Source organism: Syngnathus scovelli, chromosome 5, assembly GCF_024217435.2.
Source record: "Syngnathus scovelli strain Florida chromosome 5, RoL_Ssco_1.2, whole genome shotgun sequence".
NCBI classification, from domain to species: Eukaryota; Metazoa; Chordata; class Actinopteri; order Syngnathiformes; family Syngnathidae; genus Syngnathus; species Syngnathus scovelli.
Genome location: NC_090851.1, coordinates 10,160,669 through 10,261,878, shown reverse-complemented (window position 1 = coordinate 10,261,878; position 101,210 = coordinate 10,160,669). Strand labels below are relative to the sequence as shown.

Genomic DNA, 101,210 nt, shown 5'->3' with positions numbered 1-101,210 from the left:
GTCGACCACATCTTTAACATTCTGTCACATTTAAAAAGGTGATTAATTCATCAACTTGTCTATAATATGGTATGAAAACATTCTCTCAGAATGATGCACTGTGATTACGCAACAAGCCAAACTATAAAACTGAAATATAAATTTGAAAGAAATGCATCCCTTACATGTTCATTACTGATGTAAAGCCAGAATATTTTATACACCTTTTTATTATTGAATGGGCAGGCGTAGATATTGTTTTTCAATTGCCCTCAATTTGTTGTCGTGCATATTTTCACATTAAAGTCAAAAGCAAAGAAGACCACCCCCATTGCTTTGCAAAGTGCATTATGCAGTCAGAACAGAGAAATAAAGAGGACCTGCCTCCAAAGGCTATCCTATTGACAAATGTCCACACTGTATGGACTTCAAACACCCACTGGACAGCTGAGACGTGGGGGGTTGCAGATGGGGGAGGTGTTAGCCAGGCACCCCCCCCTTTCATCATTCCTTCTTTTATGGGGAAAGCGGACGCACACACCTGAAAAAAATAAAGATGCAATCTTTGCACCGACATTTCTGATCTGATTGATCTCATGCAATGAGTGAATAACAACCAAACACATTTAGAGAAGATGCATTGTGTGTATTTAGGCATTCTACTGTGGCGTCTTCCAATGACTGTGACATGGCAATTTATTTTAAATCAATTTGATTATTTTGCTGGGGATACATAACAATCACAGCCAGTCAAGATTACCCATCCCATTTGTTGTCCCATTGTTTTCTCCATAGTGGTCTGAATGGTTGAATCCTGACTCTGATTAGCTCTTGGAGAGGTTGTTAGCCTAGGGCAGGGGTCCTGAATGCTGGTCCTTGGGGGCCGATCTTCTGGACATTTATAAATATCTCCCTGCTGCAGTACACCTGATGAGACAATCAGCAAAGTCTGCTGGAACTAGATAACGATCCTGACCATTTGCTGGTTGCTGGTCCACGAAATATCAGTCGGAGCATGCTATAATTAGAATTGATCATCTCGCTTTAATAAATTCATGTAAAACGACGTTTGCCAAATAAAACACTGAGATTTGTATGGAATAATGAGCAGCTGTTTGCGGTGCCAACTCCAATGCCTCATGTTAGAATTTTGTTCAATGTAATATTTGGTCTCTATCAGAAAATCCCCTGGAGATATTTGTAATCCCTTTCTATCCCAAACACAGATTAGTAACAGTTTGGACAGACCAAGCTGGTGGAGAAATTGACGTTGGTATCAATGTTGGTGTTTGACAACAACTGTGATGTTTTGTTAATCGAAAAATGTGCATTGTCAGAATAGGACTAACTTGCACCATGGCTAATAATAGAATAAAATAATTCAGTGTAAACAAATTCAAACAGATACTGTGCATATTCTTTTGTTTCATCTGTCGGTCTGCTGCTTAATGTGTACTAGTAATGTGCAAGTCAGCAGTGTGACACACACGTTGGTGCTGGACAAACTGAAAGTTCTATTTTTCTTATGTAGCATATAAAACACCAGTATCTATCTGTTTTTGTTTTTCATCTCCTTGTTATTTTTTCTTCCTTTTATGTGTGTGATCTGATCAATACATTTGCTCCATACAGTCTTATTTTTATGAGCTATTGACTTATTTTCAACACGCATGCTAGATAGGTCTGGGGAGGGGGTTTGACTCTCTGATGCCCCACGAGTCATTGCAATGACTTTTTAGGGTAGTGTCATTGATATAAACCAGAATCAGCCGTCTGTCAGAAGTGGGGCCCATTCCCCAGCAGGAGGACAAGTCAGGGATTAGAGGAGGAAGGCAAGAGAAGGGAGCGTCTGGCGGGAGCTTGTCGCAAATTAATAAATGTAGGGAAACACTGAGGGTGCAACATACTGCGAGATTTTTTATTTTATTTTTTTCCGTCTTTGCCCATACTGGCCAGTCTGAGCCTGATGCTGGGGCACGTGACCCATTAAAACAGATCTGGTGACTCCCCTGCACTTGAATGTATGGATTGTAAATGTGCATCTTTTATCAGGTATTTGTGCCCAACAAAGAAAGATTCAATTGATAGTTTTGAGAACAACATGCTGCAGCATCACGGGAAAGCTTTGTGAATAGTTGTTTAGAGGATTCAGCAAATACAGATGTATTACGCTTGCAGGAATTGAAGTTAATCCAACAAATCGCTATCATGACCTTGTTTTATATTAATCTGCATGCCGGCCAAAGGCAAAAAAAAAAAAAAACTGTGATGAAAAAACATGTGGGTCTGCTGCCCCCTATTCTGTATTTCTAAATTCTATGTGCGCCCTGTGATTGGCTGACGATCAGTTCAGGGTGTACCCCCCAGAAAGACTGCTGGGATAGGCACCATAACACTCGCGATCCTCTTGAGGATACAGCGGTTCAGAAAATATATGGATGGATGTTTTTTTAGTGTGTAGGTATTGATCATTTGGGGATTAAGTATCGAATTAAGATACATTTAAATTGATAGATGATTGATTGATTTGACTTTACCTGCATTCATATTCCTTTAACCAAATTGTCTACATTTTTTTTCCCATTAGCAATTCTTTGGCCTTAATGCATAGGCAGTGATAATGTGGTCTTTCTTGAGCTGTCACAGAGTGTTGCTTGTCATCACTTCACTCTCTGAGGTGATAGTATCTATTTTTGCCTTAGAGCTTGAAGCAATGATTAGCGATGGATTGCTGCTGATTTGCTTCTCCGGAAGTGAGTCGCTTTGTCGAACCTGCTTGTCATGGGGTCGTGCAGGGTGATTACAAGACATTAGTCAGGAATTTTCTAGAAATGTGAGATTAAAACAACTACATTGGCTTGAAGGAAACCTGGATTAACTACTGTTTTCTGAATCAATATAAAGACAATCATGCATATTTTATGTCTTCATTAATCATCTGCCATTGATAGAAGGCGTTGCAGTAGTGTGGTTAACTGAGTGTAAAAAAAACCTTCAGTTAAAGGATGGAGATAATTGCCAGATGTGCCTCTGACCTTGTGACAAAGACCAAGGATATTCCTTATTGCAGTATTTTTTTTTTGTACGTATGGGTGCATGTTACGGAACGAACCTCATGAGAAATTAACTTGTGAATCACACACAAATGTTCCGCTATGTGAACGGACAAAATTAACACGTATTTACAATAGTCCCATAGCGTCTCATCTCCAGGACTACAGCATGGGTGTGTTTTCCTCTCTCTCTTTCCCTGCTCTTCCATCTCCTGAGCACTGACTGCAGAGGTGCTTACACCTTCTGGCAGTGTGCCCAAAGGCTGATATACTGTACTGTGTCACTCCACACACATAAACAGCTATTGAGCGACTACAAAACGCTAAGCTTTCCATTACCTTGACAAGGCCATAATTAAAGCGCTTTTTTTTTTGCTCTTGGGGTTAAAAGCCAAGTCTGGCAAGTCATCTGCTAAAATATTTACTTACCACCATTATGGGGCTGAACAGAAATGTGCAAATGCTTATGTCTTGTTGTGGATGTAAGCTGACACCACATAGTGAGATCAATACACCCAGATCAGCTATTAATTAAAAAGCAGTTGAAACGCTTGTATGGCCTGCCTAGTTGATGGGGAGAGGCTTTTTATGGCTCATCTGGGTACATGAACCAGCCACAACATTTTGACAACTTGTTCAGTCTAAAAAGGTCCAAAGTATGAGTTTAGTAAGATGTCTTAGTAAATACAGTAACTTTTATTGATATTATAACTGTCAAGATTAATTTAGTGCATTGCAGTCATTTAGTTGCACACGAATCTGGAATTTTAGACCGTCTTAGTATCTTACGCCGTTTTGTAACGCTACACTCACAATTTTAAACATTATAAACTTTGACGAGGTAGAGTTTTAGATACCGCTCTTGTGTTGGATCTCATTAGATGTTCATGTTGTCATGTTGTTGGGGTCAGTGCAGTTGTATGCACACATGTAACGGAGTTCCCAAAGTTTGGAGCGAGGCTCAGAATATAGTTTTTATAAAGTCGACACTTTGGTAATGCTGTTAGCTTCTTTTCTAATTTGAATATTAAATTGATGTCTGTAGTGTTCTTTATGATTATTTTACATGTGTGTATACATAACTTTCATGGCTATATCATTCTGTTTTTGTCAGAGTAGTCTTGGGCAGAAACAACATTTGTGGGAAATTTGGTCCATGGATTTCTGGTTCACTGGCTGCAATAGACAGCAAATCGTTTGGAAATAATATATTCAGATAAATTGAGTTTTTTGTCAGTGAGGAGCTTATGCAAAGACGAATGGAAGTAGACAACTTGTCAAGGAGGCACGGGGAAGGACAGGTAATTACAGGACTGATTGGAAATGGAAACAAGACTTTAGACGGGGAAAGAGCGCGAGTTCAAGTCGTTGTCTTGGTCAACTGATTGCTCCATACATGATCTGAGAACAATGAGCATAAAGTTAGAAGATGAGCATGTGAGGCTGCAGCTTGTGACCGCAGTTTATTTAACCTTATAAAGAGACTGACAGGCTTTCTAGCTTTTGCTTCAATTACATATTAGAGGGGTGGGGCGAGCTGGGAGAATGAGATGTCACTGTTGGTTATTGGATCTAAAATGGCAGAAAATGCTAATACACAGCAATTGGCTTTTTCTCCACTATAATTACATGCTCTCAGAGGTTGATGACAACCCATTATTTGTCAGGCACATGGCTGATTACTCTGATTTGTTAATTGTACAAACCAATGACTGAAAGATATAAAAGCAATATGGAAACATAGTTCTGATTTGAAACCATCGTACATGTCTAAACTCAATTCAGACACAAAACCGACACTAATGTAGATCAGTTGTTGCCATTTGAGATATTTTGTTATTATAGCTGAAGCTCGATGCGGTACACAGGCAGGTCTAGAAACACTTACGATCTAGTATGGCTGTGCTTCAATGTGTGAAATGTCCTCCTTTTCATCTTACCAGGCTGTGCATATGCGACCACACGTCTGTCTGCCAGAGGAGTCACTCCCTGAGGACATTCCCATCAGCCCGTCCACCTGCCCCTCCCTCTGGTGACAAGGACTGGCTGTAACAAAGGAAAACATCCTCTTCTTGTTTTTGTCATTAAAATACGATGAACTCGAGCATTTAGATGATTTTTGTAAATCTATTTCATTTAGCTCTGGTCCTTCAATTCCAAAACAAGGGGCAATGTAATGAGTAAATCTTCCGTAATCCATCCTATTACCTTCCAACCCAAACGGACCGATAACCTTCAACGTAGAGGTGCTCTAAGATTAAACATCCAAGCAGCTCAAGACTAGGTTTGGGTTTTACAAATCAAGTATGTGTGCCGACCTTTATCAGCCACTTAATTATCCTAAATGTCCTTCAAGAGGTGTCCTCCAGTTTTTTCACTTAATACAGCTTCCACCCTTAAAAAAGAAAACCAATAATTTATTATCAATTATTATCTGGATTTTTCATAAATGTATTCACACATTTAGAGCTCAGTGGCCACTGCAACTTTTGTGCACTATTAGAAGAATTATGTTTGTTTATGGAAAAATAAATAAATAGTGTGTGTGCGTGCGTGCGTGTGTGTGCATGTGCGTGCGTGTGTGTGTGTATGTGTGAAATAAAAAAGGTGAGAGATTGTCTGTTATCAAGTCAATGTTTCTTTAAAATGTACTAATAAAACAAAAAGGTGCATATTGCATTAATCCATCTGGACCCCCACCCAAATAAACCTCCATATCATTTAATTTTTGGAAGAAAAAAAATTTGAAAAATTAAAAAATTAAAGAATCATCATGAACCAATCATGCAACTGTGCATATACTGCATATATAAATACTAACAGAGCTATGCATAAATGGTTGGTAATTCTTTCACTCGTATGATTGGGCACTGCGAATTAATAATGGAATTATATAGATTGTGTGACATCACCGGAACTGAGGTTTTGTTAATATAGTTACTGTTAGCGTGAGTCTACTTTAAAACCACTGTCTATTGTAAGAACAATATTGGGAGTAGAATAACTCATATACTGTACATCCTTTCAACTGCTGGGTTAAAAATTTAATCGACCAATTGGGTCAAATTGACCCAACTTCCTGGGTTGCTTTGCAAAAAAAGAAAAATCATTGCATTGTTTTGTTTTGGGCAAAACAACCCAGGAATTTGGTCCAATTTCTAACCCAAATTGGGTTGCTTTTAACCCAGCATTTTAAGGGTGTACATGTTTGGTCATTTTTTTTTTTTTTTTTTTAAATAATGACTATTTATTTAAGTGTTTGAAGTGCTCATTGTTTGGAAGAAAATGCCACTAAGATGGCAGCCACTTGTCATGTTGCTACATGTACCCTTACTGCTACATGTGCCCTTCCTCTTCTTCCCAGCTATTGTAAGGGCACGCTCTTGCTAGCCTGCCTTTAAGGCCGACAGTCGACAACCTTCGTGCAGGATCCCCTTCTCCACTTGGGTCAGTAATGAATAATGCAGACCCTTACATTTCATCACCCAAATAGAAGCTCCTGTGCCAGTGCTCTGCCGTCACACCCATTATTCAGCCTGGGTGCGCAATAGGCTCTAATTTTTCTTCATGCACATACAGAGACAAATAAGACCACCACTGCATTTCCTTGTACTGCATGTCAGAGAAAGAAACTGACAAAAAAGGCTCCAATGATAAAGGAACCTTTCTTTAAAAAGAAAAAAAAATCATCACACTGGAAACTCGTGGACAGTTTGTTCTTATTTGCTGCTTCATTTCAGCATTTCGTCTTCTCACGATTTCTGAGGGTACCCCACCTTCAACACGGCATTGCCTCCCTCCAGATGCCCCGCCCTTCCTATCCCCTGACCCCCACCCACTATGCAGCCTCTCCCCACCACTTCTTTCGCTCCTCTCTTCTACTTGAGCAATTTCTCCCCCTTCTGAGAGTCACGTCTTATGAATTATTCACACCTGCATCACCACAGGGGGTTTCAGTTGCGCTGCCTGACCGTTTACAGTTCAAAGACCTGCAGCCAGAGTATATTCCAAAAGGCGCAAACTAATGCACCACCTAAATTTACTTGTAAGCATGACAGTTGAGTTTCTCTGACCAGTCTGCCAAGCTCTGCTGCTATGAAAACATCACGCAACAATACTTGGTGAGTTGCAGGGAAGCCGAGTTTGATTGTCATCATATTGGTTATCTGGAAGACATCCAAACAAAGAGAACGGTGGGAAATCCTCCAGATAATATAATGGTGATGTCGACAAATTCTAAATCACGCACAAATGACAGATGCATGGAAGTATGAATTGATAGCGTGTAAACGATGAATTGGTCTTAAGTGACCATTCTGCGGCACATGCATGCAGCACCTCTTCTTATCACTGCAAGATGGAACAGAAATAAAAGCTCCGTAGACCTGCCACGCCCTACCCTGTGCCCCCACAAGATCTGCATCCTCACACATTGTTCTGCGCAGCTTGGATTATAAATATTTCACAGCCTATGGGCATGAGATATACTAGATTGTATATTTTTGTTCTTGACCCTCAACTATCTCATAGAGGACATTCTTAATTTGAACAAGATTTCATAGTGCACCAAGGGGGTACCCACTTATGCTTGATGCGAATTTACATGATTGAATTCTATCTGAAAATATTATGTTTACATAAATTGAGATGAGTTTTAAGAAGTGGCTGTAATTTCTGTTTTGTGTACAAAGCTGGCTGTGCTGGATGACGCCACACCCTGCTGCCTCCAGATAAAGACAGAAAGACGAGGCAACATGCAGTGAAGTCACCAGTGAGGTGTGAAGGGAGGGAACGAATGAACACGTGCCTCTCACCTCCTCCCTCAGCCATTTCTTGGTTTTCATGAAGACCATGTGAGCAGTTGTACATAAAATGGAATGACTGCTCAATCAATTTTCCATGTTCACATACTGTATTGACAATTCAGAACGCAGAGTTCTAGCCCTAATTCACTTTTACCCCTCAAAAGAAAATTGAGAACATGTTGTTTTACATTTATTTCGTGTATAAACAGACAATATACCTCCTTTTCATTTCTGCAGGATATGTGCTTTCAGATGCGGTGCTGTGGATCGCAGTGATTTCATTTGTGTATAAATCTTTGATTCTATTAATTGAAAAAAAATCTCACGTCAGCCTGTCCTTGATTTCGTTGGACAATTTTTAGATTTAAATGGAAAACTGCAATCCGAAAAATGATATTACCATAGCTAATCTGTTTTTTTAATGGACGACCTAAAGAGAGGGTATGGTCTGACCACGCCCTGAATTGCTGATGTTTGCGTGTCTCCCACAACCCCCATCTCTCCAGCACACTGAGAACCCCCCTGCAATGTTATACAACACCCTACCGCTTGGGCTGAAAACCCTCTTTTGTCCCATAGTGTGTAGTTTGAACATGTTCTTAAGAGGCAGTAAATGCACACATATAATAACCTTGGATATGCGTGCATGTATAAAGAATCTATATGAAGTGCTTGTGAAAACACCGTTGCGTGTGTCATCGAAAATATTTGCATGATACTGAAAAATCAAGAGTGCTGAGTTACTGCATACATTAAGTTGAAAACAAAGTGAAATAATGTACAATAAAACTGAATTTTCCAATTTTAAGAAGTAAAATGCACAAGAAAAAGCGCACATGATATGTTGACCGGAAAGGGTGACAAAAGAATGGTGTGTTGGAATAAATGTGATGACTTGGCTGAATTTCACCTGGTAAAATATTGATCTGTTTAGAAATGGATGACAGCATTTGCTTTTTTCCCTCTTTGACACCTTTGTAAAGAAGGTCATCGTGTTGGGGCTGGGTGGGAATGGGTGATGTGTGACTAAACTGCCCCCACCTGGTATGAAATGGAACGTGCCATAAAATATGTAAACATAAATTACACGCTGAGACAGTGAGCTAAAACTTCATTTAAGCTCAGGTTAAGTATGTACCTCCATTATTACTTATAAGAAATGAAGGAATCTCTATAGTACACTTGATACACAAAGTAATTTAGGTGAACACATTACAAGATAAAAATAAATATTAAGAGGAAAGACAATTATACATATCATAGTTCCAAAAAGGTTTACATGCTCAAAGGAGAGGGAAGAAGTACAAAAAAAAAAATTCTCTTATATTTTAGTAACACTACATATTGAGCCTCCAACACGGGATACACACCTTTTCGATTCATTTTCCAACTTCAGAGCTTTACATTTCTGCAACATCTTCAAGAGACGATAATAAACCATGTTTAAACTTTTTTATATATCATATTTGTGTAAATTAATGTTTTAAACCTTTGTCCTAATACCTCAGACATGAAAAAAACAAACTATGCATTACTCGGTCTTTGCACATTGTTCAAAAACAAATCGCGTAACTCACTTTGCAGGATGGGAGAGTGATTTTTTAAGGGCATTGTGGCATGTGACCATAGCGGTGTCTCGTATTGACATACCGCATAGATAGCCAATGAAATGGTAATATGTTGCATCACGAGGGCTTTACCTTTTGGTACTATTGCGCATGCGCAGTTCATTTCGAAAATGGCGGCCGTACAAGGCGGTATGGCCGACGCTGTTGAAATAAAGGACATTAAAACGGAACCACCCGTTGATGCCGTCGTAAACAACAACGCAAATGATGGAAGGGTACTTTCTGCGTCCCCAGGGTCCGGTGCTTCGGTTGGAAGTAACAAAGCCGCAACAGGAACCCTGGAAGAGAAGCAGACGCTGCTGGCAATTCTGCAATTCCTTAAAAAGAACCAACTGTCCGAGTCTGTCGACATTTTGCGTCGAGAAGCTGGATTACCGCAGGATTTTTTCGATTCCAAGGCTGGTGATACGTCCTCGGTTTCTGGGGGTGCATCAGGAACGGTGGAAGAAGGAGCTCTGGATGCCAACTCTCTACTGAGCCGAGTGACATCCTCTTCCGAAACTCAAGCGCCAGTCAAAGGTGCGTGATACAACTTTGCACACGAAGATTTTGTTTTGTTTTGTGATTTCCATTTTACGAAACACTAACGTGTGTGATTTTACACGTACTATTTTTGTAATTATAATTAGTACCCCTCATACCCATTTTGATTTCTGTGCATTCATTTAGTTCGACACAGAGGATATTATGTCCCATTCATTTGAGGTGTACTATAGCCAATAATACCTAACATTTTTTCCCTTCGTACAGCCCATTAGATGTGTGCGAATGGACAAAAACTCGGGGTAGACGATTTCGAAAAATAATCTAATTTAGCACCAACCCCATTTTGGGATTTAATATGCGATTATTTTTTTCAAGGGTGCTTTTCCCATATGTTTTTCAACAAACACAACCAACAAATTCATCTGTTTTACAATAAATACTATGCTTGAATGTGTTGGACTTTGAAATTAGACTCATGGACGAACGAAGGCAAATGAACTATAAATTTGAATGAAAGAAAGTTAATTTCTACTTCGATTAGAGTTGCTCACTTCCTAAATATTTCGATTTGTAGTCCAGTTGATTTGCCAGTGACTGCAGGCGTTTTTATTATACTATATATTATATGCTAATATTGAATACTAACTTGTGTTTCAGCTCCACCTGCAGAGGACCAACCAGATGTGAGTGTAGTTTTATCTGCTTACAGCCAACAGGGAGACCCAACTCTCTATGAGGTTTATTACAGCGGCTTAAAAAAGTTTATAGAGACAGTTTTGGACTGTCATCGAGCAGAACTATCCCAGGTTTTCTACCCACTCTTTGTGCACATGTACCTGGAACTGGTATACAACAACCATGAGAATGAAGCCAAGGCGTTTTTTGAAAAGTGAGTTTCCTTGTCATTATTTGTTTGATTTTCCTATTGCGCTTGCCATTTTAATAACCTGCTGCCTATCCATCTCAGGTTTAGCGGGGATCAAGAATGTTATTACAGAGATGACCTTCAAGTCTTGTCAGGTTTGACAAAAAGGGAGCACATGAGAGGCAACGAGACTTTGCTCGACTTTCGCACCAGCAAGTTTGTCCTGCGCATCTCTCGGGACTCCTACCAATTGCTCAAGAGGCACCTGCAAGAGCGCCAGAACAACCAGATCTGGAATATCATCCAAGAGCACCTCTACATTGACATCTTTGATGGCATGCCACGAAGCAAGAGCCAGATCGATGCCATGTCTGGTAGTTTGGCTGGAGAGGGCAAGAGAGAGGCCAATAAGGCAAAGGTTGGCATGTTGTTCATAAAGCCTAAAAGATAAGAATTAAAATTGTTTTCTCTAAGTCAGTAGTCTGTCTATAAGCGAGTAACACACATACTGAATACAATTCAATTTGTCTGAAAAGTACTAATTAATTAGTAGACCTGTTGTAACAGGCTGCCAACTGATTTTTTTTATTCACCTCCTTCCAGGTTTTTTATGGCTTGCTTAAGGAACCGGAAATCGAACTGCCGCTCGATGATGAGGATGAGGAAGCAGAGAACGAGGAGGGCAAACCCAAGAAGAAGAAACCTAAAAAGGACAGCATGGGCTCCAAGAGCAAGAAGCAGGATCCCAATGCACCATCACAAACAAGGTATAGTAGATTCCTTTGTCATTGTTTTAGAAAAGATTCACTTTATTGAAACTATTTTGAGCGTCAATGCAAGCCTCCTGAATTTCGCTGGAAAGTGCACTGTGTTTCTCAGGATACCTCTTCCGGAACTAAAAGACTCGGACAAATTGGACAAAATCATGTACATGAAGGAGGCCACCAAGAGGATCCGACTGGGACCAGATAACCTCCCTTCTGTTTGCTTCTACTCTTTTCTCAATGCATACCAGGTCTGAATTTCTTCTACTCACTTTTCAGTCGGTGTTGAAGTCCGATAAATATAAACTCAATTGTTGTATCCTGATTTATTCCTCAATGATTCCTGCAGGGTTTAACTGCTGTAGACTTCACGGATGACTCCAGTTTAATTGCAGGAGGCTTCGCTGACTCCTCAGTCAGAGTGTGGAGTGTCACTCCGAAAAAACTACGCAAAGTCAAGTCTGCCGCAGGTACAGTGAGTAAACAATAGCAGTTGGCAAAAAAACGGTTGGAAACTACGTAAGATTGGCCCAGGGCCAATAGTTTGCCTAACAGTTGTATTGCGGGCCAAAGTTTCATCATGAGGCAAAGTATTTTGTGCAATGGAGCTAATTTGGCATTGTTTCTCTTGCCAAAGACTTAAACCTGATTGATAAAGAGTCAGATGATGTACTAGAGAGGATCATGGATGAAAAGACAGCGAGCGAGTCCAAGCTCCTGTACGGGCACAGTGGTCCTGTTTATGGTATCAGCTTCAGCCCAGACAGGTAAAAAGCACAGATCCCATGCCCTCCTGAATGATCTGCTTTGGCACAAAAGACACGAGCACTATATGATCCGTGTAATGACGACTGAGGTGCGCGTTTAGGAACTACCTGCTGTCGAGTTCTGAAGATGGCACAGTGAGGCTGTGGAGTCTCCAAACCTTCACCTGCCTGGTGGGCTACAAAGGCCACAACTACCCTGTGTGGGACACCCAGTTTTCTCCTCATGGCTACTATTTTGTCTCCGGGGGACATGACAGAGTTGCCCGGTAAGAATTGTGGACACTTGTTTGCCTCACCAATTTTGAAGATCAATCATGTTTGTGTGACACCTTGAAGGAGATCCACTCTCAGACTGGGTAATTAATGAAATTTATTGATAATTTGAGTTTATCGGATTTTGTTTTTATTATTTTAAGTATTTTTGTAATTTAAAGGAGCGCTTTCATTCACAACAGAGTGGAACAATTTTGCCAAATTTTCTTCTTACACCCCTGGCAAATATTCAAAAGTTTGACCAGCGAGTTTAATTCGCATTAAGAAACAACAGTGTAATCGGTTTGTTATTGTTTTCCATATGAGAAAGGGTCTCTCGATTTCACTTTTCCAAAACATTGCCAAAGAAATCATCTATCACATCTAATATGTCCCTCTTCAGTCTGTGGGTTACAGATCATTATCAACCTCTGCGGATGTTTGCTGGTCACCTGGCGGACATCACTTGCACCCGCTTCCATCCCAACTCCAATTATGTGGCCACGGGTTCTTCTGATCGTACGATCCGCCTGTGGGATGTCCTGAATGGAAACTGTGTTCGCATCTTCACTGGTCACAAGGTAGTTTTTTTTTTTTTTTAAACTCTTACTTTTCTGAACGTGTGTTTGATGTATTGTGTCTTTTAAATCTGTGTTGCCGAAGACAAGTCTAACGTCGTACCGCATTTTGTAGGGTCCAATCCATGCTCTGACATTCTCTCCCAACGGGAAGTTTTTGGCTTCGGGGGCTACTGACGGCAGAGTTCTTCTTTGGGACATTGGTCACGGACTCATGATTGGAGAGCTCAAAGGCCATACAGATACCATCTACTCTCTCAAATTCAGCAGGGATGGTGAAATTCTTGCCTCTGGTGCGTAGTCAATAAATATGTCGATTATGTTGGCAATGAATGGATGAATCAGATTAAAAGACAGGGCATTCTTTGAAATTGATAATGCAGAAAACATACAAATTATTTGATTACTGTTTGGTCCATAACATGTCAGAAAACAGGCCAAAATGTTGATTGCTGTTTTCCAAAGTAAAAACAAAACAACAAATAGAGGTCAAGAGGTGCAACACTGTCTTTGCACTGATTTCACGCTGACATCGCTTTTTGCATGCGTGACAGAAATATACAGAGCAGTGCATGCTTAATTTTCAATCAAGAGATGTGTATAATAAATTTAAGAAAATGCATAAATGTGATAATTTTGCGTTCAACTCCCTTTTCAGGGATGGATAATTTCTACACTGTATATTTATAATGTATACATGAATCTTGTGTCTCCCAGGCTCTATGGATAACACAGTTCGCCTGTGGAATGCCACGAAAGCATTCGATGATTTGGAGACGGACGACTTCACCGCAACGACTGGACACGTTCATTTACAGGATAACTCACAGGAGCTTCTGCTTGGCTGCTACACAACTAAATCCTCACCGGTCCTTCACCTTCACTTCACTCGCAGAAATCTGCTCTTGGCAGCAGGCGGCTATAATCCATAAGACTTTCAACTGAATTTAGCTTGAAATAATTTTGATATTTTTGGACAGTGTGACAAGCTCCGATGATAAATGTTTGATATTCGTCAATTCTTAAATTTGACCGTGATGTCGGACCTAAATACATTGTCCTAATACGGTGCCATTGTAACGGATGACTAAGTTAGAAATAATTAGGCGCACAGCTCAACATGTGGATGCCACTTTTGTATTATAGTGTTTTTATAGATAAACATGTAAATAAAAATTGTTTTTATGTTTTCGGCATCAATGGTCTTTATTGATAACATAAGGAAACCAAGCAGACATTATATTCCAAGCACATCCAGCTGCCTACTCCACTCCCAGCAGACATAAATCAATTGTACATCTGTAAAGGACACAAGCATAATACAGTTGACTAATGCAAAAGTGTGTTTTAGTACAATTAGTCAAGAGGTACTTACTTATTTATACCCATTTTACTTCCCAGTGACTGCGGCTTGTTTCTTGGGCTTCAATTTAAAGAAGAGGCCGATTGCTGCTAGGGTGGCATATGTGGCCAAAACGCACTATGAAAGTAATTCATAAAGCAAATGTATACAGTATATTAAAATGTGAATGCATAACAGGCAATGGATTTGGTTACTTACATTTCTCCTGCCGACCATGGTGTATGCATTGAAGTACTTAGCAAACCCAGTGAACTGGTGCGCCGTTCCTGCGTCATGACCTCCCATGATGGTTTGTGAACCTATATCACAAAGATCGGATTGGAAGTTCTATTATTCATTCTAGCACCTATATGCAACTATAGCATTATTAGCATGTCAGCTCAATTATACTGGTGTCAAAACCAGGAATTGTTGCACTTCTCTGAGTTTTTTCTTGTGAGCGAAGGATTGCAACCACAGTTCATTCAGCCTGACATTGACGGGATGTTCACTCTCACGCTTATGAGCATACCAAGCTAACCGTGAGCCGTCTACACAACATTATCGTTAGCGAGCGAATGTATTACGGCACCCAAAACGTGATCTTTTAAATTACGCGAGTAGAATGTGATGACATTCATGCAGTTAAAATGACAAGCAACCATAAAATCAAAATGTAAACTTACTTTGAGCAGAAGACCCTTGATAAGATTGCGAGAAGACTGTGTCCTTCAACGGAGGCCTCGATGCTAGAATTGAAAGGAAGTCCCGCCTACTTAGAGTTGTTGTGTTCTTTGTCACTATTGGTCTAAAATGACGACGGTCACCAATTACGATCACTGAATGGCCAAATGAAATGTCAACAACTTGTACGCGTTTGTGATTCGCCACGCTATGATCCGCCCAATTAAAATCTTCTTCCGGGTCGTGGTAATGGCGTGCCGAACAGCATGTGAGTTTTTAAATCTTTCAAAGGCTCTTTACTTTAAGCAATCTTCTCGTGACCACATTCAGGAAGACAGTTAAATTCTCGGGTAAAGATGTTAGCTACTCTGTTCACTTCAAATGTTCAATCTAGTACTCGTTTATATTTTCCACGTGTAGACCATTCGTCAGACCTTTCAGCTTCGTAGTGTGATCAAACCCGTAGAAGTGTTTACAAGTACCTCATTCATTGTAATAAACCTGTTATTATCGTAATGGCCATTGTTTACATCCCGTGTTATTTCAATTGTTCACATTTGTATCTCGCACATGCAATTGCATTCTCATTTTAAACGGAAAAAAGAGACACCAATCAACCAGGTTTTGAGTTGCAAATTTCATTATGCTGTACTCAATTTGTTTTGTAGAAACCTGTAAAAATAAGACATGGCATCAGCGGAGGATGACTTCCCTCGAGGTGGGACACCTGGGAAGGCTAGTGAAAGTAAAACAGCCTTGCCGGTTGAGGTGGATAACCTTTTCAAGGTATGGCTGATCTCCTTTCTTCTATCCAAATTGGGCATGCTGTGCAAAATACTCAAAAACCTCTGTACTCTCACATTTCAAGCTGATTCTTTACTGTTTTTCTATTCTCAAAGTAGTTTGTTTCTTTACTGCAGTCCAACGAAAAAGCAGAGCCTAAGAAAAGGAAGGTGGCGTCCAAAGATGCCAACAAGAAAGTCAAGAAGCAAAAGACTGTTGGGACGAATGAAGATGACCTGAAGCTCAATGCAGCTGCAAAGTGTGTGGAAATACTACATTCCAAGGTAAAAACACAATTAAGGAAAGCCACTCTCATTACAATAAGGAAATATGCATTGAAAAATTATAAGGAATTTTAGAGCATTTGCTAATATAGCTCACAGCTGTCCAACTGAATGCCTGCGGCCCAATTAGAACCTTTAAGTCATTTATGTGGCCTTTGAAATCTTGCCACTGTTTCTGAAGAGTAGCCATAAAAAAATGCATGGGTGATTTAATATGATGGTGCGAATATTAAAGTTTCTCACACAGAACATATTATCTTGGGGCCACGAAATGTAACTGCCTCGTGTTCTTGCAGCACACCTTCTCTGTAAACATATACAGTTCAGCTCACCCCAATTTCCAATGACATTTAAAAAGCAATTTCTAACTCCTCATTTGGAGTAAAAGTAATGCTGGTGTTGTTTTCATTTCATTATATTAAGGCTGGTCATCTTTGCACATTTGTATCTTCAATTTCCTTGAAAGAAGAAAATCTGTTGTATTTATCTTTGAGGAAGAAAAAAATGTACGCTGTTCATTTTTCATTTTGGTCTTTCACTGTATTGCCCCAAAGAACAACTCAAAACCAGGGTACATAGTTATTTTGGGCATACCGTTTCATCCCTAGTGATGATTATATGGTTTCACCATAATGAAAATATATTTAAAAGTGTGTTATTTCTTCACAGCATCTAAAGGAAGGCACGTTAATGCTGGGCTGCGTGAAAGATGTTTCAGACTTTGAGGTGACCGTCGGTCTACCTTGTGGTCTGCAAGGCTTTCTCAGCATCAAGAACATCTCTGACTCGTACACCAAGCTGCTCACTGAGCAACTGAATTCAATCGACGTTGAGGTGGGTGTTCAGTTTTCTTGTGACCGGTTTAGCTTTTCCAACAACGTAAAATACTGTGCAGAAAATGCACAGTTGGAATCTGCTCTATGGTTTAAGTGACATAGTCTGACGTGCTGTTGTGTTTTTTATTTTTGACAGGATATTTGTGCTTTGCCACACCTCTTCCATCCGGGCATGGTGGTGAGATGTGTGGTTGCTAAATTGGAGACCACCAAAGGAGGTGCGGCAAGCATCCAGCTCTCCATCAATCCAAAGCTCGTCAACAAGGCGCTCACGTCAAATTCTATGAAAGTTGGCATGGTAAGTCAGAAGTCAGCACCTTTTAACCATAAAATTCTTTCCTCACCTCTCAACAATTGTCGCTCTTTGTTGTCTCAGGTGTTGAGTGGATGTGTTGAGAGTCTTGAAGATCACGGCTGCATAATTGATGTTGGTATCAAGGGAACCAAAGCCTTCCTTCCCAAGAAAGCTGACACAGATAAACAGAACAGTAACAACGGTATCGCAAATCTGAATTTATTCTCTCTCTTTCTCTTGCAAGCCTTTTTATAAAATCACCAGAATGACTATATTTTTTTCCCTTGCCTTTTCAGAGCTCAAAGTGGGCCAGTATATAACTTGTCAAATAAAAGAAGTGAAGAACGATGGACGTTTGCTGCAACTCGCCGCCAACCCCTTGGCTGTTCGCCAAGCTCTTGCTGAATCCAAACAAGGATGGACCTTGACTAATCTTCTTCCGGGACTTCTTGTTAAAGCAACAGTCAAAGAGGTAGGGGTAGTTCTCATGCCTTCTTACGCTATGCTGTCAAAATTCTGTTCAAATTATACTCCAATGTATACACAATTTCACGACAACTTATGATGCCACATTAACTCTTGACAATGCTAAAATCAAGCCTGTGTTGCAGGTGACCAAACACGGACTTCTCTTGGGGTTCCTGTCCTCCTTCAGTGGTCAGGTAGACATCCTTCACATGGAGCAAGAGATGGTTGACAGTTACAGTGAGGGAAGCAAGGTGATGGTTTTATTTGTGATCAAATCTAATACACAAATACTAATATACAAATACTTTTTGCAACCAAGCAATTTTTATTTCTCGGCGAAATTCCCACTGTTATCTCACCTAGTGGCATCCTCTTAGTGTTGTTGTCAAATTAGGTTAAATTAAAGTGTCTTTATTTGTTGTTGTGTATTTTTGCATCATTCGTTTAGGTTCTGGCCCGTGTGCTGTACATGGACCCATCCACCCGTTTGGTAGGATTAAGCTTGCGTGGCTACCTAGTTCAGCCTGAATCCCGAATCAATACCATCCCTGCTTGTGGCGATCGCATCGGAGAGGTGGTGCAGGACTGCAAAATAATCTCAATGCACCACATGTCCGGAGCTTTTTTGGAACTCCCTGACAAAACTGTCGCATTTGTACATGTGAGTAGCATGAATGATTCAAATGCATATTTGGCCTGGAAAAAACTCATCTGAGGTTGCCTCATGCAATTTGTTGTTTGTCTTGATAGAGGAACAATCTGAAGGAGTACAAGGACCCATCACATGTGAACAAAATACTGGCCAAACCTAAACATACTTGCAGGATAGTTGACTTCAGCCCCATGGAGCAAATTCACTATGCTACTCTACGCAGGTATGTGAAAGTTTTTGTCTTCTGCATCTTGCCTTCTTTTCAGTCAGTGTCCAACTGATTTCAACTGATTTTCAGGACTGTGATAGAAAAACCCTTCTTTCGATACCATGATCTAAAGCCTGGTCAGATTGTACAGGTAGGTGCTTAGACTCCAGAAATTTACTCTGTTATGGAAGTTATCTACAAAATGTAGGAATCCTAAAAAGTATGCACGGGTTGATTTTTGTTTTGTTTTGTCTAAACCAAGTCTTCCATGTCTCTCTCCCTTAAAGGGCAAAGTCTCTGTTATGCTGAATCACGGCATGGTGGTGCACGTGTCGAACCGTATTCGTGGACTGGTGCCTCATAACCACCTATCAGACATCGTCTTAAAGAACCCCGAGAAGATGTACGCAGAGGGCATGAAAATCAAATGTCGGGTCAGTCCATCTTTCAAATCAAAATCAAGAACACCTCCTGTTAATCGGATCATCTTTCAAGCCCTCTTTGTTTTGTTTCTGCTCTTTCTGTCCTCAGGTGCTGTCAGTGGACGTAAACAGCCAAAAGCTGTTTTTGACCCGAAAGAAGACCCTCATAACCAGCTCCCTGCCCTTATTCCTTAGCTACAGTGACGCTCGTCCTGGACGAGTGTCTCACGGTTACATTGTCAGTGTCAAAAACTTTGGCTGCATCGTTCGGTTCTACAACAATGTAAAGGGCCTGGTCCCAGCCAAAGAACTCAGCTCTGAAGTAATCCTCAACCCTGAGGAAGTCTTCTATGTTGGTCAGGTAAGATCTTAAGCTCTGACTCTATACATGAGCTGATATCCTGCTACATTTCAGCAAGCAAATACATGATCTTTTTTCTTTTGAATATAAGGAGACATATGAAAATCTGACGGTGCAGATATTTCAATAGATATCCAAATAACTTATTTTTCCGGGAAAATTGCTGTGTCCGTCCGTCCGTACAATAGAATGCATTCGTTAGTTCTAAACCATGGCCACTCGCTTGTTTTTCACATTCTGAGCTCTGCTTCCACTAGTTAAAAGAAAGCCACCTGCTGCAAACAGTGCCTGCCGAGTAAAGTGAAAGAGGAACCGGCAGCTTACTAGTTGTCAATCAAATGAAAGCCTCTCTCAGCCCAGCAGGATGAGCGTTGTTGACTGTTTTTTATTCATGAAAAAAATGCTTATGTCTCCTTTTTGAAAGGTGTTGAAGACTAGGGTACTACAGTGTGATCCAGCGAAAGAAAAGTTAATTCTCTCCCTTAAGCGTGCGATGGAGCGGGAGACAGAAGAAACAGGAAACGCCCAATTTCACCGTGAAGTGGGGAAGGTATGTTCAAGACAAAATAGCTACTCGAGATGTAGCAATTTATCAGTCTAACTCTGAATTACTTCAAATAAAACTGAATAGGTTTTTACTACATTTGCATATATACTGCAGTTCTACACTATTGCAATGTGGCTGTTGGTTGTCGGATTTAGATGCTATTTGTGCCGTTAAGGCGGAATGTGGTTAATCGGTCAAATAAATATGGTAAAATTAGAAATCAAATCAGTTACCGAAGTAATGGATAGTAACAGTGCTACTTCCTGCTCAATAGTTTTTGCCCAATGTCTCTGTTGCAGAGGCTGGAGGCCAAAGTGCTTAAGAAGTCAATCAGTAGTCTGGAAGTGTCCATTCTTCCCGATGATGTCCGTGCCCTCCTACCCACCTTGCACCTCTCGGATCACGTGTCTAACTGCTCTTTGCTGCGGGAGACCCTGCAAGAGGGAGACACCGTTTCAGACCTCGTCTGCTTTCAGCAGAACACGAAACAAATTGTATCCTAGTTATTATTGGAATTAAGAATATACTCTCATCTTGACTTTGATTTATATTTTTTGTAGATTGTGCTGATTTCTTTTCCTGGCCTTTTTTAGTGTGCCAGAAATGGTCTTTGTTTTCCTTAAGTTTCTCTCTTAGATTGTCACCAAGAAGCCAATGGTGATCTGGTCACTGGAGGAAGGAGAGGCTCCTAAGGATTTCTCAGAGATCACAGTTGGAATGCAGATGATTGGCTGGGTCAAGAACATCATTGCCTATGGTGTCTTTGTTGAGTTCCCCTACGGTCTTGTTGGCCTAGCACCAAAGTCTGTGAGTGATGCTTTGTCATCAGCAGTAAATGTTTGGCGTTTTCTTTTTCTCTCTTCAACGACCATCTCTTTTGTGCCAACTGATTCATTTTCCTGTCTGCTCACTTCTAGGCCATTTCTGATAAGTTCATTGATAATATAGCGACCACCTTCCAAGTGGGCCAGACAGTAATTGCTAAGGTGACTAATTTGTATGAGGAGAAGAAGCGATTCCTGGTCACACTGCAAATTTCTGAGGTCACTATGCCGGAGGGATCTGCCCTAACCAGACTGATTCACGCTGTGCAAGAGAGACGAGCTGTGACCGAAATGATTGCAACAAAAGGTGGGACGTTTTGTCTCGATAAACTTGACAAAGCCATGTAAGACAAATCAAGGGCTGACCTTTCATTTGAAAGCAAATAAACCTTTATTAACTTCTGTTCCGTTGTTTTGATCTGCTACTTAATTTCAAGTCTGTTTTAAATATCAAAACATTCTTTCCTCAGAAGCCAAGGAGCCTTATCAGCAGCTAGCTGCTCTGTCTGTTGGCCAGAGGCTGAAGTTGGTTTTTGACACAGAGAAGGATGACAAAGGCGCCAATTTCAAGTCAGATGAGTTGGTCGGTGCCACCATACAGGCCAACAAGCACCATGTGATGGGTATGTTTTCATGATCTAAGTCAAGTCAAGAGTCGGTATCCTGTGCTAAATCCTTCTTGCCAAGCTTCAGACAAAATACTGTATAGTATATAGATTAGGGGATGGATGGAATGGATTGGGTGGATGGATGGATAGGTGGTTGGATGGATGGGTGGATGGATGGGAGTGCAAAGTGCATTTCTGAGCACATTAATAAACCAAGAAAAAAAAAGTAAAATTATATTGATAATTGAATATGAGGAAGACCATTCATAGCATGCCATGCAAACAAGTGACACGGCTGCTTCACATAATAAGTCAATCACACATCATTTAATGAAATCAAAACATCAGCACAGTGGCGAGGTGAAGATGCTTCATGTTTTCAATTCTTGTATTTCAAAATAAAATGATTTAAAATATTGAATACTGCAAAGAAACGGTAAGATCATGTACACTTTTATGTTGCTTTCTTACAGGCATACAGTTGACCCCAGGACAGAAGGTTACTGCAGTTGTCCTTTATGTTGACATCCGGGCCACTACTGTCCATGTCTCCCTCCTTTCCAAGTTGGTTACCAAAAAGAAAATGGTAAATTACTTTGTCTTACATTAATTTACCTATTATACTGTACTGAAAAACAAAGTCTGGGTGTATTTTCAGTTTTCTGTATTCCAGAAGACTGTACTGCCTTGCATACTGGAGTGTTTTGATTTGGACCTGTCATAATCACTGTTTGTGTGTACCCACCCTTGTATTTACAGCTGACAGAAGGGAGCAAGCATTCTGCAATTTTGCAGCACATTGACAAAGACCTAGCCATCATCTCAGTGGACGACACTGCTCAGCTGACTTTTATTCAAACACAGAGCCACTTCAATGAGGTCAACCTAACAGCGTCGGAGAAGCTGTTAGAAGGAATGATTTTAGACGTTGAGGTTGTCCAACCCAGCTGCGAGCAACTGCAAGGGCTCCCTCTATTGTCATGGAAGCGATCCCGAAACAAAGGACTGGGCAAACCAGTTTCAAACCAGATGAACGCTGACACTGGTTACAAATTTGGAGAAATTTTGCAGGGCAAAATACGGACAATAAAGCCTACCAGCGTTCAGGTTGCACTCAAGGATGGAAGCACGGGCTATGTGCATGTGTCTCAGGTGATGGAGGCTGCAGAAGTGTCGCCAGGATCCTTCCCCACGTCTTCGGTCAAAGTGGGCAGTGAGGTCACCGGCAGGGTCATTGGAGGACGAGAAGTCAACAGTACCGGGTGACTGCTGCTTATGTTGTCTTCCTCATTATTTAAGTTTTCTTTCTTCGAAGTCTCTTTTTGGAACTTTAAATAATCTGTTGTTTGTTTTCTTTAGATTATTGCCCATTTCCCATCCAAGATTAAAATACACCTGCCCTGAGCTCACACTAATACCCAGGTAAGTAACTGATTCATTACTCATTGGAAAGCAGCATAATTGGTCGAACGCACATTTTATTTTGTATTTGCCTTTCCTGTCTTTCACATGTTGCCACAACACAAATAGCAAACTGGATGGTAAATTGGAGGTCGAGTCGTATACAGCTGAAGAGAACTTGCGTAGTCTCAAGGTTGGACAGGAAATTACCTGTTTTGTTTCAAAGGTGGGCTAGGTTACAGTTTTGCATCAAACACATACTCTTACTGCAAAGCTGAGATGAGATATGTGAATGGGTTTGCGATTGTCTGCAGTTTCATCAAGAGAGCAAGAGTTTGGAGGTCACCTCTGGTCCTTTTGTTTCGGGGTCAGTGGAACTGCTGGCTATGATTACTGATCTGAAAGTAAGTTATTCTATCACTATTGTGCAATGGAACGTGCATTTACATCCTGTCAAGTGCATGCCTCAGCAACAGGTGGTGCTGAAAGCCTTAAACATATTCTTCCAGTTTTGAAAGTTCCACTTGATAGATAATACGTCCAGTCAATGAAAGGAAAATCATCTAATGAAACCAAGTGTTCTATTATGAAGAGATAATTTGTGATGTTATACAAAGGAAATGTGACAAAAACTACGCATGAGTACTCTGCCCTAATATTGCTTCATTTGTCATATTTGAGGATTCCAGTCGCCTTGAAAAAATGTACAAGCTTGGCCAGGCTGTTCAGGCTAAAGTGGTCAAAGTGAGTCTCAAGCCTCAACGACTGTCACTGTCACTCACAGGTAGGATGCACCCGATTAATCAATCCGACATGCTGTATGATGAATAAAGGCTGAAGAACTGCTGTTTGTTTTGTAGGCATTTATGAACTAGAGCCAGGCGGTATCACTTGGGGAATGGTGACAAGTATGCCTCCACACCTCGGCCTTGTGGTCAAACTCCCATTTGGTTGCACGGGAACTGTGGCCATCACTGACCTCGCTGATGCATATAAGCCCAACCCGTTGGCTGCATTTAGCAAGGATCAGCTGCTGAGGTCAGTGAATGCAACAACCGACTACAATACGAAACAAAGTTGTTTCCCCACTCTCTGTGTTTTGCTGCAAGATACACAAGTTTAGTGATTTCATTATTCAGTCAGGACTATCCTTTTATCTCAGGTGTTACCTTCTGGGCAGTGAAAATGGCAAGTGGCAGCTATCGCTTCGACCATCAAGGTATGATATCTGACAGATACACTCGAAAATGCTGGTCTGGAACTTGTAACTTTAGTGCTGCTGTTGATGTTCCTCTTCTCCAGGTTGAACCCACAAACGGCCAAGCCAGCAAAAGACTCAGAGATTTTATCCTTAGACAATCTACAAGAAGGCCAGTTAATTAGAGGCTATGTCAAGTCTATCAGCGAGCAAGGGGTCTTTCTAAGGTAATCAACCGTGTTTGTGAATATATTTGCATCGACAACTCCAGGACTAGCATGAGAAACGTCGTGTCATGGCTCACTGAAAACCCGAAGTGAATGATGTCTTTTTACTTCTTCCAAGGTTGTCAAACAATATTATTGGGAGAGCTGAGCTTCAGCGGTCCTCCAAGTACTTTGTTAACAACCATAAGATCCTCTGTAATCATCTGCCACCCAGCACCCTGCTCACCACAAAAATTGTCAGGTAAACCGCAACATAAACACTGCGACAGTTCGTTTGCCAATAAAACCTCTGACACTTAATCCAAATGGAACATTTGCATTTATAAATGTCATGTAGTTATCATATTTTTCCGACTATAATTGTTAAGAGTAAAAAAATCACGAAGACAAAGCACGTCGCTCTGTAGTATAAACCTCATTTTTGGGAAAAATGTATTTTACAAAAACAGCAACCAAGAACCGTAGAGCTCAGACTGGCACCTAAAATCTCTGTTACCTGATTGTCTTGATGCCAGTGGAGGATTAGAAACTTTCGCCTCGACCGACTGAAAAGTTTTTCTTTTTAATTTAAAATGGTTTATCGTATTGTGACCAAAAGTAGAATACTTGTCAGTTATTGCTCCAGTTGTTTTGTTTGGTGTTTGTATTTTGTCCCCGTTCTTATGTGGACTCCAAAAACATGCACGTTGGGTTCCCCGTTTTTATGTGGACTCCAAAAACATGCACGTTGGGTTTATTGAAGGAAGATTCTAGATTACATTTAGGTGTGAATGTGATGATGAATACTCAAATATGTGTGCTATGACTGGCTGGCGACCAGTCCAAGGTGCACCACACCTATTACCCAGTCAGTCATCTTTTATCGCCTCTCGCTCATGATCGTATTGAGAATAAGCGGTATAAAAACAAAATGGCTACATTTATCACATGCATTTGCAGTGAGTGTTTCTTGTAGCAGATAGTGAAATGACAATAAATTGGGTTTGATGGGACTGTGAGAATTGCTGCAGCAAACATATTGCCTTAGTTTGGCTCTTTGTGCACACTGGCTTGTGCAAGATGTAACACTGCAGCCCTCTCTGTTCTTGTACTTCAGCATTGACAGAAAGGAAAAGTTAGTTGACCTGTCCCTGCTCACTATGGACACTGGGAAGCCAGACATCCTTCCGGAATCCCTCCATCTGCCGCTACGTCTCCAGGGAGAGGATAAGAACAAGTACAACCTTGAAAGGAAAAAGAAACGCCCACTGTCAGAAAGTGAAGAGGTAACAAAGTAGTTGGAAAAGAGTTCAGTATAGAGTCTGGGCATTTATCTTTTGTGTTTTCTGTTAACAAAAACTGTGATGCATACTCGGCTACCTTAACCTTTTTTACATTACCAGACCAAAAATGAGTCGGAAGCCCCGAAGAAGAAGAAGAAGAAGAAGAAGAAGAAGAAGAAGACGGAGAAGATGGAGAAGACTGAGAAGACGGAGAAGACGAAGAAGACGGAGAAGACGGAGAAGACGGAGAAAACAACAAACCTTATAGACAACGACAGTGGGGTTGAGGTGTACTTTCGAGAGGAAGAGGATCAGGAAGACAAAGACACCCGATCTGCTGCTGTGAATGTAAGGGAAAGCATCCACATTGTTTTTATTTCAGTCCCATTTAATCATGCATGCATGCACTCATAACTAAATGTCTCGTCAGGTCTCAAGTTCCTCAGGTCCTATCAGACTGCAGGTTGCAGCAGAGTTCTCCTGGGATCTTGGCTTGAGCTCATTGAAGCCTGCCACAGCAAACAAGCATGTAGACTCAAGTGATGAAGAAGACCAAGATGAAAGCAGCAAGGTACACCAACTGTTTGCGTTGTTTGCTGTTGCGACTCCCACCGTTTGTCTCACGACTTCTTTCCCCGTCAGTCTCAGAAGAAAACTCGACGTGAGCTGGCGCTGGAGAAAAAGTTGGCGGAGAAAGCCTTGACGCAACGGGAGATTGAGTTGATGGACCCTCAGCTCAGGCCCCAGGATGCGGGAGCGTTTGAGCGTCTACTCTTGGCCTCTCCCAACAGTTCCATTCTCTGGCTTCAGTACATGGCTCACCACCTGCAGGCCACCCAGATCGAGCAGGCGCGAGCTGTGGCAGAGAGGGCGCTTAAAACCATTTCTTTCAGGTAAGATTAAATCTTGCCGATAAAGACCTTTTTTTCCCCCCTTTGGCAATGGAAAGAAAATACATTTCATTGCTTGCATTTATATGGGACGCTCTCGTATGTAATTCTGTATTTCAGCTTGTATTCATATTCACCACTTTACATAACCTCCTTTTGTTGCCTCTTTAACTCTACTTGACTCAGTCTAAGTTTACAACTTCACTATGCTTGTCGTTGCCTTTGTTGTTAGTGTCTTTGTCAGAAATTAACATTTTTTGGCTTTTAATTAAAACAAAAACTAGCTATGTCTTGATTCAGGTGTGAAGATGTACAGTTCAAGTCAATTTTCAGTGGTTGTTTTTAAATTTTAAAAGTACTATTTTTATCTCCAGAGAGGAGCAAGAGAAGCTGAACGTATGGGTGGCCTTGCTCAACTTGGAAAATTTATATGGCACCCAGGATAGCCTCAAGAAAGTTTTTGAGCGAGCCCTCCAGTTCTGTGAGCCCATGCCCGTCTATCAGCAGCTGGCAGACATCTACACCAAATCTGACAAGATCAAGGTATTAACTACCTGCTAATAATTTGGACAACAAATATGTCGGAACTAACAGCAATTCAATAAAACAAGACAAGTAAGTTAAAAGATTTTTGTTGCATGAGCTAAACATTGTCTGTGTCTCTCGCCATATTTTGGTCAGGAGGCAGAGAACTTGTATAAGTCAATGGTGAAGCGTTTTCGTCAAGACAAAGCGGTGTGGCTCAGCTATGGTGCCTTTCTGCTTCAACAAGGCCAGAGTGATGCTGCCGGTGCACTCCTGCAAAGGGCGCTTAAAAGTCTACCATCCAAAGAAAGTGAGTATATCACAATGCTCTGTGGTCTTTTCATGTGTTTGGTACCTAAGGCAGAAAAACGTGCAGTGTGTTACTACACTAATGCAAACTACAGCCACAATAATACAATCTTGTTTAATTAGTACTTTTCTCAGTCTTCATATTTATACAGCTTATTGTGTCGTTTTTATTAGCTTGCGTAGGTATGCCTATTTTGAGTGTTTTTCCCCCCTCCAGCTATCGAGACCAATTTATAAACATTGTGATTTGTGCCCAGGTGTGGATGTCATCGCCAAGTTTGCTCAACTAGAGTTTCGTTACGGAAACACGGAAAAGGGTTTTGCAATGTTTGACAAAGTCCTGACAAGCTACCCGAAACGCACAGATCTCTGGTCTGTTTTCATCGACCTCATGGTCAAACACGGATCACAGAAGGAAGTCCGGTAAGGCCAAGTTTTGTTTTACTTGTTTATGAGCTAGCTAAACATTTCAATCAGTTCTTTTCTTGATTTCTGAACAAGTTAAGAAAGCTTATTGCATGTTTATAATCATATTTTTCTAATTTATCACACAGGGCCCTCTTTGATCGTGTGATCCATCTAAGTGTGTCTGTGAAGAAAATCAAGTTCTTCTTCAAACGCTACATGGAGTACGAGAAGAAGCACGGCACACCACAAAGCATCCAGGCTGTCAAAGAAAAGGCTGTGGAGTTTGTGGAAGGCAAAGGCAGTGTAGCTGCCAGCTCGTGAATCTTGCAGATTGTATATTTGCATGTGGACTCCGTGCTTGCAGGTACAAAATGCAAACAGATTCTTAATTAAGAGTTGACTTTTTTACTGTCGAAATGGTTTCTTGAAACTTGAAGACAACTTTTATACAGTGTATGTATTCCTCTATAAATCTAATTGGATCAACCAGAATTAGGAATTTAACTGACTTATTTGATTCCATTCCCTGGATGAGTTTTTATTTTGATGCGTAATAAATCATGTAGAGCATTGCCATGACTCAATAAATATACTATCAATACAATACATTACATGACATTTTATTTAAAAGCAACAAATACAAAATAACAATATATATTGGGACACATTTACATACAATACATACACGCTAGTTGTCTACCGTCTTTTAAAAGGAAAGTTCCTGGTACACAATCAGAAAAAAAAAACTGCCTACTTAAATCCTTTATGCTGGTCGTGATGTCATCCAGAAGTTGTGATGTCATCCTGTGGGCGTGGCTACCGCTTGACTGCTTGATTATTTCTCCTACCGTACACAGTGGCAGTATTGATTGTAAGATGCATGTGGGTTACTATGTGACTGACGTGGTTTGTGCTGGCTGGATTGGTTACACCCCTGAGATGGTAGAGGTATCAGTACTGCTCCTGCTCAGTACTGCTTCTGTAGCTATGTTGCGTCCAGCCCAGCAGTGCTGCAGTTCTGGTGCCTCCTCTCCAGTCGGGCTGTTGCTGAGCAGTGCAATATGGAAGCTAAGCGAGGACCAATGTAATGAAAATGTCTTTTTTATACATCCTCTCCCTATCTCCTGACCCTACCAAATCAAGTTTGCTTCCGTCAACATCCAATTCCCACCTAAGAATATTGCTCAAAGGTCAGCGGCAACACAGCCACTTGGGATCATAAACGTCATTGCCTGCGAGATGATCATCTCTCGTCGTATTTTAAATGGATGTTTTGGGGTTTTCTTTTCTAAGAGAAGTTTGGTTTCATCTGTTCCAAGCTCACACCTCCTCTGGCTCCATAGGTCCTTCAGCACCCTGTGGGGCATCTGTGTGGAGCCGCAAGATGGGTTTGTTGCACATTGGGCACACGCTGCGGATCTCCAGCCACTTGAGCAGGCACCTGAAAGCATGGAAACTGTTTTTAGAATAGGGCTGAGGAAAAACTATATTCATTTTGAACAGTGCACACAAAATGATACATTTAAATGTAGGCCTTCATGGAGCTTGTAGGTGGCTATTGGTGCCTTGTCTGCCCCCATGAATAAAGAAGAAATTTTAAAAAAGCAATTATAATATTATCTGGGCCCAGATCTTTCTTTAAAATAATACACAGCCACGGGAAACATTGAGACCACCGTGATTTCTTGAACTTCTTCAATGTCTATGATGACTGGTGCCACTGAAAGTGTGTCAGGTGAGTAATCGACACAAAAGAAAACATGGAATGCTGAAAATGTCTGTTTTGCCTATATGAGAACTTATGATCTAATTTCAGTCATTATCAAGCAAAACGTTTTGGGAAATGTCTCGATCAGCTCTTGAATTCATATTTTAGGTGCTGTTTTTATTTGATTGAAGTCCAAACAAATGCACCTTTAGTTGTACTCAGCATTCATAATGAACTGAAAGTTGATTAAACAAGTGTGCGCTCTTATTTTTTTCCCACGGCTGTATTTGCAATTTAAATGCAAATGCATCTTCATTATGGGCAAAATGATCCACGTTCATTAAAGCACTGGACTAAAAGAGTGCTGGTAGGTGCCATAGAACTCCAGGGCTGAGAATACTTCCCACTTTGTACCTGGCTCTTGTTATTGTAGAATGTGAGTTCTTTCGTACATAGAAAAAAAAAACTGGCAAAGTAGCTAGAGCCAAAGGTTAACTGGCTAATAGCATTTATCTTATTTTGTGGTACTTCATTTCCTAACAAACATTTTTCCCCCCATTCTGTATTTCTGCATTATGAGAATACACTTTTTACGTTTTTAGGTACACTATAAAATCTAAAAGATCTGCTATTTCTAAGGATGATTATAGTTTTTCCTTGCAATTTCTACTGGATTTATATTAACACAATCAACTTTAACACAGTTTTAAATTCCACAAGTATTAGATAGTGTTGTTTGTTTCCAGACACTCACTTCTTGTGAAATGCATGTGAGCACGGGCACACTCCCAGTTCATCTCTGGTCCTGAATTCTTCCAGACACACGGCACAGGTTTGCTGCCAAAACCAGAATCACAATGAGATGAGGCCATAGGTCATCGTGTTTGTGTAATTCATGACAGGCCTAGATTTTGTCAATCACCCAAACAATAAAAAGAAAAGACTTGTAAATTGCCAGATGTTCAATGTACCCATGTTTCAGCGCATAAAACCAGGTGTTGTTTATTAATTGTTCTTAAATAAAATTAATAAATAAACCAATAAAATAAAAATCTTGAATCTTAACATAGCTGTGTCTATTTTGGATTCTCAAAAACTGAACTTCCCCTTCCATCTACCTTTGATAATTTTACAAGAAGTCATTTATAAGACAGCAGACAGAGAAATGTAGCTCCTACTGTATGACACGTCTATAATAAGCACAGTTATTCTTAGCAATACTAAATTCGGCCACTGGAAGATCGGGAAGCACTTATCATAGACGAAAGAGATTTCGAGGACATGGCCAATAAATGTGTGTTGCATCTTAATGACGTGAGGATTGAACTCCTTCAGTATGTTAGACTATAAATAGCTCAACCTGGCTTATTAAATCAGGCAGAAACATGGGCTGCATTTTATGCAGTCCTTGCCAACCTTTGAGCCACGGGTGTCAAACTCTTTTTTTTTTTGCGAGCCGCGTTGTAGTCATAGCTTCTTTCAAAGGGGCATTATGACTGTCTACCCACATAAATGTATGAGCACCTCATATTACTGTATATACAGTAAAAGCTACAAAACAAACTGACAACTCGTTTTCAAATCAGACGAGTAAAAACTGGTCAAATATTTAAAATAACAAAGATATCATTAAAAGTGAAGACAATTTGCAATTCTAATTTGATGCATAATTTGTCATCGCGGGCCACATAAAATTATGTATCTGGCCCCCGGGCCTTGAGTTTGACACCAGTGCCTTGAGCCAAGGCACAAATTCCATATTTAAAATATCTCACAGCAAGCCACCAGACAAAAATATCAGAAAAGGTGGATTTCAAAGCGTAACTATTTTCCACCATTTCCTGGAAAACAAACATTTATATTTCTCTCACTCTGGTGGTGGTTGAACTATTTACTATCCACATTATTTCTACACCCCCATGATCCTTTGCATGAAAAGTGGTAGGAATTTCCGGTATAGCGTTTTACTTTTGTTGGAACTGTTGGTGCAACTTAACTTTCCATTACAGTTACAGACTTTAACAATGTGCGAATGCCAGTTGTTGCAGCTTATAAAAGAAAACTTTTAAATCTCGCTTCCTGCTAGTCTAGCGAGGTTGGAGGACGACAAAAGCATCCTGCAACAAGTTACAGTTACATGTCTAACTACATAACGAACTCTATCGCTTCAAACTGAGACTAAAAAGCTCTGAGGCGTATCAATACCCGCACAGTAACAAAGTTGGTTGTGTTTCGTTAAACGAGGTTGGGCACAATCTTATTTAGCGTCAAACGCATCTGCTAATGTGCTAACCCCATGACCGAGACAAGCTTTACGTTGCTCGATGTCATGAAACTGCCGTTCTTCATGTGAAGGTCACTACATACGTCTAGGTCAAACGCCCGGTGCAAATATTTGAACGATCGACTGTTTGTACAACCGCTCGTAGCGACTGATATTTTAGAGTATTCAAATGTGTTTAAAAAGGTCAGAGGTTAGAAATATGTCCTAATGCAGAAGATGTAAATCACATGTACAGTAATCCCTCGTTTATCGCGGATAATTGGTGACAAAAACCACCCGCGATAAGTGAAATCCGCGAAGTACGGTCACCAACAAGAAATACTGGGCAGGCTAACGAGTTAGCGGAAAGATGCTAATTCGCGATCGTGCTAACACGCGAAAAAGGACTTCTAAAGCAGTGGTGCTTAACCTGGGTTCGATCGAACCCTAGGGATTCGGTGAGTCGGCTTCAGGGGTTCGGCAGAGGTGGTATGTCATTGCCCCGCCCCCTGTCCGCACTTTCCTCAATTTAGAAGTTTTATTTTGACTTTTAAATTGTTTTTTAATTTGGGGGGGAAAAATCCACGATGTAGTGAAGCCGCGATAAACGAAACGCGAAGTAGCGAGGGATCACTGTACATAAAAGCTGCACAAAACAAAATGACTTACTCCAAGCAGGCTGAGTTTCTTGCTTGCTCCCTTCAACACCACCTACAGCGAAAAATGAGAATGGAAGAATGAACATACAGTGTACGTACTCGGATGTCAGCACTATCATATATATAGATATAACTTCTTCAGATGAGGCATTTATCCTGAACTGAATGACCTCATATTACTCCTCAGTTTGACGCATAGAAAAGCTAGTCTAAAATTAGCTTCAGAATTGTCGCATTGAGTGGACCCTGATGGACTCTTCTGGAAGGTGGTGGTGTTATGTTTCTCGGCTTTATGAAAAAAGAGGCTGACATGCTGTGGTAGGACTTAGAGGCTGCCTCAGAGTGTGCTGTTACACGTGCAGTGAGTGGCATACCTCGTTGTAGCTGAACTGATCCCTCGTCCCTTGTTGTTTCAACCTGCGACAGAAACAAGACAAAATGTACACTTAAATGCCACACAGAAAAGTACTGGGGTAAGAATTTCCATAGGTCAAGATTTTCAGCATAAAAGCGGCCTTGAGAAATTTCTATTGGCGCCGGGGCAAATGTGTCAGATGAATATGCTTTCTGAGTTGAGTCAGGTTAGGTCTATTTAGGGGAAATGTCACTTGTTATGAAGATAAAGCTGCCAAGATATAGAAATTTGTTTTCAGAACAGTTCATCTGAATTTCCATCATTTCAAAATGATCATACTATATCCATTACGCACATTTTTTCCTAAATAAAGGCAGACGCCCATTTTTAGTGCCACGGGCCATTTCAATGTGAAGATATAAAGAATGATCAAATTTGGGGACCTCCTGCAGCCACACAATCCTTTGGGATGTTATCTTTAAGCTTGTAGTTATACCTTGCTTCAGTCCATGTTTTTTTTTAACGAGTAATTGTAGCTTGATTACATTATTAAGAGCACAGCGTGCTGTTTTTTTTCAGCTGACGATTCAAAATAAAGACTGCATGAAAACACTCATCCTTCCCTCCCTCCCTAATTGCTTTATAAGTGGCATGGTATGGACACATGCGTCGTCGATGTGCTGAAAACGTGACACGGCACATACGTGACATCACTCTCTCACACGGGACTGAAATTGAAGACTCCTCGAACGTTCAAGGAGTATACACCAGAGTTTTCTTTTCTTATGTGTTCCATTAAGTTTACTTAGTACATTTAGTGTGTGAGAACTGTATTGTGGCATTAGGAATCAAGTGTCTTCCTGTATTTTATCATTCATTAACTATTATTTATATTGCATGTACAATGTATGCACAAGATGATTAATAATTTAACACCAGAGACCAAAACCAACACACCACATATATTTCCTATTTTAGCGATTGGACAGTAAGGGTGTTAAAATATTTTTGTTGTTGTTCCAGAGGTTCAAATTCTGTCACATTTGATGTTAGGGATGGTTTTGTGATATTTTTGAATGAAAAAATACTCAAATTAAAGGATAAAGTATAGTAAAAAATGTTCATAATAGGACTACATACTATAAATATGTGGCTATGTGGCGAGACTGCACTGCTGTCTCAAGTCCTCGCTTAGATATTCCCTTCTCCGATTCCTTTCCCGGTATACAGAACAGGCTCGGCCCAACTCTGCCCTCATCCCTCGTACCTACCGGAAAAGGTAGCAGCAGAAGATAAGACTGAGCATGAAGACGAAGAGGCCGATGCCCAGCACAATGACGTACACATTGAGTGGCAGGTGATACATGTCAGATGTCATGCTGCAGTCGTGTTCAGAGCTAAGAGAATTCAAACCGCACAGGCATCCTGCAAAAAAATAAAAAATAAAAAAAGAGATCATCACGCTTGTGACATGTACATTTATTGAAATCAAATCAAATTCAGGCCATTGCAGGGATATCTGGAGCTGAAAACTCAGAGAGACTTTGGAATATTAAATTAGTTTACTGTAAAGCCTCTCTGAGTGTCTGCCATCTCATAAGTGGAGTTCTTTTCCTGTTTGGTCAGAAAAACTTGGTGATGCAAATGTGTCCATGGAGATGTGGCTGAGGCACAGTGGTGGCAACCCTAACCCTCGTTGGGCTACCCGTTAATTGGCTGTGAAGTAGACAAACACAGCCAACGGAGACCGACACACCACCATCTGTTCCCCAGACTCAATAGAGTAGTCGAGAAAAGTGTGTGCATGTGGGACACCACTTGGGGGTTGAGGAGTTGTGTAGTGCAGTGTATGGCTGTGTTTGTTTGAAAAGAAACGTGTGTGTTGCATGGGAAGTATGAGTAGGGGAGTATATTTATAACGAGAATGAAGTCGTGACCAAAGGGCCATTTGACAAAACAAAAGCAGCGGAAGACTCACTTCCACTAGCCACATGTGACCCTATTAATTTGCAGCAAGCAGGCTCTTTGCCAGCCTCTAAATGTCCATGTGTCTCTCTTCAGAGTCAATGAATGGGTACAGCTTGCACTGTGTGGGAGGTATGATAATTTGACAGAGCTGGAGGTTGGGGGATTTGAAAGAAGGGGGTGGGGCAGGGAAACTTAATGAGAGATAGACTGCTTGGGCAAAATGGATACCAGGCCATACAGGAACTAAAAATGGAATGAAATAAGGGGTTGTCCCCACTTTGCATCTTAAACAACTTCCGCACTTCTTAGGAAGACTATTTTTTTTAAAATGTGTTTTACGATCATTGACCTAGAACATCGTGTGAGGGTTAGTAATGCTGGATTTGAAAAAAAAAAAAAGTACCATCCCGGTCCAAACCAAAGTTATTTGATTATTTCCAAACTCCTCCATTATTATTTTCCTTGTGTGTCATGTGAGGACACAACATTGTCTTAACCAAACTCTACCCACAAATTTGGTGCCATAGAACTGACAAAAATATCTTGATGAAGGAGATGAAGGATCAAGACTTAAAGTGGGTGCCAATTTTGTATTAGGATGGATGGATGGATGGATGGATGGATGGATGGATGGATGGATGGATGGATGGATGGATGGATGGATGGATGGATGGATGGATGGATGGATGGATGGATGGATGGATGGATGGATATAGCATTTGATAGGTGTCCCACAAACCATTGTGTACATCCTAAACCAGGCACAAAACATTCACATAGATTGAGGTAGTATAATAATAAAAAAATAATAATGATGATGATAATAAATAAATAAAGCTGCCATAGCTGTATGACTGAAGTGAACATGAACTTGAATGCACCTTATTTTGAGTGCTCTTTGTCACACACAAGACTAAAGCCTTTGAGGTTTGTTGAATCCATCACACAGAGCCAGTAAACTATGAAGCTAGTTCCCGTATTTGCCACCATGTATTTTGGTGTATTTTGGTGTAAGTACACCAAAATACATGGTGGGCCTAGGCTTTAGTATTAAACAGATGGCAGAGAAATGCACTCACTTACCGTTACACCATTGGAATGGTTGCATGAAATTTGATTCCTGGGCCAGCAGCAATAAATTCAGACCCTTTAAGAAGAAGAAGGCTGAGCTTGAATGGAGGCCAAACTCTTGGACTCGTGGTTGGAGCCTGGGATCAGTCACTGTGTGCCGAGCTCCTCCAAATACAAGCCTTAAGTTTTTCAGATTTGCTCAGATTTCCATAAATCCTTGAGAGGTGTGGTTTTGTTGGCTCAGCAGTCTGTGCATTCCCAAATCTGGATTAAGCACTTGGTGTTAAGATTGGAATATTTGGGACAAGAGTTTGGACCGCGTCTAAAATCCTCATGTGCTCCTGGATGCCAGTATGAATGATGTCATCAGAGAAAACAAAGAAATCTTGTTGTGTCGTTTGGACTGTCACTTGCCACATACCGTGGGCTATTCGCAAGTTGCCGTCAAAATGTGAATCATGCGCAGTCATAACATCATCAACAGCGCAGTCATTGTTTACACTCAAAGCAGACAAAGACCCTCTCTGACTTGTGTTTTTCTTGGCTGCAGGATCGTCTCCAATGTCATCCGCCGATCACAATGACAGTCGTCGATCAATGAAGGTAATAATCTGGCTTTAGTCTGCTTTGTCTTGCCCCTCCAAAGCTGCTTTTTTAACAGAGGATTTTGGCGGCTTTCATTCTCCCCCCTCTCATGTCCTCTGCCGTCTCCTCCTCCACTCCACTGATGTTGCGGAGGGTATTCCACAAGATGTGCACCCCTCAAAGGCCAAACAAAGTGAGGAGAGCTCCACAGCAGAGTAGTCCTGAAGCTGGCATTGCCCTTATTGCTGCTGAGTGTTTTTTTTTTCCTCACTCAGTGCATGTGTGGTTTTGTGTGTTTGTATGGAGATGGGGATCCTCTTCCTCCAACCATCTGCTCCTTCAGAAGAAGACAAAAATGGACAAAGGCGGTGTGTGTCAGCGAAGAGCGTATCTGTCTCAGTCAGTCTCTCGCACCTCCATCTGGCTTTGTCATGACACGCTTCTCCTCTTCCTCTTTCAGTCCATAACGCTTTTAAGAGTAAGCCTGCAGTCTGCCTTCCAACGTCTCCTGCTCCGCTCTGCTCTGCTCTGCCTTGGGTTTGTAAACAGATCTGTGCTCATGTGACCATCCGTTTTGCCTCGCAACTCTGCTCGGCCTCAGCCCTCCCTCTGCATTTCTCCTCCAATCTGCAGGCAGAAGGAAGGCAGAATGAGCCAGACGCTGACAAATGGGACGCCTGCAAGCATGCTGATGTGTCCAGTCTGTACACCTCTCCCATGTATGTGAAAGGGAGAGCAAAGAGGTTCTTGCAGCAAAGTCAAGCAAGGGAGGCCTCGGTCAGCTGCAAGCATGCATGTCTGATGTCCTGACAAACAAAACAATGTCATTTCTGCCAAGTGGGCGTCAACCAGATCGCATACAGAACCCTTTCTATTGTGTTATGATTGTTTTTTTAGTGGTGAGTTTCTCTCAGGCTGGCTTTATTTGATCTAAATTCACTTCTGTGCCATTATCAGATACAATCCAGTGAGAACAACCGTAGCGTCAGAGAAAATGATAAACACAATCAATGCTTGGTGAGGTATTGATTCAAGTGACGTGTCTATTTTGAGGTGATGCATTGTGCTTTCTACAATCTATATTTATGCCTCCTGCATTGTCTTCTAGCATTACCATCATCTTCAACTCACGCATTATTTTAGCTGAGAGAGCCAAAACATTCAAATCCAGCATCCATGTTAAATACATTGTTTATTTCATGGGTGCAATACAGCATGTTTATTATTGTCTCTTTTAGTGTGCTCTACATCATGCCGAGAGCTCTTTCAAAATAGTTTGCTACTCTCGAATAAGACTAATGCACAGGCTCTCCTTAACGTTGTGGCTGGTGAGCATACAAGCAATCATTGTCGCAGAGGACAAACAAAGTCAGCAATGCATGAAGGTGTCAACGTGAGAGAGAATAACCTCTGATAGCGAAATCGCAAGCTGGACAAAGACACGCTTAGTAGCAACCCCCCACACCGGCAGCCACCCTTGGTGCCAGTCCTCTGAGGGGGAGAACAGCTGCTGGGATAGTGGGCGAGCTGTCAGACGGTCAAGGGGAGTGTTGCTCCACTAATCCCCAAGAGGGAGGGAGGGAGGGACAACAATGGGATCCAACCAAGCCATTTTCATTCAGCTCCCTCCTCCCTGTCCTTCTCTGTTGGTAATGTCATTGCAGAGGAACAGCTGGATGGTCGGTCCACCCAGCGCATACTACACGCTAAAAGCATTGTTGTTCATGCTGACGTCTTAGGGCGCCTACAAACTGCTGTGCATTGCTGATCAGTTCATAACACATGATGAATTCCTTTAGAGCTCAAGCAGTTGCCTGACTAAATAAGAACATAAGGGCGATAGACAGATGCAAATGCTGACCTTATGTTCAAGCAGCAGGTGAATGGCAAGAAGCATTTCGTTTGCATAAATCACATATTTGCCTGGCTGCAAATGTGGTGCCATTGGAGCATTAGCTGCCCTCAGATTTTTGTTTACATGCCCCCATTTCAACATGCACAGCTCAGTCCTGTTCTCACAGGACTTTTTACGGTGGGCCCTCTCCTTCGAGCAAATACTTTTAAGTGTTATTATTGATTAATTGATAAACTATTAATTAATTCAGAAGCTTTTTTTGACAGGCATAATGTTTTGTTCCCCTAGAACTGTAGTTGTTGTTTGTAAGACCTGATAGTTTTGCTAATACTTAAAGCATAATTTACTTAGTAGGACTATACTTTTAAACATTTTATGAGTATAGTAATTGTAATATCTCTGTATGTAATGCATCACATGTATGCCAAATTTATAAACTCTACCTACCCACACTGACAAGATTACGTACATTTGCTCAACGTACAAAATGTGCTATACCACAAAAACACACACCAGATAATCAGTTATGATTGATGCTGACAGTTATTTATTTAACAATATGTTCGTCATTTTTAATGTGCTATGCTCTACATGCATGTCATTGTACACAATAAGTAAGTTTAATTTTTACACACGCACACACACGCACGCACACACACACACACGCACACACACACACACTGTGTACATTGCTTTTCCATTGGCTTGCATTAAGTATGAACAAAATATTACACGAGGCTGTTAAGATACTGCAAATTAAGTCACTACATATGAACTTAATTCTGATACTCTCTGGAAACCAAAGGCATTTCAAGCATGTAGTCCTTTGTCCCTTTGAGGTCAGACTTTACTGTAATACACCGCCCATTCCTTTTTTTCCACATTATGGGTGTGTCCATTTGCGAAGCCATTTGCTGCTCCACTGCCTTCTTGATGCAGTATGTCATTGTTTTGGCCATTTACTTGCTCTTTTCTCAGTGCAAGAGCTGGTTTGCAAGTGTGCCAGTTGTACAAAGCTTTATTCATGTCATCCTGGACCCTTATACCCAAGAGCTTGTCTTCCTCGTTCCTTCTCTTATCATCATCTTCATCGTCGCTGTCATTCTTGCTGGAGTGATGATGCAAGTTGCGCATCTCTCCACTAATATTTTCAAAGTACTGATAGATGCAAACCTTGGCAAAGCTCTTGGCATGCTCTTTACAGGTCTCATCAAACATCTTACGCTCAATGTCGATATAATGAGACCAGTATTTGGTTTTGAGGAAAGCAGCCTGAGTAAAGCAAGGTCGAATAGCACGAATGAGGAATGCCGTGAAGGTCATCGTGAGTAAAAACATCCAGCCGCAAGCCTGTGGGAAACACACTTGCATTAGTCAAATGTTGAGTCTTCACGTTATCCAAAGTATGTAAAGAGCTGTCATCCAGTTGGCATCTTAATGCTTCTGATAATGAGAATGATTCATAACTGCTCATGATAGAATCATCATCTTATGCAGACCCATTAAAATGTGTTTCTATCTTTCTTTTAAAACCATAACATTCCCTTCAGGGCATCAAAGCACAAAAAAAAGAAAAACAGAGTGGGTGTTTTGGATAGATGGAAAGAGGCCGCCTCAGTTACATGAATAATAAAATGGAGGCTTGTCTTGAAAGAACTAAACTTCGGTTTTTATAACAAATTATCTGAAACAAGATTTTTTTTTTTAGTTATCATATAAACTTAATGAAAATGTTTCCAACTTTGGGCCAACAACCTTGAAACATTATCTTGGATGGCCAATATCAGCTCATGATGTTAAAAAATAAAATGTATAAATATATAAAGTAAATGAATAATAAAAGGAAATAAAATTTAAAAAAGTAAATAAATAAAATAAAAGGATAATATGCGGAAAAATAATATTTAAGGCAGTAATAGTTTGTCTTACGAGAGACCCCTAAGATAAAGAAAAAAATGAGCCTTCATGTTAACAGCATTCATAAAATTATGAAGAAAAGAAAAAAAAAGATCTGCACACCTGTGATATGCACTTGATGTATCGGGATGCCGCTACTCTCACTTCCTGATACTCAAACAAGTCTTTACATGGAATCTTTGCCAGCAGTTTTATCCTCTCTGCCTCGGACATCCCCTTGATGAAACTAAAATTCCCAAACTTGTCAATATCCAAATTAATGCTGAAAGCACAGAGGAAGCTCTTGCCATCCATGAGAGTCACTGACACCCAAACGACGGGCGCTATCAGAGATCTCTGTGCGATTGAACAGAACATATAGCGAAGGATTGACGGGTCTTTCGTTCTCTCTCCTGTAGGTCGTCTCCATTCTTCTGCTAGCACAGACACATTATTGTTCAATACAAATCCTAATAAGAAAAACCAAAGAGGTGGGATGATCAGAAGCCCGATCCCATAGCTGTAGTTGTATTCCGGAATACACGGGCAGCTGAACTCGAAGGCAGAGTACATTTGTGCACTGGCTAGGGCCATGATACCACAGATACCATTCATAAAGGATTCCTGGTTGGATTGAAGGAACTGGAACATCATACGCAATTTATCCATCTTTGCGTGTATATTGAGGCCTCAGCTCCAAATTGATACAATCTGTGAAATGAGGATGTAAACAGTTCTCTTAAAAATGGGTGATACAAAAAAAAAAAGGACATTACTCATTAGTCATAAGAGCTGTCTTATGAACTCCTTAATAGGTTATAAACACAAGTTCTATGGCGATCGTGATGGCTTTGCTGCAAGTTTATTGTAATTCTAAATGTTAGTGATCCATTCTTTTTTGGTGATAATTGTCTAAAATCTGTTACAGTTGAGTTGAAATTGAACAGTAAAAATTGAGCAGACACAGCCTACAGTTATATTCAGCCTTAAGCGCTATTAAGCAATGATAAAATCATCAACACTTGATGGGGTTTGGCCTGGAAAGCCTCGCCCTATGTTTTTCAGGCTCAATGTGAGACAGACTACGGAAAATAGGCTTTAAGTGGATCCATTTTGAGCACAAAATGAACGCAAATAGCAGCACTTACTTGCTTTAAAGTTGGAAGAGATGGAAATCGCACACATTTAATTGCCCATTTGAAGTCATTTGCAATCCTTTTGGTCTGTTTACACGTTGTGTCTCAGACTGATGGAACAGTGCTTCTCAAACCTTCTGTGGGATTGTTCAGTCCACCACATTGTTGGTCGTTCGGTCCCGCCCCTCGCAAGCACCTGGGCTGATGGTGACGTCACAAAAGATTCTCCTTCACCACATATTGTATGACTTGAAAAAAAGACAATATTTCTCATCACACACTTACACAGCAACTTGAGAGTTTAATTATTTCTTCTTATGTTGTTAATGGTAGTCTATTGTGTATGTGTCAAGGATTCAGAGCAACTGAGACATGCAAAAATGTTCACAAAGCATTCAAATGTCTGTGGCTTTGTTTGAAAAAATGTGGTCGATGGCCAAGAGAGAACGATTATTTACACAGAATAGACAAGGCTTAGCTTCCTGCAAATACAAATAAGCATTGTTTGAAATTGTCCAAAAACACATTGCACAAAAGCAGTCTTAGGATTTCAAATCAACAGTCAAATAGAAGGCAAAGGGGGGATTTTTACATACCCACATCCTTTTTGGATCGTGTCTTGCCCTGTGGCCTTGCGTGTAATCTTTCAGATCAGTTATTTACACTTTGAGATCGGCTCATTGATATGTCGGCCCACTGTATATGCGGTAGATCACTTTACACTAAGATGTTGCTGTGTTTTTTTTTTGTACATCTTAAACAGGAAAGAGTCACAGGAAATAAGTCATTATCAAAGTTTAAGTTCAATCTAAAATAGCACCCAAGTTCCGAGGCTGCTTAAGTTAAGTCTTGTTACCTACATCAAAACTATTTCGACAGTATTACTAGAAAGGTGTGAGATGAGGAAATGCGTCTTGGAGGTGCACATACTTTAAGATTTACATCAGATTTAGTAAGTCAGATTTTTCCTCTCTTTCTTTGAGTCACTGCCTTGCTGTGGAAATAGTATGACACCCTCTCATCACCATTCACCTAATTTGGCAGTTTTATATATTAGCCCTGTGTTTGACCTTTTGCCCAAAGTCAGAATAAGCTGTACAGAAAATAGATTGACTTAAGTAAATGGTGCACTTTGTGAAGAATAAGTAAAAACTGTGTCACGTGTGATTTGCAAGCAGGGCCGGACATGCAAAGAAAGGGACTTCTGTTTGTGGTCACATTTGGCCTACTCGAGTGTCCAAGAGACAACTCCAAGGAGCAAGACAATTTCATCTGCCAATTTATGACAAGATGACAAGCAAAAGAGAACTGTGGATATTCAGATTGTAGATGACAATGAGGTCTTTGTCTTGTTGACCCTGCTTCATTTGTGCATGTCTGAGTGTGCACTTTTGAACAAGCAGGTTGCTGACCTGCTTCCAGAGCAGGATGTCTGGGGTCAAATTAAACCGAGTGGAGAATAAAATTCAAAATAAGTGCCACTGGGTGTCTCCTGATGCAGATGATGACATGCTTGGAGCCTATTTGAAAAGTCAACTCTGCTAACTTTTCATAGATGCGATTGTCAACAGGTGGTCTGCTGCCTTTTAGTGGTCTGTAGTGGTACAGCAGGTGGTCCGCGAAATTGGAAATGGAAAATAATGGTAACATTTGTAAAAGTGAATTTGATTTATTATTTAGATTTTATTCATTTTCCAGCTAGTTTTGTTAATCATTTAGCCATCCAAATTATGTCAAATGTAGCCGAGGCAAATAAACAGCCTGTATAAGTCTATCCTTCTTTGGCACAAAATAAAATATTCCGCCAAAGCAGTGGTCTAAGCGTTGCTTCTTAGTTATAATGTGGGTCCCTTAGCCAAAACCAGTTGAAAACCCCTGATCTATACAATGCTCTGCCATGTGGACCGTCCCTGCCGCATCGGGTCTTTTCAAAACTGTGAATCTCTTTCACCCTCTTGTGGTGAATTGGTGCACCTACAAAAACATGCATACATTTAAGTATACGATGCTAAGAAATACAGATACTACTGTACTTGATTCATGCACTAAACTGTATCGATAATAATAATCGTTTCACATAGGTAGATATTGAATGCAGCACAACACAGATGAGGTGAGGTGGTTTTATTTACAAGACATTTAATAATTACTCCCAATAGCTAAGGAAGTCACTGTGTTCAGTCATGTCCTCAAAGCTGGAGGCTCCCCAGAATGCAGATTTCGGCTGTAGTTCAAAGTCCGGCTTTCCATCCTTATCTTTGAAGCTGACCTTCCAAGACGGACTTGAGACCATGTTGACAGACGCTGTTGCAAAGATAATACAGTCAGATGGTTGCATTAAATCTTCTGTTCCATATATTTTTCACGACATTTGCTTATGCTTCATGACAGAAAAAAAAAAATGGTTTAAGTAAACTGCACCTTTCGATAGTGGCAAGCAGGTGGATTCACAGCAGGTACACACGCTGTCATTGCCATGCAACTCTTTCCATCTAAACAACAGAGATTATTTCACTAACCAAGAGCGCTTTTATAACTGATATAATCTAGTTTGTGACAGTTGACTCACTTTTTGGTTGCTCGATGATAATTGCAAGCCTTTAAACTTGACGTTGGTGTTGGATCACTCATGGAGAATTCACAATGCAGATAGAGTTGCTGAAAATACATTTTTTAAAGCGTTTAGTGCAACAGATATATCCCACGTTATCTAGTTTGTAGTGCATTGCACTGAGCATACCGATGATGAAGAAACAGCCGTGTCTTTGAAAATGAAGGCACTCACTGAGAATTTTTGAATGTTTAAGGGGCCCTTGAGAAATGCAGACTGTTTTGTCACCATACTATCAATCATACAACTGAAAAAATGGAAAAAATTAGTGATGAACTGTGACATATTGCTTTTGACCGAGTTAAATTTTACCCTTGGTTGTCAATAACTGTATATTTTGGTTCAGAGTAAGGATCTTGGAGAGGAGTCATAAAACACTTGCTGATGTAGAGCCTCTGGTCGGAAGAAGCGTCGTCTGCTCGCTTCACCACAAAGTACATTGGTTGCCCCAGGATAAACGTTTTATCACCAACAACTTCATTTCCTGAAGCTGATAATTCAAGAAGGGTGAATTGGTAAAGAATCGTGTAAATTACAAATTTACCACTTATTTATCTTGTATTATGAATGCAGTTTTTAAGTTAAGTCAATTTATCAATGCAAAGTGACAAAACTAGTGGTTGCACAATCATTTGAAAAGGAATAACTAATTTCTAGCAATATGTAAAAAATGCCTTGAAGCAATGTAAACATTTGTCATACCAGATAATCTTGGCAACATGGAATACTTTTTGAAAAATCATACCATCTTGTGGAGTGATGACGTAAGCATGTTTTGACCGGAGTGGTTTGTAAACCGTGCCCCTTCTCAATTTGATAAAGATACCAGGATTGAATGAGTGAAAATGCCTGCAACAGGAAAAAAATATTCCACTTTAATGGAATGTTTTAAATAGTAGATTAGCGTGTTGTAATGACGCTAGGAGTGTCAGACTCATTTTTTTCGTGAGCCACTTTCTAGTTACTACTTCCCTCAGAGGGTCGTTATGACGGTGAAACCAAATCATTTCATCACATTATTACATAATACACAAGAAATTGAAAGATTATTAGTTTTGAAATTAGAAGTCAAGGATTGATTCTTCAATTATTTTTCAAAGGGTGACGAAAGCTCAATGATAATCAACATTGGAGTTTGCCAAGTAATTTTTTTTAAAAGCATAGTTTCATTAATTTCACTGACCCTTTTTGAATACCGCAGTATTTTCAAAGGCCAAATTGCCAGATCCAAATATTTGTTTGGTGATATTCATAGCTCTAGCTCTCAGTTTTAAGATTGCTGAAAAACAATGCAATAATCCCAATTAGCATTATGAATGGAAAAATATAAAGAGTTTTTACCTTGGGTATTTGCACTGCAAGAGGACATCAAATGGCATCTCTCGAACAACTGGAGTAGTTGGCTTGTAGTGGAGTACAATACTAATGAACAAATGGTCATCAGTACTCTAGGACACAGACATTTTTACAAGATGTGGCAAATGGCAAAACAATGCAATAAAATAAAATAAACTTGACATAATCCAACCTCTCTCTTGAATCCACAGTCAGCATTCAGAAGGTACAGAAGGAAATAATGCTCCGAAGTGCCTTCATTTACAGGACACTTGCCAAGTTTCAAGTCTTTGAATGCATCTCTTGTTGAGAAAAGCTCCTTGCTTACTTTCACGTACATGCGGTCAATGTGGCACAAGACCTCAACAAGCTTAGATTTGGCTGCTCCACCAATTGAGGCAACAGTGGGAGGTGGTGCAAGCAGCATTTCCTTGACCGAGTCCGGGAGAGGTCTAACACCTTTTTCTGGAATAAATAGCTCTTTTGGATCCTTTGAGAAAGAGACAATTCTATACCATGAAGACATGACAGGTGGTGAGGATTTAGTCTTGGGCAATCTGTCAGGAAACATGGATGATCTGGGTACAAGGCCTGGAGGAACTTTATCCATCTCGCTCTCCAGCTCTGGATACAAACTCTCCCATTCTAATTCTGCATCTTCATATTCTGGCACACTTTCCAGTGGATTACAGTTGGCAAAGTAAATGAGAAGTAAGAAAATCCACATCGGTATCAACCCCATTTTCTGAGCACCTTAATTCTTCTGCTGCGCTTACCTCTACTGATCAGTTTGTCACCTGGAGTGAATTAGCTAAGAGCGCAATCAATGAGAGGTATTTATGTTTTTCAAAGCCATGTGGGTTGAACAAATTTAAAAATGATTATGATGAACCATCCTGAATTCTTTTAGACAATTTAAGATGTTTGTTTTGTAAAGAGGATTTTACATTTCTATTTTATAATGAGGACGTTGCGTTTCGATGACGTCATACCCGGAAAAATCCAACAGGGTCCTTACGGAAGCCGTGCGCGCTTAAGTGCTTCATTCTCTAACTTGCCATCTGTCAAGTTAATATAATGTTCCACAGGCTTAAGCATATTGCTTTGTATTTGGAGACAACTTTAGACTTTCTGTGATCTAAATCTGGTAAAGGTTGGAGCAGGCGTTTTTGCTAAAAAGGCAGCTACTGTGGCTAAGCTAATGTTTTGGTAAACCTTGACGCCTCGACGTCGGTGTGTGTGGTAGTGCGTATTACTAATTTTGTATAATTTCCCGAGTTCGATCAAATGGTAATATATTTGCGCGTGCAATTATCACAGTGTATCTTGCAAGCGCTAAGAAACGGGTAGTTCTGGTTACTTGTTGGGGCCGCCTGATTGTCCCTTGCCATAACTAGCAAAAGCGTGGCGGAGCTTCACCAGCTCGCCGGGAGCCCCGGCCTCAATGCGTGGGATGATGGGCAGCCAGAGTAGTCCTGTCAAGAGTTACGACTATCTCCTTAAATTTCTCTTGGTGGGAGACAGTGACGTCGGGAAGGGAGAAATTTTGGACAGTTTACAGGACGGCTCGGTCGAGTCTCCCTTTGCCTACAGCAGTGGTGAGTTGCTCTTGTGCGTTTATATTTTAAAATGCGTCAAACTGGTTAACATCAAGTGATTTGAATTATGTGACATTTTAGGAATAGATTACAAGACAACTACAATACTGCTGGATGGAAGAAGAGTGAAATTAGAGTTATGGTAAATGCAAGTTGGAGTGATGGCTACCAAATATCTAGAGGTTGGAAAAACAATAGCTTACTTTATGTGGTTCTCTTTCAGGGATACATCTGGTCAGGGCAGATTTTGCACCATCTTCAGATCTTATTCAAGAGGAGCACAGGTGAGCACTACTGATTATTTGTTGTGTTGCCAATAACTATTAAACACTTGGACACAATTATAACCCAATTAAAAACCCACAATGATTACTAAAATAACTTGAAACAGTCAAAAATAATTTAAAAATGTAATGATAATTGGGCCATCAAAAACATGCTTATTTAGTTTTTGTGGTCCATTGTTTTTGTTCATGTCTTTTTTTTTTTTTAATATTGTAAATGTTTGACCACAGAAACAAAACAATACATCATTTTCACTAGGTGCATTTTGGAGAACTTATTATTTTTATTAACAGTTTTAACTTTTTTTAGCAATCAGTGTTTGTCTTTCATCACCAGAGGAGTACCAACAATTTTGTCCGCATGTGTACCTGTACTCATAAAGATTTTTATCCTACAGGGCATCCTCCTTGTTTATGACATCACTAATAGCTGGTCATTCGATGGCATTGACCGCTGGATTCGAGAAATTGATGAGGTCAGCATTTTAGTCGAAGAAATTGTCAACTCGAAACTTAACTCCCAAAAAGTTAGAGAGAAAAGATAATGTGCATGTCCAACTTTTCAGTGATTAAGTACTTTTTGCTAAAATTGCTGTTTTGCAACTAGGAGCTCTACAGCTGCAGCTGTAGTAAAATGTGCTATAGAAATAAAATTGTATTGTATTGCATGTCACAATTTTTACACAGTATAGGAAAATAAATAAATAACCACTTTTTTTTTACATCTTTCAGCATGCCCCAGGTGTGCCCAGGATTTTGGTTGGCAACCGACTTCACTTGGCTTTCAAGCGGCAGGTTCCAACAGAGCAAGCAAGGGCTTATGCCGAGAAAAACAGCATGACTTTCTTTGAGGTCAGCCCTCTGTGCAACTTCAATGTCATCGAGTCTTTCACCGAACTCTCACGCATCGTGCTGATGAGGCACGGGATGGAGAAGTTCTGGAGGCCCAACAGAGGTGAACTCATTGCTTTTGAAAACATATTGCGCAATTAGTTTAAGCATTTAATTGCACACATAACCAGAGAATAAAATTCATACTCACAATTTTACTGCAGTTTTTAGCCTCCAAGATCTGTGCTGCCGTTCCATCGTCTCCTGCACGCCCGTGCACCTTATCGACAAGTTGCCTCTTCCCGTGGCCATTAAATCCCACCTCAAGTCATTCTCCATGGCTAACGGCATGAATGCGGTCATGATGCACGGGCGCTCCTACTCGGTCGCCAACAGTGCCGCCGCGGGCGTCACGAGTGCTGGAAGCAAGGCCAACAGTATCAAGCGCTCCAAGTCCTTCAGGCCCGCACAGAGTTCGCCGAAAACCTCTCCGTCCTCATCATCCAAGGGCAACTGTAAGATATCGTAGTGAAAGCGTGTACTGAAGCCTGTGTATTTGGGTGTCGCTGCTCCAAGAGGCCACAGCAATTGGAAATAAGCTACCTAGACAAAAATGTTATGCTACCTTGAACTGACTTTGGCCTGTTCCGGTGAGTTTCTATTGTTTTTTTTAATGCACTTGCTGGTGCCATTTTTGGAGGTTGTTTTGTCCCCACTTTTATTAAAGAAGATCGAGTTGAACAAAACATTGAACCGATAGTTAAGTTGTGGATTGTGACTCACCGTCCGACACTACAAAAGGAAGGGGTCTTCAGTTTAGTTTATTTGAATTTTTTTATTTGTTTAGCCTTATATTTAAAATTAAATTTGTATTAATTAATGTGTCAGCCATAAGTACTTGTTGGGACCTTAGGGAGACTCGTCTAATTTATTTTATTTTTTTCAAATCTGTGGTTAACGCTTCGTTGCATTTGAAATGTGACTCCTTTCGTTTTTATATCAGGGGAAGGTGCGGTCAATAAACTGTTTGCACAGAGTTGAGCAAAGTTGCCCTCTAAAACCAGCATTGCTCTGTTTCGGTTTTGTAATGTCGTTTTCTCTGTCCTGATCTGCTGCTTCTGTTTCATCCTTTATTGGATGTTTTGTTTTGGCCTTTTAGCCCATTAAGTGAAATTATATTTTACATTAAAAATTTTAGAAATTATGTGGTGCTGATGAGGAAAAGTACAAGCTAAATGTACAGGTTTTTTACTGTGATAGTTTTACTATCTTTGTTCTTATCGTAAAATTGTAATTTTTTTTTTTTTTTGCATTTAGATTTTTAGTAAACATGCTGTGTATTTATGAATGTAAAGATTTCAGTAACCTGCTACCTTTTTGTGGCCATGGAGGACCAGTGGAATGTTTTATCGCTGCCTCAAGTATTTGCTTATTTGACCTTCTTTCAGCCTCTTTGAAAGTAGGCACATGACAAGCAGTGCACGGTTACCGGTGACATTTAGCACCCTTCACTTTGTAACCAGTCAAAGAATTGACAAAAGGTGTAAGATGTCAAGTTTACAGCCAAAGCTCAGTAAGAGCACAAAATGCTTCATCACAACTTTTCTACAAGCGACTTTGTAATCTGCATAAATGTCGATATATCATTTGAATTCAGTCATGATGTTACCTTCCCAATAATACTTTAATGTGTGGTGATATGATAGGAATTAAAATTGTGCACATTTTCCACTGCGGCCTCTTTTTTAAATGTATCTCTGCGCTGTACTGACACCAGTGCATTGGACTTAATTGACCAACTAAACTAAAGCACAATCTGTTGATGTTGTTAACGTAGCTGTGTTGTAAAGACTTGGATGAGAACTAATGATTCCCCTTCTCATCCGGCTGCGTTGAAAACTTAGACTCCCTTGACAAATAAAAGGTTAAAAGCTGTCTTTGTTTCCCTGTGTATCATTTGCCATGTTTTTTGCACCATCTTTATTCAAACATTTATCAAGGTCATTGTGGGAATATGTTTGCTTTCCTTTGTGTGTTGAGGGGCCAGCGGTGCTGAGGAACCTTCAAACCCAGAGGGGGTGTTGAATTGATTAGCTTTGTCTTGGCCACTTTTGGATAACCGGGAAATGAATGCAGCGGTCAAAAGTCAACCGAAGGTTACGGGGTCACTGCTAATGAAAAGATTTGGGGGGCAGCTTCTCAGCGTCTCGCAGCGGAATCAGGACAATGCAAAGGATGTCCCTGAAGTCTGGACGCATAGGAAGGCACGTATTTTTTAACAAATGGCATTTTTAATAACGTTGTATTTAACTGGAATTCCTAACATGCAAAGGTTGATGCACATCTTGCAAGATTCATTCCACATTGCCATCAATTGTCAATGTTTCCAAACTTTATTGCACAATAGTTGTATTAACCGCACAACGTGCCATATAAGCTGAAAGTTCCACTTGAGTGATCAAAAAGTTGATTGGCTGTTTGCAGACGCCGCCGCAATAAATTGTGTCTGGACACTTTTAACGTTAGACTTCTCACGGGGATGTTTATGTCCGTACGCACGGTTGTTGGCACAGCTTGTTTTCTTTGATGTTTTTACAATGTTTGTGCAGTTGCTGAGCGCATGGCAGTGCTTCATAAAAGTTTGAGAAACCGGACGGCCTGGGGGCGGCCTGAGGGGACTGCCCTTTCCCCCCCTCTCTTTTCACTCTCTGAAAGGCTGATGTTGCGTCTTTCTTTCTCATTGTGCGCTTTTCAATCGCTTAATTCTCGGCTGTGTGAAATCGAAACTTTGTCTACTGACACGCATTTTTTTTTTTCTATAAGGAAACAAATCAAGACTTGGAATCGAAATACATTTACGCAAGGTATTGCTGGAGTAGCTTTAGAAGTTTCGTGGCGCGCGTAGCTTGGTTGGATAGTCTTTACGCACAGCAAAACGACTGACTTGCACATTGTTGACGCATAAACCAGACCTCTCCTGAAAGGCTCCAAGAACCTACTTCCTTATCCTGACCTAAATGAGGTATGGAATTAATCATCAAAGGACGAAGACCAAAAAGGAGCAACAATGTATAAAACCCACCGACCGCTTTTGGATTGTAGATGCGCCAAGAAAAATAGAATTTGGCGTCATACACGCAACTCCAGGAGACAAGAACTGGGATGGATTGATGTGTTTTTGCGAACACTTCTGCTTTGCCAATTATTCAGACTTCCTCTGGGTGCGACTGTGTCAGCACCCATAGTGGAACATGAAGGACTTTGTCCCAATAAAATCAACACAAATCTCTGGGTTGATGCACAAAGCACCTGCGAGAGAGAATGCAACATTGATGAGGTGAGGTAATTTATACTTTATAGCCTAACCAATGTTATTTGTTTAAAAAAAAAAAAAATATATATATATAGCCGAGAGGCTGTATATGAAAATACACGTGTACAAGTATTCTCACTGCATACTGTACTTCAGGTACATATCTATACATTTTGTGAATTATTTTTCTGGTTACTTTTATGAACAATATTTTAAAAGGTATATATAAACAATTTTTTGAAAATTGGATCAAAAACCTTTAGAGATGACTATACAAATCACACAAACAGATTGATGGTTGATTGATTTACTGGGATCTTGTTGACTCATAAGACACAGCATGGACCAGGATACAACGAAATTTCAACAAATTCGGAGACACAAGATACTTGCCATCCACAGCCTAATTTTAGGAAAATTGTTTGACATTGTTGGGTTTTGCCTAAAAGCTTGTGGCATTCGCAAATTATGTTTTGTCATATTTATTTTTTTGTTTAATTGCATGTCCCAGTTTGCCAAAGCTGATAATAAGCCTTTTTGTTTACTTTTGTGAACACACATTTCAGTACTTGTTTTCCTCTTTACATAATTTTTTTTCTCTTAGTGTCAGTATTTTTTCCACCTCGGTCAATTAGTATTCTGTGCTTTGTATTGTATGAGCAGGACTGTGCTGACTTTGAGAAGTGCTGCACCAACGTGTGTGGCCTCAACAGTTGTGTAGCCGCACGGTTCTCCGATGGCACCACTGTCCAACCCGATGGTCTTGGAGGAGGGAAAGGGGACGCCGCCCTGGGCTCCACGGCAACCTGCGATGGATTTATCTGCAGCCAGCAGGGAGCCACCTGTGACATCTGGGACGGCCAGCCCATCTGCAAGTGTCAGGACCGATGCGAGAAAGAGCCCAACTTTACATGCGCGTCAGATGGCCTCACGTATTTCAACCGCTGCTACATGGATGCGGAGGCCTGCATCCGCGGGGTGACACTTACTGTGGTTACCTGCCGATTCTACCTGGCAGGACCCCACACGAGTCCGCTGCCTCAGGACACGACTGCTTATCCCACCCCAACGTCTTCTCAGGAGGACCCGATGCCACCCACGCTGTACTCCAACCCTCACCACCAGTCCATCTATGTTGGAGGCACGGTCAGCTTCCACTGTGATGTCATTGGCATCCCCAGACCCGACGTCACCTGGGAGAAACAAAGCGAGCGGCGCGAAAGGCTCGTCATGAGGCCGGATCAAATGTACGGCAACGTGGTGATCACCAACATCGGACAGCTCGTCATCTACAACGCTCAGGTGTGGGACACGGGCATCTACACTTGCGTTGCACGCAATTCCGCTGGGGTTCTCCGTGCAGACTACCCTCTCTCAGTCATACGTCGGTCTGATGACGACTTCTCCGAGGATCCAGAGATGCCCATGGGGAGACCCTTCTCACCGGCAGACTGCCTGGCTGAAGTGGACTTGAGAGTATGCAGCGGTGAGCGCCATGTGGATTGGTACTATGACAACAAGCTGGGCTCCTGCGTGGCCTTCAGCAACGGCGGCTGCGAGGATAGCCGCAACCGATTTGAGACCTATGAGGAATGCAAAGCCTCCTGTCAGAGAGAGGGGATGGGGATATGCTCCCTACCTTCAGTCCAGGGCCCTTGCAAAACTTGGGAAGTGCGTTGGGCTTGGAATTCTGTCATGAAACACTGCCAAGCGTTCGCCTACGGTGGCTGCCATGGGAATGCTAACAGCTTTGGCACCAAAAAGGAGTGTGAGGCAAACTGCCCAACGCCCAAAAGAAAACCTTGCAAGACGTGTCGGGTTAAGGGAAAATTGGTGCCCAGTTTATGTCGCAGTGACTTTGCCATTGTGGGCCGGCTGACCGAGCTCGTTGAGGATCTGGATTCGGGATTGGCCCGCTTTAGCCTGGAAGAGGTTCTCAGAGATGAAAAGATGGGCTTGACTTTCTTCAACACCAAGCACCTTGAGGTGACCATTGACAAGATAGACTGGACTTGTCCTTGCCCAAACATCACCGTGGAGGACAACCCTCTGCTGGTAATGGGGGTGGTGGAGGACGGCATGGCCATCATCCAGTCAGACAGTTACGTCAGAGCGATAACCGATCGCAGACTTAAAAAGCTCCGCGAGGTCGTGGTTAAAAAGACCTGCCGGACATCGTAAAACTGCAGAGACTTGCTATTGCACAGATGGCTGGAGGAACAAATGGCACTGTGAAACATTTATCACCCAAGTGGATGTCAGCCCAACAAAAATTATACAGGAGCACTCATGGCGTCTAGCGCTACTTAAACTATATTTGAAGTGTGTTGTGAGGTCTTATTTTGTGTTTTATTATTTCAGTAGTCAAAGTCGATTAGTCCTTGTTACCTTCACATGCAGTTTGTATGATAGCATTCATGATTATTTCTTTTAGAGCTGTCAGAAAAATATCTTTATATTGTCTAACTTGTACTGTTTTGCATAACGTCACTTAAATTGTCTTTATATATAGATATATTATATATATAGATATATTCTCTTCTCAAGGTTTCTCATTTCCCCTAGCTGGAGTTTTGAGTTTTTCCTTGCCCTCTTGGGAGTTTAAGATCAGGGGGTGTTTGAGAATATCTTTCGTTCTTCACATGTCCTGAGTGTTGTTGTTAGTCACCAAATGTTGAACAGAGGCTGTGATTTACCGAAGTCAAATTCCTTGTTTGGCACGCTCAAACATGGCGAATAAAAAACTCTTGAATCTTGAATATAGATATTTTGAGTGATCTTTTACTAATGTATGTATGTCTAATGTGCACAATATCACCTATAAACCTCTCAACAAGTGATTCGAACCTTTGTTTTTGCTAAATGACCAATGCTTATACAATGAGAAAAGCAAAAATGAGCTAAATCAGGATAAGAAGTAAGTCACTTTTATTGTTGCATGCAATCAGGAATATAGTTGTACTCGATATATGATACAATCATTCTGTCTATTTAACGTAATGTCCAATTGTAGGAATTTGGCAACACGTCTGAGCGTTTTGTTAATTTAAGGCGCTTTTCTCCATCCTGGTGTGATCCGTTCAGCAAGAGAAGGACGTCACACCAAACTCTCTTTCCTAAATAGGAGACATTTGTTGTTGGCTGGCATATCCACCTAACACAGAAAACATCACCATTAATAATACACAGGAAAAAAAAAAATCAATTTGAAAAAGATGCTACCTTACAATTTTCTCCAGGAATAAACCATGTATTTCTGCAAGTGACTTGAGGAGGGAAATATCCCTGAGGCCCCACTCTGGATTCCTGAAAATGAAAATGTTTTGTTCTTGAACTTACTTTGCACAAGTGCATTTAACATGATTAATAAATAATCCTCTCCGACATAATCCCACAAAACAGTGTACACGAAGACGAAAGGTCACCTAATTTACCTTTGTCGTAGGCTCAAGTCAAAATCAACATTGCTTTGTGGCGTGATGGTGCCATTCATGGCATAGGGCTGGAGATGGCAGAAGATATTGCATCACATAATGATGTTTTTTGCTGCCATAATTTCATGAAATACAGATTTATGATTAGATAAAATCAATTTAAACTCACCCCATATGTCAAGAGTAGACCTTGTGGCTTCAACACCCCCCCAGCCCCTTTGAATAAACCCTAGAAGGGAAGTAAACATGTCTTATATCATTGGAAGGCGAAGAGCAGAGGAATCAGTTTATTTTAAATTTAAATTACACTATGCAAAACCAGTTCAGTTCTTGATGTTATTTCATTTTGGTCTTATATGCATTTTTTTTTTCTAATCCGCTGTTCTACTTTATGGAAAAACATAAACAAAAAATGCAACGTTATTTTTAGTAACCTTAAAAATATTTCAATTTCAATTGCCAAAACTGGCTGCACATATAGTACAAGTAAATATAGTTTGGTGACAGAACAAGTTAAGCTTATAAGTCAAGGAAAGGTACCACTTTTTTTTTTTCATTTTTAGAATAGATAGGTGGTCAGCCACTCCAGACATCTCTTTTTAACAATATGTTTATTAATGATGCACTTAGTACTTGGATTTGCTAATACTTTGTCATGCATGTTTTTACGATTTGATTTATGTTTTTATTAAACTGTCTTTCAGTGAAAGCACCAGAGTGACCTAAACTACTGGGGACAAATTCCTTGTACGTTTTAACAAATTTGTTGAAAAGAGAGGATAGTCTCCTTACTGTTGTCGAAGCAAAATTTTGTGAAAAGCTCTTACGAGATCGTGCAGGTGCAAAGTGGCTGGTGGGCGTATGCACGGGTACAGTCATTGCAAGAAAAGTCCATGAACTAAAATTAGACCCATCACCGAGATACCTGCCTCTGTACAAGCCATGGGAGAGATGTGGATCATGTTGATGTTGAGGACCAGATCGAGGCTCTCCGCTTGGATCCCTCCCCAATGATCATGATTCTGAGAAGCATCCAGGTGGATGGCAGGCTTCACATTGTTCAATTGATAGTGAGCTCTGTAGGCTTCTATACTGAAAAGAGAGAATCACGGTGGGTGTATTGTTAGTCCAACAACTCACACACATGCCTACATCATTAGTGCCGCTCATGATTGGTGTAAAGTCCATTGGACTACTAAATAATACCTGGCTAGAGACCGCTGATCGTACTCTGATGGTTGCCAAGTAATGTTCTTTAGAGCCCCAGCAAAATGCATGACATGTTGTCCTGTACCGGAGGAGATCTCGAGCGCTTGCAGCCGTCTGTCGGTGTTCACGCATCCCCGCAGCACCGTAAGGATGGGCTCCTTGTTTCTTTCCGCAGCAGCGGCATTCAGCATCCTGCTAAAATCTGGGTACAGCTGTCGGGTAACGGACCAGAATTTACGAAGCCACCCCAGGACCACCGGTTGTTGATTTGTTTGTCCTAATAGAAGAACTGGAGCGTAACCTCGAATGTTTTGTTTTTCACTAGAAAATACTCAACTTCCGCTTGTCACTAGTCACGTGGTCAGCACAGTATCCAATGAGAGCGGCAGAAGAAGTAGTCAACTTCAAAATAAGACGCAAATGTATTTTCCTTATATATTATCTTTATTAAAAAGGGAAAAAACACATTCGCTCTCGGTATAGTTGATATAATGTACACCTGATATCAATTTTTTTTCAGGTGCACATTTAAATAGAATAGCGACAGAACTCTGGGCACAACAAGTCAAAAGCACCAGGGCACAACTACAGGATAAGAAATATTTTGGCAATTAAAAAAAAAAACATTCAAAACAAAGGATTGACTGAAAAATGAAGTAAAGCTAAATAGCTGCATCACAGAGCTTCACAGAGGTGACATACCATTTCAGCAGGTCAATGTTTGTGGGGTAGGCAAAAAGATAACATAGCCACTCAAAAATTGCTTTACCACCTACCCGTTTGCAAACAAACAAACAAACAAACAAACAAACAAACAAACAAACAAACAAACAAACAAACAAACATACTGTTCTGTATTTGCCCACAGTGGGAGGACAACGCATGTTGACCCTTTGAACTTTCTTAAATTTCTGTACATACTGACCATGAAATTTTTTGTTGAATTTTTGTGCTGATATTTGCGCTGTGAAATCAGAATGAACAAAAACAAAAACATCCGATTCGAACTAGAGTGATACCACACAAACAACCCTATTTCTCACCTCACGTTTTTTGTTTTGAATTTAAAATAACAAGTAAATATTTACCGGACATAGAGGAAAGAAGTAAATGAATCTAGGCTGTGTATTCCTGATCTGTGTCTGAGCTCATCTGCAGCTAAAAAAAGTGTTTGGTTGACTTTATTGCTGCTAAATGAGGCTCAACCAGTTATTATATCCAAGGGTTCACTCAATTGTCCCTCCCATTTCCTGTAAAAGTATACATAAAATATGAAAACATATAACTGATATTAATTTAAGCAGATTCCTTGTAATAAAGAAATAAACATACATCACTAAAACATCTGTTACATACTGTACAAATGGGTAATGTTATTAATGCAGTGACAAAAGATGTTTAACTACAGATATACTTCTTTCTATGCTCCTCATCTCAGGTCAGTACCATGATCAAGATTGTGATTCTTCACTTTTTCCATTTTGAGTGTTTGCAATCTGTGTTGAGAAGACTTGTGGCTCACTGGAGTGCAGTTCTGCTTTGCAGGTGGACTTGTCGAGGGAAATATCCATCTGGTTGTTCCTCGTAACAGCATCAATATGACTCCCTTCTGAATCTCTGAAGATTGTGTTTGAGAAGACAGAGTAAAGACTAAATGGGGGGTTTAAATCTGATTCCTGCACAGGGGGGTTTGAGTGGTCTTTAGCAACAAGGACTGTTGGGTCTCTTGGAGGTTTGACTGGAGGACTGAGCTCAGGCGCTCCGCTTTCACTGACTTGCTGATTGGATGCTGCTGCTGTTTCTTGATTCTGGTTATTGTGCTTTTCTGAAATGGGACCAGGAAGTGTCTCAGTCTTCATTACCACCCTGCAGTCATTGGTGATGCTGGGATATCTAGATGACCCATCAGCTGTGGAAATGACACTGCTGGCACGAGGAAGACTTTTCGACAAGCCTTTGAGTCGGCCTTCTTTTCCCAGCGGATTGGAGAAGCAATTGAGGCACCCAGACATAGAGGATGACTTACCCTGAACATAAAACACTGTAACTGGTGAACAAGCTAAAGTCTGGGTACAATCGGTATTCGATCTTAAATTTGTGCTTAACGTGGCCACTGAATCTGATGAGCGACGTTTTCCTTTAGAGCCCCTTCTGAGGCTTTTTGCTCCCCGTGCGAGCCAGAAATCGTGGCTTGGTGTAGGCTCTTTCTGTTGATGTATTAGTTTGAGCTCTGTTTCCTGGCTGTTTGCCGTAGGGATGGTCAAGGCTTTCTGTTTTTGCGCTGTGGAGGAGGTTTGCTGTGTGTGTTGGGGTGTCGAAGTGTCCCTTGGCAGATGGTACGAGGCAGAGGTGTGGTGAGACAGTGGCTGCTGGACAGGGCTGCTACCATTTGACCAAGGCTCATTATCCAGGCTGATGCTGAACTCACCGCTGCTCTCACTTTGGGCTCGACTCTGGGTGACATTAAGCCCTGGGATGAAAATGAATGTAGATTTTTAAACAGAAATATTCACTTATATATTCATCATCTGCACAATGTCATGAGATTATTGTGCAAGAATACAATTTTGGCACTTGTATTCTTGCACTCTTGTACGCTGCTGTGACAAGTAAATTTCCCCTCTGTGGGATGAATAAACTTCTATCATCATCATCATCATCATCATCATCATCATCATCATCATCATCATCATCATCATCATCATCATCATCATCATCATCATCATCATCAGATAATACTGTTCTAGTTTTACTGCCACTTAAGTATTATTTTAACAATGTATTCAATATTGTGGTTGTAGTCAGTCTACTCTTACGGAGGTCTTGATTGATTGATTGATATCTTAAACTTAATGGGTGGAGGAAACCGAGGCAGTACATTTACTCAAGTACAGATGGATCAATACTTTATTTTTTTACACAAATGTCTTCTACTTAATTGTCGTCTGTCACGATCCGTCTCCGTTCGTTTCCTTGTTTTAATGTTGCCATGGTTTCTGTTCTCGTCACCCCTCCTGTGTCTGCTCACAATCTATGTAATCGCCGTCAGTGCCTCCCCAGTCATGAACCTCACCGCACGTCACTTGTATTCTTATATTGTGAATGTGCAATTATTACAATAATATTCCAAATAAGGGATGATCGATTTGAATTTAATTTTGGTTAACCCTAATCCTAATTTAAAAAAAAAAAAAACTGAATTACCCCCCCCCCCCCAAAAAAAAAAAAACTACCTAAAAAAATCTAAATAAACCTACCAACCTAAATTCAATCGGACGCAATGCTAGGGATACCCACCACGGGGTGCCCGAGGGTGACCGGACGGCGTGGCGGCGATTTTGGAAAAATCATGGTACCGTGAGTGTAAGGGACACCCAAAATAAGGACGTTCAGGCAAGAGCGGGTATCTACCAAAGTTACTGTGAAGCTTACAGTGGTCCCAAAAGATCACAGCAAATAGGAAACCTTATCAAAGGGATCCCCAGATTTCGAAACCAAAGTAAATAATGAAATGATAGTCAGATGCTTGAATGAAAATAGTGGTACAATACCAATAAACAGCAATTGACCAAATAAAATTGACAGCTGAAGACTAAAATCAATAAGATAAAAAGTGTAGGGGATAAAAATAAAAGTACAATAGTAAGATAGTGAATGGTATAAAATGGATAAGAAACTTTTGTACTCAACAGGGACAAAGGACGCAGCCATATTTGAAGACACTCTACTCAGGGTTGAGAATATTAAAATAGGTTTTGACTAATAATCAGAAATCCAATAAAGCCACGCTCAGGGCCGCTCGAAAGTATATCCAAATTACCTGGAGTAACTGCTGGAGAATGAGAGGTAGTACACAAGGGATCCACAAGAGGGAGCCACCAGGAACCTGAATAAATGGGAACCGTGAGTGTAGAAACTTTCTGAAATACTGACCCTCTGGCAACAACACCAACAATAGGTTGGCCATCCCTGGGGCCTTGCGGTGTATGAAGCACAGGGAAGTGAAAGGAATTAAATCCAGCATCTCCTTATGTCATGAGTTGTAATGGGACAAAAGAGATGGCTCAAGAATATAGGAGCATACTTTTGTAGGCTGGTTCTCACTCTGATCAGGGTGGATTCATCCTGAGCTCTTCTGACATGAGTGGCTTGACCTGGATACCTAGCGGTGTTAACGAAGGGTCAAGGTGACTCATGGTGTAAGAGTGCTCAGGGGGCTCCAGTGCTCTTGGACCCTGATCGGAGGAGAAAGGCAGCGGTTCGACGCGGCTGGTTCTCACTCTGATCGGGGTGGATTGATCCCCAGCTCTTCTGCCCTGAGTGGCTTGACCTGGATACCTAGCGGTGTTAACGAAGGGTCAATGCGACTCAGGGGGTACGTATGCGGCCCCCCTGGGTTCCGACTCTAGGGACAAAGCACGCAGGGTGTGGTGGTCCGGAGCGGAAGGACCTTAATCGAGGCTCAGTCTTCTACGAGGTGTAGCCTCGCTCATGCAACAGCACATTGCACCACACACGTTAATGTTGGACCCTAAATGGCCAATTGGCACAGGTTCTAAATTCTTACCCCTACTACTCACATCCCCTAGTCCAGCTTAGGTGACTAGGCCGAGGATGCACCGGGACCTAGGCGATGTAGAGTAGGGTTTCTTTTTCAGCCATTCCCTCCACAGATATTGCAATACAGGTGAGTTCCCTTTAGGTACTCTGCTTGACTTCCCTGCAGCCTTGCGATGTAGGAAGTACAGGAAAGTTGGAGGAATGGATCGATCCAGCGTCTCCTCAGGTCGTGCGTTGACATGGGACGAAGAAGATTGCTCAAGAAGAAAGAAGCTTTTTTTTGTAGGTACAACCGGGAGGAGAGGACTGGGGAGGCACTGCTTGGTCAGGGCTGGCTCCAGTGCTCTTGAACCCCGATCAGAGGAGAAAGGCAGCGGTTCACCGTGGCTGGTTCTCACTCTGATCGGGGAGGATTGATCCCCAGCTCTTCTGCCCTGAGTGGCTTGACCTGGATACCTAGCGGTGTTAACGAAGGGTCAATGCAACTCAGGTGGTACGTATGCGGCCCCCCGGGGTTCCGACTCTAGGGACAAAGCACGCAGGGTGTGGTGGTCGGGACCGGAAGGACCTTAATCGAGGCTCAGTCTTCTACGAGGTGTAGCCTCGCTCATGCAACAGCACATTGCACCACACACGTTAATGTTGGACCCTAAATGGCTAATTGGCACAGGTTCCAAATTCTTATCCCTAATACTCACATCCCTTAGTCCAGCTTAGGTGACTAGGCCGAGGATGCACCGGGACCTAGGCGATGTAGAGTAAGGGTTTCTTTTTCAGCCACTCCCTCCACAGGTATTGCAATACAGGTGAGTTCCCTCTAGGTACTGTGCTTGACTTCCCTGGAGCCTCGCGATGTAGGAAGCACAGCAAAGTTGGAGGAATGGATCGATCCAGCGTCTCCTCAGGTCGTGCGTTGACATGGGACAAAGAAGATTGCTCAAGAAGAAAGCTTTTTTTCTTTTTTTGTAGGTTCAACCGGGAGGAGAGCACTGGGGAGGCACTGCTTAGTCAGGGCTGGCTCCAGTGCTCTTGAACCCCGATCAGAGGAGAAAGGCAGCGGTTCACCGCGGCTGGTTCTCACTCTGATCGGGGAGGATTGATCCCCAGCTCTTCTGCCCTGAGTGGCTTGACCTGGATACCTAGCGGTGTTAACGAAGGGTCAATGCAACTCAGGTGGTACGTGTGCGGCCCCTCTGGGTTCCGACTCTAGGGACAAAGCACGCAGGGTGTGGTGGTCAGGACCGGAAGGATCTTAATCGAGGCTCAGTCTTCTACGAGGTGTAGCCTCACTTATGCAACAGCACATTGCACCACACACGTTAATGTTGGACCCTAAATGGCCAATTGGCACAGGTTCCAAATTCTTACCCCTAATACTCACATCCCCTAGTCCAGTTTAGGTGACTAGGCCGAGGATGCACCGGGACCTAGGCGATGTAGAGTAGGGTTTACTTTTCAGCCATTCCCTCCACAGGTATTGCAATACAGGTGAGTTCCCTCTAGGGACTGTGCTTGACTTCCCTGGAGCCTCGCGATATAGGAAGCACAGCAAAGTTGGAGAAATGGATCGATCCAGCGTCTCCTCAGGTCGTGCGTTGACATGGGACAAAGAAGATTGCTCAAGAAGAAAGAAGCTTTTTTTTGTAGGTACAACCGGGAGGAGAGCACCGGGGAGGCACTGCTTAGTCAGTGCTGGCTCCAGTGCTCTTGAACCCTGATCAGAGGAGAAAGGCAGCGGTTCACCGCGGCTGGTTCTCTCACTCTGATGGGGGAGGATTGAGTCAGCATGCAGATTAATATGAAACAAGGTCATGATAGCGATTTGATGGATTTACTCTAATTCCTGCAAGGGTAATACATCTGTATTTGCTGAATCCTCTAAACGGCTATTCACAAAGCTTTACCCTGATGCTGCAGCTCGTCGTCTTCCAAACCAGATGGTGCGGCACTATCACTTGAATCCTTGTCTGTGGAGCACAAATATTTGATAAAAAGACGTACATTTAGATTCCATGGATTCAAGAGCCTAATCTACACTTAACTCATTCACTGCCACGGACAGCCATAGACGTCAAAGATCAGTTTTAATTGGGCTGGCAGTGAATGAGTTAAATGATTTCAAATGAAGACATGGTGAAATGAAATGAAATGAATGGCTTGCTACCTAGCTGTAGCTGTGACACATCTGGGACATCAGTGCCACTGGCTGTGGCGTGGACTTGCATGGATGGTTCAGTGGTGGGATGCAAGTGTCGTGTGGATAGGATGGATGTGCTTAGGAATGAGGTCGATATTGTTTTCCTGTCCTGCACATCAGCTTCAGAGCCTTCCAACTCCTCTGAGCTGGATGTGAACTGCTTCTGCTCCAACGGGGCAGAGGTGTACAGCAAGCTGCTCAGGGCTGCAATGTTGTACAAGAGAACAGGACAGTGGGGAGATGGAGAGGGGTGAGGATGTAGAGGAGCCGATGTGATGCAGTCTGAATCTTATGCATGCTCATTAAATTAGAATTACTTTTAATTGGTACAGCATGTTCTGATTTATTGGAGTAGCATAAATGAAGTGGTGGTAGATTTTCCATTTTTGAATGAGTAGTTGGATTAAGGCTATTATAAAGAACAGATCAAACTCTCAAACACAGTTTGTCTTACACAAGGAACGTTGGATGAGAGACTTCAGCTTATCTTTGTTCTTCGGCTTGCTTCTCATATGGGGAAACACTTTCAGTGTGGCTTTTGAACAGACAGCATCCATGTGATGGATTGAATTGTGAGATGGCAAACGTGAGAGAAAAGGGAGTGAAGAGAAACAAGACCAAATGAGAGACATTTTGATGCATGCAGAGGAAAATGAAGAATGAGGTATTGGACACACAAATCCAAAGTTCAAGTCAGGAAGCCCATACTCACTGCTTGGCTGTGATGGTATGATGTCACCTAATGATGTGGAGGTGGAGCCTGCAGACCCATCTGAACTAATGAAGGAGCTGCTATCGTGACATGAGAGCTGAGCCTCCGAGTGTGTCGGTGTGAGTGAATGTTCTAGTCCCTGTTCACGGCTATTCGATTTGATCAACTTCTTCAGCTTGAGAGCGATCCAGTTTCCTCGCCTGTTAAAAAACAACATTTATAAAGGGATTGATTAAAAGAAATTATTTTTTTAATATAATGTACCTGTGAAGCAACTTACCTGCGAGGAGGTGAGGGCTCATAAAACTTATACTGGTCCATTATCTTCTCCTCGAGCTTCTCCTTCTGTCTCCTCAAATCATTAAGTTTGTCACTAAACAAACAATGAGAGAGTTGGCAAAAGTTGTTAGTTTTTAAATTATTCTCTTAAGCAAACAAGAACTTGCATTCCAACAAATCCATCTGTTCAATTTGTGTTTCTCTCTTAACCAATGTGTCTTCTTCCGGTTAATTATGTAGTTTGAATGTAGTTTGGAAGTGGTTCCCATTGCTTACATATATTGTCGTTCCTCTATGTGAAACAGATCTTTGCTCTCCATTGTCTGTTCCAACAGAGTCCGGTTCTGCAGCATCAGTGTGTCTATTTGACTCAGAAGATGATGATTCTCCTCCTCCAGGTTCCCCTTCAACTGGCTCAGCAGCTAATAATACATTTGTCGCAAACCAATCCAATAAATCAGATAAGTTTTTTTGCAACCATCAGAAGGTGTGTGTGTTTTAAGAGAGTGGCCAGCCACCTCGCACTGGTTGGTGAGTTTTGTGGAGGTGATATCAAGTTGTTGGTACTCCTTTTTGAGCTTGGAATAGTCGGCCTCCAGCCAGGTGTGAGCCAGCTTGCTCTCATTTAGTTGGCTCTTCAGCTGCTTGTGATCTGCTTTCAGCAGCTCATTGTCGTTTAGAATTTGATGATAAGTTTGGTTCAGCCTGTGAAAAAAAATGGTGGTATGCAGTAAATAATAGAATAATAATAATAATCACAAATTCCTGTGGGCATATACAGTACATGTGTTTTTGCTTGTGATGACATTTGCCCTTTGCCTAATTGTTTATGTGCCTTTGTTCTTTTGCGTCCCTCACCAGTCTTTCTCATCCCGAAGCCTGCAACATTCAGCGGCAGCGGTCCTATGATGTTCCTTCTCCAGACTCATTCTCATCTGCTCTTCCTTCAGGGCCTTTTCCAGATCTTCTAATTTGGTCCGTTGCTGCAACAGGTTGTTGTACCTACAGTAAATATGCCAAATCAAACATGAAAGAAATTATTATTAATAATAATAATAATAATAATAATGGATTCCTGGGAGCAACATTTTTGCTAATGCTTGTTCACATTTGCTTTTCTTACCTGTCTTGCAGTGTGCGGTGTTCGAGCTCCAGCGTCCGATGGGCATTTTTCAGACAGCCGTGTTTCCCCATGAGGACTTCATACTCTGCGGCTTGCCGCTCGTGGAGAGCCGCCAGGCGCTCATGATCCCGTAATAGCTGCTCATGGGCACCTCGCAGCTCTTCACGTTCACGTATGGCACTGTCCCTCTCGCTTTCTATTCCCACCTGCTGCTGCTGCAACTGAGCATTCTGAGCCATCAGGGAAGCACTCTGGGAGTTCAATGTAGATTTTTCCACCTGGTAAAGCAAGACGGTTAGTTAATTAAAAAAAAAAAGTAAATACAGTTGTTATGCACGCGAATGCACACCCAGCTTAATTTTCTCATCCATCCCTTTACCTGCAAGTCCGCATTGAGTGCCTGCAAAGTGGTGGTGTTCTCCTGCAGGGAGGCAGCTTGCCTCTGCAGGGCGAGGATCTGAGCCTGTTGACTGTCAGACTGACTCTCCAGCTGCTTCAGATGGGCCTGCGTAGCCTGGCGCTCTGTCTCCAGTGTTGCGTTCTAGAAAGGGGAGAAGAGTTGAAAGAGCTGACGAGGTCCATAATTTGCTTCAATTCAAATGTCATTATTTGCTTTGACAACGTTTTCAGCAATAAAATGCTACCTACGTTCCTCTCTACTTCAATCAGTCGGTCTTTAATATTCAGGAGCTCTTTGGTGGCTTCGTGGCTTTCACGCAGCCATTCACTCATTTCTTTTCCATTCTCTCTCAGAGGGGTGGCGCATGATTCAGTCACCTCCTCTTCGTGCTTTTGCTGCAAAGCCTCATAGCTCACTTTCACCTGTGTGGAGGAAAAGAGTTCAAACACCTGCAACTGGACAAAACTACAAAACGAGATTTGTAATTCACAGTTCTGAGCTCGTGGCGAAGATGCTCGTTAAGGTTCGAGGATTCTTGTAGACGGGACTCCAGCACAGCCATCTTGTCGTCTTTAATTTGAAGACACTTCTTCATGGACGACTCTAACTCTGACTCCAGCATATTGAACCTTCTGCATGGACAAATATATGTCAATATTTCATTCTTATTTTTAGATGCTAAACAATACAATGCAGACCTGCGTTCGGCTGTGTCGAGTTCCACAGATTGTTTATTCTCTCTGTTGAGAATTCTTATCTCCTGCTCATGGGACAGACGCTCTATTTCATCCTCTTTCTGCCGGGTCTTCAGTTTCTCACTGACAAGTTCCTAAAAAGAGTCAACAAGTCAGGATTAGTTGACAAAAAAAAAATGCGTATACTGCAAATCAATAATGAGCGTTAAAACTTTGAAACAAATATATTTATTTATTTTAAATAAATTATCTACCAAAAAAAAAAAAAAAACGGTGTCCATGGATTCTGTAGTAGGCCACTTTAATTGCGTATATTGCAGTAAGATATGCATTGTGAATTATTTTTAATTAAATGTAAGATGTGATTTAAGCTTCTGCAAGGTTTTGATATAATTTTTTTATAATAAAGATTGTATATGTACAACAGCGCTGTTAAGTGAAAAAAAAAATATTGTGAGACAAGGTCAGAGCAAATAGATTCTTTAGTCTCCTTATGACCTTTCTAAGGGTGTCCAAGGTCCTTTGGTCAATCGCAGCTTGCTTGGCCAGTTCTCTGTTGTCTCTCTCCAGCCCTTTGAACCTTTCAGCTGTCTCCCTCAACTCCTCCACCTCCTTCACCAGACAGCGCATCTCCCTTTCCAGGCTCGCCATGCAGACATTACTGCTATCTAAGTTGGCTTCTTGAATTTCAGCCTGACATGGAAAACGTAACAACTGTTACTTTTGGTTTCAGCCATGATGGAAACAGTACTCAAAATCTGGCAACCTTGCACTTACCTGCTGGCGCAATCGTCGAGTCTCCTTTTCTAGTTGTCTCTTAACCTTTTCCAATGCTGCTGTTTCTTGTTCCAAACTCTGCTTCTCTGTTTCCACTTGGTCCAGACGGCGTGCAGTAATCCGGAGTTCCTCTAATGTGGCCTGGAGGCTTTGGTTGTCTGCCTCCAGTTCTTGAACCTCAGTCTCCAATCGGTGGACTTTTCGCTCTAAAAAGGAAGATTTTTTTAGAAGTGTCTCCTAACAAAATGTGACCTTCCCCACTTACAAAACATACCTGTGTTACCAAGAGAAGTTTGCAGTTGTTGATTCATGGAGTCCAATGCCTTGCATTTGGCCTCCAGATGCTGCGTGTGCTTGTTGGTGTTAGTGAAGCGTGTTGGCTGGCCAATGAAAATACCGTCATGGCTGGAACTGCTGCTTCTTGACCCATTATGTGATCCAACAGCATAATGGGCACTATTTGAAATATTTTCTTCCAAATCAGCTGCTTTAAAATGCCCTCCGCTGTTGCTATCCTCTAACTTTCCTTTCTCCTGAATATGACTGACTGTATTAGCTGACTGGCAAAGGCCCACATGGTCTTGCTCTGGTGTTTGATCTTCAGCATCTGTATCAAAAATGTCTTTTATTGTACCAAGGTTGGATGCATTTCTGCAGTTTTGCTCACGTGAGCAGGAAGTCAATGATTTGTTTTCATCTGAGGTCCACTTGTCGGCGCAACAGACCACCTGCCGGACACGATCCTTCTCGCTGTGGTGGCTGCGTTTGTCGGAATGCGTGTTGTGGTGAAGACAGGCATGTCTGAGCTCCTCAATAGTCTTCAGGAGACTTTGGTTCTCCTTCTCCAACTTCAACAGCCGACTTCGGATTCTCTCATTCACCTCCTCACTTAAAGTCTGCTGTCCTTTAGACGAACACAGAGAGGTGCTGAATGTCAACAGCAAGACCGTGACATTGTAGGAATGAACATTTATTTGATAGGAAATATGGATTATGGTTCATTTATTGATTTCAAACATGTCTTATATTGTGAGTGTCACCGCATCACAGTGAAAAGCGATTCTCATGTTAATTGGCCAGCTCTTACCCTGGGAGCTGTCGGTGCTTTTGGAAAGTTGTTCTAACTCCCATCCCAAGTGCTGGGACTCCTCCATGCTTCTCCTCTGTGCTAAACACAGAGTCAAATTTTCATCCTGCAGCTCCTCAATGCATTTACGATCTGCATCTCTTCCCTAAAGTGAGCATGCGCGATTGGTAAGTTGAAGATACTAAAATCAATATCTCCGCCACAGTTTTTTTATGACATTTAAAATGTCAATTACTTGTTCCATGTCATGTATGCGGGCCTTCAGTAGCAGGCTGTGTTTCTCCAGTTGGTGGATTTGATCTGAGCGTGCCCTCCAGCCTGCCAACTGATCTTCTAGTACCTCTTTGGTTTCCTGCAGCACTCTGATATCCTCCTTGAGCTCCTGAAGTAAAGGAGGAAAAACATTTGCGTAATGCTGATGACATCAACCATAATAAAATACATTCCCATTTCCAAGTAATTGTATATTACAGATGAGCATACGCAAAAAACTTCTGACAATTATAGAGCTGTCGAATCAATTGACAGCTAATCAATTATCTGATTAATCGACAACTATTTTAATAATCAAGTAATCATTAGAGCAGTGTGTGTTTGTATGTATGTGTGTGTGTGTATGTGAAAAAAGATATTCATAGTTGCTTTAACCTCCACTTTGGCCTTGTAAAATTCCATCTTGTGCATTTGCTCCCTGTAGCGTCCGACCTCACACTCCAGCTTATCAGCTTTGAGCGCACGCTCTCTCAGAGCATCCAGCTCATCGCGGTAGGCACGGGCTGCTCGGGCATCGACAAGAAGCTTCAAGTTCTGATAAAAAATTCACACAGAATCAGCAACTGAATGTAAAAAATAGAGAATGCTTTTGTGTTACTGTCAATTTATCGTCTTTTCAAACCTCCTGCTGGATCCTCTTGAGCTCTGCCTCCATGTTCTCCAGGTCGTGTCTGTTGTCCAGCAATTGTTCACTCTTCTCTTCTCTGAAGGAAGGGACACAGTGCAGAGACACACAGACGCAATTTGCAAAACATCTTTTTTGCCATAATGATAACATTTTATGGGTTATAAAGGCATTGTTGACACAAAACATTTTGTTCTGCATCAGCTGAAAATGGCAAACTGAAATTCAAAAGCGTACCAGCTTAGTTGAAATAACTGGTTCAAGGGCCATTGAAAAAAAGAGAAATAAGTAAACACATTAATGGTGAAATGTGTTTCTTTAAGGGACTGTCCAACTGACCCTGCAAGCAAGGATAATACGCGAGAGGGCGATTATCAGCAACATTGCTATTAGAGGGTCTTCAGATCGGGGTTAGTATGCATGTGCGTACATGAGTGGCACGAGCACAAAGTCAATGTGGGTCAGGGGTATAGTGCAACCACTGAAATTGCCAGGCAGGCATTAATGTGGGCCAAACTCCCCGGGGCATCTCTGATCCTGTAGTAACATCATTCAGACACTACTGGAGGGAATCCAGAGGACAGCTTACAATTAAGTACCTCACAGAAACTAATGTTCCATGCAAAAGACACATTATTTCATTTTATTTTTACAAATTCTGTATTTCTACTTTTGTATACAGTAGGTCTTGTTTTTTTAATGGTATACAAAAGTAAAATTTTTATGAAGCTATAAACTTGATATGATTCAAATGGATGCTCAAAATTGAAATTGACCCCAAAAGGAAGAAATCATACAACTTTAAAAAAGTCATAAAAGAAAAAAAAAATGTATTTGCTGGTGTTGGGCCAAAATCTTACAAGTCACATTTTGGTCAATTTTGGATTTTTTCAAAAATCTGGTTAGTGAAGATATGTTCGTGTTACTTTTACTTTACGTATTATTGACCAATTCAAAGTGTTGAAAGTGGCTTGCTCTTTTTTACGATTCAATGCTAATGGTTGAACAAACTTGCCATTTTGGGGGACTTCTGAAAAGGGATGATTTTGTAGCTTTCAGGATTCCACCCGACACCGCTAATCTATTTTACCTTGGTTTTTACATTCTATCAGAATTTCTAGTTCGAATCAAAAGAAATTATGTAAGTATGAAAATATCTAGTGTAGTTTGTCTGCACATTGTCGTCGGTCGTACTCACAGCTCGTGTCTGAGTCGTCTAATCTTGGCTTTTGAGTCTGCAAGTTCCACCACCAAGTGTTGCTGAGTTCCCGCCTGCTGTTGTTGCATGATGGCAGGATAGACGGCCGACTGCGGGCCGGATGAGCTACAAAGCACACGAACCACACCTTCCCTTTCTTGTGTTAGCTCTGCTATCGTCTTAAGAAACAAAAACATGTCATATGTTATTTGATTGACTGATTGTTCAAAATGGGTCCTAACACTTTCATCCATTTACAATTCACAGTCCAAGTACATTTATATATTTGGTATTCTCAGCTATTTTACAACATTTCCAAATCGTATCATGCCTTACCTCCAGATGGGAGTCTCTCTGGTCCAGCAAGTGCTGAAGATTGGTAGCTATGGTCTTTGCTACAACCTCCAGCTCATCGGCGGGCATGTTACTGCACTCCAACCAATGTAGGTCGAGCAGGTTGTCTTGACTGTGGGTCAGCTGGAGAATATGTTGGTTGGATAATTTAGACATTATCAATTATCTATGTATTTCTTGTTAGGTTCCTTTTGCAAAAGTGCTCTTGAACTCAATACAAAACTATTATTTACAAAATCATATAGATACCTCTTGAATGTGCACAGCTATTGCTGCTTTTGTGTCAAAGTCAAGCGCCTGGATTATTTCAATGTACTTCTCTTTCTTCTCACACTGAAAATGAAACATAAAATAGTTCTTGCTTTCCACGTCAGGTAATGTGATAAGGGATTATTTTGCCAACTATATTGTCATAAAACATATGGCGGTATGGTACATATTAGATGCCAGTTGAATGTTTACCTGAATTGCACATCCCAGGAGTAACAACAATAGTTTCTTCATTTCCACCAGACTTTGCTCTGTTCCAAGAACAGATAAAATAGGTAATAATGAAATAAAGAAAAGATCCAGGACTGGTGTCACAAAAGACATTCAGTATTTGCAAATAGGTTTTGTGCCAAATTTGATTTGAGATGTTTCATTTTTTTCTTCTTTGCACAAAGTTAACTGGGATTGCCTCCAGCTCACCTTCGAGTCTGTGAAAATAAAAACACTGTAGAAATGATGGATGGCATACCAGTGTGAGGAGTCCTCGAAAGCTGCAGCACATTTGGAAGAGGAATCAGAATCAACTGTCTCAGGTTTTCCTGTAAAATAAAATGCAAACCAAATAGATGAAAGGAAGGATAAAGATAGAATATTTACATATGACTAAACATACTGTAGATGTGAATGCTCATAGAGTATGTCAGTCTGTATTAATGTTTTTAAAAAAATTATTGAATACAATGTTCTTTCCATTTTTCCATAATGGACTAATGTTTCTGTTAATCCAAATCGAGTAAAGCATCTTTATTAACATTATAGGATAAGAATAGCTAAACCCAGCCTGAACAGAACCGCTTAAAAATGAAGTAAAAAACTGTCCTACATAATTTTCTTTACCCTACAACCGTAAGCACTGAAATATAGATGTAATATTCATATATGTTAGCAGTACAAATGTATCAGGAATGAGTATCTGTATCAGTTGAGCAGAAATAAATCTGTAATTAGACAAGTTGTTGAAAGTGCTGCAGCAGAAAAGAACTCAATTAAAAAAATTGAAATGCTCCAACCTGCTTGAAAATGACATTCTTGTAATCTCGACAGATTTGAATGGAAGACATTTCAAACTGCGGTTAATTAATTTGACAGAGGAGGAAAGTCCAAGCCTCATTTGCAGTGGTGTGTGCCACAGCATCTCGTGCTTGAAATGTGCGACTCTAAAACTCTGTCGGGGCTCAGACTGCAGCTTTGGCGCTTGCGTTCCAACTGATCTTGTGCTGATTGCACAGATGTCGAGAAGGGCGATATTAAGGGCATGCATCTTAAAACAGAGCTCGATCAATGAGGAAATGAGTCAGATCAAGGAGTCAAGTTTGCACATGTTACATATTCGGTGCGTGTGTGCAGACATGAGGTGCAATTGAAAAATCCAAAGCAAATGTTCCCATTTCATAATCCGATGTTGTGAAAGGGTTTAGCAGCATGTAGCTTGGATGGATGCAGGGAAAATTCACTCACCAGATAATATGCTTTGATTTGCTGAACAAGAAAGGTCAAGTTCTGGACTCGCTGACTTGGATCCTTTCTCATTTTGGTTGTAGTTTGGGGTACGGCTGGAGGATGTCTGATGTGGAAAATGACAGAAGAAATCTTCAATCTGTCTGTCAATTTATGCTCCATCCATCCATCCATCCATCCATCCATCCATCCATCCATCCATCCATCCATCCATCCATCCATCCATCCATCCATCCATCCATCCATCCATCCATCCATCCATCCATCCATCCATCCATCCATCCATCCATCCATCCATCCATCCATCCATCCATCCATCCATCCATCCATCCATCCATCCATCCATCCATCCATCCATCCATCCATCCATCCATCCATCCATCCATCCATCCATCCATCCATCCATCCATCCATCCATCCATCCATCCATCCATCCATCCATCCATCCATCCATCCATCCATCCATCCATCCATCCATCCATCCATCCATCCATCCATCCATCCATCCATCCATCCATCCATCCATCCATCCATCCATCCGCTGTCTTCAGTCAAACTCTTTATTTTCTCGTTATACATTTCTGTTAGAATATTAACTTGTTAAGAAATTGTGTGAAAACTGAGACCCCAGCCAGATTGAGGACAAAAAAAAATTGTCAACACATCACAATGACATATATATATATCCAAATAATTTAAAAAGTAAAAAAAATATAGCGAATATAGCATCATGGCAAATCATGTTCAACAATAGTTTCCAAATGTTTGCTTGCAATTCCTCCAAAATAAACAATAATGCTGATGCAAATATGACACTCAACACACACAATACAAAAAATGCTGTGAGCTGCTCCGTCATCACGCTGTTCAGTCATCCTGTCCCCGCCCTTTTTTTATTGCCCCATTTCTGTGTGACCCCCTCGCTCCTCCCTCCCATCTGTGTCCAAATGCCACTAAACACCAGCAACACAGTTTTAATCCCGGAGGCTCTCCCAATCCAAGAGATTATCCCGCCTCTGCCCCCTCCCCTCCTACCACTCAAGCGCTGGTACTCATAAAGAACTGGTTATTATGACACTGGTTGATAAAATGAATAAATGAACAATTGTATCTTAATGGTAGACAATAGAAGCTTTCCATAGCTCTCCTGGGTTGTCTATTTGACCCTTCATGAATCAAGCATCCAGTATGTCACTTGCTATAACTAAACAACAGTTTTTTGAGGGTGGTGATAATTCCCTTTGAACATACGGTGCTCAAATCATAATCCTTTAACTAGCATCCCAACAAAATTTATGATGTCTCATCTGTTTTGGCAGGATTTTATCTGAACTTGATGAATAACAGCAATAGAAGCAAATCAATGCACTGGTCGAAAGACTAAGGTGCACAAATTGAACAAGTTAGTTTGTACTGATAAAGTTTTTTTCCCACTACTGCACACTTGCAGGTCAACTTTGGCACATTAGTAGTAAGACAACCACATGTTACTAAGTGAAGCAAAATTGTGCAATATTGTGGACATTAATGTGCTACTAGTACACATTACTTTTGATTAAAACAATTAGTAAGAACTGTTGATCCTGGTAATCATTCTGCTTTTATGACGGATTACAGAAATCAGAGAATATTTACTTAAGTGTGTCTGAAGTCGGAGGATTTGGAGAGGATGGCTCTAAATGAGGGGGGACAAATTCATTTCTTTTCTGAGCCAGTTACGGTTTCCTATAGTCTTGTTTATTCCACTTGGCAATTTAAAATTTTGGTACAGACATTAGCAAGGATCATGCAAGTTGAAAAACATTATTTACTTTCATCGGCCACATGAGATGATGCGGCGAGACTGAATTGTGATAAGAAGTTTGAGTTTGACAGTTGTGCTCTAAGTGATGAATCGATGATCAAAATAATTATTGATTATTTGATGATTGATTAATTGACAATTAACTGAGTATTCTTAACATCCCAAGGCAGTCGTAGTAGCATGCAGTTGTCAACTAGTGCATAGATTTACCTCACTAGTATCATGTAGTTGTCTTACTAGTTTGTCAAAAGTGTTCTATTGGTATGCAGAAATGTCAACTAACACCACACCCCAAAGTTCAAACATTGTTTTATAGTACCATTCATTCATTTATAAAGTGAACACAAGACATTACTTACATTTGGCTCATAACTTCATTCAAAAAGACTCCATCCAACAATTCATTGAAATCCGCATTCCGGCCTTCGTCATGAGATGCAAAAGTCCTCACCTGCAGAGAAGCGGCTATATCATCAGTCAAGTCAATAAAAATCCATCATCAGTCACTTATTTGAAATTACATACCCAGGTGACAAGTGGGCTCATCATGAACTGATCCAGGATGGGCTGGAAAAAAACGCTTTCCATCTTCACCCAAAGGTTTGTCAGAAGTACATCCACTGTAAAATCCCAACTTGTCTAACTTCCTTGAGGCATAAGGCAGTCGGTCTTACAAGTGAACTATCCCAATTTTTTTTTTTTAAGATTGTAGACAATGCTTTCCTGTTCACCTGATTCTTTCTCTCCCCAACATCTTCAGCGATGACATCGGCCGTTGTCTTCAGCAAACAGTTCAGATACAATACCGAGCATCCTCCACTGATCCAAATGTTGCAAAGGCTTGTGTAGCTCCCTCCCCTCCTGCTCTCCCTCAGACTGGTGATTGTGTAGCTCCCTCCCCTCCTGCTCACCCTCTGACTGGTGATAATTCCTGAAGGTCTGCTCAGTTAGCGCCAGCAGCAGCAGCATCAACATCAACAGCAGCAAAAATTTTAATCTGGGATATCATTTCCCACAATCTACCGCAGACTCAACAAACATTCCTCCATATTCAGATATTGCGCTCAATACAGCACTGCACTACAGATTAGCGAATTTATCTTAATAGTCAGGTTCGTGCTATTTTGACATCTATTTTGGTTGTTTTAATTTTTTATACCCACTTGTATTGTTTCACAGATCACATTTGATGCATTTCACTCATTCTTTGAATTTGTTATTTATTTATTTATTTTTCCTAAAAACGTAAACAGCGTCCCATAAGTGAATATTGACCTATATATTGGCACTGGACCGGGACACCTCTAGTGGCCCAAGTCTGCCACCACGTGTTGAGGACCGGGAACTCCACGTCAAGTGGCACAAATCACAGCCACTTCTCGATGCTCATTCTCAAGGATGCTAGTCAAATTATGCTGAAGGTTAACAGAAAAACAACAAAACTAAATGTGTTATTGGTGACAAAGCTAAAAAAAAAAAAGGTAATATTACTGCAAATTTCTAAATAAAAAAAAGGATGACATAAAAATTGTAACTCATTAACAATTTATCTTCCTCAAGGGGAAATTGAATGACCACACTGCTGCATATACTGTAACAACAAGAAACGTTTTCAAACAAGAATCTTGTGACATTCATATGTTTGTGTTTAATTAAGAGCATGTGACATTTTTTGCTTACACTTTAAAAAAAAAAAAAATTCTGTTCAGTAGAATTTGTCATTTTAAAAAGTGATATCTTTTAATCTCATATCATGGGCCCCAAAAGAACACATACCACTTCCGAAGAATGGTCATATTTAAAAAAAAATAGCACTTTCAATTTGCACCATATATTGAGATGGAATTTGGCACTGGGAAGCGCAGTGTGCTAGTGGCTAGCCCATCTGCCTCACATTTCTGGATATGAGTCCCACCCTCAGTCTTTCTTTGTGTTTTTTGCACGCTGATATACATGCATATACATATTGCTACTTTTTAGTAGGCTATAGTTTGAATACGGCTGTCTTTTTGGTTTGAATATAGGCTCGGACAATATATCGAATAATATACTTCATGCAGCATTGTACATTTCTGTCATTATCAACTCACATAATAATTTTAAGATGCAGTCAGCTACTATTCTTACATCAAGATGTAGATAAATTCATTTGGATACTGGGAAATTTAAGTACTGTGTAAGCCGTTCATAGCAATGCATAGTGTAGCAATTCCACATTAAATATATAAGTTGCATAAAGGTCGTTTGTATTTACAAAGACAAAGGGTCATTCCAATTGTCCTCCTCTTTCGTCTCCACTTGGTGCTGATGTCTATATTTGTTGTATCGATCTTTGTTTCCAAGCAGGCTTTTAGAATAAATCCAGTCTCTTTCAAAAACAGCTTTCATTTGTTCCATGATCTTCCCTCCATCGTTTTTCATCAGGGCCACCAACCCAACTCCACCATTTTTGGAAAAATCATTCCCCACCCAGTTGTGGTTTCCTAAAAAGGTAAAGCAGAAAATGTGATCATGACAATTTGTGTACATATCTTCACAAAGCGCATTTGGGGATAAACTCAAAGGGTTGTAGCGGCATTTATACTATCTATAAATCATCATTGTCCAAAGCAGTCATTCTAAATTGAGCATACAAAAGGATCTATGAAAATTACTATTGTTATAAAATACACTATAAATGTAAAAATGCAAAATGCATTGCCTACCAATGTAAAAAGCATTATCAGTCAGCATGTACTTGTTGTGATTGAGTCCATGTTGAATGTCATCCTTTTTCTCCTTGTGACTAAAAAACCTCTGAAAGATAATTGAATGAATGAAAATCACGTTAAATAATATGACATAATAAATATTAATCAGCACAATGTCCAGACAGTGAGAGAGGAGCTGTTCCACTTACCACCTCCAGAGAGCAGTTGTTCAGCTGAACACACAGCGACTTGAGAGAGGTTACAAAGTTAAAGGTGAGAGGGTGTGTGTTCTTCCAGAAGCTGATGAGCAGGCGAACTTTGATCCCTCTCAGAATCACAGCCTCTCGTATCATCTCATCCAGCGGTGACCAGTACCTAATGATGAAGCCATGTTAACTTAATTAGATGATTTCCTCCCTGCTTGGATGAAGGAAGTCCATCTTCATTGTCAAAGTACATTCACAGCATCACAAACAGGCATGAAATAGAAGAGAGTCACATGAAGCATCTGTTTTGATTTCAGTACCTTGTGACCGAGGTTCCTCTGAGGCGTCTGCTAACCAGAGGGAGGTAGTCCATCACAGAAATGAAGATAAATGTCTTTGCGCTCTGCATGACTTGATCGATGGCGTCTACATCGCTGGTGCGCTCTTTAGCGCAGAAAAGATCAGGGGAGGTCTGCAGAGAAGATGCACCACTAAAGTGACAGACTGTTGACATACCCAGTTTACAAGTCAAGCAAACTCAAATGGTTAATTTTGGTTGTGACAGAAATTACAAGGCAAAACAATGTATGCTATTTTAGTTTTTTTGCAAACATTACAGAGAGGTCTCAAGAGCAGGTTGCACCCTACAAGGGCAAATAACATGAATAATCACCCCACATTGTAACATGCTAACCTGACCGGTGGTTCTATTTTTAGTGCCCCTGTGATCTTTTTTTACAGCTATCAGCGCAAAGGATTTTTGCTAAAAAAAAAAAAAAAAGACTTCAACAGTGATGTGCAATCAGTGAGTTTTTTTTTTTTTTTGATGATTGTGCATCACCATCAGTTATTTGCTATACGACTAACCATCTCATCCAAGATAACTTTAAAGTAAGATGTGGGGGTCACATTGACAATTAAGGACAAGTTAGGGTCTTTAGTTAATCTAAGAATAACGAAAGAAATAATAAAGAAATATGAAAGTAGAAAGGCTGCAACACCTGGAGAAAAGCCACAAAAGCACAGGGAAAGCATGAAAACTCGGCACAGGAGTGGGGGGGGGGTATTCACATCAAAAGCGAGGTGGGCAGATGCGCTAACCACCCACTATTTGATCGTGCATGACCTTTTCTTCAGATTCTGACAAAAACATCCATGGCATTAGTGCAGATATATGTAGTACTAATATAAAAGCAACAAGGCCACGCTCCTCCCGACTAGGCTAATAAAAAAAAATAAATAAAAAAACCCGATTTCTTTAGACTTTCACATCAGGCACCAAGACTAATACATTTTTATACATACAGGTATTTGTCACTTAAATAATGGTACACATTTGAAAACTAAGTTGCTATTCAAAGCAATTTTCCATTTGTAATGCTTTGCATTGTGATTAAAAAACAAAACAAAACAATCAATACTAAAGAGCCTTACAGACACATATGCAACTGCAGGCGTATTGTTGAGCTCCAGCTCCAGGGCCTGATCTCTCCCATAGAGTGCTGTAACTCTCTTGGACCAGATTGAGGGGATGTAGTCCCTCTCATGGAGCTGCCAGTAAAAAGAAAATACTCTGTGGAGGTCCAGAGCCAGACAGCTGCAGTTATACACCATCAGGCCCAGCTCTTTTCTCTGTGGGATGTCAGAAAGAAACAAAGTGCCACCAGTGATACAGCAAGAAAGTTGAGCTTGTGAAAACACAACATTGAGCCCAAATAAGAGTATCTCATGCTTCTTTTGTCCTTGTTCAGTCTTTAGGTCTAATTATTTTTTTGCAGCAAAATGTTAATGTTACCTTGGAGAATGACCTCCAGTCCATGTCAGCGCTGCCAACGTAGATGTGTGTTCGATCCACAATCCAGAATGAAGAATGGAGTCCTCCTCTGGTAAAAGCTGTCATGTTAACCAAATGCACTTCTGCATCTGGACAGTAAAAGACAGACATGATTTAAAAGTCAAACTAAATGCCAGTTTGCCAATTACTTACTGTGCGTTGCCAAAATCTTCTGTTCTGCAGAGTTTGTCAGACTGCTAGCAATCTTTAGTTTGACCCCACGGGATTTCAAGTTGAGCAATCTCTGGAATAAAAGATGACCCTGCGGAAGTGGTAATAAGTGTTTAGGCATTGTTTCAGCTCCAGCTCAGCAGGTCAAAACTCATTAAAAGGGGAGGTAATCTTCAAAATAATTAAAGTTTTTTTTCATTCGGAGCACTTGGGAAATACAAATGGTACATTGATGACTTTGTACCTGTCGTCCTGTGTTTGGCATAGTTTCTTTTTCCGAGGGCATCAAGTTCCAAACAGGTGACACTACCTGGACTGAGTGCTTCGCTATGTCCAGCAATGTGTGAAAGCCAACAAAGAGTGGCAAATTACGTTTACCATTCAAGTGATCTTTTAGATCCTCGGGGATTGTCTCCATAAGGACAATGCTGCAATATAGGAGCATCAACAAATCAACATTCTTCGTATGTCCTTTTATTATACTTTCAATTTCTTGGTTATCTCACCGACAGTCAGTGCGACAGTTCTCCTCTGTGATTCCATCCTCATCGTCTCCCCATATATCCACGGAAGAGAAGATAAGCACCAATAGCACAGCAAAGCAGCACAGCAATGCAAAGATGGCAATGCACTTCTGCTGAGTCTGACACACAAACAACAACTTTTAATCAACAAACTGCAAAGGTATAAACAGGATGAAAAGACAACAACATGGCAATTCATCATAAGGCCTTGGGAAAGGAAAGTAATGACCCCATAAATGTTAATTTCCTCAATCAATAATGGGAGAAGGTAGGTTTTGTGATCAATAAACAACGCTGCGTGTTTATATCGGATAAGCAATACTGCTGCTTTGAAAAAAATGGCAATAGGGCACCAGAAAATCACGTTTGCCCACAACACTGAAGGTAGGCAGAATGCATTGCTCAGAATATTTGACTTTTCTGTATACTGCCAGCTTTGTTGTTCAAGCATGTCCCCCTTGAAAGGGATTTTATGACTTCTGTCTCAAGCTCCAGGCCAATGCCTTGGAAAAATAAAGATATTATTTGTGTACTTGAGTGTATATTGTGGCTATATTAAAGGTGTGGGAGAGTCAGACATCCCTATTGTCCTGACACTGTCTTAAAAGCCTTGATTTTGCGCTTTTAAAGTGCAGTGATGCGCTTTAATTTTGCTTAGCGCTGCACCCTTTCAGCATTCCTTTTTTGTCTTTGACAGTTTTATGAGTTCCCGAAATGCTAGCGCTTATAGTCACAAATCACAACATTGGGTTGTTGTGTATGATTTAATGAGACCCACTTGCATTAATTGTAATTAACTGTTTAATTTTCAACTGCTACTTTTTTAACATGACAATAAAGATTGTTATGCATCAAAACTGAGCATTTTAGCGATATAAATAGTCTGAATAATAATAACATGGCTCTTAGTATAACGTCAATAAAATTTAATATCAAATCTTTTCCCTAATGTGGCGGATGAGAGTATATTCCTTTTTTGGCTGTGTTTGAAGATGTTTATTCATTTCTATTCCTTACAATACTGTAAGGATACTGTTTGATTGTCTACTCTTTCTTCATGTCTCAGTTAATTAGGCCGCTATAGCACATCCTGTGTACCGTACGCTCCTTTTTAAATCCACGGAGACCCGGGGATTTTCATTAGTCTGACCAGACCGTGCTTGACATGCAGATATTGCCATTGAAGAAAAGTTCCACTGAGCCCTGGGAAGTTATAAAGGTTTTTTTGCTGAATCATCTAAAATTCACCGAAAAGAAATCAATTATGGAAATAAATGTGAGTTGCTGAATGTATTAAACAAAGTTACATTATATTCATAACACAGCCCAGACATTCTCAGTGACATTTACAAAAAAATGGACTCGAGATTTTACATATCCATGCATATTTGAAGTCGGGGAATTGGAACGTCACCTTTACTGGTTGCTTTGTGGTCGGTCCTGCCATGATAGCTGCACTTCAAACTTCTTTGACATCAGTAAATTTGCTTCATCAGTCCGTTTGGGTCGCTCAGTTGGCTCTGCTCCATACGCATACTTTCACACTTCATATGTTTCACTGACACCCTGAGGCTCTGTCTCTGTATGTGTTTGCATCTCATGTCCTGATCTTATTTGCAGCTTGAAGAGTGTGTGTGTGCGCATGTGCGCGTGTCTGTGTGTGTGATAAAGAATGAGCAAGTATGCAGCTCCATGCTGACTCAACTGAGGCTGTTGGAGAGATGGAGACAGACCAAACCCTCTTGTTCAAGCCACCAATGCAAAGCTGCTGTTTTGAATCCCAAAAGCCCCAGTCGCTCCTTCCCTGACTCCCTCCCCCATGCATTCCTTTTTAATCTTGTACTATAGCTACACCATGATCCAAGTTAAATTGCCATACACCTGCAAGGAAGGCTCTAGAAACCAGGGCCGGCTTTACGCGGGTGCAAGAGGGGACCTTGCCCCCTCAAATCAAATTAGCACAAGCTTCGTCAACTATCTTTCTCCTTTGATACGTGCTGTGTGCTGACTGACAAACTGTCTGCAGTGATACATTCCCACCAACAAACACCCAATCAACGAGGGAACGTTTGAGAAAATCCTTGGTGATATATATTATTTGTAGATTTTTTTAGATAAATTATCATTTGGATCAAATGTATGCATTGCATGGATGCTTACTCAGTCAAATAAGATAATTGCTATTATTGGTAGAAATGGAATAAAACAAATATTTCACAATAATAATAATAATAATAATTTCTGTTCACTCACCCTTGAGGGATTACCAATTTATTGTGTTCAGAGGATTACAAAACATGATGACCCTCTATTGCTTCCTGTTCCTTTATGAATGCAAGACAAAAATCGACCCTGTTCAAAACATGCCATTTGCAAGGCACAAAAAAACATAAAATCATAAAATATAAGTGAACTAAACTAGCATATCTACTGTATGTAATCCTTTCATCACTTGAATAATTGTGGCTTTTGTGGGAAATTTTCAAAACGACTACCGTACTTTTATGTTTATGCACATTATCCGAAAACCTCATTAAGCAAACTCAGCGGAACGACATAAAAAGTGCAAACACTTTCTTTGATGCTTTTATTTAACACAACCCATCTCACAAATGAATAGTTACCTAATAGCAGAAAACAGCATGCAACAATATATTGCCGACAGCAAGCAAGCGGCTTGCTGTTTTTAGGAGTCCTATGAGCACCATCAAGACGGAGAGGCGTGGGGGGACTTCAATTTTATGTCCTTTTAACTTTAAGCAACGTGGGAATTGACGTAAATTCGATTCGATTGTGAATAAATTCTTAAAAAATAGGCCAATTATTTTGAAAATTACATCAACCTTTTCTTTGTGTTAACAGATAAAATGTTTATGAACAATATATACAAAGCCATAATAAAAACATAATAACACTGTGTGGAATAGCACAAGGAAATGTCACATTTTACTGTGAACGTTTGAGCTGCTTAATGCATGTTCTTTCCCCTGTGACAGAGCAAAAGGACAGCGAGAGCGAGACTAGAAATGTCTGAGTCACATCCTGAGGGAGATGGCTGCTCTTCCAGACGAATACACAACCACTCCAAATCTTTTTAATTTTTTATTAAAAATACATTGTCGTATGAAGTTGTCAGTACTGACAGAAATCTGAGACACCACTCACAAAAGATAATCATTAATTACCAATATTAGGATTAAGATTGATCTCATTGAACTTTTGCCATTTTACACATTTAAAACATTTTATGATTGATGACAAAACAATATCTTATCATTCCATGTTTTTTATATTACTTCTAAAATTCAGTTAAATAAAACTATTATGATAAGATATTGATTGGAATTTATTTAACTCTGCATTTCAAGAGATCTTTTTCAAAAAGCTACAAAGCCATTTTGATTATTCTAGGATTTGCCTAGACGTGCAACTTTTACAAATATACAGTAAACTTTACTGCGACATTTGCTCAGCCTAAAATTGACTAAGTAAAAGATAATACTTTTTTTTATTATCTTTCAGCATGACGATTCTGATCTTTGGCTTTTAACTTAGTTTGGGGAGGAGCGCTTAATTACCTCCCATCAAAAAACACCTTGGAGGATGCCAGTGAAGGACGTTTCACTGTTGGTGTCTCACCTTCACACCGGAGGCTCAGTGGCTGATTGCAGTGCAATTGCTGCAAGTGTTAGCTTTTTTTCATTTTTTTATTTTTTGGGTCGTCCATGTTACTGGAGTATCAAAGTCAAAATGATATACCGAGTGAAGGCTGACTGGGCACAATGCCATGTTAATATACTGCTGGGCCATGAGCCAAATGCTTTAGTTTTGGATCTAGGAGTAAAATAAAAAAGATCCTGTCTGTCTGGCTGTCTGAGGAAGCTCCATCAGTGAGTGGCCACAGCTGACTTGTTCAGTGAAAACCACCATCACAGGCTTCTTTCAGTCAGCTCGATTTACTGAAAGCAGCCATCAATCTTGACGTTCACTCTCGTCGGATGAGCACAGCATTTGACACCATGCACATAAGTTTGACCATTGATTTTATCACATTTTAATGACTTTTGTGAAAAATGTCAGTGGTTTTCAGCAGGGCAACAAAATAGTACCATTGAACCTATGTGCCTATGTGTCATTTCATGCTCCAATGGAGAACAGGGGCTGAATTATCACTTGCTACATTATTCTTCTTTGCACATGTTACATGATTAATATTTCAAGTAGAATGCTTAATGGAATGCATTAAGCCTTTTATGAGCTTGACTGTACATTACCACCTCACATTACGGCACCAGAAACAATAACAAGGCTTGAATTAGTGTAGGGTATTACAAATATTGGATTGGATACATCAGATCAATTTATGTTATAGGCTACAGTTATTGTATTTACTTCAGCTGGGAGATGAAATACCTCAGGATTCATGGGTAGCTGAATCTCGTTTTCACCAATCATTACAAAATAACAAAATAAAATCAATCAACAAATATATCATAGCCCATATGAGAAGATGTGGAATTAAAATAAACTAAAGTAACTAAGTATTTATTTTTGGAGAAATGCCAAAGCATTTCAGAAATGGCACGGCATGACTTCTTGAAGTCAACCGTCTTTCATAGTATGTATTTGGGGCGTATGTTAAAGCAGAGGTTTCCATCCTCCACAAAATATACCCAACACCACACATTTCTGGCCTTCCAAAATCTAAAAGAGCCAACACAATGAAGAGAGTGGCAACAAGACACCCACTTATCGGCTGCTACCAATCAGAAGAAAGCTATTATCAAAGTTTGCTAATCAAAGACCACAGAGACCCAAACGGAACACCGACTGTTGAAAATCACAAGAAAATAGCTCAAAGTGCCACACTTCTCATTTTCAACCCGAAATATCTTTTAAACCCAATGAAAGGATATCAAAGGTTGACAAAATAAAAAATATGGCATGGCACCTTTAATAGGGGGTGTGTGGCATATGTGTGTGCGTGTGTGTGTGTGTGTGTGTGTGTGTGTGTGTCTGTGTGTGTCTGTGTCTGTGTCTGTGTGTGCGTGCGTGCACTGGTAGCGGTGAGGAAATTAGTGATCAATACTCATCTGTGACAGAGCTCAGTCTCCTCTGTCTTGTGTTTCTACTGTGCTGAATTTAATGCAGCACCGACATTAAGAGCACTTCCAATGGATATAAACCTGATTCCATGTTGCACTTTGATACTAATTGAAATGTTCTCTTGTGTTTTCCAGCCTTAAACACTTTTGCAATTGGATACTCTTACAAACATAACTTCCAATGGTTATGTTATGCACAATTCCAGAACCACTTTAAAAGTGATTGACTTGATGAAATGTCATAGGTTCATTTGGGGGGGGGGGGGGGGGGGGAAAGAGGAAAAAAAGTTTGAAATGTTGTCCTACCTTCTCTGGTTTGTCTTTCCGGCGCAAAAAGATGGTTGCAGAGTAGCCCTGTTGTTGGGCAGCACTGAAGCTGTTGTTTTTCACTTGGGACAGATCAGACAGCAGGGTTGGGGGTGCCTCCTCTTGCCCCCTCGACCTTGGATTATTTGACAGTTCCATTGATGGCCTGTTTGTCTGTGTCTGCAGGGCCACAGACAGTCTGCCTCAAGCTACCTTAAGATGCTGACACGTCCTTTTCTGTCTGTCATTTAGAGCTGCGGTTGCTTTTTGTCTTTCTATGAGCCATCTGACTCGCAAGCTGCAGCGCTTCCCTTGGCTCTGTTTGTGGCCAGAGCACCAACGCCTTCTCACACTACTCATGCTTGTTAGGGAGGGATGCTGTGTGTGTGTGTATGTGTGTGTTTATATGTGTATCTCATTGGTCTAGTAGCAGAAAGGGAGGGGCGTGGAGTGGGCCTCTGGACATGATGAAAATGCAACAGGAGAGGCTCTCGTCGCGGAAAGTGGATCTTAATCTGATTGAGAAACATCCGATAGGAATATTAGACACTGACAGAAACATACATAAGTACATGATGCTGAAATGCAGAATAGAATGTACAGGGAAAACTTCACCTCAAAAAATGTTGCAGCAAGAGCCACCATATGCCTGCTGAGGATGTTTGAGATTTTTACAGCCTGCATTATTTATTGCTACGAAAAGGTGCCGGTGTAAGAGGCGCTTGCTGGCTTTAGTACACTGTGTAAAGTGGGAAAGAAGGCAGATCGCTATTAACTGTGATGTTTCTAAGAATATATATATATATATATATATATATATATATATATATATATATATATATATATATATATATATATATATATATATATATATATGTATAAATGTATATATATATATGTATACGTATATATCTATATATGTGTGTTTGTGAAATGCAGGGATAGAGCAGCATAGGGCCACCCCACCCCTGTTCACTCATTGCCCCCCAGGCCAACACCCACAGATTTCAATTCCAGCAGACAAGAATATTTCCTTTACTGCTTGAACATATCTCATACATCTTGCTGGATTGATGTGACAACCCAGAGAATTGCAGTGACATTTGTTTTCTTTTATATATATTTTTTTCTTTACCTAGGTGTGATCTATTTACTGCCAACAGCAAAATTAAATTTGGAAATGAAAGATTTCTGGTTCCAGTAACATTGTGGTATCCTTACATCTTTGTAAATAAATCACTACAATCATGCTTGTGGGGCTCAGTTAAAAATGTAAAAGTTGGATAATCATGCATTTTATTGGAAACAAGGCAAACAATACACAGGTATTGCGGAGTTAACAATTATACTAAAATCCTCAAAAAGATGTTTTTCTTTTACAAACCTTTATCATCATTATTATTATTATCATCCAAACAAAATCATCTGAAAATCATCAAAAAACATACTTCACTAAGTGCTGAGCACAACACGCAGTTAATAATACTGAATAAATTTGTTGGGTAGAATTTGATCAGGTTACATTCATGTGTAAACGATAATATGATGAAGCATCCCTCCTTTGCATCACTGCAGCATGCCACCGCAGGACTCGGAGGTAAACCCTGTATATATGCTGGTTCAAACACAATATTTGAAAAGAAAATAATCGGACCAAACTTTTCCCTTTCTTGCCTACTTTTTGGCCAAACCACTACCATAAATAGGGATTTTCTCATCCTTTATGTACCAATATCAACATACAACAGCTTCATCATGTGCAAAACAACCACTTTGATGACCCCCCTCACCATATTATTTATATTATTATTTATTTCTACTCTTTTCCTACAATAATTGCTTGGGTTAGGGCACTTGTGACAAAATACCGAAGGGAGAGGAAAATCTTTCTCAGCGCTACGTTTGCACATGATATTTTCACATGGTAAAGGCATGTAGTAGTTTGGGATTTGTCTGTAAGAAACACCTATAAGGTAAGGAGTTATTTGTTCTTTTCATACACAAAAAAAAAAAAAAAAACGAGGAAAAAAATCATACCATTGTACAGGTGATTCTCTTTTGGACACCTTTGCACAGTTTCTTACTGTTACACTATTTATTTACATTGACAATAGACAAAGGTTTATAAATCACATACATGACTTTGGGTAATATAAAGGAAATCGCTTTGCATCAACAACAGAATAAATATGTAAAGCATAGTAAATTTTGAGAAGCTTCAAGTCACTTATAGATATCCAACAGATCATGTGTACACTTCTGGACGAGTCCAATATGATGGACACGTGTTGTCAATTATCCGCTGATGTGGGGAGACCCTGTGACTTGCTCTGCTACCTGTAAACTCTCCGATTGTCCATGTGATTCACCGGGGGCGACGTCATGCCTTGAGTCCAACAATGCACTGGAAGAAGCCTCTCCTCCAGTGGTAAGAGCTGATTCTACTTGATGAGTGACTAGTGGGCTGGTGAGGCCCAGGCTGGTCAGAGCATCCAGAGTGCCGTCTGGGTCGACCATCATATCAATCACTGGACAAGGAGAACAAACATCTATTTAATACGGCATGCTTGCAAATAAGATTCAATACAGTTATGCATGACATCAGTCAATTTCAAACAAAAAGCAATGTAAACTGAATGAACTGAATATCATCGTTTCTTCATCGTTCTCATAAACCTATATAATTGATCAGATCCATACCTAGCAGTTGTCTTTCCACTCGTTTTAGATCTTGAATGATAGTGGAAATCTCCTGGCGAAAAATAAAGAAAATAAACAGCAAATATTAACTCTTGTGACGTCTGTAGTTTATTTAATCTTGCATGCAAAATAGCACTTTCTGCATAAGTGCAAGCTCATCATCTGTGCTTTTTCTTTTTGAGTCCTCTCACTGCTAGCAAGACAAACAAAGCACTTCAGTAGAGCAGATGAGACAGCTGGGCTGGGTCAAGGCAGAATTCATAACCATGTCGCTTAGAGTAGCATTAGCTCTGACGAGGAGGACACTTGAGTTGCATCACATGTCTGCTTTTTTCTCTTCTCTTAAGCAGGAATTTAGCACAACCTTCTATCTGTACCCTAACATACGTACTACTAAATATATTCCGTAAACACTTCCTTTGTATTTCGCGAAAAGTAATCCAACATTTGGTGTTTACTATTAAAGGGAAGGGATTTTCTCCTGAATGGCATTAATTCCATTCAGTGAAATGGAATTGGATTACTCCTGTAAAGAGATTACAAACAACGTATCCCATTGCTCAAACCATTACAAATTACTACTGTCATTTTTGATACCAGACAACACACATTAAACTGTCTTACTGTCTTGTCTTTACAGTGTCGGTGCTAATCATGGTTGTATTTCACAACAAAGCTTGCAAATGAATTGCTTTTGCCATTTTCCCCTGGAGTAGATAAAATAATGAAATTGTGAGTAGACAGGATGATCACCTTGTTGGAGGTCTTCAACAGCAAGGAGTCATGCTCTGCCTGAAGCTTGCTCTCAATCTCTTCCCATTTCCGGTCTTTATCCTTGAAAAGGATCCTTGCGTTTGAGAAGCAGTAAAAATAGAGAGAAGCAAAGTACATGAAATGAATTTTTTATATCGCCTTTCCCACTGGACTATTGAATACATACTAATTATATTATTGTAATGCCCATTGTGGTGAATGAAAAAGCTTGTGAGTTGTCATTCTGATAACAAGTCCGATTTGCTGCTGACTATTGGCGTGAGCATTTGTGATGTGTCACTCACATTGGTCTAGCTGGCCTAATTTCAGCAAATAAAAAATAAAATCGAAGGTAAATAAAAATAAGCACATTTCAAGATTTTATAAATGTCCCCCCTAGTTTTCTATATCTTCTATCCTGCTTTCTACTATAAATTAAACAATGGGTGAGTGTTTATTGTGATATGACTCACCTGATTTTGCTGGCTGTTTTGTCGACAGATTTTCGTATTCGGTGTGAGAGTTGATTCACAGATGGAAGGAGTAAACTATTTAGCAGTGCCTGGAGGATGAAAACATGTTTTTTTGTGATGACAAAATCAACAAGATGTTTAAAACATTCATGTAACTGTTGCTGCTACATCATGAGTACAACTAAATCTTAAAAAAAACAAAGACACAAAAATAAAACTTTCCATTGGGCATTTTTCTGATTAGGAACCATTAATTCATTATTTTTTTTCATTCATTCATTCATTCATTCATTCATTCATTCATTCATTCATTCATTCATTCATTCATTCATTCATTCATCAACTGTGAATGGCAAATAACCTGCTCTCTGCCCTGTGGTAAAGTGCGTATATTTTTTGAGTGCGCCCTCTAGTGGTCAGTTTATTTTACAGTATGTATGTACAGTATTCTGCAAACAAAGCGTCTGTTATTTACAACAAATCAATTAACTCGTTTATAAAGGAAACATTTTTTACATAAAAATGAAAGAGTAATTTTGAGGGGAAAAATAAACTTTAATTTTATAATGTAATATTTGGGCAGTCCTTGCTTTGTTAATGGGTTGAAGACAAAATACATTTCAGCACTGTATTTAGATTTTACTGGAGGTGATGGTGAACTATTTTTTAGTTTCAAAAGGGGACTCACTTCATCCTGATTCCATGTTTGTCGACGAATGGAACGAGATGCCTGTGAACTGGAGGACCTCAGTCTCATTTCAACTGGCTTCCCATTTGCTTCCAGAGCACTGCTATAACCCTTTTGCTCCAAGCTGTCATCACATTCCTCCAACTGTAACAAATTCAGCTCATATCAATTATTTGAAGCTGCTGTTTTATTTTGCATTCAAACTATATCTACATTTTGCAACTGTCAAATATTTGGACAATACCACAACTCCGGGGTCAGTGGCTGCAGGGCTCACTGAGTCAATCTCTCCAGCTACGTCGTGAATCTCTCTTGCAAGCATTGCTAAGTCTTTGGCAAGGTCTTGGCTAATCCTGTTGAACAAATATGGATACCAAATGTCAATTCTAAAATGTCAACCAATAATTTGATATCATATGGAGAACACGATAGGGAGGAACTTTGTAAAAATGGCGCTCAGGAAGGAGACGTTAGTGTCCCAGATATGAACATATCTAAAATGTGCATATCAACCAAAGAACAAAAGCAAAAAAATCCTTCTGAAGATGCTGCCTGAAACCGGTAAGAAGGTGTCATTATCCACAGACAGTGAAACAAGGGCTGTGTGTGACATAAAAAAAAAAAAAAAGAAAAGAAAATTGGAGATGTGTCCTGTGGTCTGACAAATGTAAAATGTAACTGTACCTTGATACCCTTCATCATAAAACACCATTATGTATATTTCCATTTCTTATTGGTAATCCAAAAGCGCTTTCACATTTTAAAATATGACCAGTTTACACCATCTAATGTTTTCAAACTCCATCTACATACCTGGCTATCTCCTCACTATGTGCTGTCCAGTCTCTCATATATTCATCCTGATCCCTTGACGCTGGCTTCAAGCCTGCCGAATTAGGAACAGTTGGCCCCGAGCCTCCGAGCTGTGCCACTCGTGTGGATGGAACAGGCCGTGCCTGTCCCTGTTTGGACAGATGGCGGTTGGAACCGTACTCGTCTTCTGAGGTGGAGGCATACTCTACGGGCACGCGGCGCCACCGAGTACTGGCTATGGAAAAAGTAGGATTAGACCATTTTTGAGAATTTAAACACTCATGGATTTGAACAATACCACTAAAATGAGTGTTTCTAAGCAGAAGAATGTGAAATTTCAGCATCAAATAAGTACCTGCTGGTGCGGCCTGTCCATATGAGGATGTGGCTTTACTTTTGTCAGGAAGCTTAGAGGCACTGTTCGCCCGGGCTCTGGGTCCACAGACAGAGGCCACATTAGACCCTCGTAGTCCGTGTCTAACAGCATAATCACCGACAGTACTTCGAGCTCCCAATCCTCTACTCCTGGTCACGGTGGCTTCAGAGTCACTCTGGGCAGAAGGAGAACCGACCCTTGGTCTCCTTGGCTGTGCTAGAGCCTCTATCCGAGACATTCCTCTTTTTGTCAGACCTGTCCTGGATGTGGAACTTGTCGTCGAGGCCTCAGAGGCCACAGACATCCTGTCCAAATCTGGAGGTTCAGTGTCGGTTGAGTCACCGAGTCGGGCTCTGCGCAGTATGGAAGCCCTCGTGGGCCTTGGCTTGGGTGCACTTGGGGTTTTACCGGCTGGAAGAGGAGAAGGGGTTTGGTTGATTTTAGCCCGACTGGACTTGGTGCTGCCCCCCACTGTGGTACTTCCTGTTTGGGTTCTGGCCCGTGAACCTCTGCTTTGCTGCGTGGTGGACTGAGTATCAGAAAGAAGTGAGTTTGAATTGACATCATCATCTGTGAGATCCAGAGACGTCCAAGGCTGCTGAAGACTTTGTGGTCTAGTCTTAACCCGCTTGTCCTGTGTCTCTCGACCAGCGGCTGGGCCTTTGTTGTTTGAGCACACAATGGTTTTCTCTCTCTGCTGTCCTACAAGAATTCTCCGTTTTTGAACCATTTTCCTTGCTCCGTCAGCTTGGCTTACCGTACTAGTTGTGTCCACATCTGACTCTGGTGACACAGAACCTTCGATGGACTGACTCGGCGGGTCACCTTGGTCTGATACAGTGGTCTCCAAGAAAGCTGCCACTGCCTCAGAGTCCTTCTGTAGCGTGTCAGTGTCAACGGCAGCCTCCCTACTCGGGGGTCTGCTACCCGTGAGTCCGTCAATGCGGGGAATCAGCTCAATGGGTACGTTGGAACTTGGTTTTTCCACAGTAAAACTCTCCTGTCTCAAAATGGGTTTTCCACTACTGTCTCGGATTTTCTCTTCCTTTTTCCTCATCTGCACTTCCTCTTTTCTCCTCTCTCCACTCGTCTTTGGCCGAGGGGGTAACTTTGCCATCGTACCTGTCTGTCTCGTGCTCCCGTAACTGCTGCCCTGTGACTTTGCTGGTGAAGAGCGACTCGGGCTACTGTGAGCGGGCAAATTCTCCCCTCTTGGTAGCTTGTTCTCTTTCTCTTGCAGTTCTGTGTCCTGTTTCTCTCCCATGTCTGTGTGCATGACAGAACTTGGGGTCCTCCTTTCTTGAGGAACTTCCTCACCAGGCAACTGAGGCAGAGTTCTTCTTTTACGTTCTTTTTGACCAGACGAAGCAAAGTAATGGCTTGATTCACTTCCATCTGCTGAAAAAGCAAAATTAGATCTCAAATGAGTGTGTGCAGTGCTTTACAAAGCAGTAGACCTGGATGTATTTTACTTGAGCTTCTCTTTAGAAGCACTTAGGTACCTTTGTCGGAAACCAAACTCTGACTCTCGCCTCCAGATCCCTCAGGGTCTGTCCTTATGTGGCTGGCAGCGAGGATAGCCCACTGCGAGACCCAGCGAGGACCACCAACCTCCAGTTCCTCAGGCAACACCTGGGAAGAGACAGCATGGAAAAGCTCCAAAACAAGATTCCATGGCATAGCTCAGTCTGAAACTACAATGGCAGTTTTCATTTTAAGTATCACTGAGTCATACTGAAATGACAAAACGTCAATCAAACTATTAGCTATTTTATAATGTGGTTGTGCAAGTGTGCACACCCTCTTATGCACTCGTGTTCAATGAACGTCAGCATTTACCCACCACTATATAAAAGCCTCTGATTTACCTCAAATAAAATTAAAATGCTATACTTGGCTTTTCCTGACATTTTAGTTCTGTCCAATCAAAGTCTGAAAAAGTTTTTATTAAACTTATTTTGTCAAGTGGTTGCACGAAATAAAACCATCTGCATTCAGTCAAATTTTTTTAAGTGTGGATCCACATAATCTTATTTTGTGGAACGACTTGATAAAATACATATATTTTTTTCAGTATACTCAAACACCAACTGGTATTTGGAACTGTGCAATGATACTCTCTACTTTGTCTAAGATCCAATTTCCAGCTGGAGAAAATATGACCATAATAATTCACTGTTGATATAGTATTCTTTTCGGGATGCAACACTAGTGTTGTCATAAAAACTTTGATTTTGCACCTCTGTTTCCATGAAGCCAGGTTTTCCTCTCTCTCGAGGACCAGACCTCTGGGAGGGGAGGTTCTCTTTCAGGTCTGCATTCCCGACTCTGGTAACATGCATAGCTTCTAATTCATCTACACCAAACACCTGAAATAAAAAGATGAAAAAAGTAACCATTTGCACTGCAAATGTTAAAATGATTGAATGTTTCTTCATTTCCACCTTGTCAATCATTTTTCGAGCCTCTTCTTCTTCATGGTCTCCATTTTCAAGCTCAATGGTGTATGTGCCTCTGTCGCTACAATCATCTCCATGTTGATAGCACTCATCATGACTCTGTTGCCTTTCTACAAAACTACCTGGCACTTTAGTCCTTGAAGACCTCCGACGGCGTGCTGGACTTTCCTCCTCTGCAAAGAGCCCTTCAGGCACATTAGCACGGGCTTCCCTGATCTTCATTCCTGTTACGCCCCAAAGCCCCAAATGGCGTTCCTCCAAAGCCTTGCGTTGTTCTCCAAGTGCATTCTCTGAGTCACTCTGTGTGCCATCTTCATGTGTGCTGTCTGGCATAGAAAGAAAAATGACAAATAAGCTTATTTTACTCCAATGGTGGCGTACGCACATGCAGTACCTTTAAGACTCCTCAGTTGAACAGGTACATCGCTCTTCACACTTTCCCCACCATCTTCTGTAACCCTTTCTTTGACAGTCAAAGGCAGCTCATTCTGGGCCAGCCAGTCAGCGACTTTGACTTCTGCTGCCATCACAACTGTCTGAAGTGGACTCAGCTCCTCACCCACTCCCCTTTTTGGACGTGGCTTTGTGTCTAAGCCCAATTTTGCCACTCGATCTTTGACCGTCACCTTGCCTGATGCGCCCGGGTCGAATTCGATGGTATAGGATGCATGACCGTGGGCAGGCTCTGCAGCAGATGAAGCACCAGCTTCTTGATCTCTTGATGTGGCCTCACCACTTGCTTTACCTTCGAGGAGGGCATCTTTGGTTGGGATTTCAAAGTAGCTTGGCTCCTGAGTAGAGGATATTTGTAGGGCAGACGTTGGCATTCCTGCACTCTTCTTTGTGTCTGTTAGAAAAAACACAATGGCATGGTGGGTCATAATTAACACTCTGGTCATATTGTAATGTATATTTAGACATCAATCCAAGTAACCAAACTTGGACATTTAAGATAAGTTTATGATGTCATTTATATTAATATGTTAATCAGTATGTACAGTATCGTATAGAACCTGTTTGAGGTTTTTCACGATTCCTATCAGAATTTTTTTCTTCAGGCCTTCCAGAGTGATTATCGGCCTCTCCATCGCCCCACCATGCAGGCTGTCCATAAAGAGGTGTTCCCCTTTTCAAAACTGCAACATCTAGAACAGCAACAAAAAAATGCATGTTTCATCATGGCTTGCATGGGTGAACAGAAGAAAGCAGGACTCGTACAAATAGACATCTGGAATGGAAATGAGTGATACTGATGGTTCACTAATGGAGGCAGCATTGCTGGATGAGTCCCTTGCACAGAGTCCAGGTAACTAACCTGTCATCTTTTCTTCCACCTTGTTGGGCTCTGTGGGTTTAGCAGAGGCTGCCTCACTCACTGGTGCAGCTGCCTCAGAGGGTTTCCCTTCTGATTTTGAAGACTCACCCTCCAGAAGCCTTCTCTGGCTGAGCTGAAGCTGGCTGCTAAATTTCTCATGCTGAAAGAAGTGGCAAAGCAAAAAGAGGTGAGGAGATAAGTAAAAAAAAAACAAAAAAAAAAAACATCCAAGTATTAGGAGATAGTCACATATTAGGTCAAAGAATTTAGTGAAAAACCTTCCAGTAATAGCTAGAGGTTTAAATAAGGGAGAATTAGAAGACTAATTTATTAAAAGGCATTATTTATTAATACTGTTTGGCTCAGGTATTGGATATCATTACATTGTGCCTATTAAAGTGACCACTGAGTGTACCATCCTTGTATGCTTTTAACTATTTACCCAAAGCAGGTACTGAAATAATATTAATAATAATAATAGTGGTCCATGATTTCTCCACAAAGAGAGGCAGTCTCACCTTTAGAGCCTCTTCTGGTATGTGTAGCTCTCCACGAACAACAGTGAACAAGTTAGTATGTGGGACAAGTTAAGGTGAAAGACAACGAATAGTTCATGATGAGAGGTTATATTCAGAGTATTTCATGTTTCAGAGTTGTCCAAATGCATTGGCCTTCTGCTCTACTGCCTAACAGAACACGCTCAAAGGATATCGTAACCGAACCTCAGTTTGTCATCGATCTTCAGTGTGACATACATTTGCTCTTGTACTCGGACATCATTGACAAAGGTCTGTAAAAAACAACAAAGTGGTTGAGCCAATACTACACACAGCGTTTTAACACAAGCCATGACATATCCAATTTGTGAGCTCTCCCACAAACGGTTAAAAATACATTTTTACATTTTAAAATTATTGTGATTATATTTTGCAGTTGTGCACTTTTTTTATTTTTACACAGAGGTGTGTTTCCAATAAACTGCCAGTCTCATCTAACATAATAAAGCGATGGTTACCGACATGGTGTACTCGGATACCGGGTCGCCCCCAAGGACCACAGCATAGTGTTAAAAATAGCTCACCCTTGATCGGACATTGTGATTAACTAGGAATGCTGTATACGTGCTAATTTGAAAGTGTAAATGCTTGAGATAAGACAGGGTAGTAAAATACTGCCAACTCATTGTTGATAATTATTGTGAGAAAACACGAATAGTGTTTTCTGTACGACTGTAGCCCATCAATAAGAAGTACCCAGGAAGTAGCTGTCACTTTCAAAAAGGTTGGTGACCCCTGAAATAAATAACCAAGACATTACAAACAGGTCTCAATAGGATGTAGTGCAACACAAATAGAAATTATTATAAATATACTGTTCAATTCCTACTTTTCTGACAGTGTCAAGAAAAACTGTCACAATAGTTGTAATAGTAGATCGTTTGGCTACTACAAATTTTTGGGAAACTTCGAGGGTGCAATTTTGTTATTTTATGTTTTGTACTGCAAAATCATACAATAATTTATATTTTAAATCTTGTCCATGGTAAAATATAGACACATTTTTACTCAGGGGCTTTAATAATCATTAGATCAGTTCAGCCTTTTTATAGTGTGTGTGTGTGTGTGTGTGTGCGTGTGTGTGTGTGTGTGCGCACGCGCGTGTGCGTGTGTGTGTGCGCGTGTGTGTGCGTGTATTATATTTAGATCAAAGTTGTCATAGACCAAAGTCAAATGACATGCATCTCAAATGAAAAAGATCACAGCATGACATAAAACAGCCAACTAACCAGGGACCTACCCCATTTAAGCTACCCAGGTCCTTAACCTTGTGTTCATCTGTCCCCGCCTCGTAGTTGATGACAGCATGTTGTTTGTCCACACTGCGCGACTAAATCATATAAAATCCAGGCAATCACTGTTAGCCAACATAATCTCCCAGTCAGATTATCATACAGGAATTATAGCTCAGTAGAGTCAATCTGTACCTGCAGCATGAGTTCACAGTCATCTCTCCCCACGAAGATCATCTCTCTGGGAAGACGATGACGTGTCCCACCACCACTCACTAAGAACCAGGACGTCAGACTCATGGCTGCCTTTCAAGATCTCCTTGATCTTTAATGCATCCTGCTGAAAATGAAAGAGAAATTAAATCTACGCCCAACGTCACATCCTTTGGCATACCTACTCGATTTAATAACATTGAATTCAAAAGCTGTATCAAATACAAAACTGTGTATGTTTGGTATGAGATCTTTCAATTTTACAAAAAACAGTAAAGAGCAGAATTGCTCGCCTGAAATTCAGGATTCGAATCTCAGTTTTTTTAATTTACTCTGTGGGGTTTGTATGTTTTTTCCACGTTTTTTGCATTTATAAAATTAACTAAAAATACCTACTAGAGCAAAAACATTTTATTTTGTCAAGTATGACCACTATGAATTTTTTATGTGCTTCTTTCAGTATTGCTGTATGTACAATAGAATGATGGGCATTTGAGAATTATAATCTACAGATAACTCTAGGATTATTTTTCTCCCATGGCTAAAGGAGACTTGAACGATGCATGATCATATATATATATATATATATATATATATATATATATATATATATATATATATATATATATATATATATATATATATATATATTAACAGAAATGAATAAAATACTGGATGGTCTAAACTATTCCTGACGGGAGCTATGAAGCCCTGGTGTAGCAATATCCCTACTTTATTACCTCATTACTATTACTTAGTGACCCCCTATATTTTTAAATCTGACACTTGACAAATAATCAAAATGTTAAAAGAAAACTAAAAAAACAACACTAAATTTAAAAATAGTCTTCCTCAGATACGCTAACAATGGCCGTGAGGGCAGGATGACTCAGAAAAATAGTACATTTGAACAGCTACTTAGTAATATTGTGCCAAGTCAGAGAAAGTCCATCAAACAAACATTTGAACAAATGGACCACAGAGAGGCAGGAAGCCCCTCATTGAAGCTCTCCTAACAACAGCATTAAAAAAAAAAAAAAAAAAAAAAAAAGCTTCTATTTTGACTCAAATAATCAGTTGGACTCCCTGAATGCTGCAATAGCGTCACAGACACACAGGCCTCATTGCTGACTCACGACTGAATTAATGGGATGAAGCCAAGTTTGTCCATACAGTAGGCTATCTGGGTTTTATTTTAGAGCATCATTTTGAACCCCCCCCCTCCCCCTCTTGGGGAGGTGTGCCAGTGCCCTGGCTACAGTGGCCTGTTTGCCCCCTTTAGACGTTTGACTGCACATTCATGCTGAGATCATGTCCAGAAACTCTTCTCTGAAGATGACAACACATCAACTAGGCTTGCATGGGAGGAGGCAGCTGATGGCTAGTCAGCCAATGACAACGCCTGAAAATTAGCCCAGTTAGGCCATCGTTAACATAGATGCATACAATATCAAGAAATAGAGAAAAAACGATATTCTAATCACCTAAAACCACAGATGTCACTGTTTATACGTAGTTTAGAATTTAATACGAACGTTGATAGCGGTGTTTTATCCGGAAGCGACCCGGATCTGCAGCATTGATCCGAGTACGTACCTCCTGGTTTTGCACTTGCTCCATGAGGTAAATGCATCCTCGTTTGGTCCAAACGTCAATTATTTTAAAACGGGGATTTGTTGCCCGGAGCTCATGACATGCATTATCTTGGTATGGTCGACATATAAGGCTAGCGTTCTCATAATGCGCGTACACAGCGATGCTCATCTAACCACATCCCTCTGAAGAAACTAAACTAGCCCCTCGCATCAGGACCAGGGCACCAGGGTTTTGCAAATAACACCGGGAGGAGCAAACATGTCACTCACCAGCTTCTGCCACGGCTATCAGCATCCGATTTACCGCACTAGAATTATGGACCAAGCTGAAGCTGTTTGCTTCTTTCTCCGTGCTGGCCGCCAAGCCCAGTAAGCATTATAGCGCCTTCGCCTCACGGTGGCGCTGTGTGCTCATCTTGGAGAACACGATACATGGTTACTTGACATTGCAGAAAAAGTGCACTTATTTATTTATTTATTTATTTATTTGATGTGGTGCTTAATTAAAACAAGATATGCATTTGATATGGTGTTTTAATTAGGTAGTTTGGAATTAGTGGTTAGCAAACTACACAAATTGTCACGCTATAAATGACCAAATAATAATATGCTGGGTTGAAAACAACCCAGTTTGGGTTAAAAATGGGACCCCCTTTTACTCAAAACAATCCATTTTGTGGTACATAATAATTCCAAATTTGGTTGTTAAAAACAACGTGAGTTTGGGTCAAATTGACCCAACTTGCTGGGTCATTTAACCCAGCAGTTTTAATGGAATGTCTTGAGAAATATACGGTACGTTATCGTAAGAATTTTAACTTCCCAATTTTGTACACTAGATGACGCCAAAGTATTAAGCTTGTTGAGTGGCTGCTGCTTACACTCGATTCCGGAATCAATTGTAGCGCTCACAAAATAATACAATACTAATTCTAATTCTAATTGGATGGAAATTGTTTGCAAGTATCCATAGGAAAAATACTATAAGACAGATGTGAGCATTGCACCAAATGAAGTGCATTATTTTTTATTACATTTTGATTTATTTAGCTCCACACAGCGTTAAAGTTACCTATAATTAATTCAACTGAATACCACAGCAAACATTCATCAATATGCATCAACATTATTTGTGACAGTTTTAATAAAATAATTATTGTAGGTGAGTGTGCACTTGCTTTGTAACAAGAAAAAAAAAACACCACTTGAGTTAATTGGCATTGCATAGTTTTGGATACAATATACATATATATATATATCATATATCATCCTACAATAGTTCTTCATTGAGGATAATCTACATCAGATCCATTTGGTAAAGAGGCGTACATCACATAACAGTCTAATCCATGGCAATTTAAATGATGGAGGCGGCCACAGTTTTTCATCAGTGCTAATGGAGGGCCATAGAGGACCTCACATTTATAACCAGACGTGTGACCAAAAAATGGAGAAAATACATGCAAATGTCTGGGTTTTTTTCTTCTTCAGACTCCAATGTAGGCTAGATGAGAGTATTTTAATAAATTACATGCTCACTTCATGTATAAAAGATCCAGCCTTCAGCCACACAGGGTTTGAACAATAAAAAGATAACTACATAAACGCTCTCGTGCATAAAAAATACCATTCAACGACAGCATAAAACTGCTCAACAGCAAACTGTACAAGAACTCATTTTGTGCATTTTTGCCCACAAAAACCAGCTCACTCAAAATTTGAATATTATTCAGATCCTATGTTTGTTCTGGCTGTCATTTGAAATCCCTAAATCAATTGATAACCTATTTTAAGAAGCTGGTCTGTATAAAAACAAAGAAAACAATCCGAACTCACTGATGTAATGTACAAAAAATATATCAGAATGAGAGAAAAACTTTAAACAGAAGTAAACGTTGAGGAGTGGTGTTTAACGTAAACAATCTTGATGAGAAAAGTGGCCGATATTTATTTTAATTTCATTCTGTACATTTTCATATACTGTATTTGACAGACTAATAAATGGGGCTGTTAACTTGAAGTTGCAAAACATTTTTTTTTTTTTTTTTAATGCGATCAGATTTCAGTGTCTATGCGCTCCAATGTCAATCTGATCTGCTCATGGGCTTCAGAATTGGTAGTGCTGGGCCTGGATGATGTTCATGGAACTGTGGGCTCAAAACATTTCTCTACTTCTGACTTTGTCTGTCCTCTGTCTGTTTGCATATTAACACATCCCTACGGAGATCCCAAATGTTTGGAAAAATGAAACTGTCTTTCCTTGATGATCTTTTTATGGAGACGGCAACAAATAGACGATGGCATGTCACATAACCATCTGCATCCTTGAATTATTACGATCACCACGAATCTAAATATCCACTTTGTGGAAATGAGGTAAATGACCAGATGAGGGGGACGAAGGTAAATCTTCTCTTTAACCTCTGCTCAGAACTGACTGTTTACACAGCAAGCAGAAAGTTGCTGTTTTTCACCCCTTAAATGTCTTTCATCATATGAACTCAAACATGCTGTATGTTAATTACCTCACCTCCCTGGTAACCACGAACCAATAAGTCTTTGTAGTATTAATTACTGCCCAAAATAGGAGAGATACTTGGTAACTTGATAAGCTATGTGTATCCAAAGTAAAATGCCATGCTTTGATCTTGTATGATTCTAACGTATTTACATATATGTAAAAAATAAATAAAGTAAAAAAATAAAAAAATAAATAAATAAATAAATAAATAAATAAATAAATAAATAAATAAATAAATAAATAGCTGTAGCTATTTGTAACATATGCCATGACCATAAAGAACAATTATTTTATTCAACAATAACAATTTATCTCAGTATGCTCCAAAAGCCACTCACATTTCAATGAATGTGCGTAATAATGAAAAAAAAAGTGTACATACAAAGCTTTTACATAAAGAGGAAGGTACCTCGTGACTATGAATGAAACATATTGTATTCAACAGTCAGTCTTGTATTTGGCATGTGACTGTCCTCAAATAAATCATTTGATTTACCCTGAGAGTTGGCTTAATAGCAGTATATGCATCATTGTGTGAAGTGCAAGGCCACACATGCTGTTCTACACCTTTAACTTTATTATTATATCCGCTGTTTCATTCCTCACACTTTTCTGGTGTTCTGCTCCTTCCACATTTTTTTTACACCATTTATTCTCACCATACAAATTTATCATCTTCCCAAAATTCATGCCTACTGGGCTTGCATTTTTCCCATTCCAAAAACATCATGCATTCCTTCCGATTTAATATTTTGTAACTAAAAATTTAACCATTCATTTCCAATGTCCATTTGGTATTCGAAACATTCAGCTCATTCACCTTGGGAAGGATTTTCAACATTCCAAAAATTCAGACAAACCAGAATGTTCTTGTGTGTAATTCTACCCATTGAGGAGACGATTCTGGGCAATGGGACAGCCATATTGGCCAAAACATTAGGTACAACTCTGATCCATGTGTATGGGTGTCCACAATGCTGTGGCCATATTAGCCAAAATATTAGGTACACCTTAGTTCTTGTACCAAATGAGGTGCCCATATGTA

The 101,210-nt window shown here is 40.6% G+C and overlaps 12 protein-coding genes and 1 long non-coding RNA gene across 22 annotated transcripts; 5 read left to right on the top strand and 8 right to left on the bottom strand.

Moving 5' to 3' along the window:
- Positions 1 to 9,575: 9,575 nt before the first annotated feature.
- On the top strand, positions 9,576 to 14,373 carry taf5 (TAF5 RNA polymerase II, TATA box binding protein (TBP)-associated factor). The gene is made up of 11 exons (XM_049719304.1): positions 9,576 to 9,984; positions 10,609 to 10,840; positions 10,919 to 11,234; positions 11,420 to 11,583; positions 11,696 to 11,831; positions 11,930 to 12,050; positions 12,218 to 12,347; positions 12,449 to 12,613; positions 13,003 to 13,180; positions 13,293 to 13,470; positions 13,895 to 14,373. Exons 1-11 carry the CDS (start codon positions 9,576 to 9,578, stop codon positions 14,107 to 14,109), a joined length of 2,244 nt encoding a protein of 747 aa, XP_049575261.1. The 3' UTR covers positions 14,110 to 14,373.
- On the bottom strand, positions 14,293 to 15,336 carry atp5md (ATP synthase membrane subunit k). 2 transcript variants are annotated; one of them, XM_049719311.2, is made up of 4 exons: positions 15,206 to 15,336; positions 14,739 to 14,839; positions 14,553 to 14,657; positions 14,293 to 14,506 (listed from the first exon to the last, which is right to left on the bottom strand). In XM_049719311.2, the coding sequence occupies exons 2-3, from the start codon at positions 14,823 to 14,825 to the stop codon at positions 14,568 to 14,570; spliced, it is 177 nt and encodes a 58-aa protein (XP_049575268.1). In that variant the 5' UTR covers positions 14,826 to 14,839; positions 15,206 to 15,336; the 3' UTR covers positions 14,293 to 14,506; positions 14,553 to 14,567. The 2 variants fall into 2 exon arrangements, with proteins under 2 accessions (XP_049575268.1, XP_049575269.1); XM_049719312.2 differs by having other exon boundaries at positions 14,293 to 14,476.
- On the top strand, positions 15,320 to 29,673 carry pdcd11 (programmed cell death 11). Of its 5 annotated transcripts, none has more exons than XM_049719298.2 (37): positions 15,320 to 15,471; positions 15,872 to 15,989; positions 16,124 to 16,270; positions 16,940 to 17,104; positions 17,243 to 17,404; positions 17,483 to 17,603; positions 17,698 to 17,873; positions 18,013 to 18,120; positions 18,318 to 18,530; positions 18,620 to 18,744; positions 18,820 to 18,880; positions 19,017 to 19,163; positions 19,261 to 19,512; positions 19,937 to 20,062; positions 20,359 to 20,553; positions 20,696 to 20,866; positions 20,977 to 21,190; positions 21,354 to 21,506; positions 21,965 to 22,077; positions 22,251 to 22,753; positions 22,851 to 22,913; positions 23,022 to 23,118; positions 23,207 to 23,296; positions 23,574 to 23,676; positions 23,753 to 23,930; positions 24,055 to 24,111; positions 24,195 to 24,317; positions 24,436 to 24,558; positions 25,414 to 25,582; positions 25,700 to 25,927; positions 26,010 to 26,150; positions 26,222 to 26,472; positions 26,844 to 27,012; positions 27,151 to 27,304; positions 27,561 to 27,726; positions 27,858 to 28,075; positions 29,055 to 29,673. In XM_049719298.2, exons 2-36 carry the CDS (start codon positions 15,891 to 15,893, stop codon positions 28,030 to 28,032), a joined length of 5,538 nt encoding a protein of 1,845 aa, XP_049575255.1. In that variant the 5' UTR covers positions 15,320 to 15,471; positions 15,872 to 15,890; the 3' UTR covers positions 28,033 to 28,075; positions 29,055 to 29,673. The 5 variants fall into 5 exon arrangements, with proteins under 5 accessions (XP_049575255.1, XP_049575258.1, XP_049575257.1 ...); XM_049719301.2 differs by lacking the exon at positions 29,055 to 29,673 and having other exon boundaries at positions 25,700 to 25,748; positions 25,806 to 25,927; positions 27,858 to 28,317; XM_049719300.2 differs by lacking the exon at positions 29,055 to 29,673 and having other exon boundaries at positions 21,357 to 21,506; positions 27,858 to 28,317.
- zgc:175214 (uncharacterized protein LOC557610 homolog) lies at positions 28,311 to 36,884 on the bottom strand. Its single transcript, XM_049719310.2, has 6 exons — positions 35,748 to 36,884; positions 33,968 to 34,121; positions 32,716 to 32,758; positions 32,352 to 32,393; positions 30,174 to 30,256; positions 28,311 to 29,152 (listed from the first exon to the last, which is right to left on the bottom strand). Exons 1-6 carry the CDS (start codon positions 35,770 to 35,772, stop codon positions 29,032 to 29,034), a joined length of 468 nt encoding a protein of 155 aa, XP_049575267.1. The 5' UTR covers positions 35,773 to 36,884; the 3' UTR covers positions 28,311 to 29,031.
- Positions 36,758 to 37,393, top strand: LOC137840289 (uncharacterized). The gene is made up of 2 exons (XR_011086823.1): positions 36,758 to 36,857; positions 36,954 to 37,393. It is a non-coding gene; the product is annotated as an uncharacterized lncRNA (long non-coding RNA).
- Positions 37,394 to 38,746: 1,353 nt separating this feature from the next.
- Positions 38,747 to 41,340, bottom strand: calhm1b (calcium homeostasis modulator 1b). The gene is made up of 3 exons (XM_049719306.2): positions 41,220 to 41,340; positions 40,195 to 40,782; positions 38,747 to 39,525 (listed from the first exon to the last, which is right to left on the bottom strand). The coding sequence occupies exons 2-3, from the start codon at positions 40,738 to 40,740 to the stop codon at positions 39,016 to 39,018; spliced, it is 1,056 nt and encodes a 351-aa protein (XP_049575263.1). The 5' UTR covers positions 40,741 to 40,782; positions 41,220 to 41,340; the 3' UTR covers positions 38,747 to 39,015.
- A 1,976-nt stretch (positions 41,341 to 43,316) lies between these two features.
- Positions 43,317 to 46,049, bottom strand: zp3c (zona pellucida glycoprotein 3c). The gene is made up of 8 exons (XM_049719305.2): positions 45,347 to 46,049; positions 45,160 to 45,266; positions 44,564 to 44,667; positions 44,131 to 44,308; positions 43,948 to 44,065; positions 43,777 to 43,865; positions 43,629 to 43,699; positions 43,317 to 43,511 (listed from the first exon to the last, which is right to left on the bottom strand). The coding sequence occupies exons 1-8, from the start codon at positions 45,893 to 45,895 to the stop codon at positions 43,354 to 43,356; spliced, it is 1,374 nt and encodes a 457-aa protein (XP_049575262.1). The 5' UTR covers positions 45,896 to 46,049; the 3' UTR covers positions 43,317 to 43,353.
- A 94-nt stretch (positions 46,050 to 46,143) lies between these two features.
- LOC125968344 (ras-related protein Rab-40C) lies at positions 46,144 to 49,800 on the top strand. The gene is made up of 6 exons (XM_049719307.2): positions 46,144 to 46,751; positions 46,833 to 46,893; positions 46,975 to 47,035; positions 47,434 to 47,511; positions 47,768 to 47,990; positions 48,091 to 49,800. The coding sequence occupies exons 1-6, from the start codon at positions 46,598 to 46,600 to the stop codon at positions 48,393 to 48,395; spliced, it is 882 nt and encodes a 293-aa protein (XP_049575264.1). The 5' UTR covers positions 46,144 to 46,597; the 3' UTR covers positions 48,396 to 49,800.
- Positions 49,801 to 50,653: 853 nt separating this feature from the next.
- On the top strand, positions 50,654 to 53,938 carry wfikkn1 (WAP, follistatin/kazal, immunoglobulin, kunitz and netrin domain containing 1). Its single transcript, XM_049719313.1, has 2 exons — positions 50,654 to 51,203; positions 51,843 to 53,938. The coding sequence occupies exons 1-2, from the start codon at positions 50,934 to 50,936 to the stop codon at positions 53,358 to 53,360; spliced, it is 1,788 nt and encodes a 595-aa protein (XP_049575270.1). The 5' UTR covers positions 50,654 to 50,933; the 3' UTR covers positions 53,361 to 53,938.
- A 152-nt stretch (positions 53,939 to 54,090) lies between these two features.
- Positions 54,091 to 56,179, bottom strand: mettl26 (methyltransferase like 26). Its single transcript, XM_049719308.2, has 6 exons — positions 55,820 to 56,179; positions 55,543 to 55,705; positions 54,783 to 54,842; positions 54,614 to 54,681; positions 54,407 to 54,485; positions 54,091 to 54,333 (listed from the first exon to the last, which is right to left on the bottom strand). Exons 1-6 carry the CDS (start codon positions 56,011 to 56,013, stop codon positions 54,277 to 54,279), a joined length of 621 nt encoding a protein of 206 aa, XP_049575265.1. The 5' UTR covers positions 56,014 to 56,179; the 3' UTR covers positions 54,091 to 54,276.
- A 934-nt stretch (positions 56,180 to 57,113) lies between these two features.
- ccdc88aa (coiled-coil domain containing 88Aa) lies at positions 57,114 to 74,524 on the bottom strand. Of its 3 annotated transcripts, XM_049720819.2 has the most exons (29): positions 74,160 to 74,524; positions 73,994 to 74,085; positions 71,831 to 71,936; positions 70,842 to 70,911; positions 70,565 to 70,623; positions 70,352 to 70,435; positions 70,085 to 70,225; positions 69,749 to 69,927; positions 68,548 to 68,629; positions 68,301 to 68,459; positions 67,888 to 68,034; positions 67,653 to 67,797; positions 66,840 to 67,469; positions 66,566 to 66,771; positions 66,287 to 66,481; positions 65,792 to 65,922; positions 65,584 to 65,725; positions 65,342 to 65,515; positions 65,073 to 65,234; positions 64,694 to 64,971; positions 64,429 to 64,572; positions 64,089 to 64,275; positions 63,847 to 63,992; positions 63,572 to 63,664; positions 63,292 to 63,491; positions 63,034 to 63,114; positions 62,547 to 62,783; positions 62,287 to 62,349; positions 57,114 to 58,292 (listed from the first exon to the last, which is right to left on the bottom strand). In XM_049720819.2, exons 1-29 carry the CDS (start codon positions 74,220 to 74,222, stop codon positions 57,274 to 57,276), a joined length of 5,415 nt encoding a protein of 1,804 aa, XP_049576776.1. In that variant the 5' UTR covers positions 74,223 to 74,524; the 3' UTR covers positions 57,114 to 57,273. The 3 variants fall into 3 exon arrangements, with proteins under 3 accessions (XP_049576776.1, XP_049576779.1, XP_049576780.1); XM_049720822.2 differs by lacking the exon at positions 62,547 to 62,783 and having other exon boundaries at positions 74,160 to 74,523; XM_049720823.2 differs by lacking the exons at positions 62,547 to 62,783; positions 63,034 to 63,114 and having other exon boundaries at positions 74,160 to 74,523.
- A 733-nt stretch (positions 74,525 to 75,257) lies between these two features.
- On the bottom strand, positions 75,258 to 84,799 carry pld5 (phospholipase D family member 5). Of its 2 annotated transcripts, none has more exons than XM_049721283.1 (10): positions 84,471 to 84,799; positions 79,042 to 79,178; positions 78,780 to 78,963; positions 78,518 to 78,626; positions 78,326 to 78,453; positions 77,965 to 78,162; positions 76,851 to 77,002; positions 76,534 to 76,699; positions 76,340 to 76,430; positions 75,258 to 76,117 (listed from the first exon to the last, which is right to left on the bottom strand). In XM_049721283.1, exons 1-10 carry the CDS (start codon positions 84,627 to 84,629, stop codon positions 75,885 to 75,887), a joined length of 1,557 nt encoding a protein of 518 aa, XP_049577240.1. In that variant the 5' UTR covers positions 84,630 to 84,799; the 3' UTR covers positions 75,258 to 75,884. The 2 variants fall into 2 exon arrangements, with proteins under 2 accessions (XP_049577240.1, XP_049577241.1); XM_049721284.2 differs by lacking the exon at positions 84,471 to 84,799 and adding an exon at positions 80,474 to 80,770.
- Positions 84,800 to 85,749: 950 nt separating this feature from the next.
- cep170ab (centrosomal protein 170Ab) lies at positions 85,750 to 98,041 on the bottom strand. 2 transcript variants are annotated; one of them, XM_049721273.2, is made up of 19 exons: positions 97,915 to 98,041; positions 96,032 to 96,176; positions 95,845 to 95,934; positions 94,759 to 94,837; positions 94,566 to 94,624; positions 94,048 to 94,207; positions 93,746 to 93,877; positions 93,127 to 93,579; positions 92,718 to 93,058; positions 92,514 to 92,642; positions 91,776 to 91,905; positions 90,253 to 91,671; positions 89,898 to 90,132; positions 89,329 to 89,437; positions 89,085 to 89,228; positions 88,397 to 88,485; positions 87,924 to 88,017; positions 87,171 to 87,222; positions 85,750 to 86,998 (listed from the first exon to the last, which is right to left on the bottom strand). In XM_049721273.2, the coding sequence occupies exons 2-19, from the start codon at positions 96,134 to 96,136 to the stop codon at positions 86,766 to 86,768; spliced, it is 4,053 nt and encodes a 1,350-aa protein (XP_049577230.1). In that variant the 5' UTR covers positions 96,137 to 96,176; positions 97,915 to 98,041; the 3' UTR covers positions 85,750 to 86,765. The 2 variants fall into 2 exon arrangements, with proteins under 2 accessions (XP_049577230.1, XP_049577231.1); XM_049721274.2 differs by having other exon boundaries at positions 96,032 to 96,173; positions 97,915 to 98,040.
- Between the last annotated feature and the right edge of the window lie 3,169 nt (positions 98,042 to 101,210).

Bases quoted from the DNA above. Each gene is read 5' to 3' on its own strand.
- cep170ab (XM_049721273.2), bottom strand. From the start codon at position 96,136: ATGAGTCTGACGTCCTGGTTCTTAGTGAGTGGTGGTGGGACACGTCAT. The intron at 93,059-93,126 runs GTACTGCATGTG...TTTCTATGCCAG, and splicing joins TCAACTGAGGAGTCTTAAAG to ACAGCACACATGAAGATGGC. The intron at 90,133-90,252 runs GTACTTATTTGA...CTTTTTCCATAG, and splicing joins TGGACAGGCCGCACCAGCAG to CCAGTACTCGGTGGCGCCGC.
- mettl26 (XM_049719308.2), bottom strand. From the start codon at position 56,013: ATGCTGAATGCCGCTGCTGCGGAAAGAAACAAGGAGCCCATCCTTACG. The intron at 54,682-54,782 runs GTGAGTTTAAAT...TGCCATCTCCAG, and splicing joins GTCTACTCTTGACATATGGG to CCCTATGCCATGAATGGCAC. The intron at 54,334-54,406 runs GTAAGGTAGCAT...TTTCTGTGTTAG, and splicing joins GTTTATTCCTGGAGAAAATT to GTGGATATGCCAGCCAACAA.
- taf5 (XM_049719304.1), top strand. From the start codon at position 9,576: ATGGCGGCCGTACAAGGCGGTATGGCCGACGCTGTTGAAATAAAGGAC. The intron at 12,348-12,448 runs GTAAAAAGCACA...GTGCGCGTTTAG, and splicing joins ATCAGCTTCAGCCCAGACAG to GAACTACCTGCTGTCGAGTT. The intron at 13,181-13,292 runs GTAGTTTTTTTT...CGCATTTTGTAG, and splicing joins GCATCTTCACTGGTCACAAG to GGTCCAATCCATGCTCTGAC.
- pld5 (XM_049721283.1), bottom strand. From the start codon at position 84,629: ATGGAACTGTCAAATAATCCAAGGTCGAGGGGGCAAGAGGAGGCACCC. The intron at 78,454-78,517 runs GTAAGTAATTGG...TTTACTGTCCAG, and splicing joins GAAGATTTTGGCAACGCACA to ATGCAGAAGTGCATTTGGTT. The intron at 76,431-76,533 runs GTAAGTGGAACA...ATTATCTTTCAG, and splicing joins ACAACTGCTCTCTGGAGGTG to AGGTTTTTTAGTCACAAGGA.
- pdcd11 (XM_049719298.2), top strand. From the start codon at position 15,891: ATGGCATCAGCGGAGGATGACTTCCCTCGAGGTGGGACACCTGGGAAG. The intron at 23,119-23,206 runs GTGGGCTAGGTT...GATTGTCTGCAG, and splicing joins TTACCTGTTTTGTTTCAAAG to TTTCATCAAGAGAGCAAGAG. The intron at 25,928-26,009 runs GTAAGGGAAAGC...ATGTCTCGTCAG, and splicing joins CCCGATCTGCTGCTGTGAAT to GTCTCAAGTTCCTCAGGTCC.
- zgc:175214 (XM_049719310.2), bottom strand. From the start codon at position 35,772: ATGCAACCATTCCAATGGTGTAACG. The intron at 34,122-35,747 runs GTAAGTGAGTGC...ATTTTTTTGCAG, and splicing joins ACCATTCCAATGGTGTAACG to GATGCCTGTGCGGTTTGAAT. The intron at 29,153-30,173 runs GTGAGTGTCTGG...CCATGCTTTCAG, and splicing joins TCACATGCATTTCACAAGAA to GTGCCTGCTCAAGTGGCTGG.
- LOC125968344 (XM_049719307.2), top strand. From the start codon at position 46,598: ATGCGTGGGATGATGGGCAGCCAGAGTAGTCCTGTCAAGAGTTACGAC. The intron at 46,752-46,832 runs GTGAGTTGCTCT...GTGACATTTTAG, and splicing joins TCCCTTTGCCTACAGCAGTG to GAATAGATTACAAGACAACT. The intron at 47,036-47,433 runs GTGAGCACTACT...TTTATCCTACAG, and splicing joins CTTATTCAAGAGGAGCACAG to GGCATCCTCCTTGTTTATGA.
- atp5md (XM_049719311.2), bottom strand. From the start codon at position 14,825: ATGGGAGGTCATGACGCAGGAACGGCGCACCAGTTCACTGGGTTTGCT. The intron at 14,658-14,738 runs GTAAGTAACCAA...TTACTTTCATAG, and splicing joins CCATGGTCGGCAGGAGAAAT to TGCGTTTTGGCCACATATGC.
- ccdc88aa (XM_049720819.2), bottom strand. From the start codon at position 74,222: ATGGAAAGCGTTTTTTTCCAGCCCATCCTGGATCAGTTCATGATGAGC. The intron at 70,436-70,564 runs GTAAACATTCAA...TTTCATTTTCAG, and splicing joins TCCTGGGATGTGCAATTCAG to TGTGAGAAGAAAGAGAAGTA. The intron at 63,665-63,846 runs GTAAGCAATGGG...TTGTTTGTTTAG, and splicing joins ATAGAGGAACGACAATATAT to TGACAAACTTAATGATTTGA.
- wfikkn1 (XM_049719313.1), top strand. From the start codon at position 50,934: ATGTATAAAACCCACCGACCGCTTTTGGATTGTAGATGCGCCAAGAAA. The intron at 51,204-51,842 runs GTGAGGTAATTT...TTGTATGAGCAG, and splicing joins GAGAATGCAACATTGATGAG to GACTGTGCTGACTTTGAGAA.
- zp3c (XM_049719305.2), bottom strand. From the start codon at position 45,895: ATGGGGTTGATACCGATGTGGATTTTCTTACTTCTCATTTACTTTGCC. The intron at 44,309-44,563 runs GTATGATTTTTC...TTGAATTATCAG, and splicing joins CGTCATCACTCCACAAGATG to CTTCAGGAAATGAAGTTGTT. The intron at 43,512-43,628 runs GTGCAGTTTACT...TCTTTGCAACAG, and splicing joins CTGCTTGCCACTATCGAAAG to CGTCTGTCAACATGGTCTCA.
- calhm1b (XM_049719306.2), bottom strand. From the start codon at position 40,740: ATGGATAAATTGCGTATGATGTTCCAGTTCCTTCAATCCAACCAGGAA. The intron at 39,526-40,194 runs GTGTGCAGATCT...TGTTTCCCACAG, and splicing joins ACATCAAGTGCATATCACAG to GCTTGCGGCTGGATGTTTTT.